The sequence below is a fragment of the Rhipicephalus sanguineus genome, chromosome 1 (assembly GCF_013339695.2).
Source record: "Rhipicephalus sanguineus isolate Rsan-2018 chromosome 1, BIME_Rsan_1.4, whole genome shotgun sequence".
NCBI classification, from domain to species: Eukaryota; Metazoa; Arthropoda; class Arachnida; order Ixodida; family Ixodidae; genus Rhipicephalus; species Rhipicephalus sanguineus.
The window spans coordinates 156493361-156637539 of record NC_051176.1 but is presented as its reverse complement, the minus strand read 5'-3'; the positions used below and the strand labels follow the sequence as shown (position 1 = coordinate 156637539).

The following is a 144179-nucleotide window of genomic DNA, read 5'->3' as shown; positions in this document are numbered from 1 at the left end:
TTTTAGGAAAGCTACGCAATGCCCAGCTGTTGTGTGCACCCGGTGCAAATCGCGTGCACTGCGCACAGTATCTGGTGTCAGTTTTCATGTGTACGTACGTTCACTTCATCGCTCTTCACTTACGCATGGTATTTGCATGCGAACCTCTCTGACGTGCGCTCTGTTAGTGCTTACTCATTGTGTCAACTCAGGGAACAGTTGAACTTTTGTTTTTGGCGCATGACACGCCGTAGATAACATGCGCCAAAGGTATCGTATCGTGTTTTTAAAGGCTGTGTTGTTCATGCGGAAGGGCAATAAAAGTTTTTTGTTATCGCACCGCATGGTGTGTGATTGCGCGGTGTGGGTGCGCTGCGTGCACAGTTGTGTGCGCACTGGAATAACAAACTTTACGTTCACAATTGCGTATACAATATAGCGGGCGGTGTCCTCTCTTCGACGTAAAGTTATCTCAAATACTAAGTCGGCGTTGCGCCGAATAGCTACTAAGCAAGCTCCTAAAATCGTGCAGTGCTACGCGCACTCCATATATACGAGCAAAGAACAGCTTATCGACCCATATAGATCGGGATATCGGGCTGCGAGAAAGGAAAATAAAGGTCTAACGCCCGACATTCTCTAAGTTCTCTTCAACAACTTTTGCATAACCTCCCAATTACGAGTCATAAAAAACACGTAAGTCACTGACAGGTGAGGTGGAATACGATGCTGCAGGCGCCGAATGTTTTGATTAGGGCACGCACCGCTACTTTCTGGACTACTGCGCAACAACGCTTCTCGAAGAATTTTAGCACCCAGCGCTCGGGCCTGCCACGCACGAACAGCCTGGTAAATGTGTGCTTGCAACGTTCCGTCAATTTATTTCTTCACTTTCCTATCCCCTTTCCCCTTTTTCTCCTCCTAACTTCCTCTCCCCTGTCTCTTCCCTCCTCCCGAAAGAGCAGGCAGGCGTTGTGCCCCTTCTGGTGGCAGTTGCCAGCTTGCTCTCTCCCTCTTTTCTCTGTGTCCCTGTGCTTGTATGCATGCAAATCAAATTAATAAATAAATAATAAATGCATGCAATGGCACAATCTTCGCTAAGTTTACGCCGAGACTACAAATCTGCGGAGAAGCGAACTAGCGCGGAGAGCACGCCGTGGGGCGTCTGCTGTTTTGTTGGCCCCATACCGGTTTGTTTTGCCCCACAAATCTGACGTCACTTCCGCCACACTTTTTGCAATGCACTGAGATACGATAGGGCCTCTCCTTACTTTTCCTTCCTCCATGTGTCTATCGGTTACGACACCGATGGCGACGACAACGGCGACGGCGACGCCGCTCAACGTAAAAACGGCGCTCTAAAAACATTAGCAACTTTAGATAATCATTGACTAAATGACGCCAAAGGAGCGCAAGGCACTGTAGTCTGTATAGAAGTAAATTTATAATTACAGAAACACGGTCGTTGTCTTGGGAGCACATTTACCTAAACGACCTTGTGCGGTAAGTTTACAACGAAAACTTCGACTAACTCCCGAGAAACACTAGGCTGGCTGACCCTTGATGAAACGTGAAAATCGCCACGAAAATAACCAGCATACATAACCTTCCCAGATGCGCAGACAACGGCGCAAGAAAGTGTAAATGTTAAGTATCAATCAGCGATAACGAGCATACTGGAAGCCACGATCGAGAGGAAGCCAACTACATCAAGCACCAAAAGCTGATAGCTAATGTGAGAAGTTTTATGTTGATAGATAGATAGATAGATAGATAGATAGATAGATAGATAGATAGATAGATAGATAGATAGATAGATAGATAGATAGATAGATAGATAGATAGATAGATAGATAGATAGATAGATAGATAGATAGATAGATAGATAGATAGATAGATAGATAGATAGATAGATAGATAGATAGATAGATAGATAGATAGATAGATAACTTTATTGTACACCGAGGGAGGAGAGCCGGGTTTTACCCCGACGCCCCTGCGGGCCGCTCCCACGTTGGAACAGGCAGGGAGTACCTGCCTGCGGCATCGTGGGCCCCTTGGATTGCCCGAAGCTGACGGTGACGATCCGTACTTTTGATGGCGGAATAAAACCCTTGTCTTGGGATGATTTGCGCCTTGAGTTCCTTGGGTATGTGGGGGCAGTCCCACATCATGTGCTCAAATGTACACACACACCCACAGTCCGGGCAGTCAGGAGATATATCCATATAAATAGATACTATAAGCGCCGAGTTTTACTGCATGCTCGAGTCTATAGAAGGGTGCTTCATTATCAAAGTGCAATGTTAAATAGAAAACTTGGTGATGATGACAGTTCGTCTGTGGCGTCTACAAATGGCATAGGTCGTAACGCTATAGCGTTATCACGCCCCCTTCGCATCGCCTTTTCCTTCGCTTGTCATGCTTCGCTTCTCGACGGACACCTCAGCCGTGCTTTGAGGGGAGTAACGTCTGTGCGCGTGGCATTGGCTGTTGTAAACTCTCCTGGGCGCCTACTCCTAGTGCAACTTCGAAGTACCCACTGTGCGTCTACATATCAATACGCGCACCTACGTAGTTGCTCACTTGGTTGATGGTGTGGCTCACGATTATGCAACATCTTTGTGTGGGTTGACCGCTTTCAACCATCCACTCGCTACGCAATTCACATGGTGGGACGCCTCGTGCGGTGATACGCTTTGGCCACGCAATATTACATCTCTTCACGTGACTCCTTGCCCGATATGGCGATTGCGTAGGGTCTTTTTCCGAAGCAGTTTCAAGCCCTGTCGTGGCTCTGTGAAACTTGACTTCCAGGCAGAATACCTGGGTGATGGTTTGATTACGGCCTGAACCTTGTTTTTTATCCTTTGCACCGTAGAATTTTTCGCACACAACCAATGCCGCCTCCATCGACACCGACAGCGTATTCTGTCTAGAGAGTATTTAACGCTATTCTATATTTTTTTATTCACAAAATCCCCACAGGCTCCAGCAGGAGTATTGTGTGAGGGGGGGGGGGGGGGATTATACAGTGTATAAGATCACATAAGTGAAGCATTAAAACGATACATGTTATGCTACATAAAGCTATGAAACAACGTTATATAATTGTTATCGAGAGCAAGCGTGACATACAACTAATAAACAAAATGCAGAGATACTCATTTGTAAGGATACATCACTTGACCACAAGCAATTATACAATAGTTAGTGAAGAGCATGTATATGATTTAATGGAAGGAAGAAGCCACTAGTCATGAAAAAATGGTGGTTACTTCGTGACGAATACTCTCTCTAGACAAATACTCTCTAGACAGGTACTCAACCACGATAGGGCTAGGATCCAGCCGCTCAGAAAAAAAGAGGAGCACCGCAAGATTACGCTCTTTCACCATTTTTTTTAATATAGTTATGAAAGGACTTGCAGTGAAACTAAACGAGATCCCCGAATTAGGACATGTGGTTTACTCAGATGACCTAACTCTCTGGACCACAAAGGGATATTTATGGCAACTCAGGAAACCCTATAGAAGGCAATTAACATAGTAGCGGAGCATGTAGCAAAAGCTGGCATGTACTACGTCCCGGCGAAGTCCGAACTAATCCGAGTCAGAGCGCCCTGTATGCACTGAAGGATGATATAGTACCAGCGATAAAACTTGCTCTGTGAGGCCAAACAATACAAGAGATACCTAAAGTTCGTATATTCGGATCATGGATACGGGAGAATGAAGCAGTAGGGCACGCGATCACAAATCACTGGAAAACGGTATGGCTAAGGTGATAAATAGAGTTGCAAGAAAGGGAAAGCGCGTCAAGGAGGAAGAAATAATATGGCTTGTGCAGGCATTATCATAAGCCGCATAACATTAGGCCTTCCTTTTCAAAAAGTATTAAGGCCAGAAGAAACTCATCATCCTTGTACGCAAAGCTTATAAAGTCTACCGACGTGCACTAACACGACACTCTTTAAGGATACAGTAACAGCAACATTTTCGACCAACTCGTGGCTGCAACGCTGACCGCACGACGAGAAATGCTCAGTGTCACGGCGCAAGGCCGAACGCTTCTCAATCGATTAGGCTGTCCGCCACTCAGACCGACACATTGCAAGGTCAAATCAGAACTCAACCCACTGGACATAGAAGCTGAGATTTGTGTCCCCAGTACCGAAAAACATTAGCAAGAAATATCACTAACACCTATGTCTTGCGCGTGCCAGAGCACTCGAACGCACCTTTGCTAGAAATCTAAATATTTATTACGTGGATACGTGCAAACAAGATAATAAGAGAGAGACGGAGCACAGGAAAGGCAGGACGGTTAACTAGACTACGTCCAGTTTGCAACCCTGCACATAGGGAGGGGAATAATTGGGTAAAAGAGGGAGAGGGAAAAAAAAGAGAAAACCATCAGTGCAGGCATTTCACAACACACACACAGTGCAACCTTTCAAAGGCGGTCGCTGAATTATTTTGCCTTCAAGTACTGCAGGAGGGCTCGTGTGGCTTTCTGAGCTGATGAGCTGTGAGGCCAGGCTCCCAAGATACCCGCCACGGTGGCCTAGTGGTTATCGGGCTCGACTGCTGACCTGAAGGTCGCCGGATCGAATGCGGCCGCATGTTCGATGGAGGCAGAAATGCTTGTGGCCCGTGTACTTAGATTTAGGTGCACGTTAAAGAACCCCAGGTGGTCGAAGTTTCCGGAGCCCTCAACTACGGCGTCCCTCGTAATCATATCGTGGTTTTGGGACGTTAAACCCCAACAATTATTATTATTATTATTATTATTATTATTATTATTATTATTATTATTATTATTATTATTATTATTATTATTATTATTATTATTATTATTATTATTATGCTCCCAAGATCTTTCCTTCGGTAAAAGGCCGATCATCAAGTCTCCTGAAAGCGCACTGGAGAGTCCGGCGATGTTGTTCAAATTGAGGACAGCGGCACAAGCGGTGATCAATAATCTCTACACAGTTGCAGTTATCGCACATGGATGAATCCGCCATACCGGTGCGATAGCTGAATGAGTTGGGGAACGCTACACCGACCCACAGCCGACACAGCATTGTAGCGTTACGCCCACACTGCTCCATACCCTTGTCAAGATTAGACGCTGCAAGAGAACTTCGCCACATCTCGCATATTGCCACACTAACGCACTGGAATTATCCGTTGAACTCTAATCGCCGCTTACAGAACCTTGATTCATTGGTAAAGCTACGATTGCCAACAACAGGATAATGAAACTTTCATGATGGTAACGATAAACGCACAGACTCCTATTTGCGCAACAGTCACAACGGAATCATTTTGCACAATGTTGAAACAACAAGCCCAACATGTTTTGACAAGTCAGAGCAGTGTCAGTGGGAACAGCGGTGGCTACAGCGGTGGTCATATACGTGACGGTGAGTACAGAGGACGCTCGGCTTTAATACTAACCGACTCGCTGTCGGTATGTCGCCTTTTTCTGTCAGACACTCTGCCCAAACTCACCATGAATACCCTGAAAAGAAATCTCACGAAACACCAGACATGATGTCCTGCGCACGCTGGAGTGACGGGGAACGAGAGGACGAATCGCTTCGCTCGAGAATATGTATACGGGGCGTTTCACGTAATAAGAACCAAGGATTTAAAAAGAAGTGGTTAACGGCAAGTTAGCGAAACTAACAACATATAGTTTGCCGTCATGCGGTGCTCGTCAGGGTACGTTTCTTTGCGCTTAGTTTATTAATTTACTAAAATCAATTAAGCAAAATTTTTAATATTCACTTTATGGCGAAATGCGTTTTGTTACATTGTAGAGGGCATTCCAAAACGACCGATCCAAATTTTCGTTCCAACGTATGTGCTGCGTGGTGATTTTTTTCAGCATTTAAAGAAAGACCGCGAAATATGAAATAAAATGATGCGACTGCGCTCATACGCTACCGTATAACAGCGCTCTCAAACATGCAATCTCTGTACACAAGGTCTTTCTTATCATTCTGAAAAAAGGAGCCTCCAAACGATTTGATCACTGTGCGCATGCTGACACTCTGGTCCCGGCATTAATAAAACTTGACCACATATATTTCTAACCACCCTAAGAAACCTTTAGCTACCAAGGACCCAGACACAAATTTTCACTGATATTGAGCTTCGGCAATCTTAAAAACAGTAGAATTTTCACACTGAAAGAAAGCGATCTTTGTTAAGATGTGCTAACAGCCACGCGTTCTCTAAGTTAATTTTTTTATGTGTCTGAATATGGAACGTTGATCTAAACACAATTACGGTAGAAAATCGTCGTTAGAAAGTCCAGCGACAGACATCGAGTCATACGTTTCGCAAAAAATATAATATAATGTCAAAATTACACAAGTGTTTTAAAAAACTGTAGGTTTTAGCGCCATAAAGCGGGGTGCACAGTGCGTTGTATGAGAGACGTCACAGTGGAGAGTACCCGCTTAATTTCGATCTCGTGGATATCTTTGAATTCCACGCAAAAGCATCAAATAATATAGCCGCTTCGCATTATATACCCATATAAATCCATCTTCTGTGACCGGGAATCCAACCCGCGACATCCTCTTATAGAGGCAGAACGACGCCGCCGCTAAGGCACGTCGTGGTGGCCACATGTATCAACAGTCTTAGAACTCGACATCTCACGTATCAACAAGCGCAGATGTGAATCGGTAACAAAGCGAAGCATAAAGCTGAATTATTATTTATCTTACGAAACCTACGCTGAACAGCTCCAACAGAGGTGCAGGAGCTTAACCAGGCGTACAGCCGTCTCACAGTTCTCCATCGTACAGTCCCCCGATTTATGTTCCTGCCCCCATACGTTTTTACCTACGCCGCGCCTGTGCGTAAGCTTAGCGTCGCTTCAATGAAAAAAGTAACGAAGTCGACTGGACCCCGACTATACACGACAGCAACATCTGGAGCTGTTGAAAAAAAAATAACAATAACTCGATGGTGATACTGATTTTCAAAAGCGGAGCAATGTCAACATAACCTGGACGTCGGAATGCCTCAACCTGCCGCGATCGTTTTCTCTCTCTCTCTCTTTCAACAGAAGTGGACACGCGTACATTATTGAACTGTTCATGCACATTCCTGATAGCGTCTGTGTCGACGGAAATGTATGCAAGTCTCTCGGGAAGTAAGCGGTGCCCATAATATTGTTTTAGGGGCGAAGCTCCTTAAGGCGGCACCCGTTCGTCCCTCGTCGTGTTCGTAGTAGTGAGTAACAAGTCTTACCCTTTGACCTCCAAGGTGGTGCCGGTGGGAGATTTCTCCTGTGCGTTGTTGAACAATAAAAAATTCGCAGCGTGCGCGTTAACTAAAAGCCGAATTCTTCTGTCTCTGTAGAAGTGTAAGTGTTAGCTAAAAGCCGACTTCTTCTGTCTCTCATTCCCATTAGCAGCCATTGTTTACCTCCAAGGTAGTGCCTGGTGAGATTTCTCCTGTGCGTGATTAAACAATAAAAATTTTGTTCAAAACGCCGTTGATTGATGAAATAAACCAACGAAAGACGCCAGATGTTTTGTAAAAACAAAACGAAAGAACGCCAGATGTTTCTAAAGCAAAACGAAAAAGACGCCAGCTGCTTAACGAAAGACGCAAGGTGTTTTCTAAAGCAATGGTTTTCTAAACAATGAAAATTCACAGCGTACATGTAAAATTAAAGTGAGCTGCAAGTCGTCATAACTCATCGAACCTTTAGTATAAACGCGCCCGATCTCACGTCGGTGATGATGTACTGGGCAGAATTCACGGAAGATTCACGGTTTACCGATGAACCTCTGCAGCTTCGCTTACTCATCATCATTCACTCCGTGGATATGCTGTGATTTTTTTGACAAAATCGTATTACCGCCACAGAAAGGTGGCCGATGCTGTATGGCAGTTAGAAGAACATGGCATAGCTGGAACTAGTTATCGCTTGAAATAAAAATACTTCGACACTTAATACACCATATCTGTTCAAAAAGACGTTCCATGACGCAGGTCCGATGTTTTAGAAAAGCCCGATGGAAAATCTTTGTGTCCACAGGACCCGCAACGGCGTACTTAAGTAGCATTTTTTCGTGGCGTACAGCGAAATTCTACTTCCTGGTGTATTATGTGAATGATGAATCAAGCATAATTAATCACTAATCACCGAAGCTTCTTTCAATTCCTTTTAAACTCATCACTTTACGACACATTTTGAAATTCATGAATTTTAACCAATGTCTTAGAAGTCATATTCACATGGTGGAATGACCCTTGTCGATGACGCCGAGTTCAAGACATGTGCTCCTAAAGTTAGTAATGGAATGCATTTGTGGTCCAGCGATATATATATATATATATATATATATATATATATATATATATATATATATATATATATATATATATATATATTATGAAAAAGCGTTTTGTTAAAAGTGTTAGTGAAACTCCAAGTGCCTTTTATTGCGATAGCAATTATATGGACAGTCTCGGCTGAATTTTGCCATCGCCGTCACCGCCGTCATGCACCGTATCTGTATAAGTATGTATATATATATATATATATATATATATATATATATATATATATAATATATATATATATATATATATATATATATATATATATATAAAAGCCCCAAAGAAAAATAATTCAGAAAAAATGCTTCCGAAGCGCGGAATCGACCTCTTGCTCCGCAGCGAGTGGCGCTAATCACTACGCCACGAAACGCAGATCCTCCACGTTGCTAACGGCGAGCGTTATATACACACCCTTTACTGCTGAACGGACTCAGAGACGGCAGGCGCTTATAAGCGTTTCTTCATTACCAGCGAGATGGCGCTAGGAGCGCGACGGGAGCATTTAAAAGTCGTCGGCGAGCTCGCTCGCTTCTTCTTATATTTGCGCAGGGAGAACCTTGCCCTTCCGCTGTCTGCTCGCGCGGTTTTCTCGTGGTGAGGGGACAGGAGTGTTTCAAGCTTTCACCGTGATGTCCGCGCTCATGTTACGGAGCGTACGAAAGCCACTCGTGCTCAAGGGACGCCGCTAAACGAACAAACAGATGAGCGCGAACTATCAAGTGTCACAGCTCGACACTTGAAGCACGCTAGTTTCCTTCGCTGCTTCGGCCGCCTTTGCAACAGGAGCGCTGTTCAAACTGAGAGTATCCATTGGCGAGCCTCACTTCGTATAGCATTAGTTTCTTGCTGTCGCATTCATTGCTTCGCCCTTGCGGCGAAACTGTGATTTTTTACCGTGTGTTTGACAGCGTCTCTCTGAAAACAGGAGCTATCTTCACAATTTATTCCAAGCAGACGTGCCTTCTTAAATTACTGGATTCAACTCGTGCGTTGCGACGTTAGTGGGAATGTAATTACTTAACAGTTAACTAGCAAAATTTTGATAAGAATTCATCGTTTTATATTAATTTACAGTTTCAGTAGTGTCTCCTTTCTCGAATAATACAGCTCAATAGGTCGGTTTGGGCTATGCAACAAGTAGTTTAAAATGTTCGGTTAACAGGAAAATTAAAAAAAAAATGAAACTCCGCTTTTGCAGGAGCGGTGGTGAAGATAGTCTTTATATTTCTTCCGCCCCCCCCCCCCCTTTTTTATAGTTGTAAGGGTGGCCAGCCTGAGAATTACGAGTAATTTTCAGTTTCCTTGGTTGCCCTGTAGCGTACACACGTTTTACAAAACCACACAAAAATTTGCGGCGTCAAACACAGGCAGATACAATGCTTATAATGCCAAAATAAGTGCATCTAGAGGACGCAGATAAATGGTGTTCCATCAGTGCACCATCCCTTAAAAAAGAATTAGCTCATTTAAACCTTGACGTCCGCCGCCGCATTTCCAGCCTCTGCCTTTCTTCACAATTTTTTTTTCACAGCCCGCTCCGTCATCCCTACATAATTCCTCCAGCCCGCATATCTCAGAGCACTGGTCATCCACTCCAAGTTGCCCGGCCACGTTTTCTATGCCCTTCTTTATATGTACTGCAAAGGACTGGAATGATCTTCCTCATGACGCCGTCACCATTTCCTGCCCATGAGCAGTTTTGGATCAAGTGTCTACTTATTTTCACAATGAAAACTCGTGGCAATAAAGATATTTTTTATTTGTTAACCCACCCCTTACGTGATGCCCTCTCGAAGGGTCTTTAAGGAAAATAAAGGGATGTGATGGGATGTTTCAAGAAAGGTGTCCAAAAATCCTCAATAAAAAAAGGAATGCGATATTTGCTCACCCCCTTGCCAATGAGTTTTTAGGCGGAGGCAGACATCTTAAGAAGGCTAGGGACATCAATTACAACAGTAATTACATGAATTATGTTAACTTTTTGATTAGTAGATACATGCGGTGGGGTTTAATGGGAGAATTGAAGTACTCCAGATGAACAGCACGACAATAAATTGGGTAGAATGTGATTACTCCGCAATGATTACCAGGTGTCGTCTTTTCGCGCGCGAGAGAGAGCGATAGAGATAAAATAAAGGAAATACAGGGTGGTTAACCAGAGGAAGTCTCTGGTTTGCTACCCAGCACTTGGGAAGTTGATGTAAAAGAATGAAAGAGAAGAAGGGTCTATGAAGACATCTGCGAAGTCAGGACCATAGCACCGTCCAAGTACTACACACCAACATTGTCTACAAACAGTCACAGCTTGTGATTCTGTCCGGTTGCTCGAAGAAACCGCAAAAAAAAGTGGCTCGCGTTAAAGAGCGGGCAGGCCAGTGCCCTATAGATTTTCTTCTCTTTGAGGGGGCGGTTGTCTACCTGGCCTAGTGCGGCTGAGAGGGCTGCTTTTTCGGAATTAAAGCGGGTGCACTCACACAGAAGGTGTGCGATGGTTTTACTGCACCCGCAGACTTCACATAACGGTCTATCAACCACTCCAATAATAAATGAATAGGCATTTGAGAAGCCCACTCCAAGCCACGGACGGACCAGCAGGGTAGAGTCCCGTCGTGATAGGTTGGGCGGGATACTTAGCTGGAGATCGGGGTCCAAAGTTTGCAGACGTGGATTTGTAAATGTGGGTGAACTCCACAGGTCCAACGTTAGATGACGGGCTAGCACGCGAAGTTCCTTTTCGGCGTCGGGTCTTGAAAAAGGAATGGCGACACTCCTGACGCAATCGTGGGCGTATCGGGCAGCTGGCTGCGTCCGCTTGGTCATTTCCCTGAACGCCACAGCGACTAGGTAGCCACTGCAATATTACCTTGTGCCTTTTTTTCTATTACTCTGTCCTTAGAATGTGTCCTTATTTCTTTGCATAAATTTCGTTACGAAGAACAGACGAAAATACAGCGTAACTTCCTTTCATGACTCGCGCGTGCGGTGCTGCTTAAGTAGTCTAGTCAAGTCTAAACTACTGCATTTTTATAGCATCGATTGTACTAACTATAAACTGCCATGCAGCTGAATATTTGAGGTTTCAGTGATGGAGATGGCACAAAGCTATTGAGTGATACGTGTAGTGGTGAAAATTTTTCATCTTTCCTAAATTTCGTTTCTTCTTTTTGTATATATACGCTTACGAGTTTCAATTCTGTAGTCTAATTTGGATGATTTTGGTCTGGCATCTCGCTTCGTCAATTTCGCCTGTTCCATTCTGCCACAGACGAGAAAATAACGAGAATGGTTGAACAGTGAAAACAACTTCCAAGTTACGTAAATGTGTGTCTTGCGGTAGTTATATGATCCACACTGTCGCAAGCTCTTTCGGTATCAACAGACGTACACAATGGACCGGCGGTTGCAGGCTTCAACCACAAGGTGAGTGCATCAGTCACACAGAAGAGCGACTGACGTTCAATTCTTGCTGTGGTGTCACCCTTGTGGTGAATACGCTGACGCAAGTGCCTGCAGTGACACGCCAGCGGTGCACCGTCGCTAATAGCACTGTCACCGAAGGCGATTATACGTATATAACCTGTCAAGTTGTATGTCGAGCGGGATACTCATACGCTGACGTCAAGCAAACACAAATGTTTCGGGGTATTTAATGTGCCTAAACGACGAGAAAAAAAAATGCTCGTCCAAGGGTAAAAATGAGTTAAGTAAGAAACGAAACGACAGCTAAGGCCGGAAGGATGAGCGCCAGCTTTTGCTACGACGTGTCGTCGTGTCAAAGCAGTGGCTGTGCTCCTGGTAAGGTCTCTTTTCTTTTGCCTTTTGCCCTCTAAATATGCATCCGCTATGGTAGCTTATATCGGCTAAGCGCAGCGCTGCTAAGCTCGAGGACGCGGGTTCGATTCCCGGCCACGCCAGCCGTTTTTCGGTGGAGGCGAAATGCAAAAACACCCGTGTACTTACATGTGGGTACACGCTAAAGTACCCCAGGGCGTCAAAATTATTCCGAGTCCGCCGACTGCGGCGTGGCTGAGAGTCATACAGTGGTTTTGGCAAGCGTAAAACCCCGTAATTGCATTACTCTCAATAGCTGCATATAAACGCTGTGCGGCTTGTTTGAAGAGCCAAGTTATTTCGCGGAAATAGAATGCTGTGAATTCGAGCGCTTTGGACTCTCTTTTGTCGACGAGGGGACGCCAGCGCAATTTATATATCGGTCAATGTGTCGCGCGTTTTACTTACCGTCGCTACAGTGAGGGAAGTCGGGCGCCCTGGTGGAACCAGGCAACATAATTGTTCCTCTGCGGTATGCTCCCGCGACGACGAAAACCAACGCATTCACAAACAAGCACTTCAGGTGGACAATCATTTTGGCACGGTTTGGCTGAACGAACAGCAACGATATGGCGGCTGGTCAGCCGGCCTTGTACGGCCACGTCAACAGATAAATTGACACGTCTTTAGAAAAGCGAGCGTCTTTTTCTTTTTGTGTCTTACGGATTTCGCTTAGCTATTTGGTTGATTTTGTCAGACTTTCTTGTTACTAGTGTCCTTTTTTCTTCGTGTGCTTTTGTAGGCGATTTCTTCCATCTCCAGTAATAAAAAAACGACGCGCAGATGTGAGTATGCAATAAAAGCGTTCTCGTACACGCTATCTATCCTTTCGCGAACAAAGTATGTCTGCCAGGCGAGTTCCGAGCTCGTTACGTCTGCTTTTGTGAACATTGAATCCGAATAACTGCGGAGGAGTAAAGGAGAGGAACGTCGGGCGTAGCAATAAAATAGGCGCCAACACACATTGGCGCGTTGGAGAATTAGGATAATACGAATACGATCGTGCCCGTCGCGGCGACTTATGTGCGAACATATTTTCCAATGTTGAGAGTGCGTAAAGCTCCGCGAGCGTATTTCTGTGTTTAGGCTTCATACGTCAAGCATGTCTTGATCAAATCATGCAATACTGCCCACAGTCCACCCAATGCTATGTAAAGGTATCGCTATAGCCAGTCCTCGTTACAAATGATCCTTTTTAATGTTTCAGTACATTCGAGCCTATAGTACTTCTGTACTTCATTGTATGCGACGCACGTTACTTCATATACTCAGCGGTACAGAATTCTGGTTGGGTTGTGACTCCATGACTCCTTGTGTGTCGCACTGTTCCTCGTCTGTTCATTTGTGTACTGCGACAATTCTGCAGAGGCGCGGCGTCTGGCGGCCCAGTCGGGCGGCATAATAGGCCTGCGTTGCTGGCAGTCCCCTCGTGATGATCCATCACTGACGCCGACGTCCAGCTGCGTGCTGCGACCGGCACCCTGATGGCTGATCTCTCAAGGTTTATTCATTTCTAAGACTGCTTTCATTTCTAAGATCTCGGTACACGCTAAAGAATAAAGCTTAAGACAAGTTAAGGCTAGCTCAAATGTGTTCTTGCGTTCGTGTCACCGAGTACGCGCAATGTCAGAATAATTTCGGCTTGCAAGCTTATTCTGAGGCCTAAACCACCCTTGGCAACCAAATAGTTGCCGGTCCAAAATGGTGCTCTCGAGTTATCGCGAAACCTATTCCACTTTGTAATTTCTTGTTCGCGTTTCATTTGTCCATGACTATGCGTGTTGGTACAGGTTCATCAACGACAGAGCGCGACACAGCCTAATGTGTTTTCATTAACCACGCACACACCACTTAAGTAATTTGTGGGGTTTTTCGTGCAAAAAACACAATGTGAACGTGAGCCATGCCATAGCGGAGGGCTCCAAAAATTTCGACCTCCTGGGGTTCTTTAACGTGCACTGAAATCGCACAGTACACGGGCCTCTAGCATTGCGCCTCCATCGAAATGCAACCACCGTGGCTGGTATCGAATCCACGACATTCAGGTCAGAAGCGTACCACCGCAACCGCTGCACCACCTCGGCGTTCCTTCGCACGCCCTAGCAACTAACAGTTAGTTAGTTAGTTAGTTAGTTAGTTAGTTAGTTAGTTAGTTAGTTAGTTAGTTAGTTAGTTAGTTAGTTAGTTAGTTAGTTAGTTAGTTAGTTAGTTAGTTAGTTAGTTAGTTAGTTAGTTAGTTAGTTAGTTAGTTAGTTAGTTAGTTAGTTAGTTAGTTAGTTAGTTAGTTAGTTAGTTAGTTAGTTAGTTGCCCTAGCAACTAACATGACGCCTGAATAACGGGCACAAGGCTTCAGCCTCCCTTGATAAGCGACGTTGGCTTTCTTCCTGTGATTCTTGAACGCGCATTCGGCGCTTCAACTGTAGCCAAACCACGGTGCAGCCAAACAAACAAGTCTTAAAAGGTTCCTTTAAGTCGGCCTTCTTTGGCAAGGTTCCTCAGTATGACTTTGAGTGCCGCTCGTTAACGACGCGGAACATGTGTCAATAACAGCGCCATCGCGACACATGTCTGGACCTGTCAAACTCCGCAGCCAAAATACCATGTCTGGCGCCGTGCTCCTCAGCACGATGTATTCCTGTCCTCTCACATTCTGCCAGCAGTGAGCGACGAAGCTCGACGTCATGCGCTGCCTGTATTGCCACTGGCTATTAAGGTACAACAGGACATCGCTAAGCGAGGACAGCCAGGCTAGTTGGTTATGAACTGAACTATGGTACATCTTCCAGCGCACAAATACCCACAGACAGAACAAAGGTGGACACTAAGAACGCCAGCCCAGTGTAGGAAAGATGTATCATTATGCAATTCAAAACCAGCTAGCCCAGCTGTCACCGCTTAGCGATATACTTTCTCGTACATTGGGTCCTGCTTTCCGGCGTATCTTGGGGTCTTCTACTGCGTCCGTACGTATTTGTGCGCTGGGAGATGTATCATAATGCAACATGACATCACCATCTGCCTCATTCGCACACCCTGTCTCACAGTCCCTGCTTGGCTTCTCCTCTGTACTTATGGTGTCACTCACTTGCCACCTCATCTCCAGCCTCACCTCCTCTCGCACACTACGCGGTAGCCGATGGTAGCAGCCGTATCTTTGTACGGATAAGCGTTTCGGGTGATCACCGCAGCGGAGGTCAAATGGTTTGAGCGTACGCATCCGATGCGGGAGGCACTGGCTTCGATTCCCAGCGCCGCCGGGCACCCACCAGTTTTCTAATGGCGAGAGAGGTACCATGGCCTGGCTTTCGGGGGTGCGGGCACTCACACCTCGAGAAGGTGGCCTCTCCTTAGCGCTCTCTTCGTTCACTCTCCTCTCCCCGACGACGCTGCGCCATGTTCCCTCGCAGTTTGCAGAAATAAGCGTCTTTCTTGACCTCAAACCACTATCTCTCCCGGATGAGCGTTCTAATGTTTCGAGTTCAAGGGGGAGATAGTTAACAGCCGGAACCCGCTGTCAATGGAAATTTCTCACAGGCAAATAATATACATATGGGTCATATGTATACTATGTATTAAGTGTTCCAGAGGTGGCGCTGGCACATCGCAGATATTGCTGATAAAATTTTTGCCTTTTTCCTGTGCCATATAGAGTATTGTGGCAAAACATTTTTGCTCGAAAAATATTTTGACGACCATGGCGCCCCCTCGAAGTTCGCTTGTATTTGTTAAACTGTGCCTAATAGAAAAATGTGTATAAAATCTATTTTTGTGTGCTGAGCTTTGAAACCACGCTTGCGCTATCACAGAGGTTCTGTTTAGTTGTTCTATCAGTTAATTCCGAAATTTTTGTGTTTCACTACCAGCTACGTATCTTCAAAAACTACGAAAATCTTCAAAGTTTGTGATTTTTCCTTGAGCTATCTGGAACTCTCCCTAACCAATCTTAATAATAGTATGATTTTCAGGAAAGAGTATTTTAGTAAAAAAAATGTTTAGGGGCAAAATAGACTTCAAATCTTCCCGCAAAAAAAAATGTGAAATTAGAGAAGATGTGCGATTTGTCGCATGTTTGATCGTATTTTTCATACTGATGCGGTCCAAGTGAAAATTATCGTCATGCGGCGTTTGATAGTAGACCACATCGTTAAGTAATGAAGAAAGTCTAATGAAATCATTTTTTTTTTGTTTTAAGGAAGAAAATAATTTTTGAATTTGGCTCTCCGAATTCGCCCTGCATTACAGTTTGTTGCCACTTCGCCGCAAAGCACATGGTCGCCCTTGCAGCTGACACTCGTCACAGGCAGCGGCAAGATAGCGAGGTGTATATCAGTGGCTCGTGATTGGCCGAAAGTCTTGTGGCGTTGATGTCAGGGCGACGAGTAATGAATTCGCGTTACAATGTGAGCTTGCTTGGCGGGCCCATGGGAAGTATGGACGCCCGAGAGCAGCCTATGGCGTCGTTGGCACAATGTGCTAGAGGGCCGTCTGTACAACAAGCATACACATACTGAAAGAAATAATACATATTGTATACACTTGTTTGTCTGGGTGTACAGTCGCGCTCAATATGACTTGCAACACGGGAGCGCGTGGCCTCATGAGTTCAAAGATTGCGCATGACCTCAACCTGTTTTCATTTCAGCAACTAAATGATATTTTCTTATTTGGAATCCTCCCCGAGTGTGAGAACAGCGTTTAGTTATTAAAGTAAGGGCTAGCGGAAGCCATGGACAGTCTCTGAACTAGTGAGGCCACGCGCTCCCGTGTTGCGAGTCATATTGAGCGCGACTGTACGTGTTGTGCAGACGGCCTCTAGCACAATGTGCGTTGTGCAGACGGCACAGTTTATTAGGGAGTATGCGCCCGGGACCGGCTGCGGTGGACATTCGTCGGTTTTTGTGACTGTGCTCTGGTACTAAAGGATATGAGACACAGCATGGTCATAGTGGCAGTGCTGAAACCAAACGTTCTAGATTACCTTAATCGAAGGATAACGGGCAATGAATTTGATCATTCTTTGCTGCAGTACCTGCATCAAACAAGGCTAGATGCATTTACTCGAATGTTTGGTATATACTTATACGTTGCAGCAAAATCCTCCAACAAAAATTATTTTCGTGTTTTTTAGTTGAACTGCGGCTGAATTTACGAAGGCTTTTGTTCGTAAGGGTTGTTTGTCTTAAAAAATAATTGCGCCAAAGCGACGGAGACAACGAAGAAACACACGAGCCAAACGCTTGTGTTTCTTTTCTTTGTCCCCGTCAGTTTTGCGCAATTTTTTTTACGATAAACGGTGTCCCAACTCACCAGCGCTTTTGGGCTGTAGGACACTGCCCTGTCATCTCGGGTGCTATGCAGGATGGCCCGAGCTTCTCGGGAACACGAGTTTGCTTTGAGCTCACACTACGGCCGTCATGATAGGAAGACAGTGTGAAGCGCGCTATAGCAGCGTTGATAAAAACGGCTACAAGAACGATCATGGCGTCACAAACGCACGCGCGGCATTTGCGCCTGTTTTCGAAGGAACACCGCGTGCGAACGCGTCAGCGCCGCCACTCAGTCAACATCTGAACAGTGCAGCGACGTCAGCGTGATTGTCGCGCTGTCTTCTTGCCAACTGAACATCGTGCCTTACGCAGGCGTGCTCGTTGGCGCTTGTCCTCTTTCGGGCAAGGTCTTTCGTTCCACCGGCAGCATGGAAATTTCCACTCTGAAGGTAACAAGGGCGCACATGCGGCACTCTCGTGCACCTCGTTTCGCTTCTCTTCAATATTACACATAAACAAACGGGCAGGTTACTGCTACAACAAGTAAATAGTAACATTTCTCGCCGCAAATGCCATCAGGGGCGCGAGTGGCTGCGAGTGGTACGTCGTCAGCGCGGTGGAACTGAATGCGAGACATCGTAGCCACGTGGATTTATAACCTTTAGTTCTTCGTACGTGTGTGCATAGTCTGTGCGTTTAAGCTCATAGATTAATCGTGCCGCTCGCTGGCGTTGCAGCGTGAGCACTGCTCCTCGGCAACAGCAAACGTGGCGGGCGGACCATATCTTCGCCGCGGGCGTCTGTCAATCAAACTGATTGAGGCGCGAACTCGGGTACAAACTCGTTGTTTCTGAAGAGGCCCCAGTTCAACCTGTGACTGTCATAGTACCGGTGTGCCTGTCAAGCGTTTCGTGCGGTGGACGCTAAGCAGCAGCTTCGTTGCATATAAAATAATTTAGTCAGCTTGCACTACTTGTGCAAGGTTGGGGCCATCGGAGGAGCTTGTGGTCACCAAGCATCTTCCAGCTTTTTACGTGGCTCGTCCACTCAGTCAGATCGGTCTGCTTCGGATTGAAAACCATGTCAGTTCGGTCTCAATTTTGATGCTATTAATTAGGCAAGCCTTAATTAACACGGTATTGAATAGTCATATCTTAATCGACAATGGCTTAATTCACATGGTATTAATTACAATGGTCCAATTAGTAAGGTTTTAATTAGCGTCGAGCTAATTAGCTCAGCCATAATTATCGCAATTCTATTTAGCATGACTTTAGTGAGTAAGGTCCTAATTAGCTTGGACGTATCGGGCCTCTAATTGGCGTCGTTAATTAGCATGGTCTTCATTAGCTCAGTATTATCTTTACATTACTTCATTAGCATGATCTTAGTAAGATGCGGCTTAATTAGCTCGGCCTTAGCATGACCTGGCTTAATTAGCTTGGTCGTAGCATGTCCTGACTTAATTAGCTACGTATAGCGCCCAGCCAATCAGCCAATCAGCCGGGCGCACATGCTCGGGGAGTGAGTAGACGATTAATAAGAGGACGAATAGGGCGCGCGCCGGCCGACCAATGCGCTAGAATGTACACGCCGACCATGATGATTACACACGTGGCCTCGACGATTAGCTCCGGCTGCGGTGTTGTAAGGCGCTAGGCCGGAGCTAATCTCAAAGGCCACGGTGCTGATTATTCTAAAGGATACTTAGTGCAGAGATTAAACGCCTGAAAAAGAATTTAAACAACCCGTACCTCTAACAAATATCGTGAGTAAAAATTTCTGGCCGTTTTCTTGCATGGGTGCACTTCTGCACTCAGTGGAACGACAAACAAATGAAAGAAGATGCCTCGGGTTTGAAGACGCCACCCAACTTTGTCGACCGCCCTTGACGTGACGCCGTGTTCCATCGTAACCAATGGAACGCAGCGCGCGCTGAGGGATGGATGTGACCTTTTCGTACTGTTAGCTCGTTCAAAAAGGGGTGTAGCCAGAGCTCAGAAAGATTCCCAGTTTCGCCAAACTCAAGCCATCGTGCATAGCGCCCCTGTTCAAGTATCATATCATGGCCGTGGCGACTGGATTTTCGATGAAGGCGAAAATGTTTGAGGCCCGTGTACTTTGATTCAGGTGCACGTTAAAGAACCCCAGGTGGTCTAAATTTCTGGAGCCCTCCACTACGGCGTCTCTCATAATCATATCGTGGTTCTGGGACGTTAAACCCCAGATATGATTATTAATTATTATTGTTCAAATATAATTCCCTACATAACGATTGGCAAAGCTGGCACGATGCGAAAGAAACACACAATCATTATTTGCAGCGATCGTTTCTGACGAACCGTTCTCGCATAAGCTTTTTTTTTTTTAAAGAAATGAGGGCCTTATTGTAGGCAAGTCCGCAACAACGTCACAGAGAATTGTATTGATTTCTCGTATCGATTGTTGTTCTCACTTGCTTATATTGTTACATAAAGTCTCGCCAGACTGTGGTGGACATCGTTCCTGAGCATACAAAAGAAAGCTAAGCGAAGCGAAAATTGCTTATCACTGCTCAGTTCACGAATCAACTTGAATATCGAATCAACTAGATATCCACTTAAAGGGAGAAAATTTGAGGACTGGGCTTTTATTATTAGTATGTGTTCGTGCCAGCAATTACTGGTTGCGAAATGGGAGGTGATTATCAAAGGAAGGAGCGCCGACCACGAAGGCGGAGAGGGCGAATTACTTGCCTCTTACTAAAGAGTATAGCCATAAAAGGGGCGATTGTTATGAACAAAGAAGGAAGAGGTAATATCGTTTGAGGTCCCAATGAGACGCGTTGTTGGTAAGGTATTCTGCTGCAGAAAAAGAAAAGGGCAGCGATTATGCTGATGACTCAGAGGATTGTGAAGTACATACACTTCCAAAGATACGGCAATTTGTTGCGCATAAGTGCACGATGTACTTGTTCTTCATGCTCGAAGGATTCCGACATCCGGGCTGTAAGCTATTGTGGGGTGCGCTCGCTTAGCGCTTTGGCGAACAGAATTCATGCGCCAAGCAAAGTGACGGTGATTACCACGCACGCATTCAAAGTGCGGAAAACTGCTATTATCGCGCTTCTAAGGCACGATCCGAAGGCGAAGGAAACTTACGGTTTGATAAAACTAACGGATAGCATAAAGTGGTGACGGAAACGCGCAATGCTGTAAGAAAACAGGCAGAAATAAGCAAGAACAGCGAAACGTAATTGTGGAAGTGCCCAGGAGAGAGGCAACCTTAAACGTCGCAGTCTCAGAGTCGTGGTTACATTGCATCTCCGACTGCGGCGCGCCGCGGTGTTATAGAACGGCTTGCGCGGACCCCGCCTTTGCGGCCCAGCCCCACGAGAGCGCGCCTGGCAATCGCTTTAGTTTGCCGACCATCAATAATTTATAAGTCGCGGGACGGGGAGGAAATAGAGGGGGGGGGGGGGGGGGGTGGAGTTCTAGGACCACCGGTCCCGCTAGCTCGCTGTAGTCCGAGCTGAGCCGGCTCGTCCACTTTGCTCGCAATGACCGCCATACGATGAGAAGATGGCGAGGGCGTAAATGAGGATTGAGGGGGAGGGGCCGCCGAGGAACTTTGACACAAGCAGCGGCACCGACGGCGACTCTTTTTTCAGAACTAAATCGGCTGCGCCGCCATTCAGGGCGCTAATGACGTATTTCGCCGTGCGTGGCTGCCGTCGAGCACTTTAGCGCAGTGCCAAGCGCCGCCGCTGGCAAATGCCTCGCCACCCCGGGCGCCTTATTTATATATCAGATTGTCGAACTCTCTGGGGAATACGGTACACAGCTCAGCACTTCCCGACGCCATTGGGCGAATGAATGGAGAGACGTGCCCCTTATAAAGATCAGCGCTTTATACAGTTCCGCCCGCGTGGATCACCGTCAAGAACTTCCGCGGAATTTGTCGTCGCTTTCAAGTATTTAATACAGATTTGCACACTCGGCACAGCCGTGGTGGAGGAGCAAAAGTAAAAAAAAAATGCATGGGGGAGGGGGGGGGGGGGGAGTGCTACAGATCACCTGAGAAGCTATGAAGATGTAAGTGTGTCGGAAAAGAAAACTATCGGCGTTTGCTGGTGCGCTTGTGACCGCACGATGGTGTGCGCATTTATACACGATCCGTTGAAAAGGTCTAACTTTATTACAGCAGCCTGGCTGAGCAGAACTATGTCCATCTGCTGTGACGGCAAAGACATCGTCGGCACACAGTCTGCACGGTATGCTTCAACTCTAATGTGAATGAAGATATTTAAAAACATCCGCCGCGGTGGACTAGGAATTATGGTGCTTGACTACTGACCCGAAGGTCGCGGAATCGAATTCCGGCCACGCTGGCTGCATTTCGATGGAGGCAAAATGCTAGAGGCCCGTGTGCTCAGAGTTAAGAGCACGTTAAAGGACTCCAGGTGGTCGAAATTTCCGGAGCCTACCACTACGGCGTCTCTCAAAATCATATCTTGGCTTTGGGTCGTAAACTCCGAACAATTATTATGAAGATCTTGAATGTGTTGCTCCGGTGCTTAAGCCCGACTTGATTATCTTTCGCATGGCGTTGCCTCTTTTTTTCGTGCGTGCACCGCTTGCCGCTGCTTCCCTTATTATTCGCTCATATTTCAGGGTGGTGGTGGTGGTGGTGATGTTGCAGCAGGCGGGGTTAGCCTGGCCTGCATGGCCGGCAATTGTTCCGCCTGAGCATCTCCTGAACTGTAGGGGTATGTCACCAAGTGCCGAACAGCCCAGTGTCTCGCAGGAAAACCAACAAAATTCGTTGCACGCTCCTCCTCGTTGCCGCGGGCCCTTCAGGAAAAATGACGTCTTCAAATGTCCGGTGCCTATGACAACCTTTTTGCAAAGTGCGGACCGTCGCTGCTCTTTCCACATCAAACTGCGGGCAAAGCCAAATAAAATGTTCAATGTCCCCGATGTCACCGCAGAAGGCACAAAACGGGGAAGCGTATCGCCCAGTCTTGAATGACCAAGCCGGGGTGTATGCGGAGCCGGTTCTTTCTTTATTAATTTATTTATTTATTTATTTATTTATTTAGTCATACTATTAACCCTCACTTGAGGGTCATTACAGGGAGGGTTGCACAAAATTACATAATATTTGAAGAGCATTTGTAAGATAAATTCCGTAACATATAGCACACTTGTATGAGACACACAGTTACATGGTTTTCACTCATAACATTTGCAACATAATATTTATGACTTATGGAACATTTGTAAGGAAACACATATGAACACTAATAATCTATACATTTTCAACAAAATGCCTGTCAAGAGCAACCTCAAATTCACTCAATGTACTTTTTTGCACCACATCATTCGGTAATTCATTCCACATTTTAATAGCATCAGGAAAGAAGGAAAATTGGAATAAATCTGTTCGAACGTGTATTGGTTGTATGAATGTACTGCGTGTTGTTCTTGGAAACCTCTTGTAAGAGCACGTCAAATAGTCATCCCTGTTTATTTTCACCCCTGCATGTAAAATCTGGAAAAGCATTTTCAATCTCTGTTTCCGCCTTCTTAATTCTAGCGTTTCTAATTTACATACTTTCAACATTTCAGTTACAGGGTCCCTTCTTCGATATTTCGAGCAGATAAAGCGAGCTGACATTCTCTGAATGCGTTCTAGTTTATTTTTTAAAACCTTTTGATGTGGACTCCACACACAGCGCTAGCGTATTCCAACTTCGGACGGACATACGTTTTGTAGGCAAGCAGCTTGATATCTTTCGAGGTTCGGCCTAATTTCCTTCGTAGGAAGCACAACTTTTGATATGCTGACTGACAAATGTTTTCGATATGAGTACGCCAGTTCAATTTATCTGTTATAGTTATAGTTATAGTGTATTTAAAACTACATACTTTCACCAGCATATTATCACCTATGTTATACGCAAACGAAAGCACTTCCTTCTTTTTTGTAATGTGTGTGTAAGTGGATTTCTTAATGTTGATTTCCATACCCCATTTAGAACACCATAAGTTTAAGGTTTGTAAGCACTGATTGATTTTAAGTTGATCTTCTCTGCATGATACCGGACAATAGATTAGGCAGTCATCTGCAAATAGCTTAATTTTTTACTGGTGCTTGGACAACTGATGAAATATCATCTATGTATAACAGGAAGAGTAGGGGCCCCAATACAGACCCATGAGGCACTCCCGAATACACCTCCCGATTTTCCGACATAGCATCTCCCACTCTAACTGCTCGTTGGCGATTGCCCAGATAAGCTTCGATCCAATTGAGAACATCCTCACCAATACCGACGTTGCGAAGCTTCAACAGTAGTTTACGGTGTGAAACTCTGTCGAACGCCTTTGAAAAATCTATACATATAACATCGATTTGCATACAGGCATCTACAGCAATACACAAGTCATGAACTGTTTCGATCAATTGTGTGACAGTTGAAAGGCCACTGCGAAATCCATGCTGAAAGGGGCATAATAATTCATTTTGTTCTACAAATTGTCGAATATTTTTTGCCACTATATGTTCAATTAATTTGCAACACACTGACGTAAGTGAGACAGGCCTGTAATTGTTCAGGGTTGTTCTATCACCACCTTTAAAAATTGGTACAACAATTGCTCTACGCCAATCTTGAGGTAACGTGTGGCTTTTTAATGATTTCTTAAAAATAATCTCTAGGTAGTACGACAGCCACTCCGCAAACCGTCGCAAAAATTGATCCGGTATACCGTCAGGTCCACATGACCTTTTTGTATCTAAAAGAAGTAGTTGATTGAAGATGCCTTCTCGGGTAATATTTATGTCATCTTCCTGAAGTGTCACTGTAGTACCCGATTCATATTCTTCGTTGTCCCCCTGGTCCTTACAGAAAACCGATTGGAAAAATTGATTGAGTCTTCCAGCTATATCTGACTTTTCTGTGATTACTTCTTTTCCATCTGCTATAAGATCAATTCCCTCATTCGCTTCCTTGAAAAACAGCCAAAACTTACGAGGTGAGTTCTTCAAAAAGTTAGTGAGTGTGTTATTTAAAAAATGTTCCTTGGATTGCGCAATCTCTACTTTCAAGTTTTTCTTGACACATGACATTCTGTCGAGGCCTTATCAGTTCTTGCGCAACCTTTTATTTTACGCTTCATTGTGAATATTTCCTACTTATCCATGGATTTCTTCGTTTTGTTTTCTTAACGCGAGTGGGTATGAGTTATCTGAGCAGTACCTATATTCTTTAAAACGTTTCCAGAGCTGTTCAACGGACTCCGTGTTTTGATTCGTTCTCAAACTCGCCAAGCGAAATTTCTAAAAAGTCTAGGATGGTCGTATCATCAGCACGACCGTAATCTTTGATATGTGCATACGCATGTCGCTTCGCTCGAAAGCCGGTGTCAAAAAACACGTCAACCACAACCATTTTGTGGTCTGATATGCCGTCTTCACTGATACGGCATAATCAGTCACTTTACTTGATATGAAAAACCAAGTCCAACAATGCCTGTGACGTAGGGGTAATTCGTGTGCAATCTTTTACGATTTGTGTGAAGTTATGAGAAAACATCAGCTCTAATACCCATCAGCAGTACGGGTTTCCACATGACCAGTTGAAAAGCTTGCCCAATTTATATGCGGTAAATTAAAGTCACCAGCCATTATCAGTCTTGTGTTTTCATTTGCATGATCCCACAAAAACATATTTAATTCTTCTAAAAACTCAGGTGGACTTCCGGGTGGTCCTGTAAACGGCTCCAATAGATGCGTATAATTAGGCGTATTCACCTTGCACCACACTGTTTCATGGCAAGTGGCAATGTACTGTTATTGCCGCTACGTTATTTTAATTATCAGCGCCACACCACCAACTCGGGTGTCCCTGTCCCATCGGAAAATCTGTATCCTGGTGGTAGGACACAGTTATCCGTTATAGCATTATTCAACCATGATCTCCGTTAAGACACAACATGGTGGCTGTATGTAATCAACAAGAATTCTAAATTGGTTGCTTTATTTACAATGCTGCGTGCATTCAGTGAAAGAATTCTTAGCTATAAGCGCGCCGTACCAGAATGATTTTATGCCACTTGGATCGGTCAATTCTGGCACACTCGAGCTACGATGAGCGGAAGTTGCAGAGTCTTGGTTACGTTCCTTGTTATCTTTTTGTGCTTGCATTGACTACGAATGTTTCCTTTCTGATCCCACTGATAAAGCGGCACCGTTCACTTCATCTTGTCATGAATCACTTCACTTTTGCTCCCTTTGCCCTTTCGGTTTCGCAGCTTTGCCATAACATTTTCCTAGCGTAAACGGTTTCCTTCGCGTAATCATTGCTGACACTAATGGTAGTCCCCTTTAACTTTCCACAGTTTTTTAGCACGTGTTCCTTTTCACGGTGATCGTAAAAATTCATGATGTCCGGTCTTGAGCTGTTAGGTTTTCGCTTGCCGAGCCGGTGAATTCGGTCAACGGATTTGACTTTAATACCCAATTTTGCATCAAAAAGTTTATGAACAGCAGCTTCCGTCAGCGCTACAACAGCGTCGCTTGTTCACGAGAAAGTCCGGTGATTGCACATGGTTGGTGTGGAAACTTGTAGATCGCCTTGAAATGATTGCGTATCGTATCTTTGTTGTTCTGATAAGTTTTAGGAGTTCTTACTTTTGGGACAGATGTCCGCGCTTCGCATGCAAGGGCATCAGCCTTTTCATTGCCTTCAATGCCAACGTGGGATGGTATCCACTGAAACTTTATTTTAAGCTCTCATATTTCAGATCTGATGTCCTCCTCAGACGCTCCAAGTTTCCTGTCACTATTTCTCTAAAGGCGCGAACCCATGTGAAGAAAGTACCGAACAGAAAGTAAACGTAGCCCGATTGCTTTTTTTTTTTATCGTGGTGCAGCTGTTGGTTGTTAACTCAAGAATTTTACCTTACTGTGCCTCTTCTGCTGATCTCAACACTCACCTTGAAGCGAAGGTTCATTAGAGCAAAGAAGAAAATAAAAGAATAACTGGGCAACCGCGCAAGGACGGGACAAACAGGCTGAGAAAACGAAGTGCTCTCACTCTGTTTGTCCCGTCCTTGCGCTGTCACCCAGTTCTTCTAGCATGCACCAACCAGCCCAAGTTAACATCTTATTACAGAATAAAAGAGGCACAGCTAAGTAAATCAAGGCTAACTTAACTGTTTCACTTTATTTAACTGTGCATCTTCTGCTCATCTCAACATTCACTCGTATGCTAGTGTTCAGATGAACCAACATAGCATTGCGTATGCTTTTTAACGCGATAGCGTTAAAGAGCTCGTATCGCAGAAATTCCGTCGTCGGCGTCGGCACCGTTGGTTGTGAGCGAAAAATCATCATCTTGTCCGTGACCTAAAAATCGAAAAAGCTGCAAATAAAATAAATAATAAAAATACTGGGTCCGAGTGAGAATCGAACCCAGGCCGTCTGCGTGGCAAGCAGGTGTTCTACCACACAGCCACGCCTCTGCTTGGAGTTGCATTGAAAGTAAGTTTCATGCTTCCCAAAAATACGCGTCCTGTATACAGGTGTCACAGTACGAGATGCAATATCGCAGTAATATTGCGTGGTACAAGCGTACATTGGGCATCGGCCGTCACACCATGTCAATATCATAACGACTTTCTGGTTTAAAGACAGCCACCCATTACAGAAGGCACATTACTGCGCGTATTCCTTTAAGACCACGTAGTGGGTGCATCGCAACTTCGAAAAAGTTTCTCGCGCAAAATTGCCCCTGTTTTAAAGCATGCTACCCATTACATAAGGCACACACCTTAGTGCGCGCATTCTGTTAAACACTCGTAGTGTTCGAAGTGCGCACTAGGGGCAGGATATCCCTATCGCGTTCAACTCTTAAAGGCGAAGCTTAAGCGTCCCCCCAATTTTTAAGTTCTGATATATGTGACGACCTTGAGTGCTAAATGTGTACGAAAAAAAGACACAAGTAGGAAAATGCAAGTGTTTTTTATACAGTCAAACATGCGCATAGTCACTTTGCTTGTATAATAAGTGAATTTTTCTTCTAAGTTCGCATTTTGTCCATCTCAACAAACTTTTCCTAGAGCCTATAATGATACTGGCCGGTATGAGACGTTTCCCAGCGAGACGTTCACCGTGAGACATTTCTCAGCTACAAGAGTGCAGTTACTTCTACCGAACAGGAGATACGTTGCGCACAACGTCACGGCGACATGTCACACCGTCTGAGGAATACGAGCGGAACGCTAGGCCCCGATATTACTGTCAATGAATCGCCTCTTGAGCGCAACTCCATACAAGTAATACTTTTTTTTTTCGTATACAGCAAGCTTTTTCACGACATTCACCCGAGAATAATGCTCACATAGTGCACTAATTTTGGGCCGAACTCGCACGAACTTTCTCCTTTCCCGCGCTAGAAGAAGGAGAGAAAGGACAAAAAAGATGAAGGAGCATGCTTGCCAGCAAAGGTTAGGTGCTGGTCCCGTTAGAAGACGGTAAAGTATCGATCCAATCAACCTTTGGAGTTGTCCAGCAAGCGTGTCACTCGCGTCGGTTGTTTACATTTACACGCTGTGCGTTCAATTTTATGGCGTATATCACGAAAGCAGCAATGTGTTTGTTTTTTTTTTTTGTTTCTTTCAAGAGCTTTTTTTGGGCATCATCGACGTAAACGCTACCGCTGTACGGCGATATATAGGTCCAGCCAGGATAGTGAATGTCACAGCCCCACTCTTTCCAGCGCTACCTTCGTCAAATCATGCGTTACCGATGTATCGACAATTCCGCTAGCCCGCGTTAGAATCTTGAAACTCCAAAGGCATTCCGGGGTGCTTAAACACTCCACCTGAGAAGCAGTGCGTGAACAAAGGACGCGTCAGCGACTGTTCGTCTCTTCGAGGTCCGCTGCTAATAAATTATTCTGCATTTTCAGGTTACCCATTTACTTTTGCTTAAATTTTAAGCTCTAGATGTGGGTTACGTGAGGGCTGGAATGCACCTTTAGCCGGCCATGGGATCAGGCTTCACGCTGTCGACAAATAGCCGGCTATACCGTACCCGTATTCGGCAACTCGGCTAACATCATTCCCGTTGGAACGTGGCTACGGCATCTGAACAGTCCATGGCCTGCTTCGCCTCCTCACCGATGAAGCATCTCATCAGTTTACTTATAACGCTATTGTGTGCGTGCATGTGCACGAGGCACCAATGGAGCCGCAGTGGAAACCCCGACGGGGGCTCGCTGGAGCACGTTAATGCGTGATGAGGACGCCTTCCACGCTATGCGTGTGTACCTGTCGTTGGCAATGACCAACTGGAGGCACGCGGCACAAAGCGCCGCTTGTGGCCGCGTCCTCAGTGTTCGTGAGTGAACCAATTTTCCCACGAAGATTTCTCGGCCGTCGTGTTCTAAGCCTCTGGAAATTAGTGCGTCTTTCTCAGCTGCACCCGCGGGAACGGCGCGCCGAGCAAACATTCATCCAAAACCGAGCACAGTTTCGGCATCGCGCGCTGTAAGCTCGAGAGAACTCATTACGCACCGTGCACTCAACGGTTGCGAAATAAAGGCCTGTGTGGATAGCTACTTGTCCTGAAATTCCTGCGGAGCGAGCGGGCAGAACGAAAAGCCTAATTGCCTCCATGACGTCGTTCGGGCCGTGTAGGCGCTCGTTCCCCGGCTGTGCACTCACGGTGCGCTAGAGAAGCGGGTAATTAATTGCGGAGAGATGTGAAATTTAGGCAAAGAAATAGCGGAAGCATATATATGAGCCGGTAACCTTTCCTGAAGAAAGGCATTGTTTGGAAGGATACTCTTTGTAATAAGCTAGACGTAGTGGCGGGCACCAGCGGTTCCGCGAACTTCGCTTTTGTTACTAAAGCTGCAGCCCGTTAAAAATTTTTCAAAAACGGGTGCCCATTTAGAAGGACTATGTCAACAAAAAATTCGGCAGATCCCACGCACTTTGGGAATTGATGTAATGCGAAGTAGCCAGCAAGGAGCTGCATACATCGCTTTGTTTGTCTTTGAGCCAAATGAAATCATTCATGCCATGGCACCTAGTCCACCATATACCGCACGTTTACCATACACGCATGCATGCACAATCTAGTATACACCATGCCAATGAAACGCGAGCGAAATGGCCGCGAGTGCAACATGAGTATGGCAAGTAAAATCATGCCATATATGACATGCATATCATGGTTTTTCATGTTACCACCTGTCACTAATGTTCATCATACAGTCACATCGCGCAATACCAGTCTTGGTGTATATCAAGCTAGCAAAACGGCCGCGAATGCACCATGAGCGTGGCATGCAATCATGACATACATGACATGAATGTCATGGTTTTCATGTTACCACCTGTTATTCATGCTCTTCATACAGTCACATCGCACAATACCAATTTTGGTGCATATCAATCTTGCGAAACGGCCACGAGTGCGCCATGAGCATGGCATGTAAATCATGGCGTACATGTCATGCATGTCATGATTTTCATGTTAACACCTTTCATTTACGTTCGTCATACAGTCGCTTCGCGCAATACCAATTTTGGTGTATATCAAGCTAGCGAAACGGCCGCGAATGCACCATGAGCGCGGCATGTAAATCATGACATAAATGACATCATGTCATGATTTTCATGTTACCACCCCTCACCTACGTTCGTCATACGCTCGTGTCGCGCAAAACCAATTTTGGTGTATATCATGCAAGCGAAACGGCCGCGAATGCACCATGAGCGTGGCATGTAAATCATGACATACATGTCATGGATGTCATGGTTTTCATGCTACCACCTGTTATTCATGTTCTTCATACAGTCACATAGCACAATACCAATTTTGGTGTACATCAATCTAGCGAAACGACCGCGAGTGCGCCATGAGCGTGGCATGTAAATCATGTCGTACATGACATGCATGTCATGATTTTCATGTTACCAAGTGTCAGTTATGTTCGTCATACAGAAATGTCTAGTCATACCAGTTTTCGTATATATCCCTTCATTTAAACGGCCGCGAGCGCCCAGAGACCATGTCATGTAAATCATGCTGCACATGGCATGCGCGTCATGATTTGTATGTTAGGACCTGTCATTATGTTCGTCATGAATTCTTGTCACGCCGTACCAATTTTGGTATATATGAAATTAACGGAACGGCCGCAAGAGCCCAAGGCCGTGGAATGTAAAATCATGCTGTTACTAGACATGCGTGTCATGATTTTTCAGATATGACCTGTCATTTATGTTCGTAATAAGGTCATGTTATGACACACCAATTTTGGTATACATCCGATTAACGAAACGGCCAGGAGAGCACAAAGTCGTAGGCGGCTATAGATAGATAGATAGATAGATAGATAGATAGATAGATAGATAGATAGATAGATAGATAGATAGATAGATAGATAGATAGATAGATAGATAGATAGATAGATAGATAGATAGATAGATAGATAGATAGATAACTAGATAGATATAGATAGATAGATAGATAGATAGATAGATAGATAGATAGATAGATACGCTCAAAGTCGCAGAAGTTCGCTAAGAAATACTTCGCATTTAATATATGGATTGAACATACCGCTATTGGTGCAAATACAGTGATAAGAATCTGCCATAACGATAGCGAATAGAGACATTATTTCCTCATCGTCATCGCCCTGTCTTATGTCCTTCGTAGGACGAAAACGTTTCCCAGTGATCTCCAACCTGTCCTGTCCAGCGCGAGTTGGTTCCATTTTAGCCTGCAAATTCCTTAATTTCATCGCTCCACCTAATCTTTTGTCTTCCTCGGGCGCGTATGCCATCTCTTGGTAGTTGGTATCCATGCTGGCACTCTAACAGACCACCGGTTATCTGTCTTTCTCATGGCTTGACCTTCCGAAGTCATTTTTTTTTCTCTTAATGTCTACTAGGATATCGCCTCCCGCTGTTTACTCTCTGGTCGACTCTGTTGTCTTTCTATATCTTAGAGTTACGACTATCATTTTCATTCTATAGCAGGCTTTGTGGCGCTTAATTTCTCTCTAGTTTATTTGTTATTCTCTAGGTTTCTGCCCCAAATGTTAGAACTGGCAAGATATAATGGTTGTACATCTTCCGCATTGCGGACAATGGTAATTTACCCATCATGAGTAGAGAATGTCTACCGTATGCGCTCCGACCCATCTTTATTCTTCGGTGGATTTCCTTTACATCAGTAGGTTCCCCTGTCAGTATTTTACCTAGATATACATACTCTTCTGCTGATTCTAGGGTCTGGTTGTCTATCACGAACTCTCGCTCTCTCGCCGGACCTCCTAGCATTATCTTCGTCCTCTGCATACTCATCTTCAGCCCTACTTTCTCGATCTGGGTCTTCCATCATTTTTCGCACTTCGTCGCTGTTATTGCTCAAGAGTACGATGCAGCCAGCAAACCGTTAGTTGCTAAGATATTCACTGTTGATCTTCATTACGGTGAAAGCCTTAGATGCCTCATCAAACGCGAAAATTGACCATCGGCGTCTGCGTCGTCAACACGAGAGATGCAAAAAATCTTTATGGGGGGACGTTACCATATAACTTCATCATGACGTCACAGGTCACGGGAAATTGTTACGTCATTATAACGTCACTGTGACGTCATCATGACGTCACATGACATCGTCGCTGACAGATCAAAACTAGGTGAGGTGCCGGAAGCGTGCAATGTCTCCTATCCTGGAGGCAGTGCAAAACCCTGTTAGGTGCAGACAGCCTTCAGAGGAGGGCGGGGGAGGATCGATACATCGACAGAAGAAAAAGAACAAGCTGACATTCGCCTTCGAGTCGTTTTCGGCGAATGCATAAAGGACCCTGTGAGTTTTCCTGTCTTCCCAGTCCAGTCTTTTTAATGCCTGCTTCACGCATTCAGTGATCAACAAATGAGAGATCGTATCTCTTTGTCGGACCCCTTCGCCGATCGAGATTTTCCTGCTTTCATAAAGGAGGAGCAGAGTAGCAGTGGAATCTGTGTATATATTGGCTATGGTATTGACGTATGTTTCAAGTACTGTTTGCCGACGCGGCCGACGCAGGGTAATTAATTATAGATGCAGTGTCTTCAGTCTTTCGCGCAGTCGCGCAGCCTTTCAGTCAAGCTCAGTCTTTCGTGCCGCCACCGCCCGAGGCGCTGGCTTCACTCAACTCCACTGCGCGTTCGCGCCGAGAGCGCTGACGACGCAGAGCAGCGCGTCTGTGTCGTCCTGTAGTGCATTTGTAGATGCGGCAGTCGCCGCTACAAAAGCGGTCATCTGGCAGCCAAAGCAAGCAAAACTGAGCTATCGCTCGACAAACTTACTTTAATTGCATTCAACCACGGCAAATTTTAAGAGCGAAGCTGTTTAAGCCGGATGTTAGGCCGTTCGGTGTGCGCAGAAATACTTGCCGAGCGATGATGTCACCATGCGTTGCCTAGCAACTCGTTGGAGGGAGGAAAGAAAGAGGAGAGGAAGAGGCGAAGAAATAAATAAAACGAAATAAAATTTCTTGGCGAGGCGGGACTCGAACCCGGTTACCCACGGTCCGAACGCGAGCGTCGTAACTACTCTGATATCCAGGCCCGCTAGCAAAACAAGCATTTATGGAAACCATATATATGATTGCGCTGCTATTGACAAGAGAACGAGAACATGATAGAAAGAAAGAAAGAAAGAAAGAAAGAAAGAAAGAAAGAAAGAAAGAAAGAAAGAAAGAAAGAAAGAAAGAAAGAAAGAAAGAAAGAAAGAAAGAAAGAAAGAAAGAAAGAAAGAAAGAAAGAAAAATATATGTAGAGAGAGAAAGAACGGGATAGAAAGAAACAGTAAGAAAGCACGGCATAGCAATGTATAGTATAATATAGCAAGGGGGTGGGAAAGGGAAGTGAGAGAGGAGGAGGAGAGGAAGGACACATCTCCGCTGTTTCCACAGTCTTTGCACCAGTAGTGCGTAGTTGCCGCGATGCGTTATTCTAGGCAGTAGAATATTTAAGGGTGCGATGGTTTCAAGAAGACAAGAAGGACGTTGCGCCCGAAAAATTCAACAGACCCCTCCATCTAGCTACGAAAAAAAAATATGAAACAAATGTGTTGCTTGAAATCGATTATTGTACTTGTTGAAATCGAGATTTTTAATACAAGTAGAAAAAACAGAGCTCCGAGAAAACAGAAACAAACGAAAGCGCACAGCTGATAACAAAGTTCCAGTGCGGCCTTTAGTGCTTCGCTTCCTTTCTATTGACACGATGACTATAACCTCATAGATGGATGGATGGATGAATAACTTTATTCAGGTCCTTCGGTGCCCGCGATTAGCGCGCAGTGGGCCGCTCCCACGTCGGTACAGAGAGGCCTTGCTCCTTATAGCAATACAATTATAGATTACGCTAAGAGAAATTCATGCCAAAACAACAATACTGTGTCGTAGTTTTTTTGTTGATATTTAGTTCACTCACGTCGAAAAAAAAAGAACACTGACAACTAAACGAAGGAAACACAGCGCCGACCAAAAGTAAAAATATATTCTTAAAAAAGACGTTTCAGCTCCCACACGGGAGCCTTGTTCACAATGAAGCATGTGCAGCAAGTTCGCTTACTTAAGTAAGCGAACTTGCTGCACATGCTTCATTGTGAACAAGGCTCCTGTGTGGGAGCCGAAACGTCTTTTTTAAGAATATATTTTTACTTTTGCTCGGCGCTGTGCTTCCTTCGTCTATGTCTTTCCCCGGCCAGGCGGGTTTCCGCCAAACTCTCGACTTCACTGACAACTAACACTGCAAAAGAAGACGATCGCTGTTTTTTTTTTTCTTATGAGGTCCTATTTTTGTGCTCGATCCCCTTCAGTGCCATCGATCAATTTGCCGTATAACATGACTTTCGGAAGTCAGTGTAAAAGTAGCAGCTTGCACGGCTGCCTGAAGGCGCACCGTAAGCGAAACGCCGGTTCAAGCGACTTACAAAACGTCTATAAACAGTGCCAGAAATGAAATCCGAGAAACTCGGCCTTTTATATCTATTTTTTGTTAACACGTGCGTCGGAGGAAAATGAAAAATCCTAAAGGGCAGCATAACACTCAGCAAGGGCTCAATATTCTCCTATTTCCTTCGGAGATAACGTAAAGCACGCGGGCGTTCTGAATGTAAATTTTCGTGTGTGTTTTTTTTTCTTTTTTTTTCAGATGTCGCAAGCCGAGGACAAGGTACGCGACCTCATATCCCGTTTCGCAACTTCATTTTAGAAGCTACCACGCATGTATAACATGAGACGCAGCACCAATTTCTATCGATGCGTGAGATGTAAAGCTTTACGAATTTTTATTTTCTTTTTTTTTTTTTTTGTGGACGACACACACGCATGTGGAACAAGGTGCAGGGTCATTTGTTGTCATTAAAGGATCTTAGGACCATGTAGTTTTTATTGTAGATACATGTTGTTTTTTCGCATGTTTCGTACGTACTTGTTTGAATGAGTAAATAAATTGCGGGGTCTATAAATTTCTGATGCAACACAACGGAATATGAAAGATGTGGTAGTGGAGAGGTCACAATTATTTCTCACTGCATGTGCTTATTTACGTGCACCTAAACAGAAGTCGCGTTTTGTGCATCCCTCCCAATAAATCAGGCCGCAGTGTCTGGGAATCGAACCTCCGACCTAACCGAGCTCATTAGCGCGACTGCACAGCAACTTGACAACCATGGCGAGCATGTTTATTTAATATTCTGCAGTTCAGCTGTTTAAAGCACATATATACTCAACTCTTTTTTTTTCTCGTGTTATTCCCTTGTATATAACGTGGCACGTTGATGCTTGCCATGCCACATTCAAGGTGAAACAACTTGGGGAAAATTCACGAAGCTTCTCCTTCGTATGTCATTCTTGCCTGCGGCCGGCGGCATTCACTGATGATATTTTCAGCGGTATCATAATCTGTAATTTTTCTCTTACTAGCAATTCTAGAGTGACAATTTTTTTTATTTATGTATACTCTGGATGCAAGTCTTCATTTCTTCTCCGTACCAACAATTCATCCATTCTTCTATTTCATGCAACACATCGTACCATATGCATGGACTGACAAGAGCATGATACCGTAATGCCTTCATACTGTATGTTAATTCAGCCCCATTTCGGGTTTTGTTCGCATTCACCCAGCCACAAGATAAAATTTGTGTGAGCTGAATGCCACCTAATGCAAAAAATGGAGCTATTTTGTGTGAATAAAAAAAAAGTCTAAATTGGGGATTTTATGCATGCACTGAATACGCCAGTGTGCCACAATAAGATTATTTGCAGTTCAGGGCGTTGCCATGGCTGTAACTTGATGTGTCGTAATAAAGGGCTTCAATTTTCGTTCCAGTGGAAATGCTGCTTCGTTAACAAACATTCTTGTGACATAGTTAGTGCAAACTTTAATGCCTTCAACATCAAGAGATTGCACGCAACAGTTTGTACAATACCATTTTGTTTTTCTCTGTCGTAATTATCACTCACTGCGTTAGAATAACATTAATTGCACACAACAGCCGAACTATGCCGTTAAGATCTACGGTTACAAGAGGAGTTGTAAGATCGAACATGTTGGATCACGCAAGGATATTTTAGAAAGCCACGTAGAATTTCCTTAACGGTTATTCGCAAAACTTCTTCAAAGTTACCTTTCATATGCCCCTGCAGGAAATAAGTCTGTTCCCGCTTTCTGTTTGTTATAGAGCCGCCTTTCTAATATGTCTTGTATTATAATTCTAGCAAATTTCTTGCCTAAATTAAAGTAAATTGAAAGCTAGCTCTGTGTATAAGCTTAATTGTCCTCATGTTTTGTTGGGATATCTTAATACACGAACATTTATACGATGGCGTACTTAAAGGGACACTAAAGGCAAATAACAATTTATGTCAGAGTGAAAGCTCAATGTATGACAACGTCTAAAACGGCAATATTATCAACAGCAGTGCCCTACTCACCGAGAAATTAAGCTAAATGTATCACACGATGAGCGCCACGAGCGGCACATTTTCAAAATGATCCCGATGACGTATAAGAGTCTGCCTACAAATATTCACTAGTAATCAAACTAGCAGCAATAAAAAAAGAACCTTCCGTGGATCAAGAAACGTAATAAAATGCCGTTTGTTCGTTTCTGTTTGATCCATGGAAAAAAGAACCTCTTTGGCGCTGCCATAGGGAACGGCGCGCGTGGTTCAAAGGTTCCGTTTTCACCGAACTGCGCTTCGCCTGGCGACCTGCTTCGCTCACGCGGTCGCGTCTCAGTGGTAGTTTCGGTATCGCGTACTGCCGCGTGTGTTTTGCGCGCTCGTGAAAATCGCTGTGACAGAAAGTTCGACAAAATGCCGCATGCATGTGATGTTGCCGGATGCCCGAATGGCGCACGCCGCCAGTGCACGCCGCCGCGCAGTAAAGGCGGCCAACGTTTGGCACGGCAGCAATGACGTGTGAAAGACCGATTTCAGGCGGGTGATTTGAAGTGCGCTAACGCGATGCGGACCACTAAAACGTGATTTTATTTCAAAATAAGCACTTCCCTGGCATAAAAGTAGCACTACGAGGATTCTGGACCGGTATTTCAACAATCACCGTCGACTTAATATTTGCCTTTAGTGTCCCTTTAACGTTCTGGGAAGTCCGTGCGCAAATTGAAAAGACAAAGCAAGCTCTTCTCATGCTGTATGTATGGCTGCCCATCACTTAATTAAATCCAGTTAATAGTCATTTTTGTTTGAAAAATGTGTGTGCGCGTAGTGGGGGAGGGGGGGGGGTATTACGCAGATGATACAAGACGTCTTTTTAACACAATTTGTATAAATCAAACTGGCTAGAAAGCCAGTTTGCCTATTAGCAAACTGGCTTCCTAGGCAATGCAGCATAAATATATGTGGAACACGAATACGTTTCGTCGCACAATTTAGGAATGCGTATTACGTAACACAGTCATGTTATACCGGTGTCACACGGACACATTTGATCGCGATCGGGGCTGATCCCGATTGAACTTCTTTATCGTGATTGGCTCCTTAAGGCGAGAAATTGTAAAAATCCGATCCCGACAAGGCTTAAAGGAGCACTGACATCAAATTTATGCATTTCAAGATTTTTGCATCCACGAGTAGTTATCTACCCCCTGGTAGCGATTCGAGACTGAAAATGCAGCTTAGGGACGAATAACTATCTGTTTTATTGATTTATGTCACCGGTATCTAGCACGATTCAAAACGGCCGGCAAGCTCGCCATTTCTTAGCGCTGGCAGCGCTCCCTCGCGGTCAACTCCAGACCGCGCCCCAGTTTACCACATGTTCACAGAAAGGAGTGACGTGAGGATCAGCTGCTCAGCTAACATTTCGTCTGCTAGGCGCGCACGTTCAGTCATGCCTTGTCACCAACATCGCCGTCGTCGCCGTCAAAAGTATTGACTAGTGTTGAAGACGGCATTCTGGAACTTAGAATCACCGCGATACGCGACGTCGCGAATCATTTTCGCTTCGACTCTTTGCAAAACAGCGATTCAAAAATGGACGCTGTTCCAAGCAGCAACGAGGAGGTGCCCGGGGACGCACGCTTGGGCCATACTCGCTGGTGTGTCTCAATTAGCCATATCAGAGAATTTTAGTGTGCACAGCATTCCGAATACGCAAAGGGGTCTATGGAATATTGGCATAGCGAATGCACACCAGCGGAGAAATAGAATACGATAGGTTTCTACAATAACAATTCTGTGCTTGCCAGGTTCTTCTTTGCGCCGCCAGATGGCCCCACCTATCCGGCCTCTCACGGTTACGGCTGCAGTAACCCGGTATTACGCTAGCGCAAGGAAGCCCACGGACGAACTAACATTCACTAATAACGATACATGCGTGTTACTTGTTAGCGATGTTATTTATTTATAGGCTGCTCCACTTTGATAGTTTGTGGTCGTGTTGGCGTGTACCGTACGTGTAATGAAACGCCACGCAATTTCCGCTTTTTCCGCGCCTCGACGAGCAGGTCCGTACTACGCAGCGATTCCCCGACATGCTGGCACGTAGTCGCTCTGACTGATCACACTCGCGCTGAGGATCACACGACAAATCAGTCGATACGACACCATGAATCGCAGGCACGGACCGGGACAGCAAGGAGAGCTACTGGCTGGGAGTGAGAGCCGGTGAGAGCGTCGCCTGGCGTCGGCGGCACAATAAATACACTCAGATGTCGACGTCATTGTTACTGGCGTATCGTCACTCAGGATGGTATGGTCGGAATCTCTCACACCTATTACGTAGCACTAGTGACGATGTCGCAGCGTGATCAATCTTCCGTTGAGCTTTCGTACGCTGTTTGCCCTCGAAATAAAATTATATACTTCCACGCGACGGACGCCATTCAAATTTGGCCAAGGATACCTATGCATACCGAGCAATCCAATGAAGGGCACATCTCGACTTCAAAATTTGATGTCAGTGCTCCTTTAAAGGGACCCTGAAACGGTTTTTTCAAGTTTTGTCAGCGTTTAGGCAAGAGCATCCCCAAATCATTCGCACCAGAAATTAAGCGACGCACCGTGTACCAAAGCCGCTACGGAGAATTATATCTATTGGCCTGGTGTGCAACCGATGGAGGCGCTGCGAACGGCGCCTGTATGACGTCAGAGCGGGGATTCGCGCGCTTTCGTCTGCTACGTAGGCCCAGCGCCGCGTTGAAGCCACCGCTGTGGTAAATCTCAGCAAAAAAGCAGTTCAATTGGTTATCTTGCGTATGGTGGCTACTGACGCTGTTCGAACAACCGTGGGACTGCTTTTAACGTTCATTTAGAACTACAACTCCTTGTTTTTTTAGAACTGCGCCCGCTTGTCGCCGCGGCGAGTGCTGCGCAATGGTGAAGTACTGCTCTGTGCCTTAGTGTACTTCGTCCGCTCGTGAAAAAGGCGTTAGCTTTCACAACTACCCTAAGGACCCAAAGCTGAAGAAGAAGTGTATCGCAAGCTCAGAATGGGAAAGCGCCCCACGCCTTCATCGACCGTGTGCAGCAAGCACTTCGCGGACAGTGACTTCTGCTACCCACCGTACCCGCGACTCTTAGGTAAGCTTGTGACCGTGTTTAAGCGCCTCGCCAATACTTAAGGCGTTTATTGCACGCAGGCTATAAGCATAGGCGACTTACACCAGGTGCGGTGCCGTCCCACAACCAGCCGCGAAGGCCCCTAGACCCCTCGTGAAGGCCCCTCGTGAGCTCAGCTGAGCGGCGCAGATATCTGAGACTACCGCTGCATTTGGATGGCGTACATACGTATGTTATTTATGAAGGCAAGCGTGCGCCTAGCGGACTGCTTATCATAAAGTCATAAGCGAAACATGTTGCCGCTGTTTAGTGCACATTCTCTAAAAGCTTTCACCTGAGGCAGTGCAGGCGCTGTTTTAAAAGCGGAGCTCTTTAAGCTTTTCGTTAGGCTGCGTGGCGTGAAACTGGACGCAGCTTGCCTTTGCCACGTTAATCTCTGTGGCCCTGTGCGTGGTATAATCAGTGATTAACTATTTGTTATATTCTAATACCCATGCGACGGCCCTGTGCGGTATTAATAGGAACTACGACGTAATATCGTTCTCACTGAACCAACATTACGGGACAAACTGCGACCATGGGCATCGGCAGGGGGGTGTGCAACAAGGCGGCACTTGCGCACTTGTTTGCAGGACGAAAGCAGCGGCGGTGATGCGATATCTGTTGACGGCCTCGACCGCGCATTCAAACACGTGGCCTGCGTCGTACACCGCCTCGCCCTCGATGAGGCACCGCTACCTTTCACAAGCTTGATCTACATACTTGTAGATGCTGGAGAACGGCACGCTTACTGAAATATCGAAAGCACCCACCCAAACTAATAAGTATCGTACGGCGGAAACCAGATAACGAGCGAGAACACTCACACATAGTTTCACTTTCTTACCAGTAATGTGGTCGGTGGCATCGGCGCACTCGTCGGCCATCCGGGGGATTTCTTGGCCCTGTCGATTGGGCCGCAACTAAAACAAGTGCAAGATTACACTCGAAAACATTCGTTGCATGCGTAAATTTAGTTGACCGTCGCGAGGCTGTTTGTTCGACAAAGTTCCCGCCTGAAGCAGACGATCCGCATACAGGAGCAGCGGCTGCTGCAGCGCGGTTGAGAGCGGAGTCCCCGCTCTGACGTCACACGCGAGAGGGCGCCACTCCAAGATCTCGAGGCCAATACCCTCCTCCTCACCACTGCCTTGCACCATCAACTCACAAACACGCTGGTATCGCCGGCGATCGCAGCGCTCTCATGAGCGCACTCGACGGCTTGAGCTTCGCTCAGTCATGGCCTCCGATATTGCGCGCCGATAGGTTGCGCGTAATCTCGGAGGCCCAGTGTGTCCGGCAGCACGCCGTCTGGCAACAAAGACGAAGCTCGCCGAGTGGTTGATATCTGCTGCGACAGGTGCCGCCATTCTACCAGCCGATTTTTGTCTCCTGTAACCGCTCGTGCAACACTCTGTCTAGACTGGCTAGACTTGTCCAGACTGGAGGGTCATCAGTAGTGCCTGTCCTCAGCGACTTGTATTTAGCCAGTCTAGACAGAGTGTTGCACGAGCGGTTACAGGAGACAAAGGTCGCACGAGTATTTAGATTCGTAGACGATTATCTGGTTCTGTTCGATACAGATCATACACAATTTGAACCAGTGTTTAATGATGTGCTGACCATTTTCCATGAATGTCTAGCGCCTCTTGTGGTGACGTGTGAAGTGCCAGAAGATTCGTGCATCCGCTTTTTGGACCTCAAACTAAAACTGGAGCCCAAACATGCCTGTTGGTCGTTTGAACCACGCACAGGTAAACCTTTGTTGCCATTTGACTCAGCGCACTCCAAACTTATAAAGAGGGCATTGGTGAGGGCTTGTTTCACAAACGCCTTGCGTAAGTCGTGCGAGCACTCTATTGGCACAAGCTTTTTTAAGCAAACAGAGCGCCTGGCTTTGGCAGGGCACCCTTCCCACGTGCTATCAGCCGTAGCGGAAAGCATGCTCAGAGGCGTGAAATGTGCTGACCGGGTGCAGGAGCAGGTGCCAACTCAAAGGAAGAGGATCGTGGTGGTGCCGTACATGCACAGGTTGTCACACAACCTGAAAAAGATAGCCCGGCGTTGCGACCTCAGGGTGGCATTTTCAGCCCCTGATAAGCTCTCCAGGTTGTGCCGAGCGGTGAACGCTCCCTCTGGGAACAAGGACGTGTGCGAAACAAAGCACCGCCATCCTTTTGTGTCGTGTGAGCAAGGAGTTGTGTACTCCACGCCACTCTCATGTGGCAAGTACTATGTTTGACAAACGGGCAGGTGCCTCCATGTAGTACGTCTCAGAGAGCACCAGCAGAACCTGTCAGCGGTCGCCTGCAGTCATCTAGCGATGCACTGCCGAGACTGCGGCTTCTCCCCGCATTTCAAGGGTTGCACTGTCTTAGCCAGGCATGGCGAGCAAATTGTTGGAGATGTTTTAGAGGCAGCCGAAATCCAGAGGCTGGGTGACAAATGTGTCAGCAGGCCTTCCATTTCCCTCTCAAATAAGGAAGTCAGCTACCTACGGCGCATGCCTTTTTAATAATTTTTTACCCTGTGCTTTACACAATAGTTTTTACAATGTGCTTTACACATTTCTTATATTTCATTTTAGTTTTTAACGTTTTATACCTTTTTTATCTTTCTTGTGTGGCTGCCCTGGCTTCTCTGGCTTTAACGTGTTTGCCGGTTGGTTTTAAGATCAATTATACTATCACTTCTTTCATATCGGGGTCGTACTTTGTGGCGTAAGAATTTTCGACGGCGCGGTTACCGTCAGTAGATTGTCTTTTCGGCAAGCAGTGTCACGTGGTTCCCATCGCTTCTTTTCTTGATGTTATCTTTCTGTTGCTTCGACGCGTGCCCAGGGGGATGAAACTTCGCGGTTTTTCTGTCCCGTGACCGCAGCGATCCTAATGTTTGGGGGCTGTACTACCTAAGAGCATAAATGAACGTTGTTGCTCCATTTTATATTTATTACCAGGTTACTTATTAACTCCGGAGTTTTTAATACGCAAGTGAACCTAAAGGAAAACGGGAACTGTGCCGTCCTATCGCTCACGGCGAAAAAGGGGCGTTTCTTGTCGCGCGCCATGTATGCTACGGCCTATGGCGTTTCAAAGGCCGCATTTACCACCGTAAATTTTGTTGCAGCGAAACCCTTGGGAGCTTCAGCAAAACAGAGGCATGAATGGATTCGCGCCGTCATCACAAATCGTGCTGTGCTGAGTGGTGCCGAAATTCTTCACGCCACACCGACATAAAATTCTTTCGGATCTCGGCGGACGAAAGGTACGAACTGCATGCTGCTCGTTTTGTTTTTCTACGCTTGCACGGTATATCAGGATGCGACTTTTGTATGCGACTAAAAACGTAAAATATTCAAGTTGTGTTTATACTCTACGAATGGTACGTTTAGGCAATAAAACATTCAAACAAACTCTGCTCTTTATTCTTGTCTAATTTATGCGTACACGTAAACAAAAACAAAGTCATACTTAGAATAAGTGGTGCAAAAGTAGGTGGATGGACAAACCTTCATCAATCAGAACGCAACGATTGCCGTTTTAATTATGTGGCGGGTTGCGCAACAGGAAGAAGGTCACGCGCTCGCCATCTGAACACCTTCCACTCGCTCAATTTGGCTTGTTGGTGCATCCCAATTGAATTTGGCGCTAAATCGCCCCTCCCCCCCCCCCCCCCAACACTCGGATCCTCAGTTCTCATCAAGATGGCGTCCCCCAGTGCGTGTCTGCAATGCGCCGCCATGTTTTAGTACCGCCCCCAAACACCAGGTGTTCGTCCGGCGCTGCGAACGAATATCGCGTTCCATGGATAGTATATACACTGCAAACGGATTTGAGCCTTTTAGGGAGTTTTGGGCTCGTTGCGCAGCGTGCATCCTAAAGGTACTACGCAAAAACCCCTTCAAAAGGAGGTTTTATTTACATCCTGTGTTAAGGGAGTGATTGCAGGGAACTAACAGAGTCTTTACAAGGTACTTTTGGTGTTTCTATTTAACTCATTTTGGGGGCTTGAACGGAGCGCATTGGGAGTTATTCTGCTTCTTTTAATAGCTTTTAAAACCTCCTTTTATAGGCGGCCCCAGAGCGGTCGCGAGAAAAAAAGTATTTCTAGCATTATATTAGCGTTTCACGAACAATTCCTGCTATTATTTATCACTAGGACATATTAGAAAATGGACATAAATGTATTTATGCACAGTTACGTCATTTACATACAAGTACGCACAACACAGGAATGGAACTCGCGACCACACGCACTGCAAGCAAACACCATAACCATTACACTACAGCGCCAACCGCTTACTCGCGTGTATTTTTCATGGGCTTATATATGTACCAATGTATGTACACAGCGGCTGGTAATCCGTCGGCGGAACTCCGAATTTCTGTTCTTGTAACATCGGCATGTGTTTGGGCTTGAGTAAGGTCGATACCTAATTTGTGGGGCGTCATACAGGCCGACGTAAACACCTTCGGCTCCGAATTCGTCGGTTCGTCGTGTTGTGCCTTTAGAAAAATGATAAGCTGTGTGCCCTCTCGAGTGCTTCTCCATATACCGACAATGCTTCGCTCGCCCGAAAATCGCGAATAGGAGCGCGACAAAGGTATCTTCAGATGACCGAACGTATGTGCATTCCATGAGCGTATGCTGTGGAGCAATTCTCGCTATTACTGCCGCCGCGAGCTGAACGCGTCTAGAGGCGGCAGCGTGTTCTCAGCTGTTCGAAGACCGCCTGCGTTCGCATATGAAAATTACACACGCAGAAAATTCTAGAGTTACAAGGACATTGTAACGCGCCTACATAAAGTGCGTTGAATGTGCGCGTACAGCCGCGAGCTGCACGCAGCAAGGGGCAGCAGCGCCTTCTCAGCAGCTGAACGCTTATCTATTTCCGCAATTGGCGCTTATTCGCAATGCACGCTTTAGCGCGGCATTCAGTGATTCTCTATAACGCATATTCAGTATTTATTTGCTTTCATACTCGGATACTACCAACATTTCATACTAATTAGCTTTTATTGGTAAACATCACGCCACCGCGTTAAAGCGAATGCCTAACGCGTGCCCCAAGGTCAAGGACAACCTCCCCAGTTTACCAGTGACAGGTCTCCCACAACACAAAAAAGTTAATGTACTTGCACTTCTCTCTTGTGATCGTCCATGTGTACTTGGCCCTCCCCTTAGACAGATGATGCAGTACCCATTAAAAAAAAGCATTACCCTCTTCCTCAATGGAACAGCTGTTCTTGAGAAAATATGGTTCTGTTGAAGTACTTCACCGCAGCAGCAGATAGGTTGGCTTGTTTGCAATTCAGAATTTCACAATCGTAACACAGAAACACGAGGACATTAGCAAATATGCAGAAAACTGGAAAAACTATCATATGTGCACTCCATCGTCCACCTGCACACTACGTTAAACTTTATTTATACAGCAGCAACCTTCAATTATGCTACTATCGATAAAAGATCACCCAATCTACGATAGAACACATTGATGACTTCCTGTCTAACTTTCTGTTGCCTATCTTCTACAATGTGTCGTAATCTGCGGATCATCTGTTCAATGTGTTTGGTAATAAAACACAAGCAGTTACATTGAGCAGGCAGTGTTTCAGCAATTTGTTTTGCAAGCACAAATTCATTTCTTCAATTTGCATGCACGACAAGTAGTCATACTTCAATTGATACAAGAACCAGTGGTTGCAACATTTTATTGGAATCAAAACAGCAGCAGTTCTCGTGTCAATGTAAGGATATAGGTATATATTTCCATCGTCGTGCAGAGAACCTACTCCCAAAACTGAACACGTGGAACAACATATACAGTACAGCCTAAGCACTATACATAATTCACAGCAGTAAAGCAATACGAAAGTAGGTCAAAATCTCATCATGATGCGCACTAACGTGTGCACTTCACCGTGCCAGTATGTAAGTACAATCCAAAAAATAAGCTACCCAAGGAACTTGGTGTCAGCCTACACACGAAGGCAACTAATTAGTTCAATAAGTCTAGCATCACTTTTGGGAAATATGAAACCGTGTAGACAGGCAGTTGTACAGTTTTTTATTGCATTAGTTTGCCCTATGGCATCAAAACATGTCGCACATGATTTTGTAGTTGAGTTTCCTACAAAAAAGCCCAAAATAGACCTCTGGTGTTGACTGTAGGTCCACTTACCAAGGTGCATACAAGCATTCAGCAATGCGCACAAAATTACAAGGTTGCCTTCATATGTTGCTGTAGACATTTACTCACAGATACCTGGAAGCCATCGTAAATTTCTGGAAGTGTGCTTGGGAACTTGTCGGCATAATCACATGACTGCAATGTACCAATACTTCTAATAGCGCATAAGAAGTACAGCCATGCTTCAATGTTTTTATGCCAGCTAGTGCCATCTGTAACTCAAAAGTTCACCCGTAATTCCTCACTTGATGGCTTACGCATAATTACCACATTGAAAATAATCCAAGCACCATGGCTGCAACGCCAACTTGCAATTAGGCAATCACAGGCACTAAATAAAAAAAAATCTTGTAAATAGTGACTGGTCGCTTTGCACATTGGATTCTAGGACTTGATATGCCATGACGATGAGTAAAAATTGACCACACATATATAGAGGTTGTAAAACAGTCAGGAGTTCAGTTCATAGGTAATGAAAACGTGAAAGCGAAATCACAACACGTAGCAATAAAGGAGACGGAACGACACACTACTAACAACTGAAGTTGAACATTTGCTTGGATTTTTTGGTCATGTGTGTTTATATCTTTCTGTGGTTTTGATTACACTTCAGTTGCTAGTAGCGCATTGTCCTGTCTGCCCCTTTCACTCCTCTGTGGATGTGTGATTGTTTAGTCTTGTAATTTTTTCGTACTGTGTGTTTACATCTTTCTGTGGTTTCGATTAAACTTCAGTTGCTAGTAGCGCGTCATCCTGTCCCCTTCATTTCTCTGTGCTGTGATTTTTTTGCACCCTCTTTAACTATGAATATACACCAACTCGCCCAACTGCCCCTGTTAAGACTTATGTTTGCTGAATAGCACTGGGTCCACTCAGCGTCTTTTTAAACAAAGCGAAATTTTCAAATGCTCACAATATCAGAAAGGTTGCACGCAGTATTGTGCGTAACACTCTGCATCAATACCACTGTTGGCCTAAATGTGGTAAGATGTAAGATGTGGTAAGATACTGGTAAGACCAGTATGTACTACTTGTATATTCTGTAAACATTCTGTAAACATTCGTCAGGCCTATCCTCGAATACGGAAGTACAGTGTGGTTTCCTCACACCCGCACAAACATAAAGAAAATTGAAGCAGTACAGAGGAAAACCATAAGATTCATCCACAACAAATACAAGCGTGAACACTCACCCACTAGTCTTCTAACTCTTTCTGAACTTCCTACGCTAGAAGTACGAGCAAAACAGGCACGTCTAAAATTTATTTATCAACTCCTGCACAATTATTTTAAAATAGACATTTCAAATTACGTGTCTTATTCACAAACACGAGCCACAAGACACAAACATACACACACATTAGTACAATACAAATGCAACACTGATGTGTTTAAATATTCTTTTTTTCCGGTTGCCATTCGCGAATGGAACATGTTGGCCCCTCACATCACTAACACTGAGTCACTGTCTCAGTTTGAGTTAGAAATTGAAACCAATTCTTAGCTTCTTTAAATACCCAATGACAATGGTAATGAAACCAGTATGTACTACTTGTATATTCTGTAAACAGCCATGTAAGCGGCCTTATTGTTAAACTTGCCATTTTGTATGCACTTGTATTTTGTTTGTTATGTTGTGCAAATATTGCTTATGTACAAAGTGCCGGGTTGATGTTACTTTTATGTTCTGTATTACAGTTTTTTTTTTTACTATGATGAGCAATCATAGCATCTGTACAGAGTGCCCACCTGCTATGGTCTCAGTAGAGACTGGCAGTATTGCAAATAAATGCACGAGCTGCTTGACATAGTGTAAAGTGAGGCACATGAGGGTGTTCTCACAATCATGGGTGTCGGCAGGGGTTTGCACAAAGGGCACCTGCCGCCCTCAAGACACACCAGCACTTGACCCCACCCAAGCTACACCAATGCTCCCCTGCTCACCAGGCCAACACGTTACGCCGCCTTGCACCCTTAAGACAAAATCCTGCCGACACTCATGACCACAATACACTTTTCTTGAACACAGACTGGTGGGCAAGCAATACTTGCTGCTTTTCCAGAAGTGTATTCCTGAAAATTACACAAAAAAGAAGTCCACTAAGATTTCTGTACACATAAAAATGAATGTCTTACCGAAGATTCGCACTTGACTATCCTTATTGCAGACATTTTGTCAAAACACGAAATAAATACAAAATTGAGATGCTGCTAAGTATTTCCTTGTGAGCGTTTCACTTCGTGTGCACAGGGCGAAAAACAAACGGATGTAAAAAAATGCGAAACACCACCGGAAGTGTACTCTTGTCATGTTTACCATAATGTGGGTACTTTTTGATGTCAGTAAAGTTATCATTATAAGTACACTTTTAAAGGGTTGTGAATGTTAGCAAGGTCTTGATTAACCGCACCTACTCTGTTTAGGAGTGAAGATAGGGCAACTTGGCACTGAACCATGGCAAAAATAAACAGCGCACTTCTAATGAGGATAAACTAAGGCCTGGGCACAATTACAGCGCTTTCACCTTGTCAAATTGTGTCAACAGTCATGATACTATGTATTGACCTTGAAAACTATGACAACATAATGCAAAACAGCAAATTAACGAGAGGGAATAAACAAGATGATTCAACAATCTGGTTCAACAGACTCAACAGCTGGCTTATATCAATGCGATTAAATTAGCCTTGCACATCTCCTAATGGCAAAGAATATGCACATGTAACCTTGGCAAATTCCACTGTTGATACGTGACCAATGAAGTTGCATTCCTTCCATGCCGTTGAATGGCCGTTCCTTCTTTTCTGTTTTCACTGTTTTCCGATTTTCATTGTTTTCACTAGCGTAAATGTTCACTCTTTTTGATTTTGTCACTTTGCAGATGGCGTAGGTGTTTTGCCTTTGAATGTGCACGTTTCTTCTGCTTTGTCTTTCCTGCTTCTTTTTGTATGCGTATATGTGTTGCCTTTGAACGTGCACACGTTTCTGCTGCTCTGTCTCTTTTTTTTTTTTTTGCTCTACTGGGCCTTGTGCACTTCTCAAGCTACCATTGTCGCTTTTCACTTGAGGCCCATTTACTGTATTTTGTTGGAATAAACTTTTATCCATTCATTCAATACCATAAAACGCATGTGCTTACAATACACACTGCACTTAGCAGATGTCTGTCACATGATATGGCCGTCATTGTATAGCTTTAACATGATTTCTTCGTTCTAGCTAAATGAATCCAAGCTAATGATGTTAATGTACCTTGATATGCTATTTCACTGTTCCTTGATGCAAATGTATGAAGGTACAGTGCTTATGTAACATAATATGCTATTTCAGGAGACGGGCGGAGTGCGCAATGCAAGATTGTTGCCGAAAAGTCTTTTCACTTCCTGAGAACCTGTGCTTTGGTGGGTTCTCACAGTTGCATGGCGGGAGAAAGATGTCCAGAGTAATTGACTACATCCAAGGTAGATGCTGCAAATTGAGAGCGCACGGTCTTGTCACATGTCAATGTACGCAAATTGACACGATGACGAAGGATTAGAACAAACAAATGAAGTTGGAGAAAAGATTAAATCGAAAAGAAAGTTGTCCTTTATGCACATTCCATCATGTGACAATGTGATAACCGTGGCCTTTTGCTCTAATGTATATTCCCTGAAAGCATCATGCTTCATTCATGCTTTATCGCAGGCAAGAAAATTATATCGTGCAAACAACTTTATCTGGGCGCACTCACTCCTGGGTCGATTGACTGGTCGTATGAAGCATGAGTGATATTCACAGGAGTTCCAAAACATGCATCACACCTCATTGCTATCTGAGTTTAACGACTTAAATGCGAAGCATTTGTTAAACACTTCTGCGACTTTGAACGGATCCACGTACCTATCTATCTAGCCGCCTACGACTCATAGCTCGTGTGGTTGTTTCGTTAATGGGATGTATGCCAAAATTCGTGTGGCATGATACGACTGCATTAACAACATGAATGATGGGTCTTAACTTGAAAATGATGATATGCATTTCATTAACGACATGATTTACACGTCGCTTCCTTGGTTCTCTTGCGACTGTTTCGCTAACTTGATATTTACCAAAATAGGTACGGCGTCACAAGAGTGTATGACGCACATAAACGACAGTTTCTACACGCTTGTCATGTATGGCGTTAGTTTGACAACATGGTCTTGGGGGCGCTAGTGGCCGTTTCGCCTGCTTCATATACACCAAAATTGGTATTATGCAGTGTGACTGTACGTCCAACATAAATGACAGCTGGCAACATGAAAATAATGACATGCATGTCATGTACACACGCCACGCTCATGGTGCGCTCGCGGCCGGTTCGCTAGCTTGACATACACCTAAATTGATATAGAGTGACGTGATTGTGCGACGAACATAAATGACATATAGTAACATGAAAATAACGACATGTATGTCATTTACGGCATGGAGCCTGGTGCACTCACGTCCGGTTCTCTAACTTGATATCATACCAAGATTCGTATAGCGTGACGTGACTGTATGACGTACATAAATGACAGCTGGTAACATGGAAACAATGAATGACATGCGTGTAATGTACGGCATGGGTTACATGCCACGCTCATGGTGCGCTGGCGGGCATTTCGCAAGCTTGACACGCCGATTTTCTTTTCTTTTCCTTTTTTTGCATTTCATTGCACTTTTCAAGCGACGCAATGTGCAGAAGGTCATCTACAGGTGCATAAGCGACGATAAGGGCTCGCAAAGAGTGAGAACATCAGTATTACTTACCATTTTTGTTCCTGACTGTGCCATGCACGCAGGGTGCCCATCATCTGCTTGGTAATGCACAGCGGCACTCTCGCTTGAGTCGACAGGCCGTCGCGATTATCGCACTCGCAGCGCAGCATGTTGCACTGTCGTCAAATCACGCATTTCACATCCAGCGGCGAGAACACAGTGAGGCTGCAGGCACAAAACGCGCACACACGACCGACACAGCTGATCACTTGGGAAGTGGCGCTCACAAGGCCTAGCTACGACGATCGCGCCACCGCGGGAACGACTCCCTCCTCGCGTTTCTTTCTTTTTTTCTGTGTTTTCTTTCTTCGCGCGCGCATGCGGCGCGACGCTTTGTCCCATTTCACTTCGGTAGCGCCTCGTCTGGCTTGCTTTTGAGCTGGCGGGGGCGGGCCGCAGTAGGCTGCAGCCGCCAAGGTCAAAGGGCTTCCTCGCTTCCTCTCGAACATATGCAGCAGCCGTTCAGAGCGTCGCGTATATCTCTTCCTCTGGGCTATCTGTACAAGGGATTTTTAGTGCGCTGAAGCATGCCGCCTCTATCTTTTACTTCTTTCCCCCGCACAGCTGCATACATGCCAGCCAGCACTGAAGGCATTATGGAAAGCTTCGGAAAAAATAGAGAAAACATGCCAGAGGAAATGAGATGGGAGTTTTTTGTTCTTGAACTCCATTCGACGAAAGGCGTCAGATAGTGAATTTACCTCGTTTCTTCCACATAATTTTTAACGAAGTAAAATTGAGGACGCAGTACTTTATTACACCCACCTCATTACACCCTAAGGGAGTACTGTCCAGATGAAGGTAGTATTAAGGAGGATTGTAGTCCGTAAAACGCCCAATTCGGCTTCGGCTAGTTTACGTTTGCAGTGTAGGAAGTTTCACTCCCCTGGCGTGCCTACAAAAAGGCCCTGCGTTCGAAGTAATAAATCAGTTGAGTGAAGCGCTATGTGTGTGTGTCCTTCCTAAATGTCCTGTCTTTTTTGCGCTGGTAAATCTATCTTAATTAATAGTTCGACGTTAGCAGGCTGAAAGGCGGTAACGCCGCGCGAGAGGTCGCCCGCGCGTTGGAATGTTTTTCTGAATTTTTTTTGTCTTTTATATATATATATATATATATATATATATATATATATATATATATATATATATATATATATATATATATATATATATATACGGTGCATGACGGCGGCGACGGCAAAAATCAGCCGAGACTGTCCATATTGGCGGCGAGGAGTTACGGACGCGCTCTATCGCTCTATCGGACGCGCCTCGATTGCGTGGTAGGCAGGATGCCGCCGGCGCGCGCCCTATAGGTTTTGCTGTCGGCGCTCTACAAAATCACCTCGCGGAAGCCCTCCGGGACATTTCTGCAGGTTACTTTCGAAAAGAAATATCTTCTTTCCTGTCAAACGAATAATTTTCGACGGACAGAAAGTACAAGATAGTCTACAGTCGCTGTCTCTCTGCAGAAAACCGAGCACCCGCTTCACGCGGTCACCGCATTGGAGACCCCTGAACCGGCTTGCGTGAAAGATAGCCACTCGCTGAGTGCAAAATATGTGAAATGTCTCGTCAGAGTAGACTGCCTGTATAACCAAACGGAGCAGAACAGAAAGAAGCCTCAAGCCAGCGATCGCACGGGTTCGCGACGACTGACGGTGCCTCTGCATGTATGAGCGTCTGCGTGTATGCTCGTACTGATGGTTTCGCTTTTGCTACGAGCACGTTTTGGCCCCGCGCTGTGAACTTTAGGCCGTAAAATATGAGAATTTGTGAGTACACAAGCAACTACTATTGCGCGGATGCTATCAAAGCAGTTCAAAAACAATTTCATTACAACTACGGCTTCGATGCGCATGGCAACTTTGTGATGTGCCATCCCAACGATTCAGTGTTTTTCTTTTCGGTCTAAATTCGTGTACGTTTCAATGTCATTTAACAAGTTATCTCGCACTGCGTATTGATCAGCCTTCTCAGCGGGCAAATGTCGCTGCTTCTGTTTCTTTATTCAGTGCATTCGTTTCGTTTGGCGCTCACACAAAACGTGAGCAAATGCGACACATTTTTTTAATGCTCCTTAATTATCGTTCAATTTGCATTCCAGTGAACTTGCCGCTCTCTGTCATCCACAATTTCATAGACCAAAGCTTCAACACTTCGAGATTGCTGGTGGAAGGAGTAGTTTACGAGACCGAGCGTGGTAGTAGCATGCAACGTCAAGGAAAAAGAAAACACAGTAACGTTCGCCGGACTTGTTCTGCAAACGTCGGCTGTGAACTTGGACCCACGTGAACTTGAAATAGCGGTGAATAAAATAGAAGTTATTGCAGCAACCAGCAGCCGCAAAACAAGATAGTAAATATTTGACGAGTACCCCAGCAATTTTGACAGCGGCGTCATGTTTAACGCCAACAGGATGGCCTCTTTCCCACGTAAATAAATAAGGCTCCAAGAAAATACATGAGGTTGGAGAGGCCCAATGTCACTTTGAGAGTGACACAAATAAATTTGGGACATAGTGTTTGCGTCAGGGGAACGCAAGCTTGAATGAAAAAATGTTATTGCCAACATAAATGCAGCACACAGCCGCAGCATTTGACTCTCTCGCTATGTACGTCCACCAGCAAACGTCGCATAGCTTATGAAGGCGAAAGCCAGATGCCTCTTCAAACGGGAAGATTTACCGTCGCGGCGTCAAGACGAGTGACGCAAGAAATAACCGTCACGTGATGAGGTCACCATATGACGTCATCATGACGTCACAGACGTCCTAAATTTGTAACTTCATTATGATATCACCATGACGTGACATAACGTGATGTCATGGTCCCTTTGCATTGCCTCCGTGATCGGTGATGGCGTCATCATATGACGTCATCATGACGTCACAGATCGCCAAAATACGTAGCGTCATTACGACGTCACATAACTTGATGTCACATGATTACGTATTCAACGTCATGGTCGCTTTGCATTGCCTCCGTGATCGGTGACGGAGGCCGTGCAAAACCACGTTAGGTGCAGAACGCTTTCGGAGGGGAGGCGCAGGAGAATCAATACAACGACTGACAAGAAGAAGAAGATGGCTTTCGCCTTCTAGTCATCTTAAGGATCCTAGGTTTTTAATTCAACGTATCTAAACAATGACTTGCGCATCTGCAGCCGATTTTGTGGATGCTGAGCACGGGGCCGACGATCAAGAGGTCGCACGGAAGGGTTCTGAGATAGTATCGCACATGGTTAAAGGTAGCACCTTTTCCATCCTGTGGCAGATAAGCACCATTTGCCGGCGGGAAGCGCGCGTGAGCCATCGTCTCAGTGCGCGCTGTGTGCTACTCACCGAACATCGCAGGCCCGACGCAGTAAGGAAAGTCTTTGTCGCGGAAGTGCTTGTTCCACACAAGACTCGTAGCCGATGGCTACTTACCGGCTCTTAGCTTTACAACCCATGCTTCACGCAGTTTCTTGTCCTACCGGTGCAGGCTGACACTGGGCTCCGTTGCGTAAGCCCGGCACTGCGGCACCGAGCGGTAGAGCCCCATGTTCGTCGCCTTCGGAGGCATCCACTCTATTACAATGGTTTCAATTGAGCAGAAAGTGCGAGAAAACTTCCGCGTTTGAACTGACCGCAGCGCATGTGGTACTTGAAACTGGTTTTCAAAGCACGCGGCAGCGCTCCACAAGCAGCCGGCGCGGCCGCTGAGACCACGTGATCCTGCCAAGCACGTCACGCCGACGGTGTCGCCGGCGTTTCCAGTGGTGGGCCTCGAGGCCAATATTTGCTATCGCAATAAAAGGATTCGAGAACGATCACCGATAAGCGTAAATTCGGGCAATGTGGTTGTGTCTTCAGGGGTGAAGTTACAGCCGCAGACACGTGGATCGTGGCGTTGAACGGATAGCGAGAGCGCGACGCTCATTGCAGCGACGAGCTGAAGAGATCCATTCCGTTCGCCAGATGCCTCACAAACATTGCACGATGTCGCAGCTTTACAAATCACCAATTGCTAGATATGTGGTACACAACACGGCTAGGGCAATTCATTGTGTCCAAGAAAAGAAACCTCGAGATAATAAAAAATTCGGCAGATCCCACGCATTGTGGGAATCGGTGTAATGCGAAGCAGCCAGCAAAGAGCTGCATACATCGCCTTGTTTGTCTTTGAGCCAAATGAAATCATTCATGCCATGGCATCTAGTCCACCATATATCGCATGTTTGCCATGCACGCATGCATGCACAATCTAGTGTACACCATGCCAATGAAACGCATATTCTGGTATATAAATGCATGACCTGTCGCTTATGTTCATCACGCACGCGTGTCATGCCATACCAATTTTGGTATATATCACGTTAACAAAACGGCCGGAAGCGCACCATGACAGTGGCATGTAAATCATACCGTACATGACATGCATAACATGATTCGCATGTTAAGATCTCTCATTTATGTTCGTCATACAGTCACATCGTGCAATACCAATTTTGGTGTATATCAAAGGAGCGAAATGGCCGCGAGTGCACCATGAGTAGAGCATGTAAATCATGCCATACATGACATGCATATTATGGTTTTTCATATTACCACCTCCCTTACAAAAATCAGTTTAGACATTCTATAGACTGTCGAAACCCATTTTTAGAGTGCCTATAGACTGTCTAAACCTATTTTTGTAAGGGCTGTCACTAATGTTCATCATACAGTCACATCGCGCAATACCAGTTTTGGCGTATATCAAGCTATCGAAACGGCCGCGAATGCACCATGAGCGTGGCATGTAAGTCATGACATACATGGCATGCATGTCATAGTTTTCATGTTACCACCTGTTATTCATGTTCTTCATACATTCACATCGCGCAATACCAATTTTGGTGCATATCAATCTAGCGAAACGGCCGGGAATGAACCATGAGCGCGGCTTGTAAATCATGACATACATTTGAATTGAATTGTTTATTCACAACAACAAGGTTGCGAGGATGACCAGGCAAAAAGCTGCATTGAGCAGCTTGAGGGGAACCTGGCAACCTCATACACTGGGCGGCTTCACAGCGGTCGAACACACGATATACATAATCAATGGACTAACTAAAACAGAAAAACAATAAACATCCACGGTCGGAAGTAAATAAACAAGGTTATTGTGGAAACATATGAAAACAAGGGAAAGACATAACTTGCATGTCATGATTTCCATGTTACCACCTCTCATTTACGTTCGTCATGCAGTCGCGTCGCGCAACACCAATTTTGGTGTATACCAAGATAGCGAAACGGCCGGGAATGCACCATGAGCGCGGAATGTAAATCATGACATACATAACCTGCATGTCATGATTTCCATGTTACCACCTCTCATTTACGTTCGTCATGCAGTCGCGTCGCGCAATACCAATTTTGGTGTATACCAAGATAGCGAAACGGCCGGGAATGCACCATGAGCGCGGCATGTAAAGCATGACATGCATAACCTGCATGTCATGATTTCCACGTTACCACCTCTCATTTACGTTCGTCATGCAGTCGCGCAATACCAATTTTGGTGTATGTCAAGCAAGCGAAACGGCACGAGTGCGTCATGAGCATGACATGTAAATCATGTCGTGCATGTCATGATTTTCATGTTACCACGTCTCATTTACCTTCGTCATTCAGTCGCTTCGCGCAATACCAATTTTGGTTACATCAAGCTAGCGAAGCGGCAGCGAATGCATCATGAGCGTGGCAATTAAATCATGACATACATGACATGCATGTCATGGTTTTCATCTTACCAACTGTTATTCATGTTCTTCATACAGTCACATCGCGCAATACCAATTTTGGTGTATATCAGTCTAGTGAAACCGCCTCTAGCGCACCATGAGCGTGGCATGTAAATCAGGTCGTACATGACTTGCATGTCATGATTTTCATGTTACCACGTCTCACATTCGTCATACAGTCGTGTCGCGTAACACCAATTTCGGTGTATATCACGCAAGCGAAACGGACGCGAATGCACCACGAGCGTGGCATGTAAATCGTGACATACATGTCATGGATGTCATGATTTTCATGCTACCACCTGTTATTCATGTTCTTCATAAAGTCACATCGCACAATACCAATTTTGGTGTATATCAATCTAGCGAAACGGCTGCGAGTGCGCCATGAGCGTGGCATGTAAATCATGTCATACATGACATGTATATCATGATTTTCATGTTACCACGTGTCAGTTATGTTCGTCATACAGAAATGTCTCGTCATACCAGTTTTCGTATGTATCCCTTCATTTAAACGGCCGCGAGCGCCCCGAGACCATGTCATGTAAATCATGCTGCACATGACATGCGCGTCATGATTTGCCTGTTAGGACCCGTCATTATGTTCGTCATGAACTCTTGTCACGCCGTACCAATTTTGGTAGATATGAAATTAACGGAACGGCCGCAAGAGCCCAAGGGCCGTGGAATGTAAATCATGCTGTTCGTGACATGCGTGTCATGATTGTCATGATATGACCTGTCATTTATGTTCGTGATAAGGCCATGTTATGACACACCAATTTTGGTATACATCCGATTAACGGAACGGGCAGGGAGCCCAAAGGCCGTGAAATGTAAATCATGCTGTCCATGACATGCGTGTCATGATGTTCATGATATGACCTGTCATTTATGTTCGTAATAAGGCCATGTTATGACACACCAGTTTTGGTATACATCCGATTAACGAAACGGCCAGGAGAGCACAAAGTCGTAGGCGGCTAGATAGATAGATAGATAGATAGATAGATAGATAGATAGATAGATAGATAGATAGATAGATAGATAGATAGATAGATAGATAGATAGATAGATAGATAGATAGATAGATAGATAGATAGATAGATACGCTTAAAGGGGCCCTGCAACACTTTTCGAGCATGCTCAAAAAGCGCTGCCGATCGGTAGTCGAGGCTCCCGAGAACACGCGAGCCAAATATTATAGCGATGCGCACGGCCTGGAATTTACAATAAATTCTCAAAGTCAGCTGAAAATCGCTCCCTCTTCTCTCGACAAGTGATGTATTAGTCTGCAAAATATGACGCGATTGTCGGCAGCTCCACCATTGGCTGATGTTATAATCACGATAACACCCTCATTATTACCTTCGTTGTTAATTTTGAGTTCAATAAGTAGATAATATGTATGTTTATATTCTGTTATCGCGTTAAAAACACCGAAATTAGCACTTCCGGTCTCACCGACAGCTCGCCTGCTCGTAGTTGCGTGGTTCCGTTTTCTTCGCCATGCGCAGTGCCGAAAACGTGAATATTTCTGTGCTTTTGACCATTGCCGGTTGCTGTTGAGAGTGGCAGCCGTTCGAGTGTTGCCTCGTCAGCTGGGAACTGCATCGTCGGCACGTTCTCACGACCGACCGAGGCAGCCGTGCAGCATGTCTCCGATAACAATGCTGGCGTCCGGTAATGGCGGCGCTTCGGGGTCGTCTGCCGGTGCCGTCGTACGAGGCGGTGTATCGGAGTATGGGCCGAAACCGATCTCAGCTGTCATTCATTCCAAACGAGCGCGCAGGTTTGCTTCCATGGTTGGCAAAGCGATGAAAACACTACGGCGTTCGAGGTGCACACCCAACATTACCAAACCGACGCGCAGTTTTCAAGCACGCGCGATACGGCTCCGCTCGACGAGAACGACGCAAGCCGACCGGAAGTGGCGGCACAGACCACGTGGTTGCGCCCAGACGTCAGAGAGAAAAAAATGAAGAAAAAATTTCTGCCGGCGCTCTTGGGCGGAGCCTCGCTCGTCTGCGCTCCCTCAACTTACACCGTGGCTCCCTCCCTCGACTCGCTGCCTAGCTCTCCGCGCTCTCGCTGCGTTGAGTTGAGGGAGAAAGCTGCGGAACGTGATCTCTATAATTTGGTAACACCACTTAGACTTGACGGATTCGAAAAATTTTTGCGGCATATGACTCGTGAAGAGTCATACGTCAATAATGAGACTATTCCAATATAACTAAGAAAGGTGTTGCAGGGCCCCTTTAAAGTCGCAGAAGTTCGCTAAGAAATGCTTCGCATTTAAAACTGTCGCTCAGCTGACGTCAACACGGAGCACGTTGTAACAGGCAGACGACGCTCGCTGCCCACAGGAGGTTCAGTGACGTGGACTGGACATATCCAATCAGATCAGCCGCCTGCGTGACGTCGCGCTTCCAAGACGACGCGCACTGGGAGTGGGCGGTTTGAAAACGTGTTTGGCTGAGCCGCTGTAATCGGTGGTTATTTGCAGCTTTAAAGTCTTGTAATAAATTACACAGCTTACGCACAGAGCTTAAATCGGTCCGTAAATGATCCTTAAGACTTGCTCTACCGGCCCAATGTGTTCGTACAAAATCGTCAAAACCGTTTCAGGGTCCCTTTAATCGCGATCAGCAGTGCACTGTGTGACACCGGCTTTATATAACGATTAGTCATGTTGTCAACCAGGTAAACAAGAAATCTCCTTAGTACAACAAACCCCTTTATGTAGCTTTCAGATAATACGGAAATGCATTCGACTCCGTAGAGATACTAGCAGTTTTGAAATCACCAAGCCACCAAGGATTACTTGAAAGATATATGCATAGCTTAGACATCTACAGACTCCACAGCTAGCTTGTTTCTCTACAAGAAAAGCAATAGAATTAAAATAGAGAAAGGGGTCAGGCAGGGAGATGCCATCGCTCCAATGTCGTTCACTTCGTGCTTAGAAGAAGGGTTTAAACAGCTCGAAAGGGCAGAAATAGGACTAAATATTAAGGGAGAATATATCAGCGAGCTACGATATTCAGATGACATAGTCCTCTTCAGCAATGATGGTGACGAATCACAAAAAAGTAATTGATGACCTAAACCGAGAAAGCAAGTGGGGCGAAATATGCATACGCTGAAGACAAAGATAATGCTCAATAGCCTGGGCACCAGAAAAGTGCATATCTTGCGGAAGCTTTCCTTGATCTGCTATCCTTTACATCCGTATTATCCTTTCTTGTGAGATAAATGTGCTCTCGTTTTTGTTTTTCTTGACCACAAAACACAATACAGGAGTTGTCTCGTTATGGCCACGTTGTGGTCATCGACCTAAAATAAATGTACATAAACATGAAGCCACATTTTCTTGCTTCCACTGCGTCATTTGCTTCGCGACACAAACTAAGGAAAATAACCCCTACTGGATAAAGAACATTTAGGGCGTATTCCTAAAGCAACGCTCGCGTTTACCAACTTACCGGAAGCTATGACGGGAGGCCGATACCGGCTGTTCTCTAGCGCGCATGTACACACAAACACAGCACTCCATAACTCTCCAAACTAGCAGTGCCGCTTTCGATCTTTCGAAAGTAGGCTGATCAGTCTCGGTAAAGAATGGAAAGGGACAACAAAGCAAAAGAAAAAAAGAAAAGAAGGAGGTGCAGGAACAGCAGTCAGTAACACGGCTTGCAAAGGCTGCAGCTGGGTCAAAGCACAGCAGCGGCAACAAGCGAGCGAAGCTTATAGCAGCGCCGCCACGGGGCGCGTAACGTTTCGAGTACGGCCGACCCTGCGGATCGATCTCTGTCACGTCACCGTTCTGTATTATTCCTGCCGAATCTTTCAACGTCGCGCCCACCGGAGAAACAGCTATCGATGCCCGCAAACGAATGATGTATCGATATAACGTTGGCACAAATGATGTCACGCGGAATCTTTCGACGCGTCGCGGCCAAGATCGATCGGGGACACCTTGCGACACGCGACTAGAGTCTCTCGCCTTCTCTCTCTTTCCTCCTCCTCTCTCTCTCTCTATTCCTGTTTTCCCTCCGACTCCTGCCGAGCTAGAGCGGGTCTTTTGTGCGGCGCCTTTGCTCTTGCGGCTGTCATGAACAGGTACTCCGGCACCATTTGGAGCGTCACCTTCATTCGCCTCGTCTGATCTGCCCACCTACCTACTCCTCCGTCTTGTTTCTTTTCTTTTGTTGGCGTCGTTTCGTTCCTCGTGCTTATAAGGACGAATGGCCTGACTACTTCTCGCTTTCTTGTTTTCATCCTCAGTGTATTTCTCTGAACTTTTCTGAAAGAATGGCGGGAAACAGGAAGAAACACCTCGCGTTGGTCGAACTATTTTCGGCTTATCCGAGGCACGTGTCAAAAAGGTCTTTGGCAGCGGGTATGTTTACAAAACTGTCAGCCTTTCTAATGTTGCAGGCCGGGAGAGCAGACGTAACAATAGGACGCCATGAAAGACTACGCTAAAGGTCCACAGAATGCGATGCAGCAGAAGAGTCTCAAGAAAGTGCCTACATCACTTGTCCGTTTGGATCAAGGGGCGGAATTTCTTTCACGTGCCGCAGTGGCAAGTATCTTTTATTTATTTATTTTTTTCATGCTATATATTTCTCCGGAAGTCCTCGTTCCGCACACAGTGAGAACGAAGACAAAACGAGGCTGCGTACGCGTACTTTCACTTTCACAAGCTGTGTGTGTACTTTCCAGAACACATTTTAACACATCCAAGCATTTTTTTCTTTAATAATTATCGCTTTGGTTCTCACATTTCAACCAGCAAGTTCATGAAAGATGGGTTGTAACGCAGTGGCTCTCTTTGTTTCGCTGCAGTGACATGAAGAGCCACTAGTCGCTCCCCCCGTCACCGTTGGATCTATCTGCATGGTCTTTGACGGCGTATTTTGGCCTTGGCCACGTTTTTCGATTTGCCTATTCATTATCCCTATACGTACAGAATTATCAAGGTTATGGCACGCGCCTGACTGCACGCACAGAATCCGTCGCTACATCTGCTGCCTCCAGCTGTACTCTCTTGACGCGATGCAACTCTCCTGCGCAGGTCGTGGGTGGCTCGGAATGCCAGTTACGAAATCATACTTCGTCTTCATTAGAACGGCTGACAGTGCTCCGTGCACCATCTGCGGTTGCGCCGAGACTATCGACCACCAGCTGTGTCGCTGTCCGCACCTTGACACGCCGGGAGAATCGTTTCCTTATGCGTTATCACAATTGGATGACCGGACGTTGTCTACAAACGATATCCTATAGGGCACAGAAACAAAGTGTTATTGTGATTCATTTTAAGATCAACGGGCCTATCCCGACGTCTTAACAAATGACACGTTCCTTGTGCACAAATACGTTCACGGAACCTTCTTTTTATATCTCTTTGTTTTTATCTGCAAAAAGGAGCCGTGTACTTAGTCTAACAACCTGTTTCCAGTGCAGGCTAAAGCTACGAGCTGCGTTAGTCATTCCTAGAAGCCATCGTGAAGCTGAGGGGGAAAAAGAGTCAGTCCGTGACACATCAATTCGAACCTAGTACATTGACTACCAAAATGTGTTGCTCGGCTAGTTGGTTCATTCTTGTAGGGTATGTAACAGCGCGCTCTTTACATGGCACAAAGAGAGACAATGTACAAGCGCTGGTCTCCTCAGCTCGGACCAGACGATGGAGCCAGGAAGCAGTGATCGCGGACATTCGCAACTGTTATTGTATTGAGTTATTGATCGAGTACTGCTGTCGAACTGTGCTTGATTCGGTTCATAAAGGAAGACGAAGCCTGCCTGTCGTAGTCAGGTGAACTTTCTTGCACTGAACAAGATAATCGGTGTAGTCGTTTATTAATCACTTGTAGCGCCTCGGAAAATGTAAAATGAAAGTGTAGTTGCAGGAAGCAAGCGTTTCCAGGCTCCCTACCCGATCTCCCAGTAAAGCCTTACTGCTACACGCTGTCCAGTTTTCTACTGCAGATGTGTAAGGGAGATTAGCGATATTTCTGTGGGAACTTGGCGGTGGGCTAATGACTGCCTCGTTTACGTGGAGATCGCATGTCAAGAAAAACCATGTACAGCTAATCACGCGATTTTCCAAGCACAACAGAAAGGGAATACTAAGGCACCGTTTCGAGAAGCACAGTTGCACTTTTCTATTTTAATCTTGTTGACATATGCTCTGGCGGTGCCCCGCGTTACACGGCGGCGAAGTCATCACGCCGTCAAAATGGGAAGATGCTATTACAAGCTCCGGACTGGAACCACAACTATGGGCAGTCCAACATGCCCGCGACGCAGCAGAGACTTGGTCTTTCTGTTCCGACGTGGGAGCGGCCCGCAACGTGCTAGGGCGCGTTCCTAGGGACCTAAATAAAGTTTATTCATCCATCCATCCATTCCAGATAGGTCTAAACACGGGAGGAGCACCAAATTACTAAAGCATATCACGCAGCGCAATAGGGCTGACAGATATGTGCGAGTACGGTTTCCTTATCTACAAAGCATTTCAGTTGCGAATAGTTTCTCTATCTTCATAAAAACGATCGTTTGATTACAGAACAGCGTCTACTTTTGATCCCTTGTGCCATCCCATAAAATTCGTGGCCGGTGCGCTGAATTTTCTCGCGGCAGCACACATTTCTCGTATAAAACTAAGGCATATACTTTCTCACACAGTAAATGCACCCTCACGCAGGTAATATTCCCCCTAAAAATCTAAGAGCAGGCCCATCAAGCAACATTTATTAAACAGGCTCATCCGAGTGTCTAAAGGGGAGTACTGTTAGTTTACACGGGAATACACAAAAAATCCTAGTACTGCTCCCATGTTTTAATCAAGTCCGTCCTCACTGTCAGCCCATCGATGCTGTCACAGGCGGGCGACAGCGGTGCTTCTTTCAGGGGCTGCCGCTACGCGACTTGCGGCCAACGTAGGCGCAGACGCACGCCACGGGCATCTCTTCCAGCGTGTCTACGTAGACTCTGCCAACGCGGCGCATCATGGTCACTGGCCGACTGACCTCCAAGCAACGGTAGCCCCTCCGCGAACTGCAAGTGCTTCCGGGGCACATGCAGCGCACGGTAGTGACCAGCCTGGGCAGTCGGCGCCGGTCGAAGCTGGTCAGGAAGCGGAACGGACACGTCGAGCGGTCCTGCACAGCAGGGCTCGTCTCCAGCGGCAGGCAACCACGCTCGCGCAGCGTCAGCTTGTCCAAATCTGTTTTGTCCGCTAACGGAGGCAGCGGCAGCAGTGGTAGCGATGGCGGCGGCATCGTTGTTGTGCGGTTGTTGCGGTTGGCGCGCGACAGCACCACCTTGACCTTGCGCAAAGTGCTGCGACTGGTCTTACCCGGCCGCATCACAGATTTCCTTGCTGTCGGACGCTCACGTTCCAACGCCTGGATCCCGAGACCAGAGCGACGCCTCTTGTTTCTGCGGTGGCCCTGTTTGGTACACTCCTCAGTCGGCTTCGTAGAAGAGCGAGCCGGCACCGAATCTCGTGGGATGTCCTGTCCGGACACCTTGTCCGGGGAGACCTGTGGCGGCAGCTGAGGTACGCTGACCTGCAAACCGGGACATGCGATTCGCGGCGGCTACTAAAGCTTTCTGAGCGAATTAATAGTGCCAGGGCTGTCGAGCTGAGTAACACAGCAGCCTAGACATTCGATACTTAATAGATCTTATTGTGTTAAAGCAACGCCTAGACTGTGATTGGCGTCATGATTGTCACGGCTTCCAGCTTTGATCAACTTTAATTCTTTCGCGAGCACTTAAATCTATGTGCAAAGCCGCTTTTTTTTATTGATCAACCATGGGCAGCCAGTAACAGATAAACAGACAAGTCTAGTCGATATTAAGGCTCAGGGTTTGAGAAACAACAAACTTGCCAAAAGGATTTTAAGCCCATTAAACATCATAAGCGGAGATTCGAGTAAACTTCATTTCTGTTTCATTAACACAATTTCATGTCCTACTTTCCATTTCTAATGTCATTGTTTATATATTTTTACGAGAAATACAGTTTGAGGTTAACTTAAAAAGGGCGAATTGAGCCCGTGTACGCACATACATGGAATTATTAGTATAACGTGGAACACATGTGTAATGAGTAAGCGATTCATAGCATCAGCGAAGGGGTCCTTGAGCCTTAACATTAGCAATGCTGCTTCATTCTTGGCAGACCTCGTATCCCCCAGTTTACCTTCTCATTTCACGCACCATGACCCTGCACTGATCTCGCTTGCGACCATTACAGGAATGAAGACTCTGACTGCCATGTAGTTTCACAGGGCAATAAAGAAACATGGGGCCCATTCAACGATCAAGAGCGCGCTACTATTTAAATAAGAATACAGCTTTTTATTAATTAAAGAGATTGCCAACTTTCTATGAGAAATCATTATCCATATATAACTTAACACTGCAATCTGGGTCAATGTAAGCATGAGGTTCGTTTAACATTGAGTAGGATACTTGCCGTTTTACGGAGATCTGTCGCATATGACCGAAGGTATAACCCAATAAAGCCAATAATTTACTTTAAAGCATGGTTTAAAAATGCAGTTCTAAACTTTGTTACAATGTCGTTAGAAGTATTTGTTCTTGGGCTAGTTGGTGTCTAAGCTTGCTTAACATGGTGGTGCTGGCGCAAAGTTTGAAACTTCGCCAGGAACAACATGTTATACATTGTCGTTTATTTATGCTGGATCTCCAGTTTCGTTACTCTGTGTTGCGAGTGTATTCATAACCCAGTTGTTAGTACATTTCATTTTTACAAGCTCCAAGGTTCATGTTATTTGAATTCGTAAGTTTGCTCATTTCTCCTTATTTCTTGTTGTCATACTCTTGAATCTGAAACTAGACCCTATTTTAAGCAATCTTCCAACGACGCTTGGAAGTTCAATTGCGTGTGTGACATAGAGTCTGAACTTGCATGGCATAGAACGTCGGTTGCAACATCACATCCTGCGAGTTTCAGCCCACCAAAAGGTTACGAATCAGCGCATAGAGAAGGGCAGCAAGTCCCCCAAAAAAGTAATAAGACATCAATTCCTTTCTGTGAATTGCGTTTAAAAGTAATCCCCAGCGCGGGCGTCAGACGCCTGCGTTGGGGATTACATGAAAAATTTTCTCTGAAGAAGGGCAGCGGCCTACACAAAGAGCTCCTTGATTTGCGCAAGTTTCGAAACGCGACACTGATCCATTAAAGGCTTTCCTCCCTCCTTGTAGCTGCCGTGTCGTAAGAGCTATAAGAAAATCCCCATGAGGCACTCATGCTATGGCGAGGCTACAACGTAGCGCTTGTAACATGTTTCGCGTTTAAGGGTGGAGAAAAAAATCTATTTGTTGTACGAGCACGCACTGCCTCGCTCGTCTCGACTATAGCATCAATGTAACTTACACGACTAGAAAATTTATTCGCTTCGAGGGATTCGCTTATATTCGGAGAAAGGCATTCGCTGCCGTTGCTATCCCTTCGAACTTTTATATAAAGGCGCTTTTCACTCTTTTCTTATAGAAAAGAGTGAAAACGAGCCTCCTCCCAAATTATGTTGTAAAATGACAACAAGGCAATGACCTCAAACTAAAGAACCGCCCCGTCGTTGTTTGCCATTGTACACTTATTCTCACCACGCCACCATCCGTCGTTGCTGGCGCAGCAGCTCCGTGTCTTTCGCCGCCTTGGTCGCCGCGGCGTTCTTCTTTCGGGAAGGGCAATGGCGAGTCCGGATTTCCGCTCGCGTTGAGCACCTCATTGGTGCGCTCCGTCACGTCGCTCTCGGTGGCGAAGTCGGATACACCGTGTCGGACCACTATGATCTGCGCCACCGGCTCTGCCAGTAAGTCAGTGCTCCAGGTCGACTCGACGCCGCTGATGTTGTACTTGGGGCTCGCCGCGATACCACTTGCAAAAGGAGAATAGGTAGCCGTTCGTAACTTTTCCTGCGCATCCTCTGCGTCCCTCGGTCCGGGCAGGATGTCCGGCAAGGTGGTGTTTTCGGTTGGCCGTTCATTGTCGAAAAAGTTACTTTCACCGCTGCCGCCTCCGGTCATTACCAACGGAAGCAAAACGCCAAGAAATAGCATGGTGCTCACTGATCGATTTGCGCGACGAAACGTTGCAAGCGAATAGATTCAATAGCGTTTTCTGTTCGCCAGCAAACCGGACACGGAGAGCACTCCTACAGCAACGCGACCACACCGCGACCACACCGCACTGACAAGTCTGTGCGTTGCCAAGACTGTGCGAATCGGTATGTCATCCGATGTTTCCTGCGACTGGTGGCGGAGAAAGGATACGCCATGAAACTGGAGACAAAGCTCCCCGCCGGTGCAGACGTCGCTCGCGCCCGGACGCGATACCACATTCGTTTTTGCCGAGGGAGCCAGTCAGGTGTGCGCAAGCACGAGCTGAGTGAAATAATGATAGCAATGGCAAAGGTGGCCACGTGACATATGGACGTCGGATGCAGTAATCTCCCTTCAGTCCAACCGGAGACTGTCCGTTCATCTTGAAGTCGCGGGTTCAAGCCATACCGCGGCGGCCACATTCTGGTGGAAGCAAAACGAAGAAACACCCATGTACTTTGAGTTAGATGCACTTTAGGGAACCTCAGATGGTTAAGTTTAATCTGGATTCCACCACGACGTTGTGCCTCATGATTAGATCGTCGTTTCTGGCACGTGGAACACTAGAATCTAAGAAAAACTAGACCAAGCCGGTCTCCTGGTCACTAAAGTAACTAAACGCGCAGCTGCAAAGAAGCATGGGATGCAGCTAAATATCTCTTTCGTATTGGTAAATAATGGAGAGTTACCATGAACGCCAGGCCCTCGCTGGAAGTCCCCTTCATTGTTGCACCAATGGATCTACGTAGGGACTTTTGGTTCAAGTAGGTTGTCGCCTAAGTTATCCACTCAGTAGCCGGTGTAAGGGGAGCATATACAGTGTTCAGAAGCAGCAGGGAAAAGTAGGGGTTGATCCACCGTAAAGGTTCGAGCACTTTCAGTTGACTAATCAGTATATACCCGTCATAATAATGTTCAGCTTTTTCAAACGTCAGGAAACCACGCCAAAAGATTTGCAACAACAAAGCAAGTTATCTTACAGATGCTCATTTTTCTGTTCTTTAAATAAAGCCTTCGAAATATGAAGGAAAAAGGGGCGAAGAATAACAGCAACGACAGGAAGGTTAACAAGATTGCAATATCCGGTTTGTAACCGTGCTCTGAATTAGAAGGAAATGGAGGCTAAAGGGAGAGAATCAGAACGTACAAGACCATCAAGGAGTACAAGACCTTTGGCTGTGATGTCGTGGCCTCCGTGATACTCCGGCGCAGAAACGGGAATATCTATTCGACATTTGCCGATCATGAAGGGATACAAACGATAAAAAATCGTTAACTATACTACACCCGCCGTGGTGGTCTAGTGGTTATGGCGCGCGACTGTTGACCTGAAAGTTGCGGGATCGAGTCCCGGCCGCCACGGCCACATTTTCGATGGAGGCGAAAATGCTACAGAGGCCCGTGTAGTTATATTTAGGTGCACGTTATTAAAGAACCCCAGGTGGTCGAAATTTCCGGAGTTCTCCACTACGGCGCTTCTCATAATCATATCGTGGGTTTGGGACGTAAAATCCCAACAATTATTATTAATCGTTAACGACTGCGTAGATTGGATGAAGGAATGGGGATCGATTCTGAAGGCCGTGTGTGCGTCACGTGTCAGTTTCTTGCAAATCCAGTATGCATGTTTGCATGTAACGTAAACGCGAAATGTCTCTTCTCCATAAAAATGTCACGAACTCCTCCATCGAATTGTACAGAGTTTTAGCATAGCGGAAGCGGCACTGAGCATCAAGCTGAGATATGGCGAGATCAGAGTACGCACGCGCATAACGCGAAGGAAGTGCGCCTCCGCTGGTTTTTGGAATTTAGCACGAGACGTTAACGCTCGCAAAGACTGTTCATCGAGGAAAACATGGCGACACCGTCGAAACGACAACCGCCAGCTTTGCACCTATCATCCCGTCTTGCTGCCTCGTGCACAACTCCCCCATTCACAGTAAATGCCGCTGCTTGTTTTCGTGCAGTGTCATCTTGATTCGGTGATATGCGACGGACGATAATTCAGCATTGTTTTCGATACTGATCCTCTGTTCAGTAAATTTCTATGCCTTTGAAATTTAGCGCTTTACGGCGCATCATTTTTTACGCTACGCTAACGCTCTCTTTTCGTGCGGACCTATCCGAGCATGTAACCACGATCGAACCTCGCCGGTGAACACGTGTTCAGCGGCAGCGCCATCGATCAAGCAGTTCTTTTTATTTGAGAGGCCCGAAACGAGGCGAGGCGGGAACCCATCTACGTACTGCTTACGCCTTGCAAACCAGACTGGCACGTCGGGACTGCGGCGCTTTGAACCGTGTTTCTTATAGACGAAGCCCGCGTACTCGTCATGAAAAAGTTTGATAGATGCGCCTCGACGTGCTTTCAGCGCCAAAATATCGCTTATCATTTCGTGTATTGGCAGATTTCAATCTTTACAACGACGGAACTGACGTGCTGCCTCGAGGCTGGCGCTCACATCTCCCTTTTACAACGGCCATGCGGCTTTTGTTCTTTGAAAACGCACTTGAGAACGCGGCAATTTGTACAAAAAAAAAAAAACACGTTTAGGGACGTGATTTCTTTTTACAGCGCAGCTCTTGGGCGCCCGTTCCTGCGCTGAGCGCCATCGCCATCGCCGTCGGTGGCGTAACCGATATACATGAATAAGTAAGCCATAGACAAGAAAAAAAAAACGAAATGAGAAAAAATACCCAGGATCGAACGGGAGTTGAACCCGGGCCCTCAGCGTGACAGTCGAGTATTCGACCACAGAGCTATGCTGGTGCTTGAAGCCCATTTGCAAAAATACCCTATACAGGCGTCATGTCGGGCAAAGAATCGCGTTAACGTATGTAATGTAGCGTGGCAGAAGAGTAAAATAACAACCAGTCATCACACAATGGTAATTGCGCAACGAGTGTGTGGTTTAACGCTTCCCACCCACTGCAAAGTGCTGAGCCATAATTCTTCATCGTCATCATGCAGCCACATGCAGCATCAACAAACTTGCACATAATACCTTACAAATGTGTAGCGGGTACGTCGTCTATCCGCAGAAAGACGAATAATGGCGTAGTGGGTGCTGTCCTACTTGACGAAAATTATGATTTAAGGCGTAGTGGATACCTTGCGGAAAGCCAGAACTTCAAACGCAGTTGGCCTTGCCCGAATTCGCATTAGGCAGTATCGTGATCGCCGGTGAATTTTTTTCGTATATTTTTTGGACTTTATCCACATTGCGGAAAATGAAAATGCAAATAATAACCACATAAAAACTAGGTGAAGATGCTCTACAACTTTTTACAATCAAGACTACTCACATAAATGAATATTTAAAAATTCACGTAATTGAATATACCGACTAATATGTTGCTGTAAAATGATAATGAGCACCTCAGGACAACTACACGTTTAATATTATTTCGCATAGCTTCCACATGCAAATATCCTGCACATATCTGAAACGAAAGCGGTATTATTAAGGATCGTGCTGCTTTGGCGCGAAACAGCCGTTTGCAGTCATTGTATTATTCATTTGGCTGAAACAGCTCAGCATTACACAAATTACGCACCCTGTTCCTTGCGCCACAGCTTTTCATTTTGCTTTCTTACCGGTTAAGCCTGTAGTGCTAGGCCATTCGACTTTTTACGTGTGAAACCTGCGTTTCAGTTATACGTGATATTTCCCGTAGGTCGTTGGTTCGCTATAAGAAAACTACATTGTTAAAATAAAGCGGGCCAAACACGCTCCGGTATGTCAAGCATTAGCAGGTGTTAACTGGGATATGACTGGCTTTAGTGAGCTTAGGAGGACTGAGGAAGCGAATCACAGGTGGCAAAATTACTCGTAAAAAGTTATTAGATTACATTACTAATTACTTTCTTTAATTTTTAAAATGTGATGATATCACATTACGAATTACAGAGGCCGAAAGTAATGACACTGCATTACTATCCCTTTTACAACGTAATGAAATTACGTTGAAATGACTTTAACGAAAGGTCATCGTTGTCTGAAGTTCCGAGGGTCTTCCATTAACGTTATTCAAGGCGTCGAGTTAGGATGCTACGCGGCCTTTCCTGGCAAGGATTGCCTGCCTCGTTACCGCGCTTGAGGTTTGGCACAAAAGGTTAATTTGTCTTCGTTATTTTTCTTTCGTTTCTTGCTCAAATTTTTATGCCATAAGGGAAGCGGAAGCGCTGCGCTTTTTTACTAAATTGGGAAAGCAACGCGTCATTTTCTTGAAATTACTCGCTCGAAGTAATTCATTACATTACTTGTTACAGCAAAAACTCATTCGACTACTGCAATTTCATTACTACCAAGTATGAAAGGTGCACGGTTCTCTGTAACAGAGTATCTAACTCACAAAGACAGCAGTGCCAGTGAAAAGGTATAGCAAACGTCGTGATTAAAATGAATGGGACATGTAAGCTGCAAGTAGCACAGGGATACACTTTAAAGCCCAGCCATGACGACGACGAAGTAGAACAGTTTTACGATAATGTTGAACTAGCAAAGCAAAAGGTCCATATATATCCAGTGCACCACAGTCATGGGAGACTTCACTACGAGAGTAGGAAGAAAACAGAAATGAGAAGGTAGACGACTCTAAATGTGTGGCGACGCCAGTGTGACCGCTTCCGTACGCAGTGCATTTCTTAATAATTGATGGCGTCTAACGTCCCAAAACCACGATGTGATTATGAGACGCCGTAGTAGAGGACTCCGGAAATTTTGACCACCTGGAGTTCTTTAACGTGCACCTAAATCTAAGTACACGGGCCTCAAGCATTTCTGCCTCCATCGAAAATGCGGCCGCCGCGGCCGGGATTCGATCCCGCGACCTGCGGGTCAACAGTCGGCAATGCATTTCTTTCAAACAAGATCATTTGTACGTATACCTATGGAGCGACATCATCCGTCAGTGCTTTAAGTGCGGGAGTATCGGTTCAGTTACTAGCTCCTCGATGGCGGCGCCGGCACTCCACGAAAAATGACGTGTGTTTGGACGGGGTTCTCGCTTGCGAAATGATACAAGAGTTTTACGACTGACGCTGCCTCGTACTTCTGCATGTTTCATCACCTTACGGTTTTCGCCAGGAGGTAAGTGTTTGGGCCTTCGCAACTGCGACCACGCTTATCTTTCTTGCTTGATGTGAATGGAAGGTAACCGAAAAAGGTAACGAAGGGGGAGGGAAGGTCACTGCCTTTTTGTGCTCTTGTTGTAGCCGTTAATTTCGCCCGCTTTCTTTTTAATCTTTTACCTTTACTCGATTGTTTCTTTCCCGCAAGAAGGAATATCTTGATGGGTTATGGTTCACTGTATTGGACGACGCTTTGCGAGAGCGAAGTTTACAGCTTTCATAGGAAATTAAGCATAATGGCAGTGATCGATTCACACAGACAGGTGTCGTAAGCAAGCATTGCATATATCCCAGGATTATTCAAAACCCTTTGTCATAATAATTTCTTTCCGAAAGTGCGATAAATTAAATTTACAACCTTAATTATGTTTACGTACGATATGTTTTGTGAACCTTTAACCTAAGCTCGACTTATAAATGTCACTTCTTTCTTGTGTCCTGCAGTACTTATTTGTCAGTTTTCACTTATTGGTGTCATGTCATTGCAGAATTCCAGTAAGGAAAACATTTCATCTATTCCAATACAGTTGTTTTCACGCAGAACGTCGGTATAGACTTTCAGAGGACAATTAAATGTCAATATCATCTCGACAAATTATGTATAGAAGAACCTAGCTTTCTTTGACTCTACAAGATACTCTACGTGATCTCACAACCAAGTATGTCCACATACGCACACAGCTAGTGTCTTTCCCCACAAATAACTGTCGCTTTAAAACGATGAGCTGACCTATGCTGCCTTTGCAAATGTCGCGCTGCTTTTCATTTTATTTTTGTCCAATACTGTGGCCAGATTGATCTTAGTTTTATAGCAATCCAGGTGAAATTACTATCAGTGTACGCGGAACGTAGATCCAAACAAATATAAATGTAACCATACTCTAAGTTTTACATTTCACTGAATTACTGTTGCATCACTGATCATCTAAGGTAAACCACTTTGCATTAAAAGCAAAGCGGGGAGGGTTTCGTGAATGCACGAGGACGGTGATAGAAGCCTTGCATTCTTTCGAGTTTGGTGTAAAAGCTTGTCTTGCATAGGTGAATTAACGTAATAGCCCCAAGATAACAAACTGCAAACACATACTTAGTGCAGGACATGCATGAAACCTGTTCAAGTATGCGTACTTTGTTTCGGTTTCTTAGCGCTCTTATAATAGAACATTTGGGTCAGGCCAACGTCTTGCTTGAACCCGTGTCAGATACGGATAGAGCTGAAGGAAGCTGCGTCATCCCATTAGATATTTGTCGACTTTTAAAAGCTCTTTATAGCACTTGATATCCCAGGTCTTGTTACAGAATGTCCGTAGCTTGGATTAACAAATAGCAGTTTAGCTATCTGACATCATTCATTTTACGAAAGCTTTTTGCGATTGTACGCGGATTATTTCCTTCACTCGGGTGTCAAGCCAAGCTAAGCATGGAAATGGCATGGGAAGCATGGCACAGGTCATACACAATAATTTTCAACAAGGGACGCTAGTGTTTATTCTTTTTTTATCCTCAGCGACCTGAACGTATGGCGTATAAAGCATATGTTTTCCATCAGTGAATTAATGCTATAACACCCCAACAATAATGAAAACAGCGCGCAGACATAGACGTAGAATAATGTGACGTGCTGTGTGACGCATGCGTGTTCCCTATATTGCTGTCGCAATTTCGCCATGACCTCTGGTGGACGTAGCCTAGCAGAGGGCGTATGCTTCCGAAAACTTGCACCGTCCTGTCTGTTTTCATGACAACAATGAAACGGTGTCCTTCGATGGGCGGTGTGTAGCGGGAAATAGCGCATCGAATTTGACGTAGATTTAAGCTATCCGGACTGGAGTGGGCACAGAGAAATCCCTTTCAATACCGTTAATTGCCGAGGAGAGCAGCGAGCGGAGCTTAAAACTGGACTCGCATGACACAAAGCTAGCGGCTCTCGTTTCGAAGGACGTCGCCATATACAGATAGAAGCGCAGCGATCATTTAATCCCCGAGCTTTGCGGCTCCATAAATGCGCGCTTGTGTTACATGTTCCTCCTTCAAATGCACCTCACATGCCGCGCACTCCTGCGGCAATCAAAAGTTCAGGGATACTTGTCGCTTGCATAAACATGAGGCAACATTGGAATAATGCGCTTCGCCGGCGAAAAGAACATGACTACTTGTTTTCGGCAGAAAGCGACGCAGGGCAGAATAACGTCCGGTCTATATTGTACCTTTCGTGACATCCGAGCCGCAGTATCAAACCTCTAACCTAGTGTGACCAGGTTCCTTCCTCGCCAGATCGGAACGGGTAGGGGTTAGTCGGAGACGGAAATTGGCTCTACGGGAAATTTCAATTGTGTTTTTCTTAATTAGTCATAAGGTAACGTAACGTACCACCGACTTTCCATCCCTAACAATCAAGATAGCGTGTTCCGTGCGCTTTAGCTTCGCCTCTGTCCGTTAGCCAACGCGATAAGAAGTTCATCGTAGCTCGATCGAGAAAACGTATACGACCCGTAAGGGGCATTATATGCTATTTCGGAAAGTACGATTTTGTTCAATCACGCGAGGAAAACTAATGGCTTGGGAAATGCTTGCGACTCGGACGCCTCCCTTCGCGTGATTGTTTAGAATCGCACTTTCGTCAGCAATAATGCGAAGACATTCGCTTTCCGACTGTTGTAAGATCGTAGGGGCTACTGCCTCACTTCCGGCACTGTTTGGCTTCGCTGCCTCCCTCTCGGGTGTTCTTGAATGCGGCGCATCGGATTGGTACCTTTCTTGTAGAGCCAGAAGACCTCGAAGGCGCATTGGGCGAATAATGTTAGCTAACAAAACGGAACAAAAGTCTGAATGTCCAACGATCCTTAACAACGTATTTTGCAGCAACTTTGTCCGCTACAACGGTTCGTTTTTACCTAATCCGCCCTCTCACAACTATTTACCCACGGTTTACATTGTTATTGATAGTTGTGGTATGCAAAAATAATAGAGTCTTTTAAGGGTTTTGCAAGTGCAAGTGTTGACCTTATTAATGCAAAATTTCTTAAAGGTACAAAGGCATACTCCTCACTCATTTTGTTACAAATCTTTCAACAGTCCATTGATAGAGGTGAAATTCCTGACGACTCGAGCATTGGGAAGGTGGTTCCAATCCATAAATCGGGTAACAGCGCTTCTCCATACAGCTACCGTCCAATATCATTAACCGGTATCCCGTGCAAAATCTTGGAGCACATTCTTTACTCCGAAACTTTTCATTTTCTTGACTCCAACTCGTTCTTTTTTCACATGCACAACACGGCTTCCGAAAAACACTCTCTTGTGAAACACAACTAATCGCATTTACCCATAACCTTCATATAATTCTTGACAGCCGCTCGTTCGCCGACTGTGTCTTCTTGAATTTTTCAAAGGCCTTCCGACAAGGTTTGCCACAAGCTGATTCTCTTAAAACTAGCGCAACTTAACCTTAGTCCGAAAATCTTGACACTTCCTCTGTAACAGGTCTCAGTTTGTAACGTACAGTGATCATACTTCACCCAGTAGCTCAGTCGATTCTGGAGTGCCTCAAGGGTTTGTCTTGGGGCTCCTTCTTTTCTTAATCTACATCAATGACCCACCTCAGCGCGTTACTTGTAATATTTGTTTGCTGATGACTGTGTTGTGGTTCGTGAAATCACTAAAGCCCAGGACGTAACCACATTGCAAACTGATCTTACGCTATTTCTGAGTTGTGTAAAGGCTGGCTAATGACACTAAACAGCAATAAATGCAGTCTTACGTTTATCCCATCTGCCTCTAGTCCACCAGCATACCAACTAACAACACCATCCTTGAGTCAGTAACATCTTACCGCTGCCTTGGAGTACACATCACAACAGAGTTAACCTGGTCCCTTCATATTAACCTTACCATAAGCAACGCTAACTGAATGCTCGGATACATACGACGTAATTTCTCTTTTGCCCCCGCATCATTAAAACCGCTTCTTTACAAAACCTTAATCCGCTCCAAACTTGAGTACGCTTTCGCTGTATGGGACCTGAGTACTGCCAAGCTAATCGATTCGCTTGAACTTGTTCAAAATAACTCTACTCTATTAATTCTTCACAACTACAACCGAACTGCTAGCCTCTCCTCCATGAAACTAACTCTCAGTGTACCGTCACTTGCTTCTCGTCGTTTTCTTTCTCGACTATGCCTTTCTCACAAAATTTACTTCCGTAACAACCATCTCCGTAATGAATTAATCGCTAAACCATCCTACCATTCCGTTCGCATTGATCATTCCCACAAAGTTGAAATCATTTCCTGTCACACTGATTACTCTTATCATAGTTTTATTCCGCGCACAACCCAGGATTGGAATGGCCTTCCCGGAAGCATCGCCACCATTGAAGACCATCAACTTTTTAAAACAACACTAACTAACACTGTATAAATACGAGACGAAGAACTCGTATCTTTATTTATTGTTTGCTGCGTTTCTTGTTTGCTTTTTCACGTCTGTGTTTTTACTCCCTCCCCTCTGTAATGCCTTTGGCTTTGAGAGTATCAATAAATTAAATGAAATGAAATTGCTGTCATTCTTGTTGGAAATATTACCTCTGCTACGCTCCCTTTTCTCGCTCCCTTTTCTCAGGAACCGTTTCTTCAGTAAATAAGAGTTATCCACGTAATGCATAAATCATTTTATTCCAAATTTTGCGCTCTATTAATAGGAGAAAATTTATCAAACTCTGAGTAAAAGTACTATTTTCGTAAATTTTTTTCCAGTGGGGCCTAAATTGCAACTTGATTTGCATATTTGAAAATTTCTGACACAAAAACTGTCAAGTGCATATTTTCGATTATGGCACAGCAGTTGACAATTCTGTAGATGACAAGAAAAAAATCAACTGGTTATCTTAGAATGCATAGCATATAATGTTACCTAAGTAATAAAAAACATGGTTTTGAGAATTGAGTTTAAAATAAGAAAACAGCTCAAAAGCGAACATTTTTTTTTCATACAAACGCCATTCAACTTATTTCTTTAGTAGCCTTCAGCTTGGTAATCATTACCGAAGTCGTTTTTTTTTTTGTTTTTCACTTTTCAACCTGTCTTGCTTGTTTTATTAGCTGTCATGCAGCTGCGTCCGTAAAGTCTGGTCGATTGTGGTCAGCTTCTTTCAGGCAAATTGTGTGGCGGCCAGGCTTGAATCCTAATGATTTCCAAATGTTGGCATGTGCCATACTGCCATCATTAAACGAAAAAACAGCATGCAATGTGACAATCCTTAGACCGTGCAGCCCAAACAAAGATAATGAAGATACTGCGACGCAATTTCGATTAGCTTAACACTTCCATTGCACAGTTTGGACGCATAATTGTGTCTAATTACATCACAAATAATATCCATGTCCATTGGAGCATACCCGTTGTCAGCCTGCTCGCGATTCTTCTCCTCGAAGGACGCTGAAAAGACTGAAAGTATCGAAGAAGAAGAGCTTGCTGCTTCAGCGTTCGGTACCCCATTAGGTCGCCGGCATGCATTTGTGTTTGCAAAAGAACTGAATTGGTTGCCGCGAAATTTTAGCTTTCTGAAGTCCTTCTTTGCCCTCGGCATCTTAACTTATCGACAGGCACGGCATAATAAACAAGGTGCAATACAGCTACAAACTAATAGTGTTCGAACTGGCGCGCTCCGAAGCACAAATGCACAAAAAACACGCGCACAGCGTTTTAGAATGGCCTTGGCTACAAAATCAGCTATGCAATAGTTGCCCGAGAATTTCTTATAAGTATTTCCTTTATTTTTCTTTATTGTCAGTTTATATTGTTTGTATACACTCCTGCATGGGCCTAAGGTGAGCCTGCAGTATCTGTGAATAAAATAAATTAATTAAAGATTCTAGAGAAGCCTTTTGGTGTTCGTATCAGAAGTTTCTTTAGGAATATTTACGGTAAGCACGGAGCTTATTCGGGAGGTCGTGCTCAAAGGGGCGTTTTCTCTCATTACTCGCTTTCGGAACAACTGTTTTTCAGCCGAAAAAAACTCTCTAAGAAAAGCACGAATATAAAAAATATGCGCAAAGGCATAGACTTCTCAAATCGCAAAGAAATTAAAAAGCCTCTTCTTTTAATTTTGCCCTACCATGTGCCCTTAGTCAGTTAAATATTGTAAATAAAATGTGGGGATTAAAATTCACAGGCTGCTCAGTCTATTGAGGGACGCCATAGAGGAACGGCGTTGCAGTATTTTCACGGCTCACAACGTCGACCGCTTGCTCACCAAGAAGCGCATGTGCCAACTATACAATCCTGAAAGGCAACGACGCTATTATACGCATTTCAGGATGTTGGAACCGTTGGGCCGCCATGTACGGAGCCCGCTCTCAGCCCCATAAACCTGAACATCTAACACGTGCTTCAAAATCAATGCAAGAAGCATTGATTTTGCGGATGATGCGATTTAGTGACTGCCTAGGAATCAGGCGGCCCGGGCTTCGAACGCGACTCAGTATAATGGCAGTGCATATCGATTTAGCAGGACCGCACCTGCTGCCCATCGAGGTTTCGACAGACGGGCGTGGTCAGCCGAGAAATCTGCCGCGTAGCAACTGTCCCCGTTAAATTGAATGGACCATCCGTTCTGCGTGCGTTCGTTCAGGGATGCGTAGAAAGGGAACAGGCCGCATTGGTTTCTCGTGGGAAACGCGGTGCCCCAAGCAGACAAAAATAACAAGTAGTGAGAAGGGCCATCAGTTCGAGATGCGGTTATTAAACACCCCGAGTGAAACCACGCGAAACTACGTTATATTATAACTTACGACATTGACTGTATGTGTGCGTAGTGTGACAACTGCAGGCAATCATCTATTAAATGCTATGGCGTGTTAGAGTTATACACGTGAATATGTCGCGGAAGCGCGTCGGGAAACGTAACCGTTTGAAGGAAGGGGGAACATTGGGTCCATGTGCGAAGATAGAAGTTGCAGAAAGAATAAGCCTGATCTGGCTGTCGAAAGTGTAGGATCTACAATAAATACATCACTGTTGTCGCCTTTTCGCGAAACGAGGGTGACACCTCCATCCCATTCTTCTGCTTCTCTCTTTTAATTTCAGCAAGGAAAGTATGAAATAGGAGGACGTTATTGATAACTTAAGTTCTTTGTAAATGGACATACGCACAGAAGTGTTGTGGCTTGCCATCAAGGGAATGAGAACGTCATGTTCTCATTGTTTGCCGATTGCCGCTGGCTATCGGCAGACAAAGCTAGCAAATCGCTGCGCCCCGCAATGTAATTAATTTTATTCCTCTGTCAGTGAGTGGACATTCACAGCGTACCCTTTACGAGGTGAGCGCACGCAGCGTCGTGTCGTTGGTCGGTTTAGCGATTTGCCAAGGACTCTTCCGGAGTGCACCCTAACGGTTGTGTACAACATGCCTGGCACACGCAACGGGCGTCCGCGGCGACTGCATGTTTTATAGTGCGTTATGTACGACCACTTAACCCGAGATGGCTGCCGAACTGCCGGTCAGTGGCCGATAACGACGACCAATAACAAATAGACTGGCCGTTTATATACTACTGGGCATCGACGGGTGGGTTGTGACACTAAACCTGATCATTGGACGGGTTCCTGTGGCAGTGCCCGGGCCTGTGTCTTTCTCGCGTGATGGTCAAGAACGTCACGCTGACTCCTGCGGGTTCACAGACCACCGGAATGAATGTCGAGCTTAATGCAAAGCATGCCCTTGCCCTCTGCATCGACAGTCTTCGGACGTATGCAGGCCACTGGTCGTGCTTACGGCTGCGTTACGCAGTTTCTTCTGCCACGCTCTAGGTATCTGGCAGTTTTCTCCTACCTCTTAGAAAAAAATGACAACTGTTAAAATTTTGTCTGCACAAGGCAGAAAGGAACTCACGTCACAGGATTCCCCAGGTAACACAGCCTGAAGCTTTAATGAACCGCGCCACAGAATTGGCATTTATTCTATCAAGTATAACGCTGCATGAGAACATGTTTCAGGCACTAGCCAACAAATCACACATCAATGTCCTAAATAGGACCTGTAAAGTTCACTCTGTGAACATTTCCATATTTAGAAAGGCTGCAAGAATTTATTGTACTTAAGATTATACAGAACGTCCGCAGGAGTTGTCTGAGCATGCGTAAGCTTTGGTGGATGGATGGATGGATGGATGGATGGATCGATGGATCGATGGATGGATGGATGGATGGATGGATGGATGGATGGATGGATGGATGGATGGATGGATGGACGGACGGATGGATGGATGGATGGATGGATGGATGGATGGATGGATGGATGGATGGATGGATGGATGGATGGATGGATGGATGGATGGACGGATGGATGGATGGATAGATGGATGGATGGATGGATGGATGGATGGATGGATGGATGGATGGATGGATGGATGGATGGATGGATGGATGGATGGATGGATGGATGGATGGATGGATGGATGCTATGAGCGTCCCCTTTATAACGGGGCGGTGACAAGTGTGCCACCAGGCTTGATTAAAAAGAAGTGTTTCCCTTTTCCCTTCTTTTTCCTAATGTTGGCCTAATGTCTCTACTTCAGTTAAATCTATCTTACTACAGGAAAATAAAAAACGTACAGTCATAGGCGTGCGCAGAGGGGAGGGCAGGGGGGAGGCCACCCCTCCTAGTCACCTAAGAAGAGGGGGGCGCAAAGTCTTCCCCATATATTGATTTAATAGGGAGGGAGGGCGCCGCGATGAACCTTCCCCCCCCCCCCTGAAGAGAAACCCTGCACACGCCTATGGGTACAGTATGGCTTTCGTTAAAACTATCGCCGATATCTTCGTTCAAAAGCGAGCGCATGTTTATTTTAAAGGTGAGTATGTCATTTCCAGAGGTAAAAAAATAACATCAGAAAACTGTCAAGCTCTTCAAAACTTCGCCTCTGAGACGAAGGGACGGACTTTTCTTGTCTGTAGTTCGGTCGCGTATGCCGCAGGGGCCGTAATACATCCCGAATTCGGCCCGCGAAACCCTCGGTGATCGAATTCACATATGAAAATTTGTTCACGCTGTGCAGTCGTCACTGCCGCGCCGCACCACTCGTTCAAAAACTCCCGTTGTTCCGGCGCGTAGTTAAAACGCTGCTGTGAACGGGCGCCCGACGATTGTTGGGTCCCGAGTGCCCATGGAGATAAAGCAGAATTGCGCGACCATAGATAAAGCACAATTCAAGCCGTATCCCGCGACCATAGGGGGAAAATAGCTACGGTACCCACTTCTTTTAGCCGTTAGGAGGTTAGGAGGGCCCCTGCTAACTAGACTGACGGCTCTTCTATCAAGATGTCTGCGCGCTCATAAAGGCAGAAGAAAAATAGCCTTCTGGGGAAGCGAGTAATAAAGCTGCCACCAAGCCGTAGCGTCCCTGATTTTTCCTTTGTCTTGTTGTAATTGGCGGTACAAGTTTCGTCTAAATATACGCACTATTCGATATTCGATTCGATATTCGATTTCTCTGGCCACTATTCGGCACTATTCTATTCGAATTTGATTCGAGGTGAAATTTCACTACTCGCACACCCCCAAAAGAAAGACAAAGTTGACGTGCACGCGGCTTTTGTTTTGTTTGTAATTTACCTCTTAAGGCATTCACCGACAGGGGAGAAATTGACCGTATACACCAGAGCACGCCTGTCTCGCACCCAGGCTGCTGGCGAGCCGAGCAGATACTCTCGCACCCAGACGCCGGGCTGACGGGGCTGCCAAGGCGCGCGCGGGCTGCACCCAGTAAACAGGGCAAGCTGCAGTTCTGGGGCTTTAAAGTGCGAAAAAGTACGCGTTCACGCCGCTTCAGCGTATAAGAGCTCGTGTGGGCACTACTGCGTCGTCTTTGGATGCCAAAACAAGCAGCGCAAGAACAGGATATTAGCGTTGTCTGCGACGATTACGACGCGCCACGGAAATAGTGCCGGTGCGGTGTTTTCAGCTTCGTCGCGGGTGGATAACTGTGATTCAAGCAAAAAAAAAAACTAGGAGCCGAGTGAAAATGCGCGAGTAAGTACACTAACTGCGTGTATTCTGCAGTGTGATGCCCACCTATTTCATTTTGCGAACCTAATTTGCGTGACACGCAGCTGGGTTGAAGGCAGGCGCGAGCTTTGTGTGGGAGTGCACTTCATACATTTAAGCGTTTGCTTTGGCGAAAATCTAGTGCAAGGTAGTGCTTTCAAGCACAAGCAATCGGCATGCTTTGCCACTTTCAACGTAGTATTAAGCTTTAGTGCTTTTGATGGCATCCACGCCTTCGAGATTTCGCTTTCAAAAGGTAATAAATGGCACGGTGCTCCTCAACAGCTGGCCAGAATTTAATGCTTTCATTTCAGCGTTTGATGTCCCCAAATTTATTTGGACACGAGGCATCTAGCTGTACATAATACATATATTGGCACGTAAGTAAACAGTACTCGCGCCAGTGTCCTTTACGTCGCAGGCGTGGCTAACCGGCTTAACTAAGAGTAGCACAGTTTCGCTTGTAAAGCACCATCGTTACAAGAATAAAATCGCTCAGGTAGCTTCCAAAAGGGATCGCTGAACGATACTGCAGGATACTACTCTCTGATAGTACGATACTACTCTCTGATAGCACGCTTTTGTGAGAAAGACGCATTATTGTGAGAGCGCTCGTGAAACAAAAATTACGTTGCGCGAAACTACCCGTAAAGCACACTCTAATTATTATGCGATGCATGCTGAAATGATGAGCTTTCACAAAACTTCGTGCACAACTTGTAATATGGGGCAACAAAACATCGTTTCACTCTTTCGCGAGCTGCACTGCAATTACGATTCACGCGTACTACAGCGAGAACGTTTTTTTACAAATGACGAGGTTGCTTCCGCAGCCTAGCACGTACTGTATACATTGTGGACTTGCATGAGCAAGATGTTTTTGATGTTCCAATAAAATCAGCGAAAATGTCCAGGCTAGAAAAGACGCGAAACACGCTCTCCGACGGGCTGAGTTTCGGGAGTTTCACGTTTGCTCTGTGTAGCGTTTGCTGGCGTGGCAGCCCGCGCATGTTGTTTCGTCGCGTGTGCGATAGATGGCGCGACGCGCGATGCAAATATGGCGATGCGCATGGAATTCGCTGTGTTCTGGTCTATACGCGATCAGAACCGGCCAATACGAGGCATCCCTCCCATCTGGTCTTTCAGCGGTCTGGCTATCTGCTCCTGTGCTGCCCTTCTCAGCCATGCCGAAAAGAAAGAGACCCAGGAGTGTGTCGATTCGATAGTGGACACTTGACTCACCATGCTACAGAATAAAAGGAGAGACCGTATTCTGCGAACCGTGCGGAAAAAAGGACAATTGCACGGCTGTGCTCAACTGTTGGCGCTCTTGTGCCATCATAAACAATAGAAATTTTTGCTTTCCTGTCGTAGATACAGGTCGCGCACGTGTTTGTTTTGAACTTATTCGTATTTATGTAAAATTTATTGTCCCTACATATACGACGTTGGAGGCCTAAAACGCGTTTTGCCTGCCTATTATTGACGCCGAGAACGTTGTTTTGCCTGCCTATTCCTGGCGCCTAAAACGCGCTTTTTTAATGCCTAAAAATCCGGCCTGTACTTATGACCCACGACCCGAATTTTCAATTGAGCTCACACTCCCAACTTTTTAAGGCCGAAGTCTGAAGTGTCTCGTCTCGCGGTGACCTTGACCGAAACACGGCAGGCGAATGAAGTGGTACACAAACCCACGTGGCGTCCGAGCGAGCGGCGGGTGGACAGGGAAGAATCAGCGCGCGCAACACGTGACATACGCCATAAATGATGGCTGGTGTGACGTAATCACAACAGCCGACCTGTGACGTCATGATGATGGTACATGATGACGTCGTCTTACGAGTTCCTGACGTGACGTCATACGATTACGCCATAACGTTACATCGTCGCTTGGTCAAAGGTGGGCCGATCCCGGGGGTACATTGTGCAGCACCGCGTGAGGTGTAGAAGGCTCAGAGGCGGCAGGAGAGAGAGAGGGGGGGGGGGGGGAGGAAGACGAGCAACAATGCAATCGACGGCGAACGCAGCTCGTTTTGCCTTGCAACAAGTCTGCTCCCCGATTTTATAACTTAATGCATTACCAAGTGTGCAGCAGGATTTCGCCTTCGAGTGTCGCAGAGTGTGTAACATCCTGCCGAACTTTTTAAGTTCCCCTACCCCCAAATTTCAAGTTGGTTCACCCCTAATACAGTTTTTCCCGTGGATTTTCTATGGAGCCCTATGTATTCCATGTGATACAGGTTATCAAGCTTTTCGCGTTGCGTGATTTTCTGCTCTGATCAATGTTCACCGTTATTCACCAAAGAATGCTTACGCATTAAAATTGGCCAATGGCTGCGCGCGTTGGCAATGCTATTATAACAATTGCAGCAACCTTAATAGCGATTGGTTCAGCCAACATGACAAAAGATTCATGCACGTCCTTATTCGCCCGTATTCAATAAACCAAAGCCATTGCGCCAAAAGTTTTCATAAGGGCAGCTAAGTGATCGTGACAAGGGCTAACAGCTCTTATACAAACGAAAAGTATTTTTTTAATTTGTAGCCTAGCTTTTATCCAAGTCACTTATTTAAAGGAAGACTGTATAGCGGTGATATTTTCCACTGTTCAAGGACGTATCATATTTTCGACAAAGACAAGCAGCAAAAGAAATGTATATAGAAGCCCTACCACTTGAAGAAATATAGAGACATTCTTTTGGAAGTGGGCGGTTGCGCACGTGGAATTTGAGATTGACTATGTCGAATGCGCCATTCATAATCTTCATAGCGAACGCGGTTCAATCTTTCGGGTCGTGCCGCGATGCAGCGATGGCTTATACCGCTCTCTACTTTTTCGGCCCCACGCACCATTACAAAAGCTACTGCTCAAAACAGCGACCAACGTGCCAGGCATCAGAGAAATGAGAACGAAAAATATAACCGGCTCTACATATTTCATAACATATAATCGGGGACGCAAGCATGCACATGGCAATGTTCTTGATGGCTTAATTTGATCTAAAGGTCTTTGATGTTGGGTCATTCTGTGTTCCCTATAGGAGTTTCTTTTCGACGGGTGGTTCAATCATTCCAATTCGCTTGCGCTGAGATTCGTCGGAATGCTTTTGTTCGGAGCACAGCTCATTATTGGTTCCTAAGAAAACTGGGGGACGCTTAAGCTTCGCCTTAAGAGTTGAACGCGACAGCGATATCCGGCGCCATCCTCATCGTGCTCTGTTTCGCTTGTCATTATGTTCAGTGTCTCTCTCTCTCTCTCTCACACACACACACACACACACACACACACACACACACACTCGACATACCTATAGTAAAGGTAAAGGTTTCCGCCCTCTTCAACAGCACTTTTATGACAACAGTGTACCCATGCACTACGTGTGTGTAAGAGAATGCGCGTACTAATGTGTATGCACTTTGTAATGAGTGGCATGCTTTAAACCAGCAGCAGTTACGCGCGCGATACTTTTTCGAAGTTGCGACGCACCCACTACGTGTTCGTAAAGGAATACGCGAAGTATTGTGCGTGCCTTTTGTAATGGGTGGCCGGCTTTAAACCACCAAATCGGTGTGCAGTTTACATGGTGTGACGCCCGATGGCAATATACGCTTGTACCCCGTTTTACTGCGATATTACATCTCGTACTGTGACACCTGTACACAGGACGCGTATGTGAAGCATTAAAGTTAATTTCAGTGCAGCTCCAAGCAATGGAGTGGCTCGGTGGTGGAACACCTGCTTGCCACGCAGACAACGTGGGTTCGATTCTCACGTGCACCTAAGATTTCTTATTACTTATTTTATTTGCATCTTTCTTGATTTTTCGGTCAAGGACAAGATGATGTTTCGCTCACAACCAATGACGCCGACGCCGCCGCAGACACCGTAATTTCTGCGGAACGAGCTCTTTAACGTTATCGCGTTAAAATATGAATAGCGGTTCCCACTTATTTATTGGCACTTCTCGTACGATATAAAAGGGATAGATAAGGCGGGATGATGGCGCGAGTATAAAGTCTTTACTACGTACGCCCCATGTAGATACAGAGTCGGTTGTGAATAAATATGGTACCAGGAAAAGCCTAAATAAAAATGACGGCGGCGTCAGTGCTTTCCCTTTGGAGCCATCCACACTGCTTCCCACGCTTGGGCGACGCGGTGCCATGGACAGCGTTGCTCGCGGCTCCTATGACGCCATGATCGGCGTGAGAACACTCAACCGATTTTTCTCGGATAACGCCTCTCGGCATAGCATTTTCGCCTTTAATATTATCGTCACGAGAACACTACGCAACCATTGTGAAGAGAACAGCTACGCAACACTTCTATAACGAAGCGTTCTAGACTCGAACCCTTCTCGACTTTGCTAACCATAAATGCCCTGCCCAACAGCTCTCAAACAGAGCGTACTTCGGCCCGTATTCTGAAACGCTCCTTACCTCAGTGAGGGGGCCTTAACTGCTTGAGGACGCCTTATCGCGTATTCTGGAACGCTCCTTACTAAGGTTCCCTCACTGAGGCTCTCCTTGGTGCTCCCTCAAGTTAAGGTAGCTCTAGGGCTCTAGGGCTACCTTAAGGTCTCCTTACCTTGCTACTTGCACTGAAAGGGCGCTTCTCTGCAGTACTTTGTCAGCGACAGTGTGTCCGATTTTTTTATTTTCGATCGATGACTTGCACTTCTGCACAAGCTCGCTCTAATTGTATCCTCGTCGTTGTTGGAAAACTGCTTGGCAGGCGTGTTTTTGAGCGTGCGGCCGAACGGCTGTCAACATTTTTCGTTACGATTGCGCAGCGCGAAGAGGACAAGGCATTTTACAGGAATAGAGAAAAAAATCACAGCATATCCATGCACGGAGTGAATGATGATGAGTGGGCGAAGCTGCGGAGGTTGATCGGTAAACCGTGAATCTTCCGTGAATTCTGCCCAGTACATCATCACCGACGTGAGATCGGGCGCGTTTATACTAAAGGTTCGATGAGTTATGACGACTTGCAGCTCACTTTAATTTTACATGTACGCTGTGAATTTTCATTGTTTAGAAAACCATTGCTTTAGAAAACATCTGGCGTCTTTCGTTAAGCAGCTGGCGTCTTTCGTTAAGCAGCTGGCGTCTTTTCGTTTTGCTTTAGAAACATCTGGCGTTCTTTCGTTTTGCTTTTAGAAAACATCTGGCGTCTTTCGTTGGTTTATTTCATCAATCAACGGCGTTTTGAACAAAATTTTTATTGTTTAATCACGCACAGGGGAAATCTCACCAGGCACTACCTTGGAGGTAAACAATGGCTGCTAATGGGAATGAGACACAGAAGAAGTCGGCTTTTAGCTAACACTTACACTTCTACTTCTACTAACGTTTCCTACTGGAACATGCCAATGGCTGCTAATGGGGAATGAGAGACAGAAGAATTCGGCTTTTAGTTAACGCGCACGCTGCGAATTTTTTATTGTTCAACAACGCACAGGAAAAATCTCCCACCGGCACCACCTTGGAGGTCAAGATCTGGTACTAGCGTTACGACTGGTTACGCACTACTACGAGGGACGAACGGGTGCCGCCTTAAGGAGCTTCGCCCCTAAAAAAGAACATACACAAGGAATGCGACGCGGTAGGCCCCTCATCGCCCACCGTTCATGCTGCCGTCTTCCAGGAATGGCAGTTCTTGTTTGGATTAGGCTAACAATGGCATTCTTCACATGCCATGCGGGCTGCTTCCACAATGAGACAGGTGCGGTCGTCCGGGTAAGAGAAATCACATTGGTCTCAGGGAACACAGTGGTGCTGCCGCATGCGCTACAATGTATGCCCAGAAAACCCTCCTTTCCTTTTCTGCGAATTATCTCAGCCGCTGAGATTAGTAATCCGTCGTGATACAGGCGAGTGACCTGTGCCTGAAAGCTGGCTCCTACTCTGTGGCAGCATGACTATTTTAATGCGTTGTAGAAGCAAGCCCGAGCAATAAACCTTTTGACAAGCTTACTGTGCGGAGTTGAGCTTGTACGAGCCTAGTTTATATGTCCAGCAAACATGATCACGGGTGAAATCGAGCCTAAGGCCAAGGAACCCGACAGAATCCTAGAAGGGAATAACACGTGTTATGACGACGGCCGACATTCTTCAAATATTCCGACCATTTGTGACAACTCAGAATGCAACTCCGAGGCACCACGCTGTAAGAGTACTAAAAAATAGTGCACATATATATGAATACTATCAGGACTTGGGTTCCTGGGAACCGCTGGTGTAAGATTTTCTCGTTTAGCAAAAAAAAAAACGCAGGTCAATCCACGAAGGCGCGATGTACGACCCGATAGACGCGCCCTTGTTTCGAATGTAAACATAATAATTTAATTGGACATAAGTACATTCGAGTCAAATTTGCACCAAAGTGAGGAGATTTGACAAGCTTAGCTCTGCTCAGTTATGAAAATCAATTTCACCCACGTCTTCAATTCTTTAAACGATCTTTATTACTCGCTCCCACATAACAGGCCGTTGAAATGCATCAATGAACGCAATGAGCTCCAAGGTTGCTCGACCATCCTGTTTTTGTCTTCTGCAACAGGCGAAAGTTAAGTAAATAGAAAAGGCTGTGCACTCATATCGCGAAAAAGCAGTGTACACATTCATGATTATGCACAACAAATGTTCCTTAATTCTTGCTTGAAAACGGACGTTTAGTCAGTATTTCCCACAAAAGCAGTGTACACGTTATTATTCATCGTTATGCCTACAAAATATTCCTTATTCCTGCTCGAAAACGGACGTTTAGTCCGTATTTCACACGTACTCTCGATCCCAGACTTGTGAAACACGCGCCTGTTGGTTGAAGGTTGAACGAAGCTTTTAGAAACGAAGGTTGAAGGAAGCTTTTAGAATACGCTGGCTCCCTCAAGGAGCTCCTTAAGATAAGGAGGCATGTAGGGCTCCTCACGTAAGGTAAGGAAATGGTCTGAGGTAAGGAGTTGAGACAAGTGGGAGAGGTCCCTCAGAAGCTCGCTTCTCGCCGACCAGCAATGGGCCGTCCAGCAGGCCCATGGAACGGCCGCCAGGTATTCCCTGTCGGTCCCTACAGGGTAGCAGACGCCCGCTACGTGCTAAGCTCGTCCTGAAGGACGCAAATAAAGTTTTTTCCAGTCTAGTCCACCGCGCATTATATATATATATATATATATATATATATATATATATATATATATATATATATATATATATATATATACTGATTAGGACTCGTCGCATATATTGAACATAGGAGAATTAGTTCGATATATATACTAATTGGATATACAACTGTTAATGAAATTATTGTACCTCTAGCGCAAATTTCGGTGCACAAGTTGGCTTCACGGCTCTGCTCACTCAAATGTAATGAAGACTCCTTTATAGCAATACGCGTGTTTTTTTTTTATGTATTTTTCGGCGGTTTGTGGGTGGGTATACGGGGTTATATGCTTGGGCGGCTTATACGCTAGAAAATATGGTATTGGTGTAAATGATGCGTCATGATATTCATACTCAGCTATGCGTACTCGTTGGGCTCTGTAAGCGTCTAGTCTGCCTTGGCCCTAATGTCGGCCTCGTTATTCGATATCATACTCAGCGTGCTTCTTGGGGTGCTGTACGCAGCGGCGACGTAAGGCTTCGTTTCTTCACGTTCGACTGTATACATTATCGCCACCTCGAGAAGAACAGCAGGTTCTTCCGTTTTACGGCATTCATCGTGTCAGCAAACCGAGCGCAGAAGCGAACGGCAACCCCGCAAAAAGTACTGGCGGCGCAACAACGAGGAATCATGGGGGAAAGCAGGAGATGGCAAGCGGTAGTTGATACTGGCTCCGCGTGGCACCCTCGTAATCACACCGCGCGCTCTCCCAAATGCATGCGCAAAAGTCCCCTTCCTAGAAAAAAAAGCCAATTTTTTTAGAGAAAAAGCCAACTTCTTCGAGTGCTTCTCAGTGCCCGATAGACAGACAGATAGGGCGTCCCAGCGATCACGCAACACGATTTGAAAAAAGAGGAACGTCGTTACGCGCAGCACACCTAGTGCATATTGTTCGCAGTATACTGTAGTAGCCACTACTAATTTTTTTCGTTAATGGGGCTTAGTTAACTAGTCCGAATTATATTTATAATTCGACAAATACTCACCACCTAATCATTAAAATGTCTATGAGGCATATATAGGCATGTTCAAATGCCATCTCACTGCGCTATTTTCAACAACGTAGTAATTGCGTGTTCGCTTTTTGTTGTCATTGTTGTTGTTGTTGGCTAATAAAGAAAGCCCGCGAAATCTGAAAATTGACACGTAACTAGACCGCAGCGCGCGAAAGGTGGAAGCGCAGCCACGTGTTATTTTTCATATTTCGCAGGCTTTCTTTATCAGCCGGAAACAGTGAGCACGCAATTAGTACGTTGCTGAAAATAACGCAATTAGATGTCATTCGAGCATGCCTACATATGCCTAATTGACATTTTAATGATTAGGTGAGTACTTATCGAGTTAAAAACATAATTAGGACCAACTAACTAAACATGATTAATGAAAACATTCGCAGTGATTACTACAGTATACTGGGAACAATATGCACTAGGTTTCCTTCGCCTAACGACGTTCCTCTTTTTTTAAATCGTGCTGCGTGATAGCTGGGACGCCCTGTGTATATATATACCGGGTGTTCAAAGTTAAGCTTTATGGTTTTGTTAAAATTCAGCACTGGGAATAACGTGAAAACCACCTTTGTAGATAAGTTACGTATCCAGGGGAACACAAAATGGGACAATAATTGTCGCTGTCAGACATCCACTTAACTAAGATTGAATAATGAACGTTTTAACCAGTGCAGCAAGCGGGCATGTTTGTATTGAAAAGTTAGAGGCTGTCGCGTTTCTACACAGTTCCACTTGGAATATTTCTTCTAGCATGTCTGTGCCCCGAGATATCCCGCTGTAAAGTTTAATTGCGGTTTTTATGATGACGCATGCAAGGCGGTGCGAACCGGCGCAGTGTTCCTCCCTGATGTGACGAGCAGTCATTGATTGATATCCCCAGCCGGTAGCAAAGGGGTAACCGTTATCATCTTTGCCTATGCATTCCATTTTTCTCAGATTAAACGCCGCGCGCAATTGCCACGGCACATCGGAGAGGAACTTTGCGCCAGTGCTCACTGTCTTGTATGCGTAATCATGCAAACCTCAATTAAACTTTGCGGCGGTATATCTTGGGGCACATGCTAGAAGAATTATTCCAAGTGGAACTGTGTAGAAACGCGACAGCCTCAAACTGTTCAATACGAACATGCCCGCTTGCTGCACTCATTAAAAGGTTCATTATTCAGTCTTAGTTAATTGGGCGGCTGACAGTGATAATAATTGTCTCACTTTGTGTCCCCCTCTAATTAAAAACTCATCTGCAAAGGTGTTTTTCCCGTACCTCCCAGTGCTGAATTTTAGGAAAACCATAAAGCTTAACTTTGAACGGCCGGTATATATGCGTAATCGCTTCCTGACAGCGGATAAATAAGCATTCTTTAACAGATCCGTTGCCTGTTCTAATTCATATACATGTAGCGTTTTTATAATGCATGGTGGAGTTTTCCCGAGCATTAAAAAGTGATCACAACCTTTGAAAAACGCTAGCATCTAAATGGTTTCACCGTAGTTGCTTCGCGCCCTAATGCCGGCTTCTAAAATGTAGACGAGGCTAAAGCAACGCTTTTAACTATCCCCTCAAGGTCGCGCTCTTTTTGCAGATTCTCACGGCAACAGATGCGAAGTGTGCAGGTGTCGGCTCTTTCAAAACGCTCGAACGCTGTTCTGTCTGTGCGCCCTGTTAATTTGCGCTGTAAAAAAGATGACTATCAATCCCAGTAACCACTGCACCGCCTTTCAGTGTTACACGACAACGGTAACGACCATTATGGTGACGATGATTAGACGACGGAGGTCCTATCCTGTCAGCTCGTTGCTGATTGTAATATGATCTCATTTAGGAACAAGCTGTAGTACCGTCTGAGGGTCGCTGGAAGAAAAAAAATTCACCCCACCTCCCCGAAGGGAATCGTGAGGAAATGCGAATGCATTTCTTTGAACGCGAGTGTGCGGCGAAGTAATTATATAATGAATGACGAGACGGTGATTTGTAGGGTAACCATTTATTTAACACCTGTTTGTGTTATCGTTGCACTTGACGGCCACGACCACTGCCTTGTGGTCGGTAAAGTGCACGGTCAGAGGGTCTTTGAGAAGCATGCGGGCGTCACAGTTTCGGGTAAAGACTAGATCGTTGCAAGTACCGTGAATGGTTGTGGGGCAGAGTTCGGATGCGGTAGAGGCACACTGCATAGAGTGCTTGGTGCGCATGTGCTCGACAAGCCACTGTCCACTCGTCTTTCGCACGTCAACGTTAAAGTCACCAACCAAGACAACGGGGTCAGAGCTTTTGGAGCGCGCACAGACACTTTCCATGGCCGCATCGAGCTGCGCGGCAACGGCGTCTCGGGCGAGGTTGGGCGCGAGGTACACGGTCACCACAAAGACTCCGTCTCCGGTGTAGGCGAGCATGTACATGTCCTCGTACGGAGACGCGTCTCGCACGGGCGAGGTGGCAACGGCGTGGGATATCATGTTGCCGTACACATTGGACACGAGATTGACGCCGCAGTACTCGCCGTTCTTGTCGCTTCTGGCAAAGTAGTACGGGTCGACGGCGTCGTCACTACCGACGCTAGGGCAGACTCGGCGATCGAGGACGAGAAGCGAGGACTGGGATTGCCGGCGCAGTTTGCGAGCGAGCGAACGGGAGAGTGGGGCGCCCGCCGAGAGGAGAAGCGCCGAAGCACGCGCCTACCCTCGCCCGCACTCTCCCACACACGCGGGAGCTCCGCCGAGCTCCCGCGATGCGAGCGCCCTCACGCGCCCGAGCGCGCTCCTCCTCTCCACTCACTCTCCGCTGATCCGCCCGCACCACCTGCACCGGTTGCTAGGGGCGAGGAGGAGCGCGCGCACTCGCAGCTGTTGCTATGGAAGAGGGGGGCGGGAGCGGAGAGATCGCGGACGCCGCACGGCGCCTGACATAGCTCGACTAAGAAATGCATTCGTATTTAAAAGAAGTTACACCACCTCCCGCTAATGGGAACCATGTGTGGATGCGAAGCAGCGAGGAGCCAGTGTTAGCGCCAGTGTCAGCGCTGACGTTGACATTGTATCGATAGTGCAACTCACGTCATCATTTCTACTCGACACGAGACGTGTCCTTTCCCTTTACTTTCCCTCATTGCTGTTGCTGTGGCTTTATAAGGAAGCGCAATAAAGGACTCGGGGGTTCTTTCGCCCGTCAACATGCCAGCCTCGTCAATGCCCTACACACGCCCATGACGCACGGAACTTTACATGGTGTGAGAAGTGGCCGCCCGGTGCAACACCTTCAAGCAGAAGCAGGACCTCGAACGTGCCCAAGAAGAAACATGGACTTGCTGAAGCCACCGGCACCACGGCTAATGACAGGTGATATGGGCAAGAATTGGCAACGATTTAAGCGAAAGCTGGAGCTATACTTCACGGTAACGAAGCCGCATGACAAGCCCCTAAGCAAGGATACGAAGACAGCAATGCTATTGAGCTTAGCAGGAGAACACGTATTAGAAGTTTTTAACAGGTTCTCATTCAGCGAAGGTCAAAGCAAGGAAGATTATGAGACCGTCGTTAGTATAAGCTTGACGCATACTGGGCTGCGCAAACAAATGAGGTCTACGAGCGGTATCTGTTCCGTAAGAGGATGCGATATAATGCAAGCCCGATCGTGCAATTTCGGGCAACTGACAAACTCCATGATACGCGATCAAATTGTGATCGGCATTAGCAACGACGGCCTGCGAGCTAAACTTCTGCAAGGCAATGAGCTGACGCTGGCCAAAGCCGAAAAAATGTGCAAAGCATCAGAGGCAGCTGCTCAGCAATGCGAAGCATGGGCACATAGCGTAAACCAAGTGGAACAGGTCAATGTTGCTCGAGCTTCAACGAAGCACCCCAAAACCTTCAAGTGCTCCCGTTGCGGTAAAAAACACAGGTCACGCGACTGCCCAGTTTAAGGCAAAACGTGCAGAATCTGCAAGGCAAGGAATCACTTCGCTGTTTGCTGCAGAAGAGCGGCGCGCGTTGACGAGCTACAGGATTACGACGATGGCGACGACGCCATCGTCGTCATCGCACACGGAATGAACGGAAGCAGCACACGGAATGAACGAGATTGGATGGGGACAACGAGCCTTGGCAGCAATGAAGTCAAATTCAAAGTCGACACGGGATCTCAAGCTAACATCATACCGTATTCCGTCTACAGGAATCTTCGGCCAATGCCGCCTGCCAAACACCGCAACACCACTCTGCGGTCATACGATGGGACCATCATCGGACACATAGGCGTCATCAGCCAAGAAGTGGTCATCGGTGACAGACGCCAGCACTTGACCTTCTACGTCTCCAAGAAAGGAAGACAGGCACTACTCGGGCTCAAGGCGAGTGAAATGCTCGGGCTGGTTACCAGGACAGTCGACGCAGTGGCAGCAAACAGCTCCGAACAAGTAATGCAAGAATTCGGCGAATTATTCGAAGGTACCGGCTGCGTGCCACGACACTACACGATGGTTCTCTCCGCGGATGCTGTCCCAGTGGTTCAAGCCGCCTGCCGAGTCCCGTTAGCCCTGAAGGAACCACTTCGCAGCGAGCTGAAGCGGATGGAGCAAGCGGGTGTTGTGGTCAAGGTGAACGAGCCAACTGAATGGGTAAGCCCATTGGTAATTGTCAAGAAAAAAGATGGAAAGTTAAGGGTCTGCATGGATCCCAGGGCAATCAACGCTAACATAAAACGGGAGCATTACGAGATGCCAAAACGGGAAGACATTGAGGCAGAACTAGCTGGTGCAAAGGTGTTCAGTCGACTCGACGCGAAAGCTGGTTTTCACCAAGTGCCTCTAGACGAAAAAACATCAAGCATTTGCACGTTCGCCACTCCTTTTGGGAGGTATCGGTTTTTGCGGATGCCTTTTGGAATTGCGTCAGCATCAGAAGTATTTCAAAAGACCCTCGGCGGAATATTTGATTCCTTGCTGGGCGTTCATGTGTATGTTGACGACATTCTGATTTGGGGAACCTCGCAGGAGCAACACGACCAGCGCTTGAGATCAGTCCTCGCAGCTGCAAGGCAAGCTGGACTGAAGCTAAACGCCAAGAAGTGCAAGGTTGGTATTCAAGAAATCGAATTTCTGGGGGATATTATCTCCAAAGACTGTATAAAACCCAAATGACGGCTGATCGAGTGTATGAAACAGACACCCATGCCGACAGAGAAACAGGGAGTGCAGCGTCTTTTGGGCGTAGGAAATTATTTTTCCAAGTACCTACCCTCCTTGTCGCAGAGGACGGCTTCCTTGCGCAGCCTAATCAAGCATGATGCAGCATTTGCATGGACCCCAAACCACACGCATAAATGGCAGAGTATCTGCGGCAGTCTTGGCGAACAGCCACTGCTTGCAACCTTTGACCCTCAGAAGGAAACAAAAGTGACGTCAGACACATCAATGTGTGGTTTGGGCTCAGCTCTCATGCAGTATCACGGAAGTGAATGGCGTCCTGTGGCGTACGCATCAGGGGTGCTGACTGACGCGGAACAGCGTTATTCACAGATTGAAAAGGAAACATTAGCAGTGACGTTCGGATGCCAAAAGTTTCACTACTTCATCTATGGTTGACAGATAACCTTGGAAACCGATCATCGGCCGTTGATAGCTATAGCTCAAAAAGCAATCGCCGATATGCCGCCTCGATTACAAAGGTTTTTTCTGCGCCTGCTCAAGTATGACTATGTTCTTCGCTACGTCCCAGGAAAAGAACTTATCTTGGCGGTCATGCTGTCGTGAGCCACAGCCGTGAAGCCGGACCAGGACGATGCGGACCCTGACGCCGACGTGGAAATACATGCCGTGAGCACGGTTACGGCTCTGGTTAGCGATGTCACACTGAAGCGGCTACACGAGGAAGCTGAAAAGGATCCCTATTTACGTTCCGTAATGCCATTCGCGCTGGCGATATTGTTGAAGGAGAGCTGAAACCTTTCACAGTTGAACTGTCAGTCGTGAAAGGCATCTTACTGAAAGGTACCAAAGTGATAGTGCCTGTGTCCATGAGGAGCCAGATGATGGAACGAATCAACGGAGGCCACATGGACCTCAATAAGTGTAAGGCAAGGGCAAGAAGATTCATTTTTTGGCCGAACAATAATGCAGAGATCACAGACATGGTCCATAGGTGTGCTGTGTGCCATCGCTATGCCTATAGTCAGCCTGACGAACCGCTGATCATGAGGCCAGCACCAAAATACCCATGGTATAGGGCCGGCATCGACCTGTTCGAATACGGAGGAAAGTCGTATCTGTCCGTGTATGGCGCTCTTTATAATTTTCCAGAAGTGGAGGAGCTGCGTGACACATCGGCGAAAACCGTCATCTACAATCTGGGCGCCATATTTTCGAGGTATGGTATTCCATATGAGGTGTGTACAGACAACGGACCCCAATTCAGCAGCCGCGACTTCAGCCGGTTTGCAAGCAAGTATGACTTCAGACATGTCACCTCAAGCCCGGAGTTCCCAAGGTCCAACGGACTACCAGAGAAGGGCGTGCAGGTAGCTAAAAGGCTTTTGCAGAAAACAAAAGACGCACGAGAAGATTTCTGGCTGGGCCTCCTGAGCTACAGGTCAACACCCTTAGAAGATGGACGATCGCCCGGAGAACTACTCCAAGGAAGGCGATTAAGGTCGACACTTCCAGATTTCAGTGACCAGAAGACAACACAAATGTGGAAACTTGTTCAAAAGGATCATTCCAAGTGGGATCTGCCACCACTGGACAAGGGACAGACTGTTAGGATCAAGAAAAAGTATTGGTCACGGAAAGCGAAAGTGGTCAAGCAGGTGTATCCAAGATCGTACGAAGTCTTGACAGAAAACAACAAAAGACTTCGTCGGAACAGGCAACATCTTCTCCCCACAAGCGAGGCTTTCATCCAGGGTGCCCTGGAAAGTGAACCTAGTACTGACGAAGTCCAATAAACTGCACTTGCTACGCCCGACCTATTTAATGCACCACCAGTCATGGCCACATACCCCACTGCGTCATTACGAAGATCCAGCCGCCAGTCCAGGCCACCGCAACACCTACAATACGACTCAAATTTCCAACAGTTGCCCTGAACTCTTTGCTTTTTTTGGTTTGTTTTGGAGTGCTGTTAATACGTGCATTACACTAGTGGTTGTTCTAATGTGTGCACATTCAAAAGGAGAAGGATGTATCGTGATGTGATAGTGCAACTCACGTCATCATTTATACTCGACACGAGCCGTGTCCTTTCCCTTTACTTTCCCTCTTTGCTGTTGCTGTGGCTTTATAAGCAAGCGCAATAAGGGACTCGGGATTCTTTCGCCCGTCAACATGCCAGCCTCACACACTCCATAACGCACGGAACTTTATAGACACTGGCGCTGACGCTTGCGCTTTTGCTGGCGCTAACTCTTACACTGGCGTTGGCGCTGAAGCTGGCGCTCATCGCGGCGTTGCGCTGGAGAGAATGAGGCGCGCGCGCTCCGTCATTTTATACCGCGGAACTACCGTGCCGCCCCCAGCGGAGTATGCAGCTGTCGCACCACCTGTCGTGCGCGCCTCTCCGTAGAGTAGATGATTCCTAGAGGAGAGAGAGGGGGGAGGGACACGCATGCGCAGTGGGGGGGTGGACGGACATAAGCGGCTTCGCATCTAAAAAGAATGCGGGAAATTTGCACTAAGTTGCGTAAAGCTTGGCACAGCGAACCTGGTTAATCCTCATCTCTTCATGCTGCAGCACGGGAATCACAACGCCGGCGGCGATTGGATCCAGCGTGCTTGGCCGAAGAAGCGGCTGCCAAAAGACGGCGACGGGCGGATCCGGAATACGCGTAGTTCTTGCCACTCTGAATCTGTTGAAATCGCTGTCCCTGAGCCACGGTGTAAGAAACTGTGGCGGTTGCTATAGCGACGGCTCGGCGGCGGCTGCTCCTCGGCGCGGCGGCGGCTTGGCTGTTTTTAGCTACGGCGCAGCAGGGGTGTTTTGTTAACGGACGTCTGACTGCCAGCTTTAACAGCTTCGCTGTTAAAAAAAAGCGCATCAAGTGTAGTCTATATTAATGAGGCTAATGCGTACGTGTGTCTGTACTCTGTCGTTATGCCCAAGCAGCGTGGGGCAGCTTGGGCTTAAGAGCAATCCGGTGCTCGCCGCTACCCCTCGCCCCTCTTCCCCCCGTCTCAATGGGACGGTGCAAGTTCACCCTCCCTGGTGGCATGCAGCATAAAAAAAACATCTTCGCCTCATCTTCCTGCTTCATGGATCCCTTTTGTGCCGAACATACGCAATGTGTCCGCTGTTGAAAAGAAGAAAAAAAAAAGAACACTTAATCGCTTTTCTTTCGTGCGCGTTAGCTGTTCCTCCGGCGCTTATAGCCTCCATTATGCAGTCACGTTTTTTTTTTTCTGTTGAACAGCTAGTCATAACGTTAGTAAAGTCGGTACTTCTATGTGTCGCAGGAAAGGGGACGCTTTGTAGGATGATGGGGGAAATTTGTTTTTGATTTTATTGTATTGCAAAATTTCTTCGGGAACAAATTTCTACTATTTTTCTTTTATTTAGTTTAACTTATGCACATGTATAGGCAACAAATGCACAATGTATACCTTCCTAAAACTCCCTTCTTCAGCTCTCTCTCTCTCTCTCTCCTCAATGATCGAAGGCTCTAGAGACCACCACAACTTTTTTTTGTGCAAGCAGAACATCAAGCACAGAAAAAAATTTCACCATCTCCCACTAAAGGGAACCGTGTGGGGATGCGAAGGAGCGCATGGGTCGACTTAAAGTTCTGTTCATCACGGTCACCTTGCCCGATGTTAACGCATCCTTGCATGTGAGGCACACCATGAATTCACTGTACTTGCTGTTGCTGTTACTCGTCCCGAACTCTTGGAGCACGCCACGCGGGTTCATCGCGCGTCTGCAGAATCTCGTTCCCCGACGCCATCACGTGATTGCTGAGAGAGTGTTAGGGGGAGAGGCCACAGCGTCCTACCCAGCCCCTTACACAGGCCCGAACGCACTAGCGCGTGCAAGCGCGTTCTGACTGGGATACAACGCGTTGGTTCATCGCGCGTCTGCAGAATGTCGTTCGCCGACGCCATCACATGATTGCTGAGAGAGTGTAAGGGGGAGAGGCCACAGCGTCTTACCCAGCCCCTTACACAGGCCCGAACGCGCTAGCGCGTGCCACCACACGTGGTTTTGTCTGCGTTACGCCAAGCTAGGACAGCATACGGCAGCCCGGGCCTCTAAAGTGCTCTGCACGTATCATCATCAAGGCGGTCGAAGAGCAAGATGAAGAAGACTTCTCCTTGGCGCGAGCGCGCGCTCAATATGTTACAGATAGCTATGGTACGTTTTAGAAAGCGAACAGTCGCCAATGCAACTACGGACAAAGCCCAGCGCAAAAGCTGCTTCGCATCCAAAAGATACATACACGAATAACGAAGACAGTGACACAATCACCGCATGCATTCTGGAATGCTTTCAAAAACTGTACCTGCAGACTGCGTGGCATTATGAAGCAATAGTTTCTATCTTCTCAGGCTCTCCTTTCTGTTTTAGTGTTCTTGGCACTGCCGTGTTTTCAAGCTCCATGTTTCACATTCACATTGAATTTGTGTTCTCTACCCTCCGCTGTTTCTGGGCTTTATATGTAAAAGAATCTGATTGTTCTTCGAGACCCTCGATTTAATTATTTTCAATTGAGAGTTCACAGTTACACCATCTCCGGTAAAACTGCGACAGGAAAGTAATTAACGAAATGTTCTTTTTCGGCCAACTTTGGCAATCCTTTGCCTGCTTCAATCATTATTCCTCTTGTTCGCCTTCGCTTTACGCAACGATCGAGCGCCCATTGTTTTTTATTCATAGTTATTGTATCTTAGTGTCCCACCTAGCTCTTAACGAAAAAGCGGTTTATGCCTGTTTCTGTTTAACACCTTACCAATGTACGTTACGTCCCCGGTGGGCCGAGAACCTTAACGGCAATATTTTTTTTTTATTTTACTTACTACATTCTAATTGCCTCGAGGTAAGTCAGTGTGTCTTGCAAATTATTCACGCGGTGTTCAGCTTTATGTGTTCACATAATACTTCATGTAGTGAGGGATTTATTTATTTATTTATTTATTTATTTATTTATTTATTTATTTATTTATTTATTTATTTATTTATTTATTTATTTATTTATTTTACGCAAAATGTCTGCACCAGCCCTGAATATAGCTTTCTGGTTGGAAACGTGCTTTAAAAGTGTGCCGCGGCGTCGGCCGCCCCCAGTTTTTTATCACGTTGCCGGCGCCGATCTTAACATGTGTACGCAGCGACTTATACAATGAAGACAAATGCCTTCGCTCACAGCTGAACACGCGCCTGAGTTTTGTACAAATGGGGGCTGGGACCGAAAAGTCGGCATAATCCGCCTTTGTATATCGTCTAGAACAAAGTCGGGCAAAGGAAATGAGCGTGCGACGTGCCTGATTCCTCAATGCGCTGCTCGTCTGCACACGTGACTACAGCTGGCGAGATGCGCCCAAGAGCGGCCGCGAGGCGAATAACAGGGAATCTTAAGGCATTTCACCGTCGGGGGCTTTGGAAGAGAAAGCCGTCGCATGCTTGATTAAATCAAGGTGTTCGCAGTCCTTTGTATCCTGTGCCACGTTTATACTTTGTACCTTAAACGGAGCTTTTGAATTATTTAGGAAGGCAGTCTCTCGTTTGCTTCTCCATTTTTTTTTTTTTGCCCTTCTTTCTTCGTATACCTCTCGTGCTAGCTATACGTGCGCGCCATTTCGTTTTCGCGGCAAATTGTCTAGGGAAGCGAATTAGGATGAAGGACGTTTAATCAGCCGTTTCAGGCGAGGGTGTTTTTACATCCGTGCTTGTATAACAGCCAAGCGTGAAAAGGCTATGCGCAATAAGTTTTGTACGTGAGCTCGTTGTGTTTAATCGCTTTAGTCGGGAGAATAATGAACTGCCTCTGCTATTTTCACTAAGTGAACGAAAGTGTGAGCAAATAGGGTTACATCCATGTTTGCCTGTGTCTCGTCTGAATGCAATAGCAGTCTAATTTATTTATGAGTGTTCGTCTAGCCTTTTTTTTTTAAGGAACAGATGAGCACCGACCAGGCTCGGTGGTTTCGCTCCAGGCTCCTTATTCCTGTTTCACCAACAGAATATTAATACACGTGGCTTCTGTTTCGTATCGTGACGATGAAAGCTGTAGACATATTTGTTTTGGGTGGATTAAAATAAGAAAATGTCAAGAAAGTGTAATGTAAAAAAACTTTGCTTGGTGTCGCACCGTTCTGCAGATGCAAGTCTATCCGAGCATCTAACGCATAAAGGACAGTGAAGTTGCATAAGCAAGTCCTCACAGACTTCAGCAAAGGTATTAGGGTCTCATGAGTTGAAAGTTGCGCTTCGTCCTATTAAACCGTTTCTGTGTGTGTAGTTGTGATCTTCCAATCAGCGCACCTTGAAGGTCGACATGAACCAGGTAGCCCCATTCATCGCCTTATTATGGGTCTGTTCTGTTAGCTGATTGTCCTCAGTGATTTCTTACAGCCAACGCTTCCTACGCGCACTCACCGATGCACATGGTTGGTCATACTGCTGCAAAAATGGGGTTTCCCAAGAAGGTTCTGTAGAAGGTGGTGTTTAGATAATGAGCACCGCAGTTGAGGAGGGTTATAACTAAGTAATTTCAATGAACTCTGTATTTTAAAAGACCCGGAATGTAAATCGAATGATATGATAGTACTATAAGTCTGGCTGGTATGAAATCGGACGGGATATAAAATGAAAGCCCGAGATTCCGTAATGGAGGTGGCCACGTAGTCGAGTAGCGTTAATTGTTCATTTTAAACAGTACTACAAGACCGGTAAATTTGTCAGTTACACTAAACTATACTAGGCCCAACTTTACATTCCTAAAATATACATCCAGTTCTGGCTCCTTCACTATCTACTAATAGGTGACTGACACTGCCTGCAGCGTTAATTATAAACGTGGTGTTGTTCTAGACTTGCGAACACGCAGCAACCTTTTACTACAGGACTCAAATGCATTAAAGAGAGTAACGTAAACTTCTTAGATTAGCTACTTCGTTTAGTTACGGAGATAAGTTGTCGAAAATTATCGACTTAGCGAGAACAGAACAAGTTCGCCAGGCTGCATCTTTGCGCGAGCCTATGTGCGCCGATTTCGAACGCGGGCCATCTTATTTCGCACGCTGTCCCACATCCAGAAGGTGCGATTCGAACAGGTAAGAAAGGTTTGCTGGAAAATTCTGCCCAATAAGATGCCAAGACATGCGGGGGAAAAAAGAAAGGCAGCATACTTAAGCGATTCCTTTGGCTTCGAACACGTTTATTGCCACAGTATCATTCTCCTCCAGTGAATACGACCATGTTATGCTTACTAGCCAGCTTCTCCCTCAGATGATTTGCGCGCACGTGCTACGGAGCAAATGGTGCAAGGTTATTTTTTTTTTTGTATTTGATTTTACTCGAACATTATTAGAGCGATGATATACTGCAAATCACTGAGAATATATCGGGACGGAAAACTTTTTTGTAAAAAGAGAAAGAAAAATAGAGTGTGAGATTAGTTGTTACATTGTTGAGACCACAAAATAAATATGTTTTTTGTCCTTATCAGGCACGTATAGCAAATAGTAAACATTTTTTTTAGGTGCTTTATTTGTAGAGATTGAAAAAATGTAATGGATCATCTCAGACACTGCAAGAGTGGTAACGATTCAATTCTCACCATTCAGATACGTTAAGAGAAGTGCAATCACCAGGATCGCCATTCTTCGTAAAGAAGTGGGAAGAAATTAAAGGGCGCCATTAAGCATCTCTGCCGAGCGCACTGTCATGCGCTATTGCCGCACAACAACAGCAGTGGAAGTCTCCTTAACAGCGTCTTTGTAATAAGAAAACACTAACGAAAGCAACCTTCATAAGTTATTATTCCCTCCAACGAGTATTTGGGCATATCATGTCTAGCCTGCCGTATAGCTAAAGCTTTTCAACATGTCTTGTTTATTCAGCAGTTTGCTCATTGTTCTGAACAAGTAACATGCCTGTTACTGATGACAGTAGCCAGCACACTGAGAAGTACACTTCGACACAAAAAGTTCCCCCGCACGTGGTTATATATACAGACATCTGTGTGATACGTTAAAGAGACAACGCTTGCCGATTGAGTTGCTAGAAAATGTGATCAGTGGCAAAACATAATTATCGCGAAATGACAGTTAAGATACAATCCCTGTCCTAGTGCGACTACAAATATTGGGGCCACGAGGCAGAACACGAATTTACCTGTTTGAAGCGCCTTGAAAAAGGAAAAAAAAAAGAAAAGAGGCATTTTCTTTGGTCATATACAATGAAGAACATCGGGCCCTGAGACCTTCATGACCATACTACATTACGAAAACAAACTGCCAGAATGTCTAGGGACAAACTCGTATCGCGCGACGTATTTCACGGTGGATGATTCTGGAGTCAGGCGGAAAAGCGAAAGCATTAAGGTGCCACGTATTTTCCGCCTATGCTCTTTCAAGCATGCCCTGTTTGGAAAACCTTGTTTAGCCAAATACGCTTTCGTTTTACGCCTTGCTGTCAGCTTCATAATGAGTTTTCATGTGTTGGTTTGTCAGTAATGTAAAAGAACAAAATAGGAACTGGGGAGAAATAATGGGCCTCCTTCATTTGCATGAGTTCCAGAAGTTCGGTGTAGCACCGAGAGAGAAAGTAAGGCGGTATGTCCATACAGTCGAAGCATATATACATTCAAAGGACAACGCTTGTGACCTAAGAAAAAGAAGATATCTACGGATTTAATTTTATCGCTGTTGTAGCGGAAACACAGAACGAGTAAAGTCATGCCTCCTGGCATTCAGTATTCTTGCTGTCTACAGGATATTGTGGATATACTGCGAGCACATCGAGAGCTGCAAAAATCCTATAACACATGGGCCTCAGCGATGTTCCGAGTCTGATTTCTACAAGCTGCAACGAAGAGCCCAAAGACTTAGCCAGCGCTGGAGCTCCATCAGTGACTTTACCACGCTATACCACGCTATATTATATCTGAGCAATCTTTGCTTGCTCCACGGACGATATATTTTGTGTTAAGATGTTTTTCGAACACTGAAGTTTATAAATTCTGAGCAAAAAAGATCCCAAATTTGATAAATTATCCGTTTTGGACCACAATGAGATACAAATTTTTGCCCATTTGTGGCCTAATTAGGATTCAGCCTTATATCTAAATAGAAGGCAAATAAATAGCTCATCTTATTTGACAAGCTTTGTTATTACATTTCTTGTTTTAAGCAAAAAAAAAAAAAGATCTCGTTTTGAAATCACCCTTGACGGCAATCTTTCCATTTTTCGTACGACATCTGCACTGCATGGCACGTTGGCACTTGCGTTGCACGCCGTCTCTGCACAAGATGCCCGATGGCGGTCACCTATCGCAGAACTGGTAGACACTTTACTGTCGCAAAAATTACTCGAAAGTTGGAATTCGCCCTAGAAATGATTTTCGGATGTATTTGTTCAGCATGCCATCAGTCGATGTTCTTTACGACCACCTGATGAACAGCATTCAATGAGAGATGACGCATGCGGGGCACTGTAGCTCTGAATCCCACCGTTTTTCCTCTGCGGCCACAGCATCGACCGTAAGCCCTCCACATTGGACTGCAAAAGAAGCTTGGTGCTCCATTCCATCACAACATGGATTCGCCGTGCTGTGAAGGTGCCATACGGACAAATGGGAAGATTGTCGTCAAGGGTGAATTTCCAAAAATATGTTGTTGCTTAAAATAAAAGATGTAATAATGCAGCTCGTCAAATAAGCACTATTTATTTACTTTCGATTGACATATAAAGCTGAATTTTAATTGGTTCAACACATAAACTAGACCACGTCTCAATGTGATCCAAAGTTGAGAATTTCTCGAATTCGTGATTCTTTTCGTAAGATTTACATAGTTCAGTGTTCGAAAAATATTTTTTGACACAAAACCCTCGCATATTGTCCGGAGAGTAAGTAATGATTGCTCAGATATTCAGGTATGGCGCGGCATTAAAGGGGGAAACAATGCAAACATAGCGCATTCAGACATTTTTTGAAAGCGTATATGGTCGACTAAGTACAATAACATCATTCAACTTCAAACACGTCAATGAAACATCCTTTCTTAGTATGCAAAGCAAATTTAGTATTGGCATGAGCAACGATGCTGTCAGAGCAAACTTTGTGACTAAGGTCGCTCAGACGATATTCCGCGAAATTCCGATGGCTTCCATGTGACCAAAAAAATTGTTTTCGCCCAAAATATTCTAAAAACTCACAATTTTCAATGCAGTAAACGAGCACAATATTTTTTTTTTTTTATACGTTTGAGGTGGTCGCCAGAATGGCTGGGACATGTGGCATGGAATGACCCTACACGGAAAACTGTTCCTTCAATCTTTGCGGTGCACTGACCTTTCTTTAGTGACTTTTTTTTTTAATTCTCGTAAAAGACAATTCAACTTAATCCTATAGTTAGTGAACGCGTAAGAATGATCTTTCTTTCGTTGCTGCGCCCAGCAGATAACACCACTGGCGAAAACTGAGGAGCAGCGGGCCACAAGCGACGGCTGTATGCCGAAGGGCTTACACAGGCTGCAGGAGGTCACTGACGCCGGCGAGATCCCACGTCTTCGTAACGCAATTTTGTACGAAGAAAAAAGAAGAACAGGCATTAGCGTTCAACACCGCGACTACGCATTATCTCTGGAAGGAATAAAAAAATCTAAAGTAAAAATCCTGAGAAGCTACAAAACCAGGAAATGTGACGAAAGAAAGAATGGGACCATCAGACGACGGCGTCATACTGACTAGAAACTCTCTCATACTTCTGAACGTGGACGGGCGCACGCATCGAGGCGGGAGCATCTATTTGCTTTGTGCTCCGGTGGTCGGCCCCTGAGGTGCATCCGTCCTCCGCCTCGCTCCGCTATTGAAAAGCGAAAAGAAAAACTCCGAAAAACAAAGCGAAATTTCCGAGAACGTTGGAAAGTGCTGGAACTGGACGTGCAGCGCTAACGACTCGGTGTTGACTTTGCGCGTCGTTGCCCGGGAAACGCCTCGGCGCTCCGGCGCGAAAAACACAGTCTCAGCCGGAGAGCATCCAAACACAAATGCCTGCACCCTGGGATCTGCAGGGCCGTGACTTGTTCGCTCCAACTCGTTTCCGGATTCTATAACAAACAACATCCCTACCTTTCTTCTTAAGGAGATGCGCCCCTCGAGTTTGCCGCTCGGCTCACACCCTCGGCTGCCTTCTCCGCCAAACGCGAGCACGTTCCTTGAGTTTCTGCACCATGCGAGACAGAAATGAATAAGCATAAAAATGCGGTACTCGAGGTACGCTTGGAATAAAATAGCCTTCGTAAGAGACGTTCACGAACGAAAATAAAAAAGATGTTGCGGTCGTGAAGGATGCATTCACAGTGTAAAGGTGTTCTTTCGCATACGCGATGTGCGGTGATATGAAAAGTGAAACCGGGAAGCAGCTTAAGGCTTTGCCTACCAAAGAAATAAAGCGTCAGTTACGTGTTCAGTCATGCTAATGTATATATATATATATATATATATATATATATATATATATATATCGCAGGATGAGCCATTGAGGTGCACGAATGAGAAATTTTCCCAAATGCTTATTAAGTTGTTCTTTCTGAAATGCGTATTACACTGCAAGGAGGCTAATACGATTATGCCACAGGGAAAGTGCCACACAGAGCTAACTCAAAAAAAAAAAAAGAAGTGGGAGAACTTCGCTAAGAAATGCGTTGCATTTAAAAAGGAATGGTTGTGGCGTACGCAGGCGGGCGAGAGGTTCAAGACTACTCCGAAATATTCTGAAGAAACGCATCCCCCCTCCTTCCGCTTTATCATGTTTTAGGAAGCGGGACGTGTTATTAAAGGAAAAATAAGCGTTCAATGTGAAAGCGAGATAGGAGAGAGTAACGGTTCCAAGTGGGAGGGAGGAGGGTTGAAATCAAGGGCGCCGAGGGTTAGAGGGGGGCGGGAGTCGCTGAACCTGCTTTTATTAAAGTATTTTAAAATAGTCCGTCACTTCGCGCTGAACTTTTTTGTCCCGCAGGAAGCTTTTTGTAACTCGTACACAAACAAACGAGTAGCAGTTTCATCACTGAACTCCTGTCTTGCGACAAGGTTACGCAACGCGTTTAAAGCTTCGAGTGCATTGTCCGTTGTTACTGACCGTTTCAAAAGGTGAGGTAATCCAATCTAATCCGAAACTGCGAACACTGATCCCAGAGGCCGCCGCACTACCGCAAGCGCTTTCGTACCTCCATGGACCAGCGCCGCGCGGGCGTAGTGCCTCTTGACGCGAAAATTGAAACCATGCGAGCACAGGCCCGTAGCCAGGAATTTTTTCCGGGGGGAGAGGGGGGGGGGCTTGTCTCAGGAAACATTTTCACTAATTATTTGCGAGATTTTCATACGTTCTCGCGTTCGTATTATTCAAGCGCACGCGGAAATACGACCGTATTAGCCCGTAGGAAAATACATTACCTCAATGGGGCGTCGGCCGGGAGCAGAAAAAAAAACGTAATGTGCAGAAAAGCGTATCAGGCGGGATAGTATCAACGAGATTTCGCTGTATACGGGTGCCAACTTCTAACTGTTTGTTAGCAGAAACCACGCCGTTTTACACATGAACCCATGGAAAGCAAGGAGTGAACTTCACTCGTGTCAGTATATCTGTACGGAGATTACATTGCACGGCCTCGTGAGTCTTAGACCTTAGCTCCGCACCTTTTGCACTCAAGATCACCTTCCAGAAGTGTCGGAATTCAAAGCGGACGAAACCCCCAACTGGTCTGCAGTCAAGATATGCGAGAGACATTTACAGCATATTATGAGAAATAAAACAGCATGGAAGAGATTTCAAAAACTGATGTTACGGGTATACGCAACTGCGAAATACAGGGGCATCGATTTTAATGCATAAACAGAAGTACAGGGACAGCTAAGCACTGTGACAGGTGTAACGAAATCTAATTAGGTCCAAATGGCTCGCTGACTATTTTTGCCGTCCCTTTTCGAACAAGTTGCCATGCGGCTACGGGCACATAGCGAATGCGGGAGAGCGGGCAGAGAAAAAAAGAATCGGCATATCCCACGCACTGTGGGAATCGATGTAATGCGAAACAGCCAGCAAAGAGCTGCATACATCGCCTTGTTTGTCTTTGAGCCGAATGAAATCATTCATGCCATGGCATCTAGTCCACCATATATCGCATGTTTGCCATGCACGCATGCATGCACAATCTAGTATACACCATGCCAATGAAACGCATATTCTGGTATATACAATGCATGACCTGTCGCTTATGTTCATCACGCACTCGTGTCGTGCCATACCAATTTTGGTATATATCCAGTTAACAAAACGGCCCGAAGCACACCATGACAGTGACATGTAAATCATACCGTACATGACATGCATAACATGATTCGCATGTTAAGACCTCTCATTTATGTTCGTCATACAGTCACGTCGCGCAATATCAATTTTGGTGTATATCAAACGAGCGAAATGGCCACGAGTGCACCACGAGTATAGCATGTAAATCATGCCATACATAACATGCATGGCATGATTTTCATGTTAGCACCTTTCATTTACGTTCGTCATACAGTCGCTTCGCGCAATACCAATTTTGGTGTATATCGAGCTAGCGAAACGTCCGCGAATGCACCATGAACGCGGCATGTAAATCATGACATACATGAAGCATGTCACGGTTTTCATGTTACCACCTGTTATTCATGTTCGTCATACAGTCGCGTCGCGCAATACCAATTTTGGTATATATCAAGCTAGGAAAACGGCCGCGAATGTATCATGAGCGTGGCTTGCAAATCATGTCGTACATGACCTGCATGTCATTGTTTCCATGTTACCACCTCTCATTTACGTTCGTCATGCAGTCGCGTCGCGCAATACCAATTTTAGTGCATATCATGCAAGCGAAACTGCCACGAATGCGCCATGACCATGACATGTAAATCATGTCGTACATGTCATGCATGTCATTATTTCCATGTTACCATGTCTCATTTACGTTCGTCATTCAGTCGCTGCGCGCAATACCAATTTTGGTGTACATCAAGCTAGCGAAGCGGCCGCGAATGCATCATGAGCGTGGCATGTAAATCATGACATACATGACATGCATGTAATGGTTTTCATCTTACCAACCGTTATTCATGTTCTTCATACAGTGTATTCGCGCAATACCAATTTTGGTGTATATCACTCTACTTAAACGGCCACTAGCGCACCATGAGCGTGGCATGTAAATCAGGTTGTACATGACTTGCATGTCATGATTTTCATGTTACCACCTCTCACTTACGTTCGTCATACGGTCGTGTCGCGCAATACCAATTTTGGTGTATATCATGCAAGCGAAACGGCCGTAAGTGCAACATGAGCGAGGCATGTAAATCATGACATACATGTCATAGATGTCATGGTTTTCATGCCAGCACCTGTTATTCATGTTCTTTATACAGTCACATAGCACAACGCCAATATTCGTGGATATCAAGCAAGCGAAACGGCCACGAGTGCGCCATGAGCATGACATGTAAATCATGTCGTACATGTCATGCATGTCATGATTTTCATGTTACCACGTCTCATTTAGGTTCGTCATACAGTCGCTGCGCGCAATACCAATTTTGGTGTACATCAAGCTAGCGAAGCGGCCGCGAATGCATCATGAGCGTGGCATGTAAATCATGACATACATGACATGCATGTCATGGTTTTCATCTTACGAACTGTTATTCATGTTCTTCATACAGTCACCTCGCGCAATACCAATTTTGGTGTATATCAATCTACTGAAACGGTCGCTAGCGCACCATGAGCGTGGCATGTAAATCAGGTTGTACATGAATTGCACGTCATGATTTTCATGTTACCACCCCTCACATACGTTCGTCATACGGTCGTGTCGCGCAATACCAATTTTGGTGTATATCATGCAAGCGAAACGGCCGCAAATGCACCATGAGCGTGGCATGTAAATCATGACATACATGTCATGGATGTCATGGTTTTCATGCTACGACCTGTTATTCATATTCTTCATACAGTCACATAGCACAATACCAATGTTGGTGTATATCAATCTAGCGAAACGACCGCGAGTGCGCCATGAGCGTGGCATGTAAATCATGTCATACATGACATGCATGTCATGATTTTCATGTTACCACGTGTCAGTTATAGTTATGTTCGTCATACAGAAATGTCTCGGCATACCAGTTTCTGTATATATCCCTTCATTTAAACGGCCGCGAGTGCCCAGAGACCATGTCATGTAAATCATGCTGCACATGACATGCGCGTCATGATTTGCATGTTAGGACCAGTCATTATGTTCGTCATGAATTCTTGTCACGCCGTACCAATTTTGGTGTATATGAAATTAACGGAACGGCCGCAAGAGCCTAAGGTCGTGGAATGTAAATAATGCTGTTCATGACATGCGTGTCACGATTTCCATGATATGACCTGTCATTTATGTTCGTAATAAGGCCATGTTATGACACACCAATTTTGGTATACATCCGATTAACGAAACGGCCAGGAGAGCACAAAGTCGTAGGCGGATAGATAGATAGATAGATAGATAGATAGATAGATAGATAGATAGATAGATAGATAGATAGATAGATAGATAGATAGATAGATAGATAGATAGATAGATAGATAGATAGATAGATAGATAGATAGATAGATACGCTCAAAGTCGCAGAAGTTCGCTAAGAAATGCTTCGCATTTAAAAATGTGGTACACAACTCAACCACTGGATTTAGATTGAACGAAGATTTTGCGCTTTCAGTCTTTTTGAAACACGACCTACCCCCTGCAATAGCTAGCGATGCGCTGCTAATCCCAAGGACGTGGGTTCTATTCGCGGTCGCAGCGGAAGTATATCGATGGGGGCGATCATGCAAAAACAGCCGTGTACTTAGACATAGCCCGCACGATGAAGAATGCCAGGCGGTCAAAATTAATCTGGAATCTCCCACTACGGTGGGCCTCATAATCATGTCCCGATTTTGGGACGTGAAAGCCCATAATTAAATAAATGAATACTATCTCCCGCCTTATGAAAATTGCACCATACGGGGCTATATCCATCAGAGTAATATCGCGTAATGCTTTTGTTTTTTCACTCGCACTGTATCCGCCTTACCTCTGTTATGATAGGCTACGTAAAGCGCCTTGTAAAGGGAGGCCTCTACTTTAGACACGCTGAATTTTGTCAGGAATCTCCCTCACATCCTGTCGTATAAAGAGGGTGGAAGAGACCCTAAAAGACATTAACATCAAAACTAGAAAAAATTGGCCGCGTATCTGCGTGCTTCGCTGCAAATGTCGTGTAAAGACGATAGAAGAGGCGCTGTGTGAGATATGGACGCCATCTGGCAATACGTCGGGAAACATGAGTGCTGTGTTGCGTGCTGGTAGTCCCGGCGCAGCAGCAGGCGAAGACCGGCGGTGACCAACGCGACCGGCGGGGACGCCATCCAGCCCGAACACGCGGTTTGGCGCGAAGCGCTGAAGCAGCAGAAACGTCCGCACTCAACGAGTACTCTCCACACACTCTTTTATTTACACGTCGCCTGGGTAAAACAGGAATGCCAGAGCGGCGCCCACAACCGGCAGCCTGAAGGCCGCCCAGAACGCTGCTTTTTCATTTTTAAATATTTTTTTCACCTTCTTGGCCTTCTCAAAACTAAAGTTTTTCAACACCAACCCATGGCATTCGTACAGTGCAATACAGAACCGAAACCGAAACACAACAATGAGCTTGTGCGAAGGGCACGGAGGAAGGCAAATTTCAGCGCAGTCGCATTTTCAGTTAGCGCTTGTTTCGTGTCACTTGTGTTCGCGCTTGTGTTCGTCTCGTACTTCTTCTTTGTCCGTGTCTTCCCGCGCTATGCTAATAGCCAGTTTATGATGAACCAACAAGCCCACATTGGTACCCTTGTGGCATTTTCAGCGCAGCTTAAGAAACTAGGGTCCTTAAAATTACGTATGTATGCATTTTCTATTAAAGGAACACGCCACCTAATACTTACCTAGTGATGTTGCACCTCTGATATGCATGATATTTACTTTTTGATCGACAACGTTTACAAGTATGAACAGCCGTACCAGTTCAAGACGGCTGGCCCTTGGGCAAGTGGTTCAACTTTGGCCGAGTAGCTGAATCGAGGGACGTGTCGACAAACAGAAAGACAGAAAGACAGACCAAAATTTCTCCGTTTAAGTATCCCAAGAAAGATTATCGTCTTTAAAAACTCGCTAGACTTTTTGGTGACAGTGCGCGGCTACGCCGCACTGGTTGGTTGGTTGGTTCCTATAGGGGAATAGCTCAACCCACTACGGGGGATCGGCCACGAAGCGTGCGGCAGTAGAATTTGTGAAAAAATAAAATAAAAGGAATATGCGAAAAAGATCATTTATGGTAAAGCAAAAACGTTAGTGGTAATTTTGATTTTTTTAGGAAATGTTAGTTAAACGAGTGTTAAGTGATAGAATTAAAATAAATAAGTACACAAATTTAGGTAAGGGAATGAAATGATATATATCTACTTACAATAGCAACATGTCGGTCTCTTTGTTTCTGTTATATAACTGAATATGGCATCATATATCCCCGTGTTGCATTGCCCTAGTGCCGACGCCCCCAGGGAGAGTAATGCCGATGTGGAAAGCTCAAGGCCAAGTTTTTGAAAAGGTGGCTTCAGAAATCTTTGCCTTATGCTGGTTTCAGGCAACAGATGATGATGATGATGATTTTTTGATGCATGGCTCACACCCACTCTGGGGGATTGGCCAAGAAACGATTAATTTTAGGTAGAAGTGACCACATATGATTTCTATGACTAATGAATTATAGAGTAGTTAGAAAAAATGCATAATGCTCATTTAAAATTCCGAATTAAAACCGCCCTGATTCAATTAAGAATTTTTGTACAGCGGAACAGACATCCCGGTGACAGTGACCTAATGAGGAGGCTCCCAATGATAGAATATTAGAAGTAATGAAATCTAATCTAATTCGATTAAACGCTGCTTTGAGAATGTTTTTCCTTAGTAAATTGAAACGGTTACATGATAAGAAATAATGTTCAACTGTTTCGTCCTGGTTACAAAACGAGCAGAGAGGGGAGGGAGCCAGACCAGATCTATACATATAAAAATTTAGTTTTGGAACGCGACATCGTAATTTAGTAAAAATAACCCAGAGCTAGCGTCAACGTCGTCGTCGTCTTCCCAGACGCGACTGACGTCTTCCTGAATGGCACTGGACCAGAGCAATACAATTGCGAAGCACGCCGTAGTGGGTGGGATACAACGGATTTTGACCCCCTGCGGTTCTTTAATGTGCACCAATACCTAACTGCACGGTGCATTTTGGCGCCATAAAAATGCGCCTGCTGTGGCCAGCAATCAAACGCGCGCCCTGGTACTTAGCAGAGCATCAGCATAGCCTCTTAGCTACCAGGGCGGGTGCGCAAAGTGCGCATTAATGCGCGTTTTCTGGGGTTATATGGCAATTGTTGGCTTTAGGAATAAAGTTGATCCGGCATCTGGTGTAGGGCAACAACGTAATTGATATAAGGCGGCTTTTTGTAGTGGATAGCTTTTGTCATAACTTAAGCAAAGTTTTTCGGAGACGTAGAAACATGCCTCCACGTTCGTAATGCACTCTCTACCGAGATTTGGCTATTAGGCATTTTTCGATGAGGTCATCAATGTACGAATATATATATTCGTACATTGATTCGTATATTCGTATACCACGACCTTAGACTCAATAAATAAACTAAAAAAACCATATATATATATATATATATATATATATATATATATATGGTTGTTTTAGTTTATTTATTGAGTCATATATACATGTGTGTGTGTGTGGGGGGGGGGGTGTTGTAAAGGCCAGCTTATCTCGACTTATTTCCCTGCATTATGTAGGGTAACTGTTTCTAAGACGGGATCCATCCTTTCAGAAATAGATAGGCGCAGCGCTTCGCAACACAACCGGTGTTTGCCACACTGTTTATCTGGCCAAAGATAAATGATAGTGCTAATATGTCGGCCGCCAATAGGGACCCTTCACGTGCGCACACTCCCGAACACACGCATTCAACCAATGGTTACAGCTTGACGAAGGCGTGCGTGTGACAATTCCTAGACTGCGATTGAATGACGCCGCGGAAATCGGGCGCGCACTTGGAAGAAAGAGGTCGGGTGCATCGCAAGGCTCCCTGGCCTCCCAATATCGAGAATTCAATCTCAGCGTCCAAAAAATTGCTTCTACGAACCACAACTTCGCGAATATTGTGGCATCAGGTTTGTGTTCCATCTCCCCACGAAACGTAAGCCCTGAGCGGCTAATAAATTGGATTCTCTCAGCAGCAAGCAAGCGTCTTTGAAGATTTTGATGTCATCCTTTGGGCAACCGGAAACCTTCGAAGACGCGCAACTTCGTGGAGACATCAGCGAGATCGAGGAAGGAAGCTTACCACTTCACCAACAACATCGTTTCAAAAGCAAAAAAAAAGAAAAAACACACGTGAACTCCTCATAATAGGAGGACAACAGCGCAGGCCTCTCCTTGCTTGCTTGTTTGTTTTGCTTTCTCTTATTTCTCTTTTTTTATCGAGAAAACCGGGCAATATCTCAGTAGGTTCTCCCATAACGCTACACACGTCAGGATATATTTTTATTTTTTATTTTACTTCCCTTCTATTTTATCGCGACATCGTTTTTCTCTTCGTTACCGGAAACGTCAGCGCCGTGGAAAAGAGGAAGAAGAGAGCATCGAGGGGCAGACATTTCTCTCCTCATTTCTCTTTTTCCTTTCGATCAGTTTCGAGTGCGTAGGCACCGAAGGCCCACGTTTCCGGATGCCGTTCATGAGGCTTTCCTTCAGCCGCACCGAGAGCGAAGCTGCCATCGTCGAGGCAGTCAACGCGACCGAGAACACCTCTCCCGCGTGGTTCAACTCCAAATGCAAGAGGGCCGCCGTATACGTAAGTTGCAATATCGCCCTGACAGCCTTTGGCGCGCCGAGAGGCTTCGGATCCCCGAAATGCGTGCGAGTGGCCGTTGCGTATATATACCCTCTGCAGAAAAAGAGTAACTTAGCTTGAGCGAGGAACCGTCACACAACATTGGAAGCTTGTAAGCTAGGAAGCGCCTCCGCGTAACTTATAGCCTGCCGTGAATGATGTGTGATGACTTGCTGTCGTAGTCAACACTGTAATAATAATAATAATAATAATAATAATAATAATAATAATAATAATAATAATAATAATAATAATAATAGCTGTGGTTTAACGTCCCAAAACCACGATATGATTATGAGGGACGCCGTAGTGGAGGGCTCTGGAAATTTCGACCACCTATGGTTCTTTAACGTGCACCTAAATGTAAGTACACGGGCCTGTCGCATTGTGCCTGTGTCTAAATGCGGCCGCCGCTGCCGAGAGTCGCTACCGCAACCTTCGGGTCAGCAGTCGAGCACCATGACCACTAAACAGTGGCGGGCCAACGACACTGCAATCATAACGAAACGATACACGAATAGCCCCGCATCACCGTTTTTTCCACCTTCACTTAATATGCGTTTTAACTGCTTTCTTTGCTCTATAGGGAGATGTTGCGCCTGCTGGGCTTCACGTCTCTTAAATGATAAAGTGGTGGCCCTAGCCGAACCACGTGTACTCTTTTTTTTTTTTTTGATACAGCAAGAGTCTATGAAACTTAACTATAGTTCGGTTACAAAAGTGGCAATTTTTTTTTTATTTCGTCAGTAGAGGTCCTGATTGGCCAGCAGCTCTCGCTAATATTGAAGCACTCACGATTCGCCAGCGCTTTCGCTACAAACACATATAGCGTACAAAGCGATTTGCGAACACGTGGCGAAGCTTGGACGAGTTTGTAGTAGTTCCTGGCGGCGTTTATCGAAGCGCAAGAACGATTTTTTTTCTTTTTTTCTTTTTTTAAGCTGTGGGTATTGGGCATGCCGCGTCCCGTCCGTAGTCAGAGCAAGGACGGCGGAGGTTTCAAAGCACAACAAACAGCAACAATTATTTAGACAACGGCTCATACGGAAAGGTTGGTCTAGGGACGCGGGACAGGGGTGCGGAGCCCATGATCTCTGGCACCAGCAATCGGCCAGCACGGGCGGCAGCGTCTATTCTTCGCGACATCCAAGGGACCTCTCCCCCAGGCAGCGCGCAGGTTGCCCCTTTCAAACCGCGCAGGTGGGCTAGGCGCACCGCCACTGCGCAGCACGTGGCGCTATCTCGAGATGGCCGGTGCGCGTGGTTCCCACAAAGCATAAGGTATCGTGCAGAAAAAAAAGAGCGATGACTTTCATATGATTTTGTTTCAAACGAGGAAGGAAGCTTACCACTTCACCAACAACATCGTTTCAAAAGCAAAAAAAAAACACATGTGAACTCCTCATAATAATAATAATAATAATATCTGGGGTTTAACGTCCCAAAACCACGATATGATTATGAGAGACGCCGTAGTGGAGGGCTCCGGAAATTTCGACTACCTGGGGTTCTTCAACGTGCACCTAAATCTAGGTACACGGGCCTCAAACATTTTCGCCTCCATCGAAAATGCAGCCGCCGCGGCCAGGATTCGGTCCCGCGACTTTCGGGTCAGCAGTCGAGCGCCATAACCACTAGACCAGCGTGGCGGGGCCAACTCCTCATAATAGGAGGCTATTACGCACATATATATATATATATATATATATATATATATATATATATATATATATATATATATATATATATATATATATATATATATATATGGACTGGAATGATATAAACTGAAACGAGTGAAATCAGAGAGACACGAAATCTCTTAGAACATGTGCGCGCGATTGCCTTGGAACTCTGGCTGATAGTCACGCTCAACGTGACTATCAAGGTGCGATATAAGAGGTGCTTAATTAAGAAGCAATTACGTAGCTTACAAACACATGCCTTGCCAGTACAACAAGGCATTCATAAAAGGGGGGGGGGGGGATTAACAATCACAGCAGTGAGTACAGAAGTGCCCCTGCCACACTTTGCGCGTATTTCGGTGCTTACGTAGTCGGTATTCGAAAATTCAATTAAATTGTGGGCTTGTACGTGCCAAGACCACGATATCATTGAGGCCCACCGTAGTGTGCGGGGTCTGCGGATTCATTTTGACTACCAAGGGTTCTCTAAGTACACGGCTGTAGAGTCTTTAAGAAATGTGACAGTCCGGCCAAAATATCGCAGCAGGGTTCGCGTGTGCGAACGCAAACCCTGATAGAAAGAATGATTTCGTCGCGTTTGTGATATAAGACAAATGAAGGATGTCAAGTGGCGTCCCACATGATAGCTTTCGTCGTCTGAATTTTGAACTGTATGGCAGGTCTGTTTAGGAAAACTGAAATTGACGTCAATCTCGGTAGCGTTTTCAAAACTAAGCTGCATAAGACGACACGTTTCCCGGATCTCCAATTTTATAAACAAGCGGGAAACGCAAAATGAAGAAAGTGACAATGTCACTCGGGCACTCGGCGATGCACACTATAGTAGAGGCTGTTTATTGTAATGCAGGATTGTGTTGAAAAGCCGTTTTGCGTCTTTCATTACTTACCGCAACTTAAACGACACAGAATCACAAAATGAACAGCATCAACATGAAGCAAGAAAGCACTGCTACGACAAGCAAACACACAGGACACGCGCTGTCCTGTGTGTTTGCTTGTCGTATTCGTGCTTTCTTGCGCTCTTTATACTCGAGATGACCCGTTCGTGAGAGCACTTCCAGCATACCTTCAGCTAGGGCTTCATTCTCATTTTCTTGAAACCAGCGTCACTGCCAGCCCCGACATTATATACCTCACGCTGATATATATGTATAGACCATAAGTCTGGAAAAATATTAAACGCGATGCTTAAAAAAACGAAAAAAAAAGAATATAATCGCGCTAAGATGCCTGCTTTACCCTTGAAATTAATGACCTTTCCGACTGACTGCGTGACTTCCCAGCCGCCTTTACTCGACGAGGCTCCGCTGTCTAGAAGGCAGAAAATTGGTGAAACGGGCTAGGTGGAAGTGATTCATTATAAGCAGAGTACAAATGAACGATGGACAGAGGACGAGCGCGGTCCCTTCTGGGAGTCGTCCTCGACCGTTAGCGCGCTGCCGAAATTGGATCACTTCCAGCTTATCCGCTTCAACATCCTTGTGCACTTCATCGAGAAAGTTATTCGGGATCACTTCCAGCTTATCCGCTTCAACATCCTTGTGCACTTCATCGAGAAAGTTATTCGGGCTCCGTTTCGTGGGCATATTTCGTGCGATTTTTCTCCTCAGCCCCCCTCCTCCGTTTGCACGGGGCTTATTACGCATCTACAAGGTGCTCACACTGCCAACTCTGATGTCATTCCAGGTGAACCCCGTTGTAAGGGCTTCACTATGAATCGCAACACCGTGCATCACGAGGCACAATAATATGACGCTTCGCCGTGATGCGTGGTTTCGGCCAATCATCATATAGCGCAGCGATGGCGTAGAGGTACAGCGCATCCGCATCGCGTGCAAGGTTCGAATCCCAAAGCCGCGTGACTCTCCATCGGACTAAAAAAAAAAATTTCGCGTTTTCATAGAATTGCATAAACGGGTCTGGGGTGCGGCCTGATGCCGGAGATAATGCAGAGGCCAGTGACGCACTTCCTCGCGCCAGCAGGACTAGCCACCCTGGAGCAGTATCTATCCACTACCTCATATATGACTAGGCCTACACACCAGTTCGGACAATGAAGCTGTACTCTCGACCGCGCGAGCATCGACTGGCCTATGGTGCCTCGATGTGCGCATCGAGGCACCCTAGACTGGCCTGCCGATCAGCACCTCCTAATGGCGCGAAGCGACGAGATCAGCAGGAACAGCGCACCAAGTTCAATCGAAGCGCGTTTCGTCTGCTTCGCTCTTCCCACATGTCATAGCACCACATCTGACGCGATTAACTTGGTGGAAGCTTATCTGATGATCGCTTGCACCGTTTTAGACGCGTACCGATTTAATCGTGCTAGGGGCTGTGTGCTGTTGTCTGGAAGAGCCTCAGACAAAACCATGCGCTTCGAGTGAACTTGGTGCGCTTGCGTCACTCTTGCTGATCTCGTCGCTTCGCGCCGTTAGAAGGCGCTGGCCGGCGGGCCAGACAGCGCTCGCGAATAATCGGCCGACTGTACAATTGCAGTTGATACCACTTTCGTATTACAATAGAAATTCCGCAGTATTATATGTCGGTGGGGTAAGGAGGGCATGTTTAGCAAGATACGCGGCCTATAAAACTTCCAGCGTATAATGGGGCATGTGGAGCAGACAAAACAATTGATGTCAGGCCTGTAGTTCCCGGCTTATGACGTTTTGCGAAATCAGAACCACAGACGCAACGAAAAAGGCGTAGGCATCAATTCTTCTATACATGTTGATGGGTTGCAGGCTCTGCCATCTGATTACGGCAGATTACTGTTAGTCTATTGAAAAGAAATAAATCAAGGCTAGATATATACCTAATCTCGTCTCTTCACATTAAAGTTAATCGGGCCGCTTGGGTGACCTGAATTTATCAGTTTTTCTTATGTGTTCGTTGTCACAATTCAAGTTCATATATTCGTACTCACAGCCATACCGTGCAAGGGGCTTCGATCGATGGGGCCTAACGTCTACAATGTACACGGGAGGTAAGGCTGACGCCATAAGAAATAACCGCAGTATCATCTTGACCATGGCTTCGTCGCGTTCTCCCGTAAACTTAAATATGGAGACCACATATAGTGGTTGTCCAATGCCCTACATCATGCTATAGGCCGCTACCAGTGAGCCACCGGTTGGATATAGCCCAAAGTGCGTGCGTGCGTGCGTGCGTGTGTGTGTGTGTATGTATGTATGATGTGTGCGTGCGTGCGTGCGTGCGTGCGTGTGTGTGTGTGTGTGTGTGTGTGTGTGTGTGTGTGTGTGTGTGTGTGTGTGTGTGTGTGTGTGTGTGTGTGTGTGTGTGTGTGTGTGTGTGTGTGTGTGTGTGTGTGTGTGTGTGTGTGTGTGTGTGTGTGTGTGTGTGTGTGTGTGTGTGTGTGTGTGTGTGTGTGTGTGTGTGTGTGAGAGAGAGAGAGAGAGCGAGCGAGACAGCCGTGGAAAGGAACTAACGAAGACAGAGTTTGCTTCATTACTCCCGCTAAAAGGTTCTGAGCAAAAAGGCCCCTCCAACTTTTACTAAAACGCTCTCCCCTCCAACTTTTGCTAATAAAGTTCTAGCAGAATAACATTCTAGCATTCATTAATTTTTCTGACTGCTCATCCGTGTCTTGCTCAGAATCAAAACATCGTGTGTACATAGAGCGCAGCACAATATTTCCCCACAGTACCAAATATTAAAATGGCTATCACGAAAACGTATTCCACCTATATTAGAATGTCGCGTACCGCTGGTAAACCGCACAGACAAGCGAGTTAAATAAGAATCTAATAAAAAAAAATGCCGCGGAGCACTATCATCGTCAGCTGAAACTAGGGTGTCGGAACGAAATGTTTTTCGTTTCGGTTTTAGTTTCGTTCCACCGCAAAAAGTTCCGTTCCGTTTCTGTTCCGGAACGAAAAAAAAATGTTCCGTAACGGTTCGTAACGGTTTTTTTTATGGAAAATTTTCAAGCTAAAGTAATCATAAAAAACATTTAATTTGTGATGTAGTTACTTAAACGTGGAGACCATAGTGGTTGTCCAATGCCCTATACATCATGCTATAGGCCGTTACCAATGAGCCGTCGGTTGGATATAGCCCACAGTGTGCGCACGCGCGCTTGTGTGTGTGCGTGTGTGTGTGTGTGTGTGTGTGTGTGTGTGTGTGTGTGTGTGTGTGTGTGTGTGTGTGTGTGTGTGTGTGTGTGTGTGTGTGTGTGTGTGTGTGTGTGTGTGTGTGTGTGTGTGTGTGTGTGTGTGTGTGTGTGTGTGTGTGTGTGTGTGTGTGTGTGTGTGTGTGTGTGTGTGTGTTTTCATTGTCGGGGCACATGTATTAAGAGAAACAAGAGCCCCTTCACTCCTTTTTTGCCACGTATGCATAACTTTCACGTATATAACTATTTAAAGAGACACGTTAGCTTTATCTTGGAGAGTCGTGCGTCCCACGACTCTCCATTATAACACGGACACTCAAACTTTGAGGAAACGCTACATCAGTGCTCACTATGTACAGCGCCCGCTGCATGGGCGCTGCCATCTTTAAAACGCAACCGTGTATAGCCATTGTATACGCCTTATGATTTTCCCTTCCCGATTGCTTATGCAACGAAGAAACACGAAAAAATGTTGTTATCGCTTACTGACTGAATTATTGTTAACAAGTGTTCCAACACTTTAATCCGGAAGCGTGCAGTACAAATGTTATTGAAGGTGATAATGTGCACACCTCCTCGTTTTAGCCTGATGGTGGTGAGCGAACACTCGGCCGTTTGCACTCGCTTCTTTTCGTTGTCCTCTCTCGTAACAGCAAATGGCTCCTACTGCATCAGTCATTTGTAGTTTGTCGTTACAATGGTTCTGGGCGATGAAACTCTCGATAACACTCGTCCTTCCAGTAAGATACGTATTGATGGACGCAACATATTTTCTAATCATTCCTAACTGACTGACGTTGTTAAGTATACAGTTTAAACTCGATCTAATGAAACCCGATTTTACGAAGTTCCCGATCGAACGAAGCAATTCTTTTTCCCGGCAGGGTACCCATAGGGTTCAGTGTCATCAACCCGAATTAACGAATCTAACTTGGCACCAAACCCGATTTAACGAAGTTTTTCCTGAAAGATATGAGTAAAACAGCGCGGTGATTGCTTTCTGATTTTGACAGAGACGGTTTTTCACGAGCGTGCGCTCTAACGCTATCACGTGAAAGCACCCAGCCGCCCTAGTTACGGCCCTAGTATTACTTTGCCAAAGCTACACGCCGCGCCCGTGCACGGAACAACGGGCTTGGCAGTCGGTAGCGCTCGTACGTATCACATAACGATAAGGGCGGCGGTTGTGATATTGTCCCTGTGTACGCCCCCATAGGAACACTGCGGTTTCTCTCGTTATTTTATGGTTTATGCAAAAGATCGCACGGATCGTCTCTTCGAAACTTCCTTGCGCGGCCTGTTCGCACGATCACCGCATTCGATGTTTCCACCTTTGCACATTGGCAGCTTCACCTCAGCGACTGCCTTGCCCGGATCGCCCGGACATGGGAGGCTCCACGCCCTCGCTGACTTTTCCCACGCGCAAGCGTTAACAGCAAATAAAATGCAGCGGTAGCTTTTGGGTTTCGAAAGACCGAAAATTTCCTTTCCCGATTTTACGAACTTCCCGACTTAACGGAGTAATTCGAGCGTGGACATCGCTTCGTTAAGTCGGGTTGAAACTGTATTCCTATCGCATTAATCTTTTGTTACCATATTCAACGTCTGTTTTGAAAGCTGGATGTGTAAAAATGTTCGTTCATCTGTGTGACACACAACCCCTTATTTTCTGGGCCCGTATTCACAGAAACATCTTACGGTAAAACTTTTTGTAAGAGAATAATTCAGCCAATCGCGATGCGGGACATATCATTAGCGAAGCCGGCTGACCAATGGGAATGCGCACTTACGAAAGAGGAGTTTTGTGAATTTGGCCCCAGTTCACAGAACACGTGCACTCACGTTTTCCTGCGTTGATTCTGCAGGATGATATATGGCATAGTGATAGAGATAATTTTTTTCGGGGTACCAAGTCCAACTTTGCCTCGTATATGGAGTACGGTATTCCGTACGGTCAATAGAGCTGGTACGACTTCATTCGACACATGTGCCGGCTAGGATGTCCAGCAGCAGTGAAAATGCGTCGTATGACTTCGTGCGATATCAGAGTCAGTAGCGCTTCTTTTGAGCTCTGTAATCTGACTATCGTACGCGCTCTATATGCAGAACTCTATAATTTCGGCGCTCCTTCTGTCTTATGCGGGTCAAGTGCTGATACGATGCGGAGCGCAGGTGTCTGTTACGACTGTAATATAGAGGATTTCGCGCAATACCTAAGCTCACAGGGGCGTTTAAATAGCAACGAGGCACCAATGTGTATGCAGGCCGTCTACATGGTGTCCGTGGTGGTGATCCTGTGGCAGAGCCGCGGGTTGCACCCGGATACGCCGACGGCGAGCGGCTACCTGCTCCTCTCGTTCCGTATCTTCGTGGTCCTCACACTGGTGCTGGCCTCAGTCAAGCTGTTCTTCAACTTGCGCGACTTCTACTCGCAGCTGCACAGTGAGGACTACATCCCACCAAAGGAAGCTCCCGAGCTTTCCAAGAAGGACGGTGGCCGAGGAGACGAGCAAGACGACTTTGTCGACTTTTGTCTCCGCGAGGGCTTCCCTCTTCCTGAGCAGCACAAGCCGGAAGAGCTGCCCGTCCAGTTGGGTTTTTAGTCCCCGGCTTCAAGTCTTCCACTGCACAAACTGTGTCTGAAACCCAGCTTTCGCCAAGTCACAGTTTGTCAAAGTCGCCTTGCTTGCTAGTGACAACTTCAGGAGGAGGCGCCGCCGCGGTTATCTGTTGTGGGCAGGCCGGAATAAAACCTCTGAAATAATATGGCTGTTTCTTGTCCCACAGATGTCATTCTGCATAACGATCGCAGCTGTCTCGCTTGAAGCATTTTTTTCTTTGTCAAAGTAACGATTTTGGTATTATGAATGGCTCCACTGTAGTACATTTCAGCCGTTTCCATGAACCATGGGGCCACTTTACCAACATTGTTTAACAAAACAACAGCGACGGGAACATCTCACTCTTGTATGCATTGACAGTGCCATGGAAGTCGCAAGGACTGTTGAATGGCAGAACTGCATGCGATGTCAGCGACTGCATGCTGATGTCAGCGAAGCAAATGACAGTGAGAATACGAAACGCGTTACAAAATTATCTTATTTTGGCTATTCAGACATTTAGTTGCTTAAGAGGCAAATAAACTTTAAAACTATATGAATCGCCCGCCGTTCGGCCAAGGGCTAAATGTAGCGTTAGGTTACTTCGTTACGTTCATTATCGCAACCATTTCTAGTCTGTCTTCCAGGGGAGATGACCCTTCAGATATTTGTTACTTCGTAGGCTATCCAGAGTTCAAAAACATCTAAAAGTGTTTTTGAATATAATACGTTCCTAATTAACGTATGTAACACTTTCGCTTTTACATTGATGAAGTTGCCGGCCAAAAGAGACTATGTACTTGCCTTAAATGATTTCCTTCTTTGTACATTCATTTCTAGCATTTGTGGCGCTGAACTTGTCGCGTTAGCTGCTAATGCTTACTTCGCGAAGCACTGAACTAAAGAGTTTTACCGTTAAGAAATTGTCCTTCATGAACCGAATACCTAAATTAAAACGCGAATGACAGTCTGGCACCAGTTTTTCTCCTGCTTCTTTTGAAGAAGAAATTAATATATGATCGTCTGATTCCCCCCTCTAATGTATCCGCAGTATTTAATAAATGCTGGCTTTTTGCGTGCCGCTATGATTATGAGGCACGCCGTTGTAGATGCACTCCGGATTAATTTCGACCACCTGGGCCTCTAAGCTGCACCTAAATCTAAGCACACGGGTGTTCTTTGCATTTCGCCCCCATCGAAATGCGGTGTGCCGCAGTACTTGTTGCTGTACGTTCCTTCGAAAAGAAACGAAAAGCCAGCGAGCCTTGCAGGAAAGGTGTCAGCGACTTGGAGAGCCGGCCTGCAAGCGTTGCCAGTCGCGCCGCTATACGGCACTCATAGCAGGCGCCTTGCGCGTTACAACCACCCCGGTCCAGGTGGCGACACGTTTACTGAGCTCTCCAGCTGAGCATGTCCCACTATGTGCGTGCCGACGTTACCCTGTTGAAGTTAATGCAGTTCAGGCATCAAAGTACGCGGGAGGTATTTTTATCACTTTCCGCGTCGGCGGCTACTTGTTCTGTAATGGAAACAGGAAATTGTTTTGTTTGTCTCTCTATTAATTACGTAGAACTCAAGTGGTCTTTCCAATTTGCGAATATCGCGCCTTTTAGCGGCCGTCGCGGCGGGAAACATAAAATAGGCCTGCACAGTCGTCGCTTCTTTCTGCTGCATACACGGGCTAGTACGCTCTACCCAGGCCGCACCACTGACAGCGTAATGAGGCAAAGATCACGAAAAAAGAAGCGAAAGCTTGAATAGGAGCAGCAGATCCATTAGCCACGAGCAATCCTTGTGCGCAAAAGCCAAGGGAATTGTACAGAAGAAAATCAAGTTATCTCAGGCAGCTGCCAATTGCTCTGCGAGATTTTTTTAAAAGCAATTATTTTCAGACCACGCGCAAGTAGCTTTAAGTGAAACGGCGCGTTGTTTTCGGTGTTTTGTAAGTCCTTTCTATCTTCTCCTGCATATGTATTCCGTGTTAACCGACCTACGTGGAATCCCTTATGATAATATCTCGGAGCCTTGCAGCTGCCACAAGAAATTCAAAACACATCGTATGCACTCGTGTAATGGCCGCATTCACGTAATAGCCGCAACCAGAACTTTGTTGAACAATCCCCAAAAAATATATTTAAAAATTATCCGTGTATTAGCCGCGCCCTTAATTTTTGAGGAGGTTAGCAGTACTATACTTTGTGCGGTGGGGGAATTCCCAAGCTTCTTTTTTCTTTCTTTCTTTTTTTTTTTTTTTTGGAGGCAAAGCAAGGCGGCCGTGCCTCGTTTTCGGCAGCTACCAAACGCAGAGCCTCCGAGATTTAGCGGCTCTCTCCGAGGCCCCCTTGTAGATGTGTGCCACTGTATTTTCGAAGCGTGGGCTGGGGTTTCCTTCAAGACGGTGGAGAAAAGCTTCAAGGTCACGGGAATCTAGAACGAATTGAATGGAACAGAGAACAACCTCATCTGGGACAGAGGCGAGTCTGAGGATGCGACGAGTAAAGGGGAGGACGAGGGCGAGGAATAACATTCTTGCAACCGCGTGAAAGTGAGGAATGTTCTTTTTCGCTTCTCCCAGTACAAGCAAGTACTGCAGTTCAATAAAGGCAAGCGCTGAAATCATGTACGAAAAAAAAAATTCGGCAGATCCCACGCACTGTGGGAATCGATGTAATGCGAAGCAGCCAGCAAAGAGCTGCATACATCACCTTGTTTGTCTTTGCGCCAAATAAAATCATTCATGCCATGGATTCTAGTCCACCATATATCGCATGTTTGCCATGCACGCATGCATGCACAATCTAGTGTACACCATGCCCATGAAACGTATATTCTGGTATATAAATGCATGACCTGTCGTTTATGTTCATCACGCACTCGTGTCATGCCATACCAATTTTGGTATATATCACGTTAACAAAACGGCCGGAAGCGCACCATGACAGTGGCATGTAAATCATATTGTACATGACATGCATAACATGATTCGCATGTTCAGACATCTCATTTATGTTCGTCATACAGTCACATCGCGCAATACCAATTTTGGTGTATATCAAAGGAGCGAAATGGCCGCGAGTGCACCATGAGTAGAGCATGTAAATCATGCCATACATGACATGAACGTTATGGTTTTTCATGTTACCACCTGTCACTAATGTTCATCATACAGTCACATCGCGCGATACCAGTTTTGGCGTATATCAAGCTATCGAAACGGCCGCAATGCACCATGAGCGTGGCATGTAAGTCATGACATACATGGCATGCATGTCATAGTTTTCATGTTACCACCTGTCATTCATGTTCTTCATACAGTTACATCGCGCAATACCAATTTTGGTGCATATCAATCTAGCGAAACGGGCAGGAATGCGCCATGAGCGTGGCATGTAAGTCATGACATACATGGCATGCATGTCATAGTTTTCATGTTACCACCTGTCATTCATGTTCTTCATACAGTTACATCGCGCAATACCAATTTTGGTGCATATCAATCTAGCGAAACGGCCACGAATGCGCCATGAGCATGACCTGTAAATCATGTCGTACATGTCATGCGTGTCATGGTTTCCATGTTACCAACTGTCATTTACGTTCGTCATGCAGTCGCGTCGCGCAATACCAATTTTCGTGTATGTCAAGCAAGCGAAACGGCACGAGTGCGTCATGAGCATGACATGTAAATCATGTCGTGCATGTCATGCATGTCATGATTTTCATGTTACCACGTCTCATTTACCTTCGTCATACAGTCGCTTCGCGCAATACCAATTTTGGTTGCATCAAGCTAGCGAAGCGGCCGCGAAGGCATCATGAGCGTGGCAATTAAATCATGACATACATGACATGCATGTCATGGTTTTCCTCTTACCAACTGTTATTCATGTTCTTCATACAGTCACATCGCGCAATACCAATTTTGGTGTAATCTAGTGAAACGGCCGCTAGCGCATCATGAGCGTGGCATGTAAATCAGGTCGCACATGACTTGCATGTCATGATTATCATGTTACCACGTCTCACTTACGTTCGTCATACAGTCGTGTCACGTAACACCAACTTTGGTGTATATCACGCAAGCGAAACGGACGCGAATGCACCATGAGCGTGGCATGTAAGTCATGACATACATGTCATGGATGTCATGGTTTTCATGCTACCACTTGTTGTTCATGTTCTTCATAAAGTCACATCGCACAGTACCAATTTTGGTGTATATCAACCTAGCGAAACGGCCGCGAGTGCGCCATGAGCGTGGCATGTAAATCATGTCATACATGACATGCATATCATGATTTTCATGTTACCACGTGTCAGTTATGTTCGTCATACAGAAATGTCTCGTCATACCAGTTTTCGTATGTATCCCTTCATTTAAACGGCCGCGAGCGCCCCGAGACCATGTCATGTAAATCATGCTGCACATGACATGCGCGTCATGATTTGCATGTTAGGACCTGTCATTATGTTCGTCATGAACTCTTGCCACGCCGTACCAATTTTGGTATATATGAAATTAACGGAACGGCCGCAAGAGCCCAAAGGCCGTGGAATGTAAATCATGCTGTTCATGACATGCGTGTCATGATTTTCATGATATGACCTGTCATTTATGTTCGTGATAAGGCCATGTTATGACACACCAATTTTGGTACACATCCGATTAACGGAACTGCCAGGGAGCCCAAAGCCCGTGGAATGTAAATCATGTTGTTCATGACATGCGTGTCATGATTTTCATATGACCTGTCATTTATGTTCGTAATAAGGCCATGTTATGACACACCAATTTTGGTATACTTCCGATTAACGAAACGGCCAGGAGAGCACAAAGTCGTAGGCGGATAGATAGATAGATAGATAGATAGATAGATAGATAGATAGATAGATAGATAGATAGATAGATAGATAGATAGATAGATAGATAGATAGATAGATAGATAGATAGATAGATAGATAGATAGATAGATACGCTCAAAGTCGCAGAAGTTCGCTAAGAAATGCTTCGCATTTAAAACGTTATGTCTTTTTATCCGTGTGATATGGCCGCGCCCGTGATTTTGCACCACAAATCTCGGGGGGAAAAAACCTGCGACCATTAAACGAATAATACGGTATGTTTTTCAACTGATAGTCCTTGGGTTGTCTCTAGGTTAGTTCACTGTACCGTTCGTTATTAGCCATACATTAGTTTTGCTACATTATGATTGCAGTCGAAGAAATTTCCGAAACCTTGTCTAAAATTTTCAGCAAAAGAGACAGAAAAGCGTTATTCGTCAGCACTCACCCATTAAGTGCGCCAGGCATCATTTGGCGGCAGTATTCATTCTTTTTTTTTTTTTAAACAAGAAGTGTTTGCGCAGTAGACGACTTTTTGTACGCAAAAGCATTAGTATACTAATCTAAGCCTGTACTCACGAAAGGGTTCTTACTCTAGCGCTTCGTAAGTATCAACCAATCGTTATGCCATACATGTCATTACTGAAGGTGGTCGGCCCATAGCGAAAAGCTTTTAGGACCGAATAACTTTAGTGATAAAGACCCTGTGCCCGTATTCACAAAAGGCTACTGCGTTGTGTTTGTTCGTATGAAAAATTCCAGCCAATCCTGATGCTGGACATGTACTATTTATTAGCTAACGGTCCGATCGATGACAAAGAGCTCTTGCAGAAGAAAAGATTTTTGAATTCTGCCTCTGATACTTTTTGTCCTATATTTCCGCAGAACACGTGTGATGCCTAACGTATCGTATGCAATGGCATATTTTACAATGGTTCACCAGAAATCGCTAATGCTTGCCCTGGTGCAAGGGGAATCCCTCAGCCTTCCATTGATGCAGCTCTAGGTCTGTCGCCACAAGCCTCTGCAACACTTGGACAAATGCAAGAAGCACGTGGGGAACAAACAGAATAGTAAGACAACAATCCTTACTCTTGCCTAGTGATTTGCGACTGTCTGAAAAACGGTGGCAGTACAAAGAAGCTCCGCCCAAAACGAGTCCGCACCGCAGTCGTCAATCTCAAGCGCGATGCCTTAGGCTAGGAACATTGCGGCTCAACACAAAAGGGTGCTGAATCCCGCTCGACGTTTTGCTAGAGGCGAAAAAGTAACAACACAAAACCTAGAGAAAACGGCTTCAATGGCGCCTGCAATCCCTAGGTCGGAACGAGCAGCGCGAAGATATTATTCCGCAGCGCCTAGATGAGGCACAGATGAACCACACTTGCCGCAGCAACAGAACGGCCGCATTTTTTAGGCTCCTAAAGGATGGGTAATCAAGGCCTGCAACGGCGTAATCTCGGTCTTACAAAGGGACAATCTTCCAACAAGAGCGGAAGTACATACGTCGTCGACCATTGACGAGCTCACAAAGGAACCATGAGCGAAAGCGGCAAGCAGCAGCAGGCAGCATTGGAGGGAGAACCGCCTGCAACGACAGAAGCTACTGGCTAACGGCGCTCGCGCCTAAGTCGTGCAGTAGCCGCCGGGGAACAAAAGAATCACAATTATGATGTCCGCCGCGAAGAATCTGTGCTTTTGGCGAGACGTTTTGCCCAAGCAGGCGTTCGATAGTAAAGCTATTGTTTAAAATGTCGTCGCCCCAAGATGGTAGAGGTTGGCCGGATAGCCAGCGGGAAGCTGGCTCTGCGCGGGCATCGACCTCAATAAGTCGACAATGGTGCTTTTGGACGAGCGCGACATATCGCCCGGATCAAAAAACTGGCTGATATAACTTAACAGAAGTAGGTATGAGCGTATTATTTGTAATCTATATCGCTGAATTTCATTTTTTCAGCCAGGGTGTCGGAACGGAACGAAAACCGAAAACGAAAAACGAAAAAAACGATATTTTTGACCAGAACGAAAACGTAACCGAAACTTTATATATTATTTCGTTCCGGAGTGAAACCGAAATTTTTTCAATCGTTTTTCGGTTCACGAGAAAACTTCGCAGTCCAGAAAAACTGAGCTCATGCAATGTGAGCAGATCTCAGGGTACAGTATAAGCGCGTACCTCAGGCAGGAATTCCAAAGCAAAGATATGTTGAAATTGTGCGAAAAACGAAAACAGTGGCAACCAGAGGTGTTTATATTAACGCAAGTGGACTTTTGCGGGCCTGTCACGTAAGCCAAAGTGTAGAGGGCATTGTCGGCGCTGAAGTTTGTTACAGCGAAGGCTCATATGAGATCACAACAGCTGATTTTGGCACCATAGTTTTCCGCCGCCGCCCGTGTCCGTGACCACTATCGCGTGAAATAAGAAAAAATGAAATGAGAAACAGATTTATAGGATCGGATGGGATTTTAACCCACGCCCCCTGCGTGGCAGTCGAGTCTTCAACCACAGTGCCACGCTGGTGCTTATAACTCCTTCGCAAAAATACGCTATACAGGCGTCATGTCGGGCAAGGAATCGTGTTAACATATGTAATACAGCGTGGCAGAAGAGTAAAACGACAACTAGCCATCACACAATGCTAATTTCGCAAAGAGTGTGTGGTTTAATGCTTCCCACCCACTACAAAGTGCTCAGCCATAATTCTTCATCGTCATCAGCCACAGCACAAAGCGCACATAATGCCTTACAGATGTGTAGCGGCTACCACGATTCTCCGAAGAATGACGAAAAATGGCATAGTGGGAACTTCGCTGCTTCAGAAAAATTACGATGATTTATGGCGTAGTGGGTACCGTGCATGTGTACTTGTATCAGTTGCCTCAAGAGAGTCTACAAGGCCTCTACAAAGTCCACTCTTCCAACTTTCGCTGTGACAGTGCTGCGCATTCCGCGCAGGTCTGGCGATCTTTTTATCAGAACAGCGGTCTCGCACATCATAGAGTACACTCAATGACGTGCTGCTTCTGATATTGTGCTCCCTCCCTTGACACGAAGCATTGAGCCCACTAAAAATCGTAATTGAATTTGGAAAAAATAAGTACTATTACTTATAAGGGTATACTGGTTTGTGCTAGTTGGTAGGAATTCATCGTACAGTTACTTCCGCTCCTCTGAAGAACGTTTTTTACCCTTGTCCCGCTTTCTTAGGAGGAAGACAAGTAACTACATCACAAATTAAATGTTTTTTTATGATTACTTTAGCTTGAAAATTTTCTATAAAACAACCGTTACGAACCGTTACGGAACATTTTTTTTTCGTTCCGGAACAGAAACGGAACGGAACTTTTTGCGGTGGAACGAAACTAAAACCGAAACGAAAAAACGAAATGATTTCGTTCCGACACCCTGGTTTCAGCTGACGATGATAGTGCTCCGCGGCATTTTTTTTTATTAGATTCTTATTTAACTCGCTTGTCTGTGTGGTTTACCAGCGGTACGCGACATTCTAATATAGGTGGAATACGTGTTCGTGATAGCCATTTTAATATTTGGTACTGTGGGAAAATATTGTGCCGCGCTCTATGTACACACGATGTTTTGATTCTGAGCAAGACACGGATGAGCAGTCAGAAAAATTAATGAATGCTAGAATGTTATTCTGCTAGAACTTTATTAGCAAAAGTGGGAGGGGAGAGCGTTTTAGTAAAAGTTGGAGGTGCCTTTTTGCTTAGAACCCTTTAGCGGGAGTAATGAAGCAAACTCTGTCTTCGTTAGTTCCTTTCCACAGCTGTCTCGCTCGCTCGCTCTCTCTCTCTCTCTCTCTCTCTCTCACACACACACACACACACACACACACACACACACACACACACACACACACACACACACACACACACGCACACACACATGCACGCACCCACGCACATGCACACACACGCACGCACGCACGCACGCACTTTGGGCTATATCCAACCGGTGGCTCACTGGTAGCGGCCTATAGCATGATGTAGGGCATTGGACAACCACTATATGTGGTCTCCATATTTAAGTTTACGGGAGAACGCGATGAAGCCACTGTCAAGATGATACTGCGGTTATTTATTATGGCGTCAGTCATACCTCCCGTGTACACTGAGGACGTTAGGCCCCATCGATCAAAGCCCCTCGCACGGTATGGCTCTGCGTACTTATATATGAACTTGAATTGTGACAACGAACACATTATAAAAACTGGTGAACGAATATTCGGCAGGTCTGACGAGTGTACTTCATAAATTAGATCTCTGGTTGTCTTAAAGCGACACAAAGGTACATAAAGACCTCGGGTTTCAGGCATTTACCACATTATTGCCAGCTAAATGCAGCGAACAGAACTGGCGTAGTCATGAATTTTTCTCAGGGGGTGGTGCGCCCTTGACCGTGCGCTATGAGCTGGGAACTGAGAATGTGGATGTTGCCGACTGTCATTTTGTGGTAACTGTATTCTATATATGGTAGAGAGAAATTCCAGGAGGAACGCGGGCCCGAGGTTTGGGCTATTCCGTGGCTACGTCCCTGGCAAAAGGTAGGAAACGTCACATCATGCTTCGGCGGACCGGCGTGTCGAAGTCCGAAACGTCTCAGCGGCCAGGTCAGTGACAAGTTCTCTTTCAAGCATCTATGTAAGGCGACAGGCAGTACGGACCGTCGAAAATGCATTAGGCCTGTACATAGGTGCGATGCCATTTATCGTGCTGTGCCTGCAAGGTCACCCCACTCTTGCTCCTCCAAATTTACTTCCTCTACGAGGTTTTCGGCCACTCATTGTTCCGAGTAAGCGGCCACAGTGAGCTAAACACAGGCGTGCCTGGGACTACCAAAAACCGTCGACATGAAAAAATGAACTGAAGCTCTAGCCCAGCCCAGCAGCAAGATCCTGGAAAACAGTGGTAATACTTGCTCCAGGTTAGAATGCAGAGTGTCATGAGCTCAAGAAACTGAGGCTTTGACTTGAAGGCGTGAAGGCGCGGTAAAAAACATGAAACAAAAGACCCGAACATAGTTTCTCATCAGCAAGAAGCTTTAAGAAACGGGCTAATAATAGGACGCACACGCCAACGCGCAGTCTGCCAAGATTTTGATGAGTTTAGCGACATGAGTGATAAAGTATGCATGCAGCACATTTCCGTTGTGGTCTCTATGAAGGCCGTCATGCTTTTCCCTAGCAGCACATCTTCTGCGAAGATTTTCTGCGTCTCTGCGCCATATTTTTATTTATTTACAAAGTGCTTACATCTTCAAGAAGGAATTACGTAGAGGAGACAAGCGGGGTTACAGAAATCACATATTTTCGTCTGAAAGCGATTCTATTGAAACGCATGTATGTTTTCTCTGGAATTAACGAAGTAGTTTTGCGACGCAGTTTAGATACAACGAAGTTTTAACGAGCAAGAGAGCAAATTTGCGCAAATTGTACCTTCGTCAAAACACGAAGAGCGTCGTATAGACAAGACAGGCAAACAAAGGAAAATTTTTCCCTTCGCGAAGCTTCGCCCATAGAGACAATCCAACAGGTCATGTAGCGCCTCGACTCAAATATTGGTGTTTGGGCACAAACTTTCGAAAGTCCATTTTATTCGTTGCCATGCGAAGACAGTTTTTTTTTTTCTCTTGTAATTGTGAGGGTGGCACTTTCATATAATAATGAATGTCCATAGTTCTTGAAGACGCTGCTTCTGAAATCGCTTTTGATATCTTTCCGAACGGACGTTAGAAAATGTCGGGTAACTGGAAGGTTTTAGGTATGCGCGACGCCATTTGCGAAACTCCTAGACAAAAACCCCGATGCGACGAAGTTTGCAGTATAACGAAGCTTTTCGCTGCAACTGAAACTTCGTTATTTCGAACTTCAAATGCATGTGCTCCTGTAGAAAAGACATGCACACGATATACAGCGTACATATCACGTCCCTAGGTACCACACCTGCGAAAAATACACTTACTAAATAGGTTACACAGTTAATATTCAGGAAAACTTGTACCATGTACAAAAAATGGCATCTAAGCAGAACCTTCGATTAGGCAAAGTTGGCTACAGCAGCTTGCGTCGCCAGACTGCAGTAATAGCAGCACTCACCACCCTCTACAAATGACGCGAAGCTCAGAAAGCCAAACAAACAAAGCGATAGCACAATTGCACAAATCTTAGCAGTCTCCTCGTCATTGCCCGTTGCTTAAGACGTAGTCCTATAAAAAAAAAAAAAGGAAAACGTGTCACTATTTTCGCTAAACATTTCCAAAGCCATAAGGAGAGGTAAGGAATCGCCCCAGTGTTGTCGTTCACACATATTCCACGCGTTCCTTCAGCATATGGTTAACTATACCTACATTTATATCGCGTGATATTTCGTCTTTATTTTTATTTAATTCAGATATAATCCTAATCAACCGGCAAACTTATGCGGCTATTTGAAGAATGAAGTAGAGAAAAGCAATGTTTCCAACGTACCCGAAATTTCGTTTTACCGATTTTATTTAACAATAGTCAACTGGATCGGACGTTTTCTTCTCAAACATCAAGAGTGACAAAATACAGCCAACAATGTTTTTAGCGTATCCACTGTATAAGTGAATAAAAATCACCGCCCAAGCACTCCGTACAGATATACTAATTAAACAGCGACGCTGAAACGTGCGACCCCGGTGTTTGTCACTGGGTTAATCCCGACGGTTCGTTGAAGCCTTTCTCAATTATTGGTCACGTCTGTCCAAAAATCTTAATCGGTGTTGGCCGCCCGTGTGCTCCCTTTTTCATTTTTAGTGGGTGAGTAGTGGGGCTCGCCCAATTTCCGTGGCGCATGCCCGTTCATGATAACGATAGTTTTTTGCGTATACATCGGATTGCCAGATTTTCCTTTCACCCAGCCATATAAAGCTTCGCTTTAATGTGTGAACCAGTGCACATTCGAATATAAATACTGAGCATTTACAAACACGAAGACGAAACAGAATAGGACCGAGGTTTTTCTGGCCATTGAGGGTTGTCTATGAATGTTGACCGCTCGCTGAAAGCTGGCCATAGCTACCCAGTTCTCTCGGCACTTAACGCGTCAGCGTACCCAACGGCAGCTGGATTCTGGACAGATGCAACCATAATAGACTTTTCTAAACGCAGAAAGAAGGAAAAATAATGTTAGAGTGTCGAAACCTTCTATTTCCTTGGCGCAAATTTTTTGTTCGAAAACGAAAAACTGAGGCAGCGATGTCCTATACCTTCATTAAACTTTTATCAGCACAGTGATGCTCTGGTTACCCATCTGTTGTACGCATCCTATGCATACCTGCCAAGTTTGGAGAAACGGAATCCGGGAGATGTACTCAACGGGGGGGGGGGGGGGGGATATCTGCGATAGCAGTTATATGTCAGCGGGATTTTGCGGTCGCCGCTGATTTGTACAGAGTCCAAACCGATAACATCGCTTACGCATCGTCTGTTTCATGTGCTAGTAAAAGCGTGCTAGCGCTAGAGACGAACGCGGTTGAAGCAGAGATGAAACGACCCGGCCATCCCCGTCGCGCAAAGGGCGCATGCGATAACATCGCTCCGCCTGCGAGGCCTGTCGTCGCTTGCTTACCAGTTATTTCGTCGGGCAAGAGTGAGCGAGCAAACAGTTAAGCGTATCAAGGCTGAAGCTCTGCGGGCCCCACTTGCCTCCCCGAAGCGCAAGAAATTGAATTCCTAGGCTCGGGCCAAACTGAGAAGCGCATCACCGGCAGGACGCGGCTGCAGCGCTATGACACGTTTGCGTTGGCAGCACTGCGACGCAAAGTGCACAGCTACTTCATGCGCAATCAAACTGAGTTGAACCTTTCTAACCATCGTTAAAAAAAAAGAAGAATCCTTTCTACACTACTACGTGGCCAGACAACTTGCTCATGTGGCCAGACAAAGCACTGGACGCGCGGAGCAAAACTGGATTTCCGGGAGATTTTTCTATGACCCGTACAACCGGGAGAAACGTTCAAAATCCGGAAGTCTCCCGGGTAATCCGGGAGACTTGGCAGGTATGCCTGTGGGAATGATGAGGATATACATCATTTCCTCTTAATCTGTGGCCCGTTCTCGTAGAAAAGAAGCATTTAAAACTTAAAGTACGAACAAACTAGAGTGATTTCTTTTTTCAACTGAAGATGTACTTTTCCTTGGAGCCTCTTCGCTTGGTTAGTGTAGCAGTGGTCCTTGCTCGGCCGCTGTTGAGAGAGAGAGAGAAATGAGCTTTAACGTGCGACCAGGCTTGCGCCCAAAAGTGGGTGGCTTCCTCAGCCCAGGTAGCGGTGGCTCGCTCTAACGGGCCGAGCAGAGGAGAACCAGAAGAGGAACAATTAAAAGACCAGTGGGAGGCTCTGCTGCTCACGCAAGACCTTGGAAACCAACTACGGTTTGTGGACAGGGCTTGAGCAGCTGCTGCTGAAGAACTTATAATAGCTTCTGAGCGATTCTTTGTTATTCCAGTGGTACTAGTTTTCTTGCCTTTTCTTCACTAATGGAACTTTTTCCCCGAAATATTACGTTTGTTTCTAGCTAGAGCGAAATGTCATTTCCTAATCCTATCTGACTCTTGGTAAATCCCCCACAGTGGGTAGGAGCCATCCTCACTGTAAAATAAACAATTTTCCTAATGCAGCACAGTTCCAGCGATGTACTGCATCAACCATTGTTTGATGGTGAGTACATGACTTTTAAAAAGAAGGTATTCGGTGCGTTGGAACCATCGCGTAAACGGGTGTTGATTTGTTTCTTTCATTGCGACATTCTCTGACTGCAGACATGTTGTGGCATGAAATGCCTTCCGGTTTTCGTGAAAAGTCATGATGTCCACCTGCATATGCTCACTTCCTTGTCTCATTATCGTCAATCATCAAACCTCACTCCCTCTCCATCTCTCTCTAGAGAATTTTCAAAGAACCGTCACTTATTCACTTAACTAAACGTTCTGCGAATCCTTTAAAAACAACATTCATCCAATTTTATGTTGTTCACGTCAGAAATCATCACGAGAGCATACCAACAATACACTTACAAACTGCTGCTAAAGCGCTAACTGTCCCCTTTACCACCCATCAATATTTGCTAAAATGCGTACTTTTGCAAAAGAGAGTGCAGTGCTCCAACAATAACGTACTGACTAGAAGAATGTTGTCAGTCACAATAAAAGTGCACTTGAGGCAAATTTATACATGTAATCAGTGCTGGGCAGTATCGAAGATACATGTATCTTAGATGCTATCTTAGATACTATCTGGGTATCTTGTATCTGTATCGCGATACGACTCGAAAGACGAGTATCTGTATCTACTTCCGATATTTTCAATAATGTATCGTGTATCTTAAGATACAAGATACTGCTATAGCAACACCACCGTGCGAAACAACACCCGTTGGCTGAACTCCGCTTCTCATGCTGGTACTGCTGCCACTAAGACATTTCAATGAAACTAAAGACAGTGAAATTCTTTTATCTTTCCGTCAGCGTCCTCCAGCAAGGGCAGGCGATGAGGACGGCGCGTCCCTATTTATGGGGTAGGGTCACGGGGTGGCGCTCGGGCTATCGCGACAAGAAATACGCGTGCAAACGCCTACGTGCAGCCGACCTTTTGTTTTCTCGATATTTTCTTTATTTTTAGTTGTGTCAGTGCCATGACACTTGCTCGTAGTTACTGTACTGTGCTGCATACACCAATGCTTGCGGCGTCTTTCACCCAAATTTTTATGCCGCTATAGTGTCGTTATCGAAGTTTCTCTTGCGGGGTGGTTCGCTATGAAGTCTGTAAGAATAGGGTCTTTCACACATCAGCGATCAGCGTACAGTACGGAATCATTCACAAAGAAGATTCAAGGAGTTCTTTTCTGCAATGTCTTTTGCAAGATGCTGCTAAAATACATTCTTTGCTTTATTTTTTATTTTTAACTGCCTGCGTCATTCGTACTATTTACATATCTACACTGTAAACGAAAATGTACCCAGCTGGGAGGTCTTGGGGGATCATGCTCCCGCCTAACTCCGGTGACCTCTCCCCAACTCGAACACATCGGAATTTGCCGGAGTATATACGTTCTTTCACCGCCGTTCTCCTCCCACGGCCGATGGATGGGAGGAAAAAGGCGCCCATTCCCTGAATATACTCCGGTGCACGTGCCGCAAATACGTCGGCGGCATCGCTCAGCGACGTTCATTGGCTGCTGGAGGAGTGACGTAGGCAGCCTCGCCGGCCGACCGGTTTCCACCAACACCTCCTAGGCAGGTTTTCAGGCCTGCGAGCAAGAATTTGACGACACAAGCCGCCGGCCGTCCAACCCGTCCGACGAGTTCGCTTGCCTTGCATTCCAATCCCCTGTCTCCCTAGTGACCCGGCCTGAAGCGCGTGTGTCCGCGTCATAGTGCAGCGAGGACTGTCCGAAGCCTTCGGCCGCGTTCGGAAAAAGGAAATCGTTCCATGCACCTTGCGGAAATTACAAGCGACTACAAGCGTCAACGAAGGTTGTCATCTCATCGACAGCAGCAAGTTGCGGTGCCCTAATCGCGTGATGGTGCCGTGCAGCAAACGACACATTGTGATCTCGCGAGTGGCGAACAAGCCGACGGTCGCGGGTGCGGCGCAAACCTGGTGAGTGAGCTCTTGTTGAATTATCTGCGTCATTTTTCTCGAAAAGTGCGAAAATTGGGTACTGTTATGCTGATAACCAAAGAGATTACGAAGACTAGGTTGGCATTACAGGATGGCAGTAAAAAAATCCAGCGGAAATTTAGAGAACGCATTGTTTGGACTAGGTGTTCTTTTTTTTTAATATGGATAACTGCGGTAACTTAAACACAGCACTGTAATATTCGGAGCGCGGAGTGACCCTAGCGATATGCATTCATGGAAAACATCATAGTTGTGGGTTAATTCAATGAAGAGTTATTAAGTGATAAGTAAATCTAATTGGTAAAGAGATATTGTTGGCCTGGTTAGTATAAATAAAAGGTAATTTTTGTCCGCTTTCGATATTAATATACGCCAGGTCTGGGTCTATCATTAAGTGTTAATCTTCTTGATCTTTCATATAAACGGAACTAATAGGACATGAAAAACTGAAAGCAGTATTAATTTTTTATATATTTAGCGAATTGAGCTAGAGAAATGTTTGCTACAGATTTTTAGAACGCATATACGTGCTCATTTTGGCGAAAAAATTATTTCATATGATAAGTGGCATCCGAAATATCAATGTAGGAATGTAATTGACACTTCGGAGAATGTGGTCCGTCCATAAAAGAAAGGGAGAGAGGGGTGTCGAGACCAGTTTGTGGGTCACCGGGAATGCGAAAGGAAGGCAGGGGTCGCTTGGCACAGAAACGGGTTGGGGGTGGAGGCGCGGACTAATGGCATGTGAGTGCCAGAAAGGAGCAGGCGCTAGCTGCGCGGACGCGGTGCTGGATGTTGGCTGCGCTTCATTGTGCTCTCGTCGCTTGTGTCCTGCGCTGCCGAAAGGCCCCGGAAACCAAGCCCGAGCAGACAGGCTGAACTGCAGGCGGCACAAACAGCTATGCAAACAGGGATAAAGCTGGGGACTGGATCTAGTTCCATCGGTTCCCGTCTGCAATCGCCGTCGCCGACGGCCTTGTTCGCGCACCGGCCGCCAACGACGGCCCTCGTTGCATCAAGCTACATGAAATACATAGACTGAAGATAGCTTTTGAAATATTAGAATCCGCGACGCATCGAAAAGAAAATGAAAGCAAAACGGGAACAGGAGTTTGCGCGATGTACACCGGAGGAACAACATGTGCGATCGGCGAAGCATTGCGTAAAGAAAGCCGAAGATCGAATAAGAGACGTAGGGTTTCTTTTTCAAATGTTGGGAGACAATGTTAACATGTAGACAGAATAACAAGGTATTAAATATTCGGCAGATCCCACGCCTTGTGGGAATCGGTTTCATGCGAAGCAGTGAGCGAGGCTGCATTTTTTTTTTGGGGGGGGGGGGGGGGGGGGCAAGCGTTACGAGGTGGATCGACGTGTTTTTCTAAGTGCAGTAGTTGTGTACACATCGTCGTCTTACCAGGCAATAACTATTTTGAAAAATGTCCGTTACGAAAAGTTTCATGACAGAGCGGGCGCAGCAAATTAAGAAAGGAAAGTACAACGCCAACTTGCCTCGAAGCCTGTTTTGGAAAGCAGAATAGAGGAACGCTTTTCTTATGGAGCGGTCGTAAGCATAAAAACTGGAAGCGCCTAATATGCGGGAAGTAGGACGATAAGAACAGATTGAAATGCAACTATAATAACCAGTAATGATATTTTATAAAATTAGCAAGTTAATCGGGAGAGGCATTCGTGATACTTTCGTCGAGAGTACTGAAATTCGCTCATTTTAGTGAAAAAGAAAGTTTGAAAGACTGAGCAGAAGTAGAGGCATCGACTTATAATTGTATGGAAAAGTTTCGCGCGTTTTGCACTTTGTTCGCGGCGCGGAGGTGTGTTTTATCATAGAGCGGCTGGCTGACACCAGAGTACGTGGGATGTGCTTCTTTATATTGACTTCTTTGTGATATTGTGTACTTTGTGCGGTCCGTTTAATTAGTGCTGCTCTGTCAAACTTTGTCGTTAATTTTAGTATTGACTATGCTGTAAGAACCTGGGTGTTCTCATGGACTGCCACCCTGTATGTAATTTAATGAGTATCTGTGGCTTCAGTGTCCTCAGTTTTCGTGTTTGTGGCATGACTTAGTTCTCATGTACTACTTTTTTGCTAAATTATCCAGGAAGAAATCAGCTGAATCCTTGCGTCGTCAATGAATCTGATGGATGGTCCGTCGTGGATGGTTTCCGGCGACTACGCTTCCTTCGTTTGTTGTGCATTCTTTTGCAGCATTCTGGGCTTCATTTCGACACGCTGCGCTTAAAACTTGAGCGCTGTTGGTTTCACGTGATCTGACTTCTGCTTTGTTTTTTTGGTGGCATTTTGCACATTTGTTTCTTGTATTGCTTTCCCTAATGCTGGCTCATGAACAGAAAACTGCAGCTTATTGTGAATAATGAAATAATAAAAACTCACGTGTTCTCTTGACTTTCATCTGCTAGAGGTCTGTGGATAAAAGTACACAGTGACTCTGCAGTGTTTTGATGACAATTCCCTTATGTAACCAACGCGTGACACAATCAGCATAGAGTGAAGAAACTGTAGCAGCGAAGCAAGGAGAAGAATACTCCCGATGCATCTCACTGAAATTCCGTCCGGACGGAGTAAGGAGATTCGTAAAATACTCCGGAGGTGACACGAAAAAACTCCGGATAGCCGGAGTGAAACAACGGCGAAAAATACTCCGAAGGTGCCACGCAGTCACTCCGGCCAGCCGGAGTGAAAGAACGGCAAAAAATATTCCGGAGGTGCCGCGCAAAACTCCGGCCAGCCGGAGTAAAAGAACAGTGAAAAATACTCCGAAGATGCCACGCAATAACTCCGGCCAGCCGGAGTGAAGGAGCGGCAGAAACACTCCGGAGGCGCCACGCAATAACTCCGGCCAGCCGGAGTAAATGCTTTACTCCGGAAGTCCGGAGTATAAAAAACTCCGAATGGGGGGGTCGCTAGAGGACAAGCATTTTACTCCCACCTGGGAGTAATTTTTTTTTACAGTGTAGCGACCCCCCCATTCGGAGTTTTTTATACTCCGGACTTCCGGAGTAAAGCATTTACTCCGGCTGGCCGGAGTTATTGCGTGGCGCCTCCGGAGTGTTTCTGCCGCTCCTTCACTCCGGCTGGCCGGAGTTATTGCGTGGCATCTTCGGAGTATTTTCACTGTTCTTTTACTCCGGCTGGCCGGAGTTTTTGCGCGGCACCTCCGGATATTTTTTGCCGTTCTTTCACTCCGGCTGGCCGGAGTGACTGCGTGGCACCTTCGGAGTATTTTCGCCGTTGTTTCACTCCGGCTATCCGGAGTTTTTTCGTGTCACCTCCGGAGTATTTACGAATCTCCTTACTCCGTCCGGACGGAATTTCAGTGAGATGCATCGGGAGTATTCTTCTCCTTGCTTCGCTGCTACAGTTTCTTCACTCTATGCTGATTGTGTCACGCGTTGGTTACATAAGGGAATTGTCATCAAAACACTGCAGAGTCACTGTGTACTTTTATCCACAGACCTCTAGCAGATGAAAGTCAAGAGAACACGTGAGTTTTTATTATTTCATTTATTCACAATAAGCTGCAGTTTTCTGTTCATGAGCCAGCATTAGGGAAAGCAATACAAGAAACAAATGTGCAAAATGCCACCAAAAAAACAAAGCAGAAGTCAGATCACGTGAAACCAACAGCGCTCAAGTTTTAAGCGCAGCGTGTCGAAATGAAGCCCAGAATGCTGCAAAAGAATGCACAACAAACGAAGGAAGCGTAGTCGCCGGAAACCATCCACGACGGACCATCCATCAGATTCATTGACGACGCAAGGATTCAGCTGATTTCTTCCTGGATAATTTAGCAAAAAAGTAGTACATGAGAACTAAGTCATGCCACAAACACGAAAACTGAGGACACTGAAGCCACAGATACTCATTAAATTACATACAGGGTGGCAGTCCATGAGAACACCCAGGTTCTTACAGCATAGTCAATACTAAAATTAACGACAAAGTTTGACAGAGCAGCACTAATTAAACGGACCGCACAAAGTACACAATATCACAAAGAAGTCAATATAAAGAAGCACATCCACGTACTCTGGTGTCAGCCAGCCGCTCTATGATAAAAACACACCTCCGCGCCGCGAACAAAGTGCAAAACGCGCGAAACTTTTCCATACAATTATAAGTCGATGCCTCTACTTCTGCTCAGTCTTTCAAAACTTTCTTTTTCACTAAAATGAGCGAATTTCAGTACTCTCGACGAAAGTATCACGAATGCCTCTCCCGATTAACTTGCTAATTTTATAAAATATCATTACTGGTTATTATAGTTGCATTTCAATCTGTTCTTATCGTCCTACTTCCCGCATATTAGGCGCTTCCAGTTTTTATGCTTACGACCGCTCCATAAGAAAAGCGTTCCTCTATTCTGCTTTCCAAAACAGGCTTCGAGGCAAGTTGGCGTTGTACTTTCCTTTCTTAATTTGCTGCGCCCGCTCTGTCATGAAACTTTTCGTAACGGACATTTTTCAAAATAGTTATTGCCTGGTAAGACGACGATGTGTACACAACTACTGCACTTAGAAAAACACGTCGATCCACCTCGTAACGCTTGCCCCCCCCCCCCCCCCCAAAAAAAAAAAATGCAGCCTCGCTCACTGCTTCGCATGAAACCGATTCCCACAAGGCGTGGGATCTGCCGAATATTTAATACCTTGTTATTCTGTCTACATGTTAACATTGTCTCCCAACATTTGAAAAAGAAACCCTACGTCTCTTATTCGATCTTCGGCTTTCTTTACGCAATGCTTCGCCGATCGCACATGTTGTTCCTCCGGTGTACATCGCGCAAACTCCTGTTCCCGTTTTGCTTTCATTTTCTTTTCGATGCGTCGCGGATTCTAATATTTCAAAGCTATCTTCAGTCTATGTATTTCATGTAGCTTGATGCAACGAGGGCCGTCGTTGGCGGCCGGTGCGCGAACAAGGCCGTCGGCGACGGCGATTGCAGACGGGAACCGATGGAACTAGATCCAGTCCCCAGCTTTATCCCTGTTTGCATAGCTGTTTGTGCCGCCTGCAGTTCAGCCTGTCTGCTCGGGCTTGGTTTCCGGGGCCTTTCGGCAGCGCAGGACACAAGCGACGAGAGCACAATGAAGCGCAGCCAACATCCAGCACCGCGTCCGCGCAGCTAGCGCCTGCTCCTTTCTGGCACTC

The 144179-nt window shown here is 45.7% G+C and overlaps 3 protein-coding genes across 3 annotated transcripts; 2 read left to right on the top strand and 1 right to left on the bottom strand.

Moving 5' to 3' along the window:
• Positions 1–62773: 62773 nt before the first annotated feature.
• LOC125759074 (uncharacterized) lies at positions 62774–129949 on the bottom strand. The gene is made up of 3 exons (XM_049417329.1): positions 129829–129949; positions 106117–106210; positions 62774–63922 (listed from the first exon to the last, which is right to left on the bottom strand). Exon 3 carries the CDS (start codon positions 63716–63718, stop codon positions 63257–63259), a length of 462 nt encoding a protein of 153 aa, XP_049273286.1. The 5' UTR covers positions 63719–63922; positions 106117–106210; positions 129829–129949; the 3' UTR covers positions 62774–63256.
• LOC125759073 (uncharacterized) lies at positions 93902–96500 on the top strand. The gene is made up of 2 exons (XM_049417328.1): positions 93902–94453; positions 94829–96500. The coding sequence occupies exons 1-2, from the start codon at positions 93923–93925 to the stop codon at positions 94973–94975; spliced, it is 678 nt and encodes a 225-aa protein (XP_049273285.1). The 5' UTR covers positions 93902–93922; the 3' UTR covers positions 94976–96500.
• LOC125757041 (uncharacterized protein K02A2.6-like) lies at positions 96028–96777 on the top strand. The gene has a single exon (XM_049412119.1). It carries the CDS (start codon positions 96028–96030, stop codon positions 96775–96777), a length of 750 nt encoding a protein of 249 aa, XP_049268076.1.
• Positions 129950–144179: the final 14230 nt, after the last annotated feature.

Coding starts and splice junctions, on each gene's coding strand:
- LOC125759074 (XM_049417329.1), bottom strand. CDS start 63,718: ATGCGGCCGGGTAAGACCAGTCGCAGCACTTTGCGCAAGGTCAAGGTG.
- LOC125759073 (XM_049417328.1), top strand. CDS start 93,923: ATGGGGACAACGAGCCTTGGCAGCAATGAAGTCAAATTCAAAGTCGAC. Junction 94,454..94,828: donor TGAACGAGCCAACTGAATGG/GTAAGCCCATTG, acceptor GGAACCTCGCAG/GAGCAACACGACCAGCGCTT.
- LOC125757041 (XM_049412119.1), top strand. CDS start 96,028: ATGAGGCCAGCACCAAAATACCCATGGTATAGGGCCGGCATCGACCTG.